This window comes from Micromys minutus (genome assembly GCF_963924665.1).
Source record: "Micromys minutus genome assembly, chromosome: 18".
Taxonomy (NCBI): Eukaryota; Metazoa; Chordata; class Mammalia; order Rodentia; family Muridae; genus Micromys; species Micromys minutus.
Genome location: NC_137953.1, coordinates 14504173 through 14648351, shown reverse-complemented (window position 1 = coordinate 14648351; position 144179 = coordinate 14504173). Strand labels below are relative to the sequence as shown.

General features: G+C 44.7%; 5 protein-coding genes across 10 annotated transcripts in view; 2 read left to right on the top strand and 3 right to left on the bottom strand.

The window, feature by feature from the left end:
- Positions 1–9798, bottom strand: part of THNSL2 (threonine synthase like 2) — an 18394-nt gene extending 8596 nt beyond the window's left edge. For both annotated transcript variants that reach the window (XM_080932290.1, XM_080932291.1), the window contains exons 1-4: positions 9674–9798; positions 6794–7028; positions 4022–4216; positions 2962–3114 (exon numbers count right to left, since the gene is read on the bottom strand). In XM_080932290.1, the coding sequence (XP_080788416.1) occupies positions 2962–3114; positions 4022–4216; positions 6794–7016 (571 nt within the window). In that variant the 5' untranslated portion in view covers positions 7017–7028; positions 9674–9798. The remainder of the gene's footprint in view (positions 1–2961; positions 3115–4021; positions 4217–6793; positions 7029–9673) is intronic.
- A 10988-nt stretch (positions 9799–20786) lies between these two features.
- Positions 20787–21855, bottom strand: LOC308432520 (L-lactate dehydrogenase A chain-like; the record flags this gene model as incomplete). Its single annotated transcript, XM_080932295.1, has 1 exon — positions 20787–21855. The coding sequence occupies exon 1, from the start codon at positions 21783–21785 to the stop codon at positions 20787–20789; it is 999 nt and encodes a 332-aa protein (XP_080788421.1). The 5' UTR covers positions 21786–21855.
- Positions 21856–65480: 43625 nt separating this feature from the next.
- On the top strand, positions 65481–69446 carry FABP1 (fatty acid binding protein 1; the record flags this gene model as incomplete). Its single annotated transcript, XM_080932309.1, has 4 exons — positions 65481–65547; positions 66273–66445; positions 67565–67657; positions 69396–69446. The coding sequence occupies 4 exons, from the start codon at positions 65481–65483 to the stop codon at positions 69444–69446; spliced, it is 384 nt and encodes a 127-aa protein (XP_080788435.1).
- Positions 69447–74599: 5153 nt separating this feature from the next.
- Positions 74600–115214, bottom strand: SMYD1 (SET and MYND domain containing 1). Of its 2 annotated transcripts, XM_080932288.1 has the most exons (10): positions 114776–115213; positions 100296–100472; positions 99318–99531; positions 97810–97940; positions 95999–96037; positions 87673–87862; positions 83044–83136; positions 81232–81395; positions 79640–79808; positions 74600–78593 (listed from the first exon to the last, which is right to left on the bottom strand). In XM_080932288.1, exons 1-10 carry the CDS (start codon positions 114910–114912, stop codon positions 78435–78437), a joined length of 1473 nt encoding a protein of 490 aa, XP_080788414.1. In that variant the 5' UTR covers positions 114913–115213; the 3' UTR covers positions 74600–78434. The 2 variants fall into 2 exon arrangements, with proteins under 2 accessions (XP_080788414.1, XP_080788415.1); XM_080932289.1 differs by lacking the exon at positions 95999–96037 and having other exon boundaries at positions 114776–115214.
- A 7535-nt stretch (positions 115215–122749) lies between these two features.
- Positions 122750–135758, top strand: LOC308432522 (lysine-rich coiled-coil protein 1). 4 transcript variants are annotated; one of them, XM_080932299.1, is made up of 4 exons: positions 122750–122905; positions 132426–132592; positions 133287–133467; positions 134412–135758. In XM_080932299.1, exon 4 carries the CDS (start codon positions 134434–134436, stop codon positions 135202–135204), a length of 771 nt encoding a protein of 256 aa, XP_080788425.1. In that variant the 5' UTR covers positions 122750–122905; positions 132426–132592; positions 133287–133467; positions 134412–134433; the 3' UTR covers positions 135205–135758. The 4 variants fall into 4 exon arrangements, with proteins under 4 accessions (XP_080788425.1, XP_080788423.1, XP_080788426.1 ...); XM_080932297.1 differs by lacking the exon at positions 133287–133467; XM_080932298.1 differs by lacking the exons at positions 122750–122905; positions 133287–133467 and adding an exon at positions 123009–123114.
- The last annotated feature ends 8421 nt before the right edge of the window (positions 135759–144179 follow it).

Below are 144179 nucleotides of genomic sequence, written 5' to 3'. Positions count from 1 at the left end.
AAAACAAAAAACAATGCACGTCTGACATCCAATATACACCATATAAGCCTGGTAACCTGAGTTTCATCTCTGGTGACCGTGCCAAGGTAGGAGGATGGAAATGGTCCTCCCCCACCCCCGAGCTGTTCTCTGACCTCTATGTGGTCACTGTGTCATAGGCATCCCTCTCCTCACCACACATACAATAAAGCTTAAACTCAGCGTCCATGTGGTCCACCCTACTCCTTGAGCTCACAAAGAGAAAACACATCTTTCCTACTAGCCCCTGAATATACACACATCACACTGGAAGCCTCTAAGAAGAAAAAGAATGTGAGCAGTAGTGTAGGTTTATGTTAAGTCAATACATGATTGGACAGGAGAGAGATAGGCAGGGAAAGGTGGAGGAGCAGAGGTAGAAGCAGGAGGTGGAAGGAGAGAGAGAGGAAGAAGAAATCAAGATGGAGCTCGAGAAGGGTGATCTGGACCCAGGTGGACTTAACTGGCGTTATGTAGATATTGATATTTTAAGGGATTCTATAGGTCTTTTATCTCATATAGAAGGGCAGTTTGTATCTTTGTTCATTGAATGTAATCTTATTGTGTAGAGGGTTTGTGGATTGAGAATTTAATATATAAACCTACATGAAAAACTATCGGGCTTTGGAGTCATGTTTGTGCCAGGCAATGGAGAGATGGAACACGCCGGGGCGGTCGTGTCCACCTGGGGCAGAAGTAACAGGGCGGGTGGAGTGAACCGCCCGGGAAGAGAATCTTGAGGAGAGTGCAGCTTTCAGAGCCAGTGACAGAGCCCATGTACTCGGCTCCATACCAGAGCGGTGTCCATGGAGTGAGACCACGGGGGACAATAAAGGGATAAGCCATTCTTTTAATATTTACCACAACACAGTACTGCTTATCAACAAACCGAACTATTCCCTTGATGCACAGACCATATGTAGAATATAAACACCTTAGCTCCATCAATAGTGATGACATGCTAGACTCATCAACAATGACAAAGCTGCCACTGTTTTCTAGGTGAGCGATGTTCTCCAGCCCCCAGGTGAAGATTCCACTCCTGCCCTTAGACAAAAGTCCTGCAGTACATCTTGTACAAGACAAGAGAGGAGGACTGGGGTACCAAACAAAACCAGTCCTTGACTTTGATGCTAGGACCTAGTCGTGACCAGCAAGGTTGGCACGTGGGAAACAGGAACAGGAACATTATTCATTAAAGTCTTAACAATGACCAAAGGAAAATGCAGCCAGATATGGGCAATTACCAAGGCACAGACTTTACACTGGAGTGTACGTGGGCTTGCCAAAGGAAAGAGCAGAGGGGAAAACAGACAAAGGGCATCCCTGCTGCTCCGACAAGACTTCTTCCCACAGTTCGAACTCCTCATCAGTGTTGGAATGTTAACATAAAAATATCCTCTCTGCGATTTGTTTTAGTCACTGTTCTATTGTTGTGAACAGACACCGTGGTCATGGCAACTTATAGAAGGGAGCATCTAGTCGGGGGAAGGGCATTTAACCACTTCCCAAGGGTTAGTTCTTAATCATTATGGCAGGATGCAGGGCAGCGGGCATGCTGGTGCTGGAGCAACAGCTGAGCGTTTACATCTGATCCGCAGACAGAAGGCGGCACGGGGGTGGGAGGGGCGACAGTGGGTCTGGCTTGAGCTTTTGAAATCTCAAAACCCACCCCCCTAGTGACACACTCCTCATCCAAGAAAGCCACATCTCCTAGTCCATCCCAAAGAGTTCCACTAATTGGAGACCAAGCCTTCAAACAGACGAACTTCTGGAGGGCATTCTCATTCAAACCACCACAGGATTAACTAGGACCCAGGCCCATCGTAGAAGAGATTTCATTTTATTTGTATTTATCTGTTTCTAAGTTTGTTTCATCTTATGCATATGGGCATTTTGCCTGAGTGTATGTCTGTGTACTGTGTGTATACAGTGCGCACGCAGGCCAGAAAGTGACGTCAGATCTCACTGGAACTACAGTTACAGACAGTGGTGAGCTGCCATGTGGGGTGGTGGGAATCGAACTCTGTCCTCTAGAAGAGTAAGTAGCCAGTGCTCTTAACCACTGAGACATCTCTCTCGCACCTTATATTTATTTATTGCTAGAACATTTCCTGTGTTTCAAGTGAGTGATTTAAAAAAAAAAAAAAAAAAAAAAGCAAGCCAGGCTGCACAGAATATAAACCTCAATTGAGACCCCTAAATCTTGGATTCTTGTTTATGCTTCTCCTTGCATTGAGGTCAATCGGGGTGTGAAAGGTGAAAATGGAACCATGGCCCCACCCATACTCCCCCCGTCCTATCTGTCACCTCCTAAGGATGGCAACGTTTAATGCGCACCTCTTCCTTCTCCACCATCAATCTCCTAACCTCTGGATATTTGGTGGAGCGTGAAAAACATGATTTTCCCCTTTCTCCAGCCACAGAGCAGCTATGATGTTCCTATTCGTTCCTATGACGAAGCTGACATCTCCATTACACGGTCAGCTATAGCGGAACTGGGAGTAGGCAGCACCTGGACGCTTCCTAGTTTAATACCTGGTCCACTGAATCACATGCCTGGCCTACCTGTCTGCCCTAAAGGAAGGACGTCGACTGCCAACATTCACTGACATGTCCTCTCGACTAGGAAACACATTTGTGCCCTCAAGATTTCAGAACCCCAGAACTGAGCGCGTTGCTTGGCTTAAGTTCTGGTTCTGCATGGCTGCCTACATGTGACACTGGGCTAGTGGGAGCTTCACAGACGTAACACGGACAGACACTTGAGGCAGCTCTAACAGTTTAACACAGCAAATGCAGGTCTACAGCCATATGCCAGTTAGTGTGGAAGACCGTGAGACCAGGAACTTGCCCAGAGCTAAGCCAAGGCACCTCAGCACATAACTAATCCTACCTCCGAAAACAGCCCTTTGAGCTGGACCACACAGTCCCTGCACCTACCTCCAAACACATGGACATTCTCCTTGAGCACCGTTGTCATCTGGAGCTCCTGGATCTTTGAGCAATGGCCTTTGGGCAACAGCACAATAATGTCCATGTTCTTGGATCCCTGAACACTCTCGATGGCAGCACTTCCTGTGTCCCCAGAAGTTCCTAGGAAGGAGACACCTCCCTTTAGAGCAAGGGGAATACAATGACCTTAAAGTATCGATACCCAGTGGCAGCAGCGTTGGCTTTCAAGTACTTGAAAGATTGGTGCTGAGTTCTTAGGCCAGGGCCTTTGGATAGGCTGATAAAATCAGGAGTATACTGTACACCTAAAAATATCATTCCAGAAGGATTCACAGCCTCCAGCAGACTGACAGAGGGGACTGTGATAGTTAATCTTGTCAAGTTGATGGTGTTAGGATTGTCATAAAAACACACACACCTCTGGTCATGTCTATAAAGGCATTTCCAGAAGGGTTTGCCTGAAGGGATGACTCCGGCATCACCCTGGTCCTGGTCGAAAGAAAAGCAAGAACACAAGCTAAACACCAGCATCAATGTTCTCTGCTTCCTGATTGCAGAGACAGTGTGACCGGATGCCCCAAGCTCCTGCCACCGTAGCTTCAGCGCCACAGTGACCTGTACTCTCAAACCTTCCTTCCTTAAGTGGCTCTCGCCACAGCAATGAGAAAAGTAACCAAGACAGAATCCGTGGCAGAAAAACAGGTCAGAAAAGAAGTAGTTCGCAACCTTCTTAACCTTGTGACACTTTAGTACAGTTCCTCACGTTGTGGTGACCTCCAACTGTAAGATTATTTTCTATGCTACTTCATCACTAATTTTCTACTGTTACGAGATGTAATGGAAACACCTGCTTTCCGATGGTCTTGGGCAACCCCGTGAAAGTCATCTGACCTTACTTACCCACAACAGAATTGCGACCCACAGGTTGAGAACCGGTGATCTAGACAAACTGATACCATAAGCTTTAAAAGATCCAGTCAAGGGCCTACTACGCATTGGCATGGTCCAGCTGGAGCACTAAAGATCCCTGTTCCCTCTCAACACCCACCCACAACAATGGTGACATGCTTCTTCTTCTTCTCCAGGAAGTACTGCAGGAACTGGGCTGTGCAAGACAGGGACAGGTCCTTAAAGGCATATGTGACCCCATGCCACAACTCCAAGATGTTCAGCCCGTTCTTCAGCTTGCACAGATGAACCACATCTCTGTGGCGGAATCTGCTGAAGGCTTGGTCAATCAGATCTGTGAGGGTAGAGGTTGGAGGAAAAGGTGATGATATTAGCTCTTCGAGTTTTACTTCGGCCTCTTTAATCTTTAATGTTTATCTCCCATTGCCAACTAAAAAAGCCCTGAAAATCTGATTTTAAATCACACACTTAGGAACAGGATTACACAGGTCTAGGAAAATCTGGGAGGGCCTGAATTAAACTGCTCATACATTCCTCTTTAGAATTCCCCCGACACCAGAACTGGCTCTAGAAAATGCCCAGTTTTCACTTTGTATACTTTATTTTTGAGTCTATTTATTTATTTTTGTTTATCCTATGTGAATGTTTTGCCTGCTCGTATGTATGTACACCATATGTGTACAGTGCCTGAACAGGTCAGAACAGAGATCCCCTGAAGCTAGAGTTACAGGTGGTTATAAGCTGTCATGTGGGTGCTGGGAACTGAATCCAGGTCCTCTGGAAGAGCAGTCAGTGCTCTTAACCACTGAGCCACCTCTCCAGCCCCCTAATAAGCATGTATTTCAATAGAAGGTCAAGTCATAGAACAAATAAACCAGTTTCAACTTCCTAATTTTCTTCCCTAAAGATGAAAGCTTTGTTAGCTTGTTCTTTTCACGTCTTTGGTGGCAGGATTTGGGTATAGATGATATAAAAACCTAGCAACAGTTTAAAACTGAGCTGTTCGTGGGCTACCTTTAGGATCCTATTAAAATTCAGAATCCAAATCAACAGGTCTGATCCAACTTTGAAATATCTAATAACTGCCCAGGCAATGTCATTTCTTTTGGTCACTGGAGCACATTCTGCGTGGTCCTTTCCTCTCCCAACTCCAAACATCTACCATTTCTGTGCTGGTGATTTTTTTTCCTGTCAACTTGATACAAACCTAGACACGCCTGAGCAAACAGACTATTGCTGAGAAGTAGTCTCTGTCAGACTGGCCTGTAACCAAGTGTGTGGAGGCATTTTTTCATTTAAAGACTAGTGTGGGAGTTGCCCAGCTCACCAAGGGAGGGTGGGTAATCTTTTCTTCACACAGTGTGAAGATGTGTCTCTGTATGTTCAGCTGTGAATTCTGTACCAGTAGGGAACTGGATGCTGGCGGGAGTCTGGTATTGTCATTTCTACGCTCCATCGCTGGGTTTTCTACTTTATAATATCTGTCCTTCCTCAGAAGGCTAAGGCAATCTAGAATTGTACCTGAGGTGGTGGTTGGTTTGAATAAAGAGCTGAGGGTAAGGCACGGAGGGCAGAACTTCTGGGCAGAAAGAGGGCGGCTGGGAGAAGAAGCAAACACGGGGAGGGCAGACATGGGGGAACAGACACGGAGTGCCGGAGAACAGTGGTGGGTCGTAGGCTAAGTAGTTGGGTTAAGTTGAGAGTAGCTGGGAGACTGCCCAAGCTTTAAAGTATATAGAAGACTACATGCCATTCTTTATGCTGCTGGTGGTTCCAGGAATGTGTAAGAAATGTCAAGCAAACCCTGAGGAGCAAGCCAGTAAGCAGTCCTCCTCCTCCTCCATGTGTCCTGCTTCAGTTTCTGCCTCCAGGTTCCTGACCCTGACTTCCCTCAGTGATAGAGTTGGTCTGAGAGTTGTATTCGGAAAGAAACCTTTTCTCCCCTAATTGCTTTGGTCATGGTATTTTATCATGCATCAGCAACCCTGACTGTGGATTCTCTTGTCACTCAGACCGTCTCCCGTGAGCCAGCAGTTGTAGTTCTGTATAGGCACTCAATAGAAAGGCAGGATGGTCATACTCACCCTCTGGTGTTTGAATGAGAATGGGTCCCATAGACTCATATGCTTGAGTGTTTAGTCCTCAGTTGGGGCAACTGTGTGGGAAGGATTAGGAGGTGTGGCCTTGTTGGAGGCGGTGTGTCACCAGGATGTACTTTGAGATATCAAAAGCCAGTGCCCTTACCAGCGAAGTCTCTCTCTGTCTCTCTTTGTCTTTCTCTCTCTCTCTGTCTCTGTCTCTGTCTCTCTCTCTCCCTTCCTTATGCTCATAGATCAAGATGTAAGCTCTCAGCTACTGGTTCATAGCCTGCAGGTATGCTCCCCACTGTGGTGGTCATGGACTCTAACCCTCCAAAACTGTAAGCCCCAAATAAACTCTTTTCCCCCGATAAGTTGCCTTGATTGTGGAGACTGATCACAGCATAGAAAAGTAACTAAGACACACCCAAACCTATTGAACCAGAGTCTGCTGTTGAGATTCCTGAGGGAAATTCATTGTGCCCTACATCTTGAGACAACCTGTCCCAGGATACTCAGCAAGACAGGTAGTGATTTAGGTGTCTTGATGACTGAAGGGGACATTTGTCAATGCTCAAGCTTTTGGGATGACTGAAAATCCGTAGTCTTGACCTTTTAAAAGAATAATCACCAAATTTCAATAGATCATTTTGTCCTACACTTCACTGGAGGAAGAACAGAGGGACCAAAGACTTCTGAAGCTCTAGAGTCAGGAAATATTACAAGATTTGAGAAAGGCAACTAGAAATTTTCTAGGGGTTGGGTAATGAATCTACAACTCAGGGAGGGAGTATGTGATGCTGAGTTGGGGTTGAGGAGAGGGGCATCCTCACCATTTAAGTCATGTCTTGGAATAAGCTCCAGGCCAATGAAGAGGGCACACAGCTCCTTCACCAGGCTGCGATAGGACAGCGTGCTCCAGTGACGCAGGGTCTCTTTGTCCAGCCTCGGGAGCTCCTCTGGCATATAGAGGCCCCCATCTGGTGCATAGCCAGAGAAGAGGGCCCCCTCAAAGTTGACCCGTGGGGCCATTCCCCGGGTGCTAGTGTACCACATGGTCCTTGAGGCCTGCAAAGAGAAAGTCCCAGAGGCAGCTGGTCTTCAAGCTCCCAGCACCGCACAGAGCTAAGTATACACAGTCCTCTGACCTATCCTCTGAGCCACCACTCACTGGGATATGTATCTCAGACGTGGTGATGGCAGTCCTAACCTGATTCTCATCTCAGCTTTGTCAAATCTTGTGTAAATCACGGTCCTTCTGGTCAAAATAGACAATTCCAATACTGAGTGCCCTACCTTGAGGTATGGGTATTGGAGAATGCAGAGAAAAGAGAATCACAGTCCTTACCAGTAACAACAACAACAGCAACAAAACTTGGGATGGAGAAAGATCATACCAATGGCGGGTGGCTGCCATTTTGATAGGCTTCTTAGTAAGGAAAAGATCAGAACACCTGCTTGGCAAATGCTGGTTTGGATGTGGGGGGGAGGGGAATATTTATCACCATTGGTGGGAATGCAAAGTGGTTTAGCCACTATAGAAATTGGTGTGGAGATTCCTCAAAAAGCTAGACACGGGTCTATCATATGCTCTAAATATACCAGTCCTGGCTACATTCCCAAAGGACTCTATATCCCACCACAAAGATTCTTGCTCACTTATGACTGTGGTTGCTCTACTCACAATAGCCAGTGAATGGAGAACTGGGGGGTTAGTTTTCTTCAGGGATACAGGCTCTCAGAGGCTACACATGCCCCAGCAGATGGCCCCACATCCATGTACGAAATGATCTCAGTGGATTTTGTTTGTTTGTTTTTAAGCAAGAAGAGTGCATGAAGTTGGGAGGGGAAATGGTGAGGAGGAGTCAGAGGGAAAGGCGTAAGGACCAAAATACATTATATGCATGTGTGAATTTTTTTTTTTTTTAGTTGCAAGACCCATGTCCCAGGAAACCCCGTAGTCCTACGCATATCATGATGGTTGGGCATTATCCTCAATAACCACTACCCTGTCTTGCAGCCTAATTCTACCACTTAGGCATCTCTCCACCCCTGCCCACAAGAAGGGGAAATCTGACATTGACCGAGAAGAATCCTAGTTTCCCTTTCCTTCCCTTTGGCCTCTCCCTGACCCTGGAGATGGAGCCCAGGCCTGTACGAGGCAACTGCTCTGCCATTGAGCACCAGCCCTGAACTCGTGGTTTCCTCCTCCGGGTCCCTGACACTTGTGGGTCCACAGTGAGCTGCCAAGCACCAGTCTGCCGCCTACAAGTGTACGTGTGTTCAGTTTAGAGGCCAGGCTGTGCTACCAACCACCAGGCAAGACTGACGTGTTGACACCGCAACGTGACTTTTGCTATCTACGAGGGTCAGGCCTTAGAATGGTGCCGTCACGTGACAAGAGTAAATAAAATCACGTGATGTTTTAAGTTTACGATTCCTTTTCGGGCCTCCTCATTCATAGCCATCCTCAGCCACAGGCCTGAAACCAAGAACATTATCAAACAGAACTGAGGTGGAGAATGTAATACTGGGTCAATAGGTAGAAACAGAAATGACTTTAGGAATCTGGGGTGCTCAGTCAGCCCACACAGGAGTCCACGAAAAAGGACAAAATCAAGACAACTCCAAAAGGCCAATGCCGTGAATAAGGGACAATGGCACAGAGTCTCAGAAGGCAGAAGCAGGGTCAGGAGGTCAAAGGCTCAGCAGTGCCTTCAGTAACCACAGGGAATTCTGGAATGCTGTGGACAGTGTTAGCGCCTAAGCAAACTGCCCTGAAATCCTTGCTGAACCTGACTAAAGGAAATGCTGCCAGAGAGTACTCCGGACCACACTCCTGACCAAACCGCTGCCAGTCCCGGGCAGAAGCAGGTAGAGCTATGAGGAATAGCTCAAAGAAACATTTTCCCAAAGTTCCATCCTCCGTGGAATAGACCACATGATACCCGGGGCACGGAGGTGGGGATTCTGCAACCCAAGAGAGACAGGAACAAGGAACAGAGGCAAGAGCCCGGCTTGAACTCAGCATGTGCGGGAATAAGAAGATGGCTTGGTCAGCAAACAGTCCCAAGCTTCTCACAGGATTAAGGGCTGTCTCGGTTCTGAACGATGACTTCAACCTAACAGAAGAAAGCTACAAGAAACACAGCTAATGGTTTGGTTTTTTTTAAAGACTGCCGTGTCTCCGCTGTGATAATTACTTTATGGGACTTTTCTGGATTTTATTCAAGAGCGGAGACGGGGCAATAGCCATGGTAAATAATAAAAATAACAGTAATATCCGCCTTTGGAGCAGGATTCGGCTGTGGGCGGGGTGTGGGGAGGCATGGAGGCTCGCCTCTAGTTGCAGATCGCTGCTGCTCTCGGGTTGGAGTTTAAGGCAAGGCCTGGGAGCGCGGGAGGGGTACACCCGCTGGTGAGCTCACAGAGTGCTAAGGCCCCATTCCCACCCTCTGAACACAGTGCACTGTCCTGAGTTTCCGGGTTCTTCCCGCACAGCCAAACCCTGGCCGTAGATGAAAAACGTGAGAAATCCTCCACCCGCGCGGACTGCTGGGGCTGCTGCCATCCTAACGCCCCCCGCTGGCTTTAAAACAGTGGCCCGGAAGCTAAGCTGAACTACGGGGACCAGGACAGCAGCCAGGAGTCAGACAGGTCACAGCGGAGAGCGCGGGGTGGGGGTGGGGCACGCAGCGGGGCCCTGAGGTTACCGTAGGGGCGCGGAGCTGCCTGGCGACCCGGCTCCAGTGGGCGACGTGCACAGCTCTGACTTCCCAGAGCCCGAAGTTCAGAGTTTAATCCCAAAGCTGGGAGGAACTCTCCTACAGAGGGCGGAGGAGGGAGTGTGGAGGAGGGACTTGGAGGAGGGGTAGAAGATAGAGCTTGGAAGACTGGAGTGGGGAGGGGGCACTGCGACACGGGGAACGCCAGGGACACGAGGACACGGGACACTAGCCTTTGTGCTCACTGAGTGTTTTCAGGCCCTGGGTTCTCTTTTAGACTCACAAATCTTCGCTGAGAATAAAAGCTGGTGACATTTTGTTCTGGTTTTATTTGTTTATTTATTGAGAGACCTGTCTCTATGTAGCTCTGGACACTCAGTAGATCAGGCTGGCTTTGAACTCACAGAGATTTGCCTGTCTCTGCACATCCCTTTCCCAACTCCACGGTCAAGTGCTGGGATTAAAAAGCTTTGTTTTGTTTTTAGGTGAAAAAATCAGAGGGCAATGTGGGGGAAAAAAGACCGCCCTTTCATTGTTGGCTTTCAAGATTCTGGTCCACATAAATCTGAGAGCCTGTGCTGAAATCTACCAGATGGGTGCATCCTTTTAGCTAAAAAAATTTAATAGAATAATACTTCTTATGAAGTCTAGTCTAGGGTAAAATCTGACTCAGTTTCCCCCTCCCCTTCCTTTTCTCTATGTCCCCCTTCCCTTCTTCACCAACTTGATTGTGTAACAAAGGATGATCTTGAAGTCCTGATCTTCTGTCTCCATCTCCTGAGTTCTGAGATCACAAACTGTGCCACCAAGGGCTTATGCTGGGAATTGGACCAGAATTTTGTGTGCTAGGCAAATACTTTACCAACCAGCTGAGCTGCATTCCCAGGCCCTCATTTATTTTTCAGGGTGGAAAAAAAAGCAAGAACTTGGGGAAATTTTTTTTTCTTTCCCTCAACATGCCCCAATGCCCCTGGATTTACATCCCTGCTCCTGGATAAGCACAGGTTTGAAGATAGACCAGACAGGTACAGTCTAAGATTTACTCTTGGCTCTGGTCTTGACCTGGTCTTTGCCTGACTCCTTCCTCCTCCCTTGAGGTCTCTGCCTATTCAAGTTGCCTACTGTCTAGTCCTTCCCTTCACACACCATCCGCTAGGCAACTGTCCATGACTGACTCACCAGCTCAGAGTCTTCCTGAGGTACTAAGACTGTCTCTGCTCAGGGTATGGGATAGGCCTTCTGAACACAAAACGGGGGGGCCAGAGGCTTGCCATAGATTTGACACCGAGTCAGAGGCACCAGTCCACTGGGGGATATAGGTCACTGGGGGACCTCCTGCAACCTGTTTCTGTGCTTCCCACGAGGTGCATTTAATCATTCAGAAACCAGAGACACTGGGACTCAAAACGCCATAGAAGTCAGCAGTGTCTGTTACAGTGTTCCCAAAGAAATCTTCATGAGCATCCAAGGACAGCTTGCCCTCCACAGGGTTCTTCCATCTAGCTCTGTGCCTGGCTCAGTCAGGCTCAGACCGGACAGCACCCTCCTGGGGCTCAGAGGGCAGCCAGACGTTCTTGTGTGAAGTGTACTTTGACTCCTCACCGAGGAGAGGAGCTAAAGGCTAGAGACAGCTGAGTTAATCATTAGGAGTTACTGCCTGGGGCGTTCAAGACAGGAACTCCAGGAAGAGGGGTGAACTATGAGAGTAGGCTGCACAGTAAACTGTGGTGCTCCCGTTCTGTATTGGAGCCACAAGTGAGTTTCTTCCATGTTTTCTTAACAGTCTTTTATTTTCATTATTTTTTTAAATGCAGTAACAAAATCAAATAGTCAGTCTAGAGCTGGAGACTGAGACAGTTCAAAGCGTTCTTCTAGAGTTCAGTTCCCAGCACCCACAAAGCAGCTCATTCATTTGTTATGAAGGGGGATGAAGATGAAGAGGGCACCAGACTTCTTCTTTTGACCTCCATTAGTATCAGGCATGCAAGTGGTGTACAAGTATGCATGCAGGCAAATCACTCACACAGGTAAAATAATTAAAAATAAAAATAAAACACACAGGCCAAAGCTTTCTTATTGGCAACCATGCCCCAAACAGATCAGGTAAAATTAGATATAGCGCCTCACTATATCTAGATATAGGCTGGCAAAATTGATTTTCGTTCTAAGGCCGCACACATAATTAAAAAACAAAACAAAACAAAAACAAACCTTAGCTGCATCGAGGTGACAAAAGAGCTGGAAGGAACCTCAGGGTTCAGAATAATACAGCAGTATATTTTGCTTGTATTCCCAACGTGAATGGCAAATCTGGCAGAACCCAGGCCTTCTTTCATGTGGTTTGAGGAGGCTAGACATCTGTGTGAACCCAAAATGGGGAGGAAGTACAGTGACCGTGGCTCACTGTTTCTCTGTCCCTCCTTTATTAGACTCTTGTTTCAGTTTATAATCAACCATGGTGGCCTTGACTGTGTCAGCAGAGCTCCTTGGTGACGTCTGGGGTCTCAAGGCTCCAGCCTTTATCTGACCACTTAAAAATGGGAAGAAGGTTCACATGGACTCACCCAAGTATGTGATCCACTCCTAGTCAGGGCAGCCCCTCTTAGAAAACAGAATTAACATTAGAATCCAAACAGGGCCAGAGTAATCCAGAACATTTCCCCCTTTTGTCCAATAACAAGGCTCTTTTCTCTCAGATATACACTGAGCAGGACTATTACAATTATTCAATTTATAAATTATACAATATAGTTAACACCCAGTCCAACAATTTTTTTCAGTTCTGATAAAGCACTCATACCTCATATCCTACCTTAAAAGGCTTACAGTTCTATACCTGAATTATGTCCTGGTTTTAGCTTGAATGGCATCTCGAACCAATTTCTAGAGACAGCTGACTACCTAGACAGTCCTTCATTCCTCAACATGTTGGAGCATCCGTCTTCAGCCTTCAGCCCAGGGTCCGCATCCCAGAGTGTGAGTCTTGCCAGGGCTGGCTTTCTCTTCTTTCATCCCGTAGAACAGGAAACTTACAAGCAACACACGGTTCTGTAAAGACATTCACATGGAGTGTGCGGGTACACAGAGTGGTTAATGGGGATCAATGCAGAGATATAATTGCCTTTCCTCAGGGGTTTAGCTTTATTAATAATCAGTTATAATAAGTCTTCATTCATGCTATGTGATGGCTGGCACAAATGAATCTTTACCTTTCCCGTTTCTCAAACTTTTATAGTTCTTCAGGGAGTCTGCCCCAGTCATACCTGACCCATATCACTCTGGAAGGGCTCTACGGCATCTTCTCCTTTCCTGTCAACACGACTGAAGAGCCTTTCTCCTAAAACAGCACGCCCTTGCTCCAGTAGCCGGAAATCATTAAACACGTAGCTTGACCTCTCTCCCAGGGGAATTTGAACCTAACCACCAAACTCAAAATCACACTCCTTTTGATCATTAAAACAACTCAAAGCCATTTAAACAGTCTAAACAAACAACTGTTGAGACAGTGCTTCTACTGCGGTCGTCTGCGTGACCTTCATGAGATCAAGGCTTCAACCGTTACTTAACACCTCTGTCTACTTACGGTATAAGCTCACTTCCAGGCTCTTCTAGTCATACCAGACAAAGAGATCCCGGAAATTCCAGGAGTAGACCGTGTTCAAAGGTCCCGAGAAATTGTCCTGACAAGACTTTTCCAATCTTTCCTAAAGCATTTCTTTTTTATTCAGTCTCCCTAACCTCTCCCTTCTGTGGAGCTTAATACTTGCAGCACCTACCAACTGGCTCTATTTTGTCGTGCTATCTCCTTTGCCTCTTCTCTCCACCATGAGAACCCCTATAGAAGCGACGCAGGTTCTAGTATTGCTTTGCCATATCCCTCCAGTCTTGGGGGAATTACTCTGTTTTTAACAACCCAAGAAGTCAGGATTCGTTTTACAAATGACGTATGCATTCCAAAAATTAGTGACACCTTTCTTAAATTTTCTCAGTTCTAACACATCCATGGGTTCCACTTGAATTCCTGATAATCCTGTGGCTCATCATCGTCTGGAGGTCTTTGTGTCTCTACCTGAGCATTTTCCTTAACTGAACATTTAAATTCCTCCCTTAAGGTCTGTGCCCAGGCTTCATATCTCTCCTCTTCCTTCCCCTCCTGTTCCTTGAGTTCCTGTATTCTCTGTTCAAGGGTCTGCCTCCATATTTTAAAACTTTATGTTGTAATTCTGATATTGTAGCATCTACCTTATTTGGATTTACTAGCTTTAGTAAATTATCCTCTAGACCCTGTTTCCGAATTGCTGTTTAGTCTGATCTATGAAGTTCTGCAATTTGTTTTCTAGAGTCTCCTCCAGTTCCTGTGTCTGACTTTTATTCTCCTTTTTCTGTTGCTGATCTTGACCGATAGAATCCTGAACCTTTAGTTCTAGTGCTCCCTCTAGGCCATGTCACCAAGGCTTAAGTTTTTCTCTCTCTGTGAACGAAGATGCTATACCAATTCAAAATGGCCTGCGACATCCTCCCAGGAATGGCCCTGCCCATGGCACATTTGCTCAATCCCCTGAGTAAGCATTTGTCTTAGTCAGGGTTTCTAGTCCTGCACAAACACCATGACCAAGAAGCAAGTTGGGGAGGAAAGGGTTTATTCAGCTTACACTTACCATATCGCTGTTCATCACCAGAGGAAGTCAGGACTGGGACTCAAGCAGGTCAGGAAGCAGGAGCTGATGCAGAGGCCATGGAGGGATGTCACCTACTGGCTTGCTTCCCCTGGCTTGCTCAGTCTGCTTTCTTATAGAACCCAGGTCTACCAGCCCAGGGATGGCTCCACCCACAATGGGCTGGGCCAGGGATGGCTCCACCCACAATGGGCTGGGCCCTCCCCCCTTGATAACTAGTTGAGAAAATGCCTTACACCTGGATCTCACGGAGGCATTTCTTCAACTGAGGCTCCTTTCTCTGTGATAACTCCAGCTGTGTCAAGTTGACACACAACCAGCCAGTACAGCCTTGTTGAACTTACCCTTGTCGCCACATTCAACTCGCCAATCCATTCAACAGTCCCCGTTTTGCCCACAAGATGCATGGTCCACCTTCCATCTCCACCCACGTCCACCTCACCACCTGCCTCCTCCAAGTTCCCCATGCCCTCCGCAGGACTGACCCCAGCACTCAATGGTCAAAAGCCTACGTGGCCCTGAGCGCTTTCTCCAGTCTTGTGTTGAAACACTGCGTTTCCACCTGCTGTGACGATGAAGCCCTCGACTTACCTCCTTTTTAAAATAAGCCACACCTTTTCTATTCGAGACAAGGTGCCTCTATGAAGCTGGCCTTCACACATCACACAGACCTTGGACTCTCTCCCACATTCACCTCCTGAATTCCGGGGCTAAAAGTATTTACCATTATACGTGGGTTATGTAGTGCTAGGGATTGAACCCAGGGCCTCACACATAATAGGAAATTGTCTATGGAAGTAATGTACCTAGACTGTCACCTGTCCTTCCTAGGAAATGTTGTTTTCCTTAGCACACCTCCAAAGTTCTTACTTTGTCACCCTGTGTCATGTGACTCTAGAGACATAAACGATTGTTTTTAGTTGTTGTTTTGTTCTAGTTTTAAATTTACGTTTATTTGTGTGTTTGTGTAAAAGTGTGCACACATGTACAACTCAGAGCACAACACTCAGAAGTGTTGGTGAAAGTCTTTCCTTCTACCAAGTTGGTTCCAGGGATCAAACTCAGGTTTTACCCACTGAGCCATTCCTCCAACCCCTAACCACTATATTCCAGTTCATTGGAATCTGACAAGAAAGAAGAGCAGGGAAAATGAGAAAATTACAAGTGGAACAAGCAATCACACTGGGCCCTGACAGGGGGGCTGCTTGGAGTTTTTACTCTTCTAGCCCATGTGGTACTGACCTTTTCCGTAGATGTGAGTGGAGGTAATTACAGTAATCACCACTAGATGGCAGTAGAAGATCAAAGGTGCATGGGACGGGTGTTCTTTGGTCAGCTCCAGTTTGGGGTTGGTTTGTGTGGGGATGGAGTGGGATCCTTAGAGGGTGGTGACAGAGTTTTGTACATTGAAAAAAAATTTTAATTGATCTTTGAAAAGGACTTAAAAATCAGAGACATTCTAATATTTTCCAAGAAGCAGAAGAGGTAGCAGCGGCGGACTTTCCCATGAGAGCCCTCTCCTTTCCAGCCTCTTCTGTCCTAGCCAGGTCCCAGATGTGCACAGTAACAATACACTTTGTGGTTTTCTTGCTCTCCAAATACAGCGTCTTTTATCTCCTTTTCCCATTCCTCCACGGTTTGTTGCTAAGTAGCGATTGTGAAGAAGCTGCAGTTTAAACCGAGATAACGTTCTTGTTATCACCAGGTCACCTGACCTTCTGCATTTGACTGAAGTAACGAGCTGAGCTCAGGGCTCCTCCTCAGGACGATCTATTTATTCCTTGCGTCTCTTTCTGATGAGACCAAAATTCTCACTTCTTGTTCATCAGACCATTTCCCTTCACTTCATCCTCAGAGAAACCCTATGGGATAGAAAACCAGCAGAACCATCTGAAACAAGGAACAGGTGGAGAGTGGAAGATGCCTATAGAAGCCTGCAAAACAAATGAAAGGAGTGTGTATGTGTGTGAGTAAGATACATTATATATACATACATATATACATATATATGTATATATACGTATATGTGTGTGTGTGTGTGTGTGTGTGTGTATATATATATATATATATATATATATATATATATATATATATAAAGATACTGAATAAAATACTTGTAAACTAAATACAAGAACACCTCAAAAAGATCATCCACCATGATCAAGTAGGCTTTATTTCAGAGATGCATGGGTTGTTCAATATATGAAAATGAGAAAATGTAGTCTACTATATAAAACAACAACAACAAAAAACCAACAAGATCGTCTCATTCGATACAGAAAGGGTCGTTTAAAACGTCCAATACTTTTTGTTTAATACCAAGTCTTGGAGACATCAGGGATACAAGGGACACAATAAAGGCAATTTCTGCCAAGCCTATGGCTAACACTAAACTAAATGGAGAGAAACTCAAAGCAGTTCCACTAAGATCAGGGACAAGACTCCCCACTCTGCATATCTATTCAAGATAATATTTGAAGTCCTAGCTAGAGCAATTGGACTACTGTAGGAGATGAAGGGGATACAAACTGGAAAGGAAGTCAAAGTGTCCCTATTTGCATTCGGCCCTAGGCCCCCTGATTGGCTGCATGCAGTCTCAGGATGCAGGAGAGCCGGGAGCAGGGTCAGATCAGGTCCTAGTCCACTCAGAGAGTCATTTCTGGCAACCAATGGGAGGGGATGGAGAGACCCATAGCCACGATTGGGCAAAGAGAGAGCCCAGGTTGGAGTTCTCTCTCCGGTCCCTCCCTTGGAGCTCAGGGAACCCCACATAAGAGGGGGCGGAGAAGGCCCACTGGGGTACCACAGCCGGTAGAATTGACTAAGCAGAGCTCGTGGTGATTCAGAGACCGAGGCTGCAATGTGGAGACCGACTGCACCAGCTTGGTGTTTCTGGAGGACTCCGGGCAATGCGAGTGGGTGTGTCTCTGACTCTTTGGTTTGCTTTTAGGATACTCTACTCCCTCCTACTGGGTTGCCCCCAGCCTTGATGTGAGGATTGGTGCCTGGCCTTATTGTATCTGGTTGTGTGTGCTCGTTTGAAGTCCCTGGAAGGGTCTGCTCTTTGTCTGAGGGGATGGGGTGTGGGGGAAGGCTGGAGAAAAAGGGAGGGGAAGCCGTGGTAGCGATGTATTGTATTGTATGAGAGAAGAATAAATACAAATTAAAAGAAAAAAATTTCACACACACACACACACACACACACACACACACACACACACACACGCACCCGCGCACGTTCCTTAAGCTGTCTCTTCTTTAGGGCAATGGCTTCCTCTGTAGTACTGGAGCTTTTGCTTTCCTGCATTCCCATTGGCTAATCTCCCCTGACAGGAGGAATGCTCAGAACATTATTGCCTGTGGCTAAAAGTGAAGATTTTTACCGAATGCCTTTTTTCCCTTCTCTGTCAGCTTCTGAGTTTCAGGTATTACTCGGAGGTCATTTATTCTGAGATGAAAGTGAGGCTGACTCACTTGATCTATGTTAACCTACACCAGCACTAACGCCAAGCACTCTGCTTGGCCTTCTATCTTCTGCACAGCAACCCTGGGGGGAAAATGGCTGCTTTATCCTCGAGGATCTATGTGACTGTTCTCTGAGTCCCTTCGGGAGCAGGAAAGGGCACACAGGGTTGACTCAGCATTGTAGTTCTGTAAATTTCCCCGGGATTACAGCCTGCTAGAACTCTGGATATTAGAAGGGGTGAACAAAACACTGGCTAGAAAACATTAAACGCTTAATTAATATTTGCCGTCTGGGCAGAAAAAAAAACTGGTTCTTACGTTAATGGGAAGATGGTGGTGAAGAATGCAGCCCAGTGCAGCCCAGGACTGTGTGTGGAGGGAACCATGGTTTATAAATGGAGTTGTGATCCTCGACCTTTCAGTTTGTCACGGTGCCTGTTGCTTGCGTGTGTTAAGAACAGCTTGAGTACAGATGAGGGTAGAGGACAGACGGTGGTTAGTGCTATGCCCGCTTCACACAAGCTACAGTCATCTTGGAAGAGGAAACTCTAAGAGTACTGGGCTTTTCTTTGCTTGCTCTATCTCTGAAGCAACGAGTTAGAGACCTGGTACATTTTATTAGAAGCTTCAGGCACTGTGCTAGGCAGATGCTGATCTATTCTAACTGGACTAAGCTGGCCTGGCCTACTTCCCAGCCTACTTTCCAGCCACGTGTGGGTTACCCGCCATCTTGTCTTGCCTTGGCCTCCTCCTTCATTCATGTCTCATGGTAACTTCCCAGGTCCCTTAAGGCTACTTTCTCCTCCCATCTGAGACCCTCTCTTTGGCTTTCAATGGGCACAGAAGTCCTGCCTGTCCTCTCCTGCCCAGCTATAGGCCGATCAGCTCTTTGCTGACCAATCGGGTTATGGAGAATGATGCTTTACAAAATCCAGAGTCAGGAAATACTTCATAGTAATGACAACATCAAAATCTGGACTGGATCTCTGGGTCCAGAAATCAGCATTTGAACACACAGTGTGAAAATGTTGTCCCCCCAACAGGGAGGCTTAACTGAGAAAATGCCAAGCCCATGTGCATTTTCGTGAATGATGATTGATGTGGGAGGGCCTGTCTCACTGCGGTTGGTGGCACCCCTGGCATCCTGCAGGCTGAATAAACCTTGGGGAGCAAGCCAATGGGTATCCTCCATGGCCTCTGCTTTAATTCCTGCCTCCAGATGCCTGCCCTGCTTGAGTTTCTGTCCTGACTTCCATCAGTGATCAGTTGGGCAATAGAAGTGTAGTCAAAATAAACTCTACCCTCCTCGGGTTGCTTTTGGTGATGTTTCAATATAGCACCAGAAAACTCAACTAAGATGGGGGCTCTCCCCTTAAGAGTTACTGAAGACATCATGCAGCAATATTCCGACATGTAGCATCTCGAGTCTGGAAACTTGCTTGTCTGTGGATCTGTTTCCCTAACTGGGCTTCCTTGTCTGGCCTCGGTGGGAGAGGGTGTGCCTAGTCCTGTAGTGACTTGTGGTGCCAGTGTGGGTTGATACCCGGGGTGAGCAGACCTCCCCATTCTTAAAAGGGAAGGGGAAGGGGAGATTGGGAGAGAGGTTGTGTGAAGGAACTGGAAGGAGGGGGTCTGCAATCAGGATGTAATGTAAATTAATTAATTAATTAATGGAAAGGAAAAATGCTGTAGTCATGATGTCTCTTTGTTGTAAAATCCTCTTCAACCCAAATAAACCCATTCAATGAAAACACAACTCAGTAGTTAGGAACACAAGCTGAGCGTCTATATTGGGCAGATTTGGGTGATTGTGGTGTAAGTGGGAGTGAACTGTCTTGGAATAGATAAGGTCCCATCTGAAATCTTGCACCAAGGGCTTACCAGAGGCTGGGATGGTAGAGCAGGGCTGCAGAGAAAAGGCAGAAGAGAGGAGGAGGCTCTCAGGCCTGGAGTCATGCACTGCAGCCCTTATACATCCTCTCCTGCTGAGCCCAGCTGCAGCCTCATCGGATCCACAGGCACACCCAGTCACCTGCCAGTCAGTCTTCTTGCTGCCTGACCCTGGTGGTTCAGTAATTACAGGGTGTTGTGTCGACTTAACACTACCATGTTGCTTAGTGCCCATTAACCAGAAAAGTCATGGCTTCAATATCTTTTATTGTTTTTCCTTGCGGTGATTTTAGTTTGACTTCTGTGCCCATGATAAAACACCACAGCTAAAAGGCAGTGTGGAGAGGAAAGGATTGATTTCATCTCACAGTTCCAGGTTAAAGTTTTTTTTTTTTTTTTACTGCAAGGCAGTCGCAGTGACAGAAACAAGAAGTAGCTGCTCAGATCCACAGCCAAGAGTGGAAAGAAATTAATGCATGCATAGACCTAGTACTTAGCTCCATCTTGCCACTCCCACGCATTTCAGGACCTAGTACCTAGGGAATGGTGTTGCTCACTTTTAGGTTGAGATTTCCTTTTTTTTTTTTTTTTTTTTTTCACTGTTCGAGGTTTATTTGGTGTTCTCATTGGCATGACACTTGAGTGGTTGGCTCCATCATCCAGACCTTACATTTCATATAATGTTACAGTGTACACTACAGACACATAATACACAAAATATCCTGTCGAGCATGTATGCACAAGATATGCATAGCGGACTTACACACTGGGAACTCAGTGGCCTAGGCATGTTTGGCGAGAGTGCGCAGCGCAGGAATGCAGTAAGGCTCACAGGATAAACCGGGCCTGCACACAGTTGGCAGTGTGTCTTGGAGACAGTGGGACTGTCACACTAACCAGGTTACCACTACACAAGTACCATTTAGCAGCAGGGTAGAGCTATGGGAACTGAGATCTTCCCCAGAGCCCTCCAACACAACTGTACTAACCACAGCTCAGATGAGAAAAGTGGTCTCCATGGAAACCCTGCTGCAGCCTGGACAGTGAGGGGCTAGGACACTGGGGAGATTTTAGAACTGCAGCTCCTTCTGGATTCCCCAGAGGGTATCTGCACACTTCTTTAGGCGGGTCTCTTCCTCAGGGGTCAGTGTCACCTTCACAACATCTGAGATCCCATTTTGTCCCAGGATACAGGGGACACTGAGGAAGACATCATCATTGATCCCATAGAGACCCTTGATCATGGTGGAAATGGGATGCACCCGCCTCAGATTCTTCATTGTGCTCTCGGCCAAGTCTGCCACCGAGAGGCCAATGGCCCAGGATGTGTAACCTTTCAGCTTGATCACCTCATATGCACTGTCAACCACCTGCTTGTGGACCTCCTTCCACTGCTCCTTATCCCCAGCAGTGCCCATGTCTGGGTTCAGAGACTTCAGGGACACGCCAGCCACGTTCACACCGCTCCACACAGGCACACTTGAGTCTCTGTGTTCTCCCAGGACCCACCTGTGACAGCTCATCGGGTGAACTCCCAGCCTTTCCCCCATCAGGTAACGGAAATGAGCTGAATCCAGATTGCAACCACTTCCAATAACTCGGCTTTTGGGAAAGCCACTGATTTTCCAAGCCACGTAGGTCAAGATGTCCACTGGATTTGAGACAATAAGCAGCTTGCAGTGAGGACTGTACTTCACAATGTTCGGAATGATAAACTTGAAGATGTTCACGTTTCGCTGGACCACATTGAGTCGGCTCTCTCCCTCTTGCTGACAGGCCCCCGCTGTGACAATGACCAGGTTAGAGTTTGCAGTCACACTGTAGTCTTTGCCGGAGACAATCTTTGGTGTTCTGAGGAAAAGGCTGCCATGCTGGAGATCCATCATCTCTCCCTTGAGCTTGTCTTCCATGACATCAACAAGGGCTAGCTCATCTGCCAAGTCCTTCGTTAAGATACTGATGGCACAAGCCATGCCAACAGCACCAACCCCAACAACTGTGATCTTGTTCTGGGGGACCTGTTCTTCCTTAACTAGGTTCACAATCAGCCAGTCCTTGAGGGTTGCCATCTTGGACTTTGAGTCTTTTGGGACCGCTAATGCACGATGGGGTGGCGACGGGCGAGCAGCAGCGTGACCGGAGCTCGGCGACAGTGGCTCATCTCAATTCACATAATTAAAATCATCCCCCATAGGCACACCCACAGACTATCCTGACCTAGAAGGTCCCTTACTAAGACTCTTACCACCAGATGATACTAGATTGTGCCGACAAGTAAAATAATCAAAAGGTTTCAGGGTAGAAACCTAAAGACCACTTTGAGATCAAAGTCTGGATTGAGAGTTTGTATTCAGCTGCTGGCAACTGCCTAGAGAGAAACATTTCTCATGAAGCAACCCTGAATGCATTTTACAGGGAGCTTTTTAAAACAAAGAACAGAAAAACTACATCCTGGTTGGCAGCTGTAGGAGGAAGCAAAGCAAGCAAGCAGTTTGACAGAAGCCAAACACATGCAGCTATCTGGGGGCAGTTCAACCTTGAATTTCTAGAATAGGGTTGGGTGCTTTACCGTGTAACTTTCCACAGCATGGCAGAAATGGAATAAGTTTCAGGTTAAATGGAAGATGGCTCTAGCCGAAACAACACAGCGGAATCTGCCCTGTCACAAAAACTTCACTCTTTGTCAACTTGACACACAAGCAAATAAAATTGTAACCTGCTACTCCTTGCTTCTATTTTCATGTTTATTTCACAATAGAAAATACAATCCAACTTTATAAGTCCTGTATTCTTTAAAAATTAAAGTATTGTACAAGCCTAAAGTCTCTTAACTGTGGTCTCTTACAAAATAGTAACAACAAAATAAAAATAAAAAAGCACAAGCCATACACTACTGATATCTAATGGCTCAGAATAAACACTCCTATTTCAAAATGGTATTAAACATTTATACCATTGCAACATCAAAAGCACCAGGGGCAAATTCCAAACCTTAAGCTCCATGTTCCAAAGAAGAACATGGAGAGCCCAACCCAACTGACAAGAGGAGGGATTTCCTAAGCCCAGAGGATTCCCAGGGAGACAGACAAGTGGATCTGGGGACAAAGGGGATAAAATGTGAACAGGCACAGATGCTTCTGACACCTTCTGTGACCTCCAGAGAAAGAAGGCAGGGGAGGAAAGAAGGGTAAAGCAGAGATCAGTTTTGCAAGCCTGGCAACCCTAGTATTCCTTTAGGTAAAAGGAATCATTTTCCAAGCCCAATATGAGAGCTTGCAATAGCTAAATACAAATTCTGTTGAGAACAGTCACCACATAAGGACAAAGTTGTGCTTCCATCGGCCCAGAGGCCTGCAGCCACCAGCACAATAGGAACCATCAGGAGCGATGCACCTCAGGCTCTAGTCTATTATTACTCTGTCACCTCAGTGGAGAAGGGATGGCTGATGGCCAGAGGCTACAAACAAAAAGGCTGATACCGAAGTCCAGACAGAGAGAACTGAAGGACAGGAGGACGCTTGCTGACAGTTGTGTCGTGAAAGAAGTTGGGGGAGAATGAGGGTTCACTGGCTAGCCCAGCTCTGTTTTTCATGACCAACAAGAATATCTCAAAATCTCTGGGAATATTCTAATGCTCCTCCTTCAAGTCCGGCACCAGTCAGGCCAAATTTCCTCACACCATTCTGGTTGCCTTTGGGAAAGGCATGGGACAAGTCAACACTTGTCTCCTTTCTTCCATCACCTTGTTTCTATCCAATAAAATGTGCCTCAGTTTCCACATTGGTGCATGGAAGACCTTACAGCCACTGACACTAGATGTCCTGTTAGTACTTCAGCAGAGAGGCTTGTCTGGAAGGTTGAACAGCTCAGAATCATTGAGGGAGACTTATCACAAGACAAAACGGCACTGACAATTAATGACAAGTTGTAAAAGTTGCCTCTTCCTGTCTGTTGGAATACAGCCTCTGGCTTCTCAGTTAGACTCCGGGCAGAAGTCACTCCATCCACAGATGTCCTCAGACTTTATAGAATCTGTGGTTTTCCCCTCCTAGGGCCTCAGTAACTAAGAAGAGAATTACTTTTATGAATGTGTGTGTTTGTGTGTGTGTGTTGTGTGTATGTTTATACCCTGGGTAGGTTTCAGAGGAGGCCAGAAGAGGGTTTCAGACCCCTTGCACCTAGAGTTACCAGTGGTTGTGTGAACTGCCCAATATCAATGCTGGGAACTAAGTGTGGTTTCTGTGAAGAAAACAGTCTCTCTTTCATGGTCTCTCATATAAACACATGTCTAATACTTCCGTCCAGTCTCCGGCAGCGATCAGCAAACTTCCTGTAAAGAACCATGGAGTAAATGTTCTCAGTATCATATGGCTCAGGCTGGGCTTGATTTATGTGTCAAAGGATGTCCTTGAACTTCTGAATCTGCTGAACATTTAAATGTGACAGAAACATTCTCAGCTGACCAACAATGCAGAAACAGGAGCAGGCTGATTTAACTCACGGATATTTAGGATTCTAGTCTCTGCAATGGCAGCTTCTCCAGCTTTAGTTAGCTTGTGCTATACTTTCCAACCAAGATGCGAAGCTTCTGGTTCCCCTCACAGTTTGAGTATCACCTGCTCCTAATTTGATAGCCCCACGTGTCCTCTCCCTCTGTCTCAAGTATCACCTGTACCGGTCCATGGAGATAATTTTCCTCCTGCTTTGTAAATGAGTCTCTTCATGGGTTTTTCTCTCATTCTCCCAAATGGTGTGAAGTTTGAGGAACAGTGATCCTTTGGGAGGTGTGTGTCTAAGGAACAAGTTTCTGTATTTTTATAAAAAACTCAGGGAATCTGAGAGGTGGTTCAGCTGTTTAGAGCACATAGCACTCTTCGAGAAGACCAGAGTTTAATTCCCAGGAGCGATGTCAGAGGACACACACACACATACTTACACACGCACGCATACACGCACACACACATGCACATCTAATAAAAATAAGTCTTTAAATAAGTAAGAAAGAGATCAGAACTAGAACAAAAGCCAAAGAACACACCAGTATACCCATGGTGGCTTGAATACCATGAGCCCTGTCTTTCTTAGGGTTTCTATTACTATGACCACTGCAACCCTTATAAAGGAAAACCTTTCATTGGGACTGGCTTACAGTTCGTAGGTTTAGTCCATGTGGTCATGGTAGGAGGCGCGGTAGAATGAAGGCAGAGGTGGTACTGGAGAGGTTGCTGAGAGCTCTACATCTTGTTCTGCCAGCAGCAGGAAGAGAGTGTGCCACACTAGCCAGGCTTAACCATCTGAGACCTCAAAGCCTGCCACCAGGGACACACTTTCTCCAGCAGTGCCACACCTATTCCAACAAGGCCACATCTCCTAATAGTACCACTCCCTGTGTGTCTATGGGGGCCATTCTCCCAAACCACCACAAGCTTAAAGGCTCATATGTTTGAATACTTGATTCCCAGTTGTGGACCTCCTTGGGAAGAATTAGACGGTGTGGACTTGTTGGAAGATGTGTGTACTGGGTGTGGTTTTGAGGTTTCAAAAGCTCACAACAGACCCAGTCTCCCTCCTTCTCTGTCTGCCGATCTGTCTGTCTGTCTTTGTCTCTCTGTGCCTGTCTCTGTCTCTTTCTCCCTTTCTCTCTGCCTCTAAGTTGTAGTTCTGGATGTAAGCTCTCAGTTACTGTTCTAGCACTGTGCCTTCCTGCCTACCTCCTGCTATGCTCACCCCCATGATGGTCACGGACTGTCCTGGCTGGTTTTGTGTCAACTTGACACAAGCTGGAGTTATCACAGAGAAAGCAGCCTCAGTTGAGGAAATGCCTTCATGAGATCCAGCTGTAAGGCATTTTCTCAACTAGTGATCAAGGGGGAAGGGCCCAGCCCATTGTGGGTGGAGCCATCCCTGGGCTGGTAGACCTGGGTTCTATAAGAAAGCAGGCTGAGCAAACTACAGGGAGCAAGTCAGTAAGTAACATCCCTCCATGGCCTCTGCATCAGCTCCTGCTTCCTGACCTGCTTGGGTTCCAATCCTGACTTCCTTTGGTGATGAACAGCAATGTGGAAGTGTGAGCTGAATAAACCCTTTCCTCCCCAACTTGCTTCTTGGTCATGATGTTTGTGCAGGAATAGAAGCCCTGACTAAGACACGGACTAACCTCTGAAACTGTAAGTAAGTCCCCAGTTAAATGCTTTCTTTCACAACTCTTATAACTTGCCTTGGTCATGGTGTCTCTTAACAGCAATAGAGCATTAACTAAGACAGTTCTCTTCATAGAAGTAAGTTCTAGACCACTAAAGAGCAAAGTAAATGAGCATGAAATATTAGGAATATATATGACAGCCAGGCGTGATAATATATGTTTATATCCCAGCACTTGGGAGGTTGAAGCAACAGGCTCAGGAGTTCAAGCCCATCCTCAGCTGCATAAGGAATTTGAGGCCAACCTAATCTACGTGAGAACCCTGCTTCCAAATAAAACAACCAACTAAGGAAACAAACAAGAAAAGGACAAGTAGCTTCAATTATAGACTATTTTCTTATGTAAATGGCAACGAACATAAGGAAAAGATTAATTAATTTGACTTTCTCTAAAGCTGAGAGCTGTTTATGAAAAAGACAATGTAAGCACAATCTACAAAAAAAAAAAAAAAAAAAAAAAAAAAAAAAAAAAAAAATTAAAAATAGAACCCAAAACTAAAAACACTATAGAAGGATACATTTGTGGCTTATGTAATAAAAATTCTCCCCTAAGTCAATTAAAAAAGACTCTGGTCACTGAACAGGTGGGTCAATGATGCTTAATAGAAGCATATAATGTATTATTTTTATTAAAATTTTGAGTAAGGAGGAGGAGGTGTGAGGTGAGGTGCCCAGATACTGAAGAGCTGTGAAAAATTAACACGGATAATAGTACCTGAGGCTGTAAGGATGTGCTGGAAGCTCTACTCCAGTGGCAGAGGTATAAACTGTTCAAGTCCAGGCATCTTTCAGCAGGAGTACTTACTGTACATGGGCTTGGGAGGCAGAGGCAGGAGGATCAGCCTGAGCTACACAGTGAGAACCTGTCTCGACGAACAGACAATGGTGGTAGCTCAGTGGTAGGGATACAGGTGCTCAGGGTCTAGATTGGGTGTGGGGCCTCTACTCCAAAGAACTGAGAATAAAAGCTCCTACGGATTAGCAAGAGAAGCAAGGCCGCTTCATTCAGAGTGAAGGACAATGCGGGTTATAGGGGGTGCACTGTGAAAATTGACAGCAGACCACATGGGTGAAGTCAGCAAGGGCTGCACACTGTAGCCAGGATCTCTTTGTGTGGTGTCTAAAGGCAGGAGCAGCTGGTTACTAAGGGCATTGTTGGGGGCGGGGCTCTCTAATTTGATTGCTAGATTAGACCATGTAGTTACTCTTACTACCCTTGTGCCTCTTGATCATATTTGGGCCCAGTTATACATGAGCATAAGATGTGGGAGTGCCCCTAAAGTTCACTTGAGGACACAGTTTTTCTTTATGTGCATGTATCCAAAACCGGTTCAGGCTGCATTAGCCTTTCTATACGTCCTCCCTGGATATATAAAAATATACTCAATTAGAATTGGTCTAAATTTGATTGTTGATAGTGGTAGAGGAGCTTATATTGTCCAGAGAGAGAGGTGTACATGCAGGCTGATACAGGTGGAAATGTGAAGGGGTTTGGAAATTGCTGGGTGCATTGCTCAGAGAAGGGGTGTGTATGTACTATATAAAGGAGAAGGGACTAGGCAGCCAAATGCATCAATACCGTATGAGGGTTATATGTAACCAAATGGTTAGGAGGTCTGCTTGAATCCATAACAACTCAAAAACCAAGTCAATGCAGAAAAGAAGAGTTTATTGTAATCAAGTCACTAGTGATAGATCAGAATGCAGAACAGGCTCCGGAGATGAACTGCATCCCTGAGCCAGAGTTTTAAGCACAAACATCACAAACATTACATTTTTCACCAATCGGGATTCAGGGATAGGAGGGCATGTTTACCCTGGTACATTTACCCTGTTCTCATGGGCTGGTTTGCTCAACTGAGGCAGGTGACTTGTCCAGCGTTCATGTCTCAACTTGCCAACCACTTCGTGTTTGCAAATTAGGGCTGGAGAAACCAGGACTGTTACTCACACAGGACTGCCTCCTCAGTAGAGGGAATGAATTCCTATTTTCCATCCAGAAGGCTGGACTGGACATTATTAATGATCTGGTGACCTTTACTATTTATAGAGCCAGACCCCCACCAGAATCCCAAGGAAGTTTGTCATAGATTCTCCCTCCCTAGATCTTTACCTCTGTCCCTCAGTCAACAGGAGCCACCCTTAGGGGAGTTGTCACCTGTACTTTATAGCCTGCTGACTTCCACAGTATTTGGGTTGGAATCATCCCTGATCCTGACTTTTTAATGGTACTCATCTTCCATTAGAGGTCACATGTACTTTATAAATGAGTTTTGACGCAGTCACACCTTAAACTTTATTGTGCCCATGGGATTGGGATAATTATTATAACGAAGCATTTCTTCCCCCCCCCCAAAGTTACACGGTACTTTGTTTAATTGTATAACAAACTGGCCTGGTGTCAGTGCCCATGAAGTTGAGTGTTTGAAAGTAAGCACTCTGAGTTTAGTAGAGAAAAATATTCAGTGAGTAAGTCAGAGGCTTTGGTGCCCACTAAGGGAGTTGCATAGCTGGGGCAGGTAGGTCCAGTGATGAAGGCAACTGTCCTGACAGAAAGAGATGACGGGGAGACAGCAGGAGGAAGTTCACAGGATCAGTGGCCCTTAGCCCTAACCCTAAGCAGGAGTCCACACACCTGAAGAAAAGATGGGGTGGGGGAAGTGAGGCTGGCACAGTAGGCTCTGGTCAGGTCAGGACAGCTTCGAGACTCTGACTTTTACACAGAACATCCTTTCCAGGAAGCTTTGTGCCTCAGGCGCGGCAGGAGTCTTTTTTATCTCTCTTGGTTGCTCTTATTTCTGCCTCTTTTACATGGAGGGGAATTCTCCTGATTTACTCATTGCAAGGGGAGGGTGACGTGTGTTTTATTACAGTCCTTTTCCAATGGCCGATATGGAGGAAGGTTTTTAACTCTGGCCAGTGCTTCTGGCATTGCTTTGGATTACTTCTGGTTATCCATTCACTCATCACTTATACGTTCATTTACTTTGAGACAGCATCTTCCCATATCTCTGACTTGCTCCAACTCAGCATCTTCCCGCTTCTGCTTCCTGAGTGCTGGACTCACAGGTCTGCACCATGGTGCCCAGGCTTGGCTGGGATTCTGCTTCCCTTTTCCTGGATGTCTAAAGCCTCAAAGCATAGCCACAGTTGGAAAGAACAATGTTCTAGAAGGTTCAACACCTCCCAAAGCAAGCCACATGTCCCCTCAGCGGCTGGTGACTGCATTTTGCTACTCACTCCCTCTATGATTAGTAGAACTGGGGTTTTCTGGATCTTAACATTTGTTTGGGGGCCACTTGAGTATGCTAGGCTCATTTCCAGATCACATCCCAGGAGTTGAAATGCTAATAAAAAGAAGTCTGGACAATTTCTCTCATTATAAGCACACCCCATTTGCACTGAATGCCAGAAAATTGTGTGTCAGGAGATTGTGGGTTGGGGTATAGTGACAGGACATACACATTGTTGTCAGATGATGTCACATAGAGAAATCAAGGTCGTAACAAGCCCTTTCTCCTGCCTGGACCCCTCCAAACATGAACTATTCCTGTCATCTGCAGACTTCTAATGTCATAACGATACTTAAAGACTGACTGAACTCAACGGCGACCAATATTATCACCAACAGAAGTGGGCATTCTCTGCCTGTAGAGCCCAGTGTTTGAGGACAGAGGTGAGATGGGGCGTGACCTCAGTGCCTCCTGCATCAGCATTTCCCATCAATGAAAACCTCCACAAGGGAGCCTTTGTCTTTTCATTGTCATTCCTATTTGATGACATCTGAGTGATTAACAGCCTTAGCACTAACCAATGAGCCACAGAGCCAGCCATCTGTGATAGCCCAGGTGCCTAATAAATGCCTGTGCCCACTTGGCATTGGTGTGGAGTCACGCTTTTACTGCTGATGAATGACATGCTGGGTGTGTCCTATTTGATTGTCCCCCATTCCCAGCTGTTGGTCATAGTTTGTCCCCACTCAGGTAAATCATAGCGTTTCTCTCATGGTCAGGTCTTCCAGCTTCCCTTTGTATCCAAAATGCACCTTAGGGGGGTCACAGTAGGAAAACATCTGTCTAAGTGACACATCTGGTCAAGAGAAAACCCCCTCCACCGTGGAGAGAAAGGGGCATCAAGCATGAAGCAATACTCAGTCTTCCCTTACACAGCAGAGCTGGGAAACAGAGAGGAGCATCTTGCACTGGGTCTTGTTCTATCACTGGACTCGACACAGCACCCAAACCCTCCTGTCTTCCGGGAGGGAGGTAGATCATGGATTTCATAATCACATCATCCAAATTCACCCAGCCGATAAGAGAGAGAATCTGAGGGCTGGAGAGATAGTTCGGTGGTTACAAGCACATGCCTCTCTCGCAGAGGATCCAGGTTCAGTCCTCCACATCCACATCACAACTCTCTGTAATTCCAGTTCCGGGAAACCCAATGCCTTCTTCTGGCCTCCACGGGCACTAAGCACTCCTAGGGTGCACACACATACAGACAGACAAAGCACGCATAAAATAAAATTAATTAATTAATTCTCGGTTTGACTATGTACATGTCATGAACAGGTACACTCTGTCTAAGTAAGAGGTTTGAATGAGAATTCGAGGCATCGGATTGAGCTGGTTTGGGTGGTCTTACTGTAGCTCTCACTGCTTCAGAAAATGATTCACAGTGTCAGGACAGCCCTCCACACCAGTAAGGGAAATAACAAAGACCCAAGTGGTGTTTTAGAAAAACACGTCCAAGGAAGTAGGGGTTTGGAGGACTGTTTTGTGTGCTAACGCATTTGGGCCAATTTGGGGAAGCAACTTTGTTTTATATTCAACAGCAGGTAAATACTTAATGGTTTCTTTTCGCATTTCCAGACTGTGTCTTCAGGAGAACCAGCAAGTGAAATGGATAATTCTCCACTTCATAGTTTACTAAAATTAATAAAATTAATTAAAAGAAAGAGCTTAGTGTTGTGGTGGGGGGGGGGGTCATTCACCGTGGAAGCTCTGGGGTGTTTCACAGTAAACTCTTTTGTGCAAACAGCTTTACTTGCAAATGTTCATTACAGTGAGTTATTGGTCTGGTAGGGGGTTCCAGCTTCTCCTACACTATAAATACCGGATCCTCACAGGGACTCTCAGTGTCCTGTTGTTGCCCTGTGTCAGGGAGATCCTGTAGCTTCGGTTCTGTAGGACTGGCCCCTCATGCACTCCAGCAGCTCATAGATGGTGCCTTAGGGTTTCATTGCCTTTATAAAAGGCAACTTTTATAAAGGAAAACGTTTCGTTAAGGCTGGCTTACAGTTTCAGGGGTTCAGTCTATTCCATTATCCTCATGGCAGGAAGTGTGGCAGTATCCAGGCAGACATGGTGCTGGAGGAGCCAAGAGTTCTACATCTTGATCTGAAGACTGCTTCTACAAGTTAGTTCAAGCCCAGCATAAACTACACAAGACTCTATTCCCAAAATTCTCACTACATCTATGGACCAGCTAGCCTAGTGTATGCTTTCTGTTGGGGATTGGTTCTAACACTTTAGATTCAGCTCCCCAAATCACATGGAAATGTGTCCAGTCGCTGAGGGTCCCTGTCCCCAACTGGTTTTTGATTGATCAATAAAGATCCAGAGGCCAGTGGTTCGGTCGGGGGACAGAGGCAGGACTTTTAGGATTCCTAGGCAAGACACACCCAGGGAGAAAGAAGGGATTCTGCCGTGAGAGGGCTGAAATGTGGGTGCGAAGGGAAAGAGTCCCATGGGAGGGCTGCCTAGAAGGAAATGGGGCAGCAAAAATAAAATATAGATTTAGAAAGTGTTAACTCCGGAATACCAGAGGGGTGTGTGTGCTAGCTCTGGGAAAGTCTGGAATTGCCCAACCATTGAGCAAGTTAAGGCTTTTTAAAATATAGTGTGTGTGTGTGTGTGTGTGTGTGTGTGTTCATTTGCGAACCCAGAGCTCTTGGGCGGGTGCAGAGCCTGCGTGTACCTGCAGGAAGCACAGTGTGGGTTAACAGTTTACCACTACAGCTCCCATTCTCTTCCCCACTGGGCAGAGCTAGGAGTCCTCAAAGCCCACCTACACAGTCATGCACTTCCTCCAACAAGGCCACACCCATTCCAACAAGGCCACGCCTCCTAATAGTGCCACTTCCCATGGGCCAACCTTATTCAAATCACTGCAGATGGTGTGTAGATGTTGGGGTTCGGTCAGCTCAAAGCATCGCTCTGGGCCTGGGTGGTAGCTGAGTTGGTCAGCAATCCTGCTTTCCTGAGCCTGTGCTATCAGGACCGCCTCTCCTCTTTGCTGAGGCAAGGGGCGGGGCCAGCTCTCCTGCCTACGGCAGCTGGTAAGGGATAGACTGGCTCTCCGTCACTCAGGCCATTAGTGAAAGCCCACACCAACAGGTCCAGCTTTACACTACCCGGATGCCCCTCACCAACAAGGCTAGCTCTACTCGGATGCCCCTCACCAACAAGGCTAGCTCTACCCGGATGCCCCTCACCAACAAGGCTAGCTCTACCCGGATGCCCAGGTGAGGTGCACGGCCTGTTCTCACCATCCGACTAAAAATACTTCTATTGTAAAGATTCCCCAACTTATCACATGCGGAACCCTCTAGAAAGAGGACCCAGGCTTGGGAGCTGGATAAACAGAATCAGAGAGCATAAGCCCGAGGGAAATATGCATTAACGGAGTGAGCTGCCCACGCCACCGGGATCCTGGCTCCCAGAGCTGAAGTTGCACAGTGCTCAAGGCATGTCATTTGCAGATCCGAAAACATGTAGATGGAGCAGTGTGACTGCTGTATCATCGCTGGTGGGGAACCTGCCAACATCGGCCATTTCTCCCTCCCCCCAAAGCTTTCCTCCCTACCCCTGCCCAGGCAAGCAACTGCTCCTCATGCACAGAGCAGCCTCTTAAGAACAGCCCAGACCAACTATGTCTCCTTGTAACCTCCTCTAAGTGCACACACATTAAGCTGTACTTAAATTTATCTTAAATTTTAAAAGTACTTTTGCCCACTCCCCGGGTTTGAGTTGTTAAATAGGATGTAAGCCATGACGGTCTGAAGTTTATAAAATGTTGGACTGTTAGAATCACAGGATAGGTTGGACTCTCCCCAGCACACACATCCTGCTGACGTAAGCGTGATATAAGAAATGTCATTGGGGTTTCCATGTGTAACTAGCTCTGTTCAGTCCCCCTTGATGGGAACAATGTTCTTATTTCTTGTCATCAGTCAACGAAGAAAACAAAAGAGGCTAACAAAGGAGAGACTTTGGGTGAAAACAAGAGACACCCATGTGGAAGACTGGCCCACAGCTGATGTCTTTTTAACCAGTTACAGCCAAGGCAGGCCTGTGGGGCAAGGAAGACTGCTGCTTAAGAAATCCCCATTCTGAACGTGGCTAATCCAAAGCATGGTGTTGTTAGCCTTGATCTGGTTCTGAACACGGCATTGCAGAAGAGGAAAGAGAAAAAGTGGAGTCATTTGCCAGAGGTATTGGAGTTCCCCTGGCTTTAGAAATCAGTAAGGTTGCTGGACTTCCAGGCCATGAATGGGAGATTAAAATAGCCGGAGAGACCTGGAATTGCAGTTCAGTGGGTAGGGTTCTTGTTTAGAATACATGGAAACCGGCAGATCATAAACTGGGTATGTTGGCTCACACCTGCGATGCACACTCTGGAGGTGGAGAACTAGAAGCTCAAGGTCATCCTTGGCTGTGCAGAAGAGTGAGAAGAAGCTCGGATCGCATGGGACCTGACTGCCTTGGCTTGTCCTACAAACATCCTACCGGATACTGTTACCCATAGTCTCTTCTGTGACTGGATACGGACATCCTGAATGTGCCTTGTTCCGTGTTCTGAAATAAATGGAGGTGGTTACATGAACTGCCACTAGATGGCACCACGTGGTCAGTCGTGCTTGCAACAGGTATTTTTATGGCCCGCCTGGGAACTGGTTTTGATAGTTCAAATTGGAGATGATGAAATTCATGTAGAATTCTGTAGCTCTTCCCAAAATAGTGCCTGAGATAAACCCAGCAGAGAAGAAACAGAAAACATTTTTTTTCCAACATGTACTAAAAATTTTATTGGCAATGACATCCAAAATGCTTCAATTATTTAAAACTGAACACAAAATTGTAGAAGATGATGAGAAAGTTTCTTCTCACCAGAATATGAGCCCTGGCTCTTCAAAGTGACCAGAGAGCTGTCTGTCAGCACACAGGGACTAAGATGGAGTATTACCTTGGAACCCAATTCAGTCTGGAATGTACTATATAGGCCAGTCTGACCTCAGCTTCCAGAGTGCTGAACTTACAGTTAAATGCCAACATGCATCCCACACATGCATGTGTGTGCACATGCATATGTGTATCTGTGTGTGCACATGCATATGTGTATCTGTGTGTGTGCATGTATATGGTGTGTGTACATGTGTGTGCACATATATATGTATGTTTGCCATTAACTGTATGTGGGAGCCAAAGGAGGACTCATGGAAATCAGTTATTTTCTCCTCTGGTGGATCCTGGGATCCTGTTCAGTTGTCAGGCTTGGCAGCAAATGCCCTTACCCACCTCTCCAATCCTGAATGCACTGAATCCCAGTTGTTCTTGGGGACATTCTTTGCTTTGTAGTTCAATAAATGAAGATTTGCTACTTAAGAGTGATCCATTGTTTCCCAAAGAGAATGAAGTTAAAAAAAATTACAAAGATGCTGTTTTAAAGTGTTCAATTTTTCCTGGGGCTGGAGAGACATGTATGGCCCGGTGGGTAAAGTGCTTGCTCTACCAGCATGAAGACCTGAGTTCAGATCATACAAGCCGAATGTAGTGGCTTATTCCTGTAACCTTAGTGCTGGAGGGGTGGACAGATGAGGGTCCCAGGAGCTCACTGCCAGTCTGGCCAAAACGGTGAGTTCCAGATTTACTGAATGAGAGATTCTGTCTCACAAGAAGTCAGTGGAGAGTGATGAGAAACACACTTGTCACCAGCTCTGGCTTCCATATGCACACATACACATGCACACACACATACATTGCAGACATAGGCGTGTTCACGTCTTTTCACAGACATGCATAAACACAAACTTAATAACTAATCTTGAACTGCAAACATATTTTCAGTGGGATAGGGAGCCACAGGGAAAGGAGGAAGCTGCATAGTTCTGAGGAGGAGGACGCACCACTGGTGACTATGGTGAGAAGTCTCACTCACCGGATATGCTGCACACGAGGATGGGGAGTCGAGGCTGAATGTGTTGGTCTTTGCCTTACAGATGCTCGTATTGTGGGAAGCAGAGGGGAAAAAAAAAACTGAGCTGAGTCTGTTGTGACTTCTTTTATTTAATAACTATGCATTTATTATTTTATTTATATGAGTACACTATAGCTGACTTCAGAAGAGGGCATCAGACCCCATTACAGATGGTTGTGAGCCACCATGTGGTTGCTGGGAATCAAACTCAGGACCTCTGGAAGAGCAGTCAGTGCTCTTAACCTCTGAGTCATTTCTCCAGCCCCTCTTTTTTTTTTTTTTTTTTTTTCCTTTTTAAGCAAACATCAAAATTTAAAGTATAGGCTGTTTTGTGAACATCTTATAAGTTGGAAAGACAATGCAGAATGAAGAAGGGATGAGCAGAGGTGGAAAGGTAAAGAAGGGAGGTGGGCCTATGGCACAGCCGAGAGCCACCATTGGGCCAGGGATCCTAATTTCCATAATTCATGGTGCTGCATGCCTGCCATAGAAGTACTTGGGAGGGTAAACCATAAGTTTGAGGATACTCTCAGCTTATTGAATTTGGGCGGAGGGTTGGTTTGAGAATATGATGGGAGACTTTTAGAAAGGTCCAATCTGAAGGTTTTCATACAATTTGGTTGTTCCTGGATCTTTCAGAGTCCCGTAGACTAGTGGTAACAGTTTCCCAGAAAAGGTGTTGCTGAAGGTTGTGTCCTTATCAGGACGTGTCCTCAATCCAGGCAGCAGTGTCAGGATCCCAAATGGGGATGTTAAGTGACAGGCAGGTGATAGAGGTTTTGAAGAAGTTTAGTGGGGAAAGCAGAAAATCGAGAGTACTCATCAAGTGAAGCTCCGCACCCAGTGAGCAGGAAATGAATCAGGGATGCTGTTGCCATAGAGAGGAAATACGTGTAGAGGGTTTCAGAGCAGGGGGTCAAGAAGCACCTTCAAATGGGACTAAGGAGTTTATTATAAAAGTTATCATTGCCATAGACGGATGGACAGAAAGACAACAGCATGACAGGGAGTTCCGCAGTCCCAGGACAGACACATGGCAGACTCTCTGAAGAGAGGAATCAGAGTCCATGTGGCAGAAGTGGAGTCTCTGTACTGGGGATGGGGGAGAGTAAGGGACAGGAATGGGGAACAGGATGCATGGTCACCAATGTCCCTTCTGATATAACTCGAGTTTTAGATGAAAGATCCTGGTGCCAAGAAGTCTGTTAGCTAGGGACTCACAGTGTCTCAGCAGGTGACTGCCAATGTAAAAGGGGAGATGTTGGAAAGTATCTCAGGAGCAGCATCTGGACGGTAACGCTGGGTTCTTACACACGTGACCTGCTTGCAGGAACAGACACAAGAGAAATCATGAATGTCTACAGAAGCAGAGGTCTCCAGACCCGATCTTGAAGGACAAATGGGAGATCACTGTCTGGACAAAGAGAAATTTCAGTGGGGTTTGCAGAAGGAGAAGCCTATGCAAACCAGAGAGGAGGCCAACGTCCCAGTGCCTGACTCAGGGTGTGCCTGAGAAAGGATGGGTGTGATGGGAACAGAGGCTGGAAGAGCTAGTGTGGGTGAGAATGTGACCCGACTGAGGCCCAAGTAAAAGCAGAGCTGTGGGTGCCTCCATCAAGGTCTGGGGACCTGCTGCCTAGTCGCTTTGCTTACTGGTTTCTGTTGTCTCCGGTAAAGCGAAGATGTCGAGGGGTAAGGGAAACTGGGCAGGAAGGGAGACAGCCATCTTAGCAACCTAACGTACCCTCCCTCAATGGCTCCGAATTTCAGGAATCATTATTATCTTCCAAAGTACTTGACTTGTAGAAATGTTAAAAATAAACATAAACATAGCAACAGGAGCACAGGTGGTCACACTACACCATAAACAACTGCACCAGAACAGGCAGAGCCTAAGAGCAGGTGACAAACTAATTCTGATGTTCGGGTAGCCCAGTTACCAAGTAAGGTTAGGGCTGGGGATGAGAGCACACACAGTCACACACACATACACACACACACACACACACACACACACACACACACACACACACCTACCTCCTCCACGCTGGAGCAATGATGAACTGTGACCAGGAGCTCTGCGCTGGGTCGTGTGTCTGTCCCCTGTAGACAGCTCAGTAGCCCTGTGACCATTGGCCACCTGGCCGGGAGCCTCAGATCATTAATTAATCTCCCTGAGATTAGAGAAGCAGCCGGAGCAATGACTCCTGTGATTAGGACTGGGCTAGTCTGAAATCAGCACTTAACCAGAAGTCTCTGATGGTTCCAAAGCCGAGCCGCCACTTCCACCCAAGGTCACCTAAGACCTGACAAAGATGGCTCAAGACCTTCGGACCTCACACCTGCAGCGTGTCCTACCTCTTCCCAGAAAACCTGAGCTCTCCCATAAGACTTAGGTCATCTTGATGAAGACCAAGGATATTTACAACCTGGTTGTATCCACTGAGTAAAGGCGCAGCCAAAGAGCAGCAAGAAGCAGTGACCATTGAGCAGGTGACCTCAATGAAACAGAAGAAAACAAAAAGGCTGCAAACCTAGATCGCTTCAAATGTAAGAAAACTTGAAATTAAGAATGAGACAAAGTAATGCAGCACCAACTGCTGCCACTGTCGTAGCTCTGCAGATTTATAATGTAAGAAAGAGAAATGATAGCTAGAAAAACTGTAAGAAAAAGGAAGACATGAGATTGCCGCCATTTGAAGATAATGTGAGGAAGATGGGGAGAATAGGAAACATTGTCACGACTTCGCTAACTACTACCACCATTACTACTGTGAGATTACTACCACCACCATAACCACTGTGCCGTTACTATTAGCTAACATCACTACTACTGTACTATTAGCACTGCCACCATGACTATTATGCTGCTACTGACACTACCATTACTACCATGCTATTGCTGCCACCACTGTTACTACTGTGCCACCACTGTTACTACTGTGCCACCACTATTACTACCGTATTACTACTGTTACTGCTGTGTTACTACTGTTACTACTGTGGAACTACTATTACTACTGTGTTACTACTATTACTACTGTGTTAATACTGTTACTACTGTGTTACTATTGTTACTACTGTGTTACTACTATTACTACTGTGTTACTACTGTTACTACTGTGCCACCACTGTAACTACTGTGTTACTACTATTACTACTATGCTGTTACTGCTATCCCCATTGCTACCACTGCTGCTACTACCACTACTGTTTCTGGACAAGATAAAATTCCCTGAAAACAAAGAACTCACAAACTATATGAGCCAACAATTTCCAAGACACCAGACATGATGTCATGTAGAACACTGGCCTCTGAGAGATTCAGAAAGTGACATGAGCCTGAAGCTTAGCTTAGCTCATTGTCTCAAGGGAGTTCTAGCTCCCGGGGCATGGTCTGAGGACCCTGATACAGACTACGGTGACTTCTGATCGGAGACAAAATGAAGACTCCAGGAAGAATGAGCTAGAGCGGTTGGATGGGTGGACAGCGTCCTGAAGAGGAGAGCACTGAATGGGTAGAAGCCTCGAGAAGGTGTCCTTTATTAGTCAGAAGACCAGCCAAAGAAACTGGAGAGTAACACACAAGATCAGGAACAGTGTTCCTTCCCACAGATAAGATGGAGCCTTGAGGGTCTGGGAAGAACAGTAGCTACAGGCTCCATTATCATGGGAAGTCTTGTGTTTGGTCAGCAGTCTCACTGGTGAGTAATCAGCCCTAGTAATCAGCAAAGCACTTCCCAGTCCTGCCTATAAAGTTAAAAGCAAGATGCGAGGTGTCTTATGCTGCATCCCAGAATAAAAGCCAAGAATATATACGAGAGTACAAAAATGTATTCACATCTATTGTTGATGCTTATATATATATATCCAGTCAGAAATTACCAGAAAAACAAATACATAATGTAACTTTAACTTCTTCAAATCCTACTTTTAATGATGGTTTTTTGTAAATGTTTTAACCTTCCTTGTAACCCACCACCCACCAGAGGTAGTGGAAAAGAAAGGATACGGGGAAGTGGACATGTTTAGAAAGGTTCTTTGGAGCAACTCTCTTCTGCGTTGTCTGGAAACCGGCAGTTCAGGTTAGCAGCGGCAGCAGCAGCAGCTCAGTTGACTTGCAAACATCTCATGGATACACTAGCAGCAGCTCGGTAGAGTCAGGTTAGCAACAGTGGTGACAAGGCCTATCAGAGACAGCCAGGCCTCAGCCTCAGCTCAAGTCAGCAGGGGGGACCAATAAGAGACCTTCTCAGCTATGCCTCTTGCAGGGAAGCAAAGATCAGTGAAGATGAGAGACCCACAAGCTTTGCACAGCCAGCCAGCTGTACCAGCAAGTTAAGCTCTGTCTCCCCGTCACTCCATGGAGTCCTATTGATACCCTCCCAACATCGAATGTCCTCAGCATGTGCATCCAATCAGCCTGAGTCCTTGGAAGCAGCAACAAACTGTGGTATACCCATCACCAGAAGTTTTTTGGTGTGTTTCTCTCTATGGCGAGCCAACAAATGTATCCCAGCTACACAGTATAAGACAGATGAATATATGTCTTGATAAATGGGGTGTGTGTGTGTGTGTGTGTGTGTGTGTGTGTGTGTGTGTGTGCGTGTACAGAAGTGAGGGCAGTGTTTATAGAGGCAGGAAGAGGATGTTACTGACAGCTGTGAGCCACTAGACACAGGTGCTGGGAATTAAATTCAGGTCCTCTGGAGGACTAGGATGTTCTCTTAACAGCCGAGCCATCTCTCCAACTAATTTCCATCGTGGTTTTACGAATTTCCATTCCCACTAGCAGGACATAATAGTTTCTTTTCTCCGGAACCCTTACTAATATTTGCTTATTTTTCTTTGCCCCATTTTTACAGGGACAAGGTCACAACATAGTTTGAGTTTGTATTTCCCAGATGTTGAACATTTTTTTTATGAATTTTTCACTATTAATATTTTGAGGTGCTCCTTTATGAGTTGTCTATGCTCTAATTAAAAAAAAAAACCTGTTTAAATAAATTGACCAGTTATTAACTGAGTTATTTGTTCCTTTTGGGTTTTTGTTGTTACTTTCGTTCTTTGTCTCAAACGCCAGTTTCCTGTCAGACTTTCCCTGTTCTGTCATCTGACTTGTCATCTGACTCTTCTTTGCTTTCAGATTTCCTGTAATTTTGCCAAGTCTCACTATTGTGAGGTCTCCAAGGCAATGCCCAGTCAGTCACTGAAGTGTTCCTGTCTGTTTACCTCTAGCTGTTAGAGTTTTGCAGTTTCAAAGTTTCAGGCCACACATTCAGAGCTATGACCCATTTTGAAAGGAGTGTTGAAGGGTGGGGTGAGAGGACACCCCGTGAAGTACAATGGACTGATTACAAACGGACAAACCAATAACCTGGAATTTTATGTTTTCAGAAAATGTAGCTACAGAAATCTGAAAGCCCTCAAAATTTCAACATTACACAATTAACTTGTTGTCTAATAGATCTGGTGTTTTTTTTTTTTTTTTTTTTTAAATATAGGTCTAATTTTTGGCCCCTTTGTATTTAACTTTCTCCCTCAAGATTTACATCACCTTCTCTGTGAGCTTCCTGCATATGCATTAGATTTAGGAAAGATCGAGTTAGCCATCTTGCAAATGTGTTAACCTTTGAAAACAGAATATACAAGTGCAGAACCCAAGAGAAGAGTCTCGATTGTATACCCAGGGCTCAGTTTGTAGATAGGAACAAGACCTGGTGCACATGTTCCTGATACAAAAGCACTTTCTGCTGGAGCAGACACATCTCAACACAGGAGGGAAGACATCTCCCAAGGTCCTTGTCTTGCTCTTAAGGGGAAAGTCAATTTTATCCTTCATTCAATTATAATGTTGGCTGTTCAGGGTTGGCATCTATAGCCTTTGTTCCACTATCGCCCAGCACAAACATTACTCCAAATCCCAGTTGCTTTTCATAGAAAGTTTATATATTAAATTCTCAATCCACAAACCCTCTACACAATAAGATTATATCTAATGGACAAAGATGCAAACTACCCTTCTATATGAGATAAGAGACCTATAGAATCCTTTAAAATATTTATATCTACCTATCACCAATTAAATCCACCTGGGTCCAGATCACCCTTCGCCATCTTCGTTTCTCTCCCCCATTTCTGCTCCTCTTCTATTTTCCTACCTTTTCTCTGCCTACCTCTCCACTGTCCAATAATATATCCACACACAGGTTTTGTTATTTTTCTATGCTTTTTTTTAAACTGAGTTTTGGCTTTATAGGCTGAGTTCGGAAGCATTCCTTCCATTTCCAATGCATGGAGAGGTTTGAGGAGCAAAGAATGAATCTTTTAACAAGGAAAATGGTGCCAGGTGGGAGTCTGAACCCATACAAGGGAGGGAACAGCAGAGGAAATGGCAATTATGTGATAAGATTTTAGTTATTGTTTAATTATCTTTAAAAGATAATTAGCCATTTGAACATGAATGTGCACACAATTTCATCGAGGTCTAAAAGGAAGAGGTGGAATTGTACAGCTTCAAACCTTTTATGCCATGCATATGGGGTACAGTATGATTCAAAGGTAGTGCATGATAAGTTAAGATGTGTACTCTAAACTCAAAGGCAATCACAAGATTAAAGAAGACTCATAGATGATTTACAAGCATAGCAGATAAAAAGGAAACAAAATATGTAATCAATCCAAAAGAAAAAAAGGGGCTCATTGAAGGAAGGAAGCAAAACAAAGGAGGAAATAGTAAATAACTATAAAGAAAGACATTTAAAACCAGTGGAAGAATGTACCCTTTAAAGTTGATGATCCAGGACTGGCAAGATGGCTCAGTGGTCAGAGGTGCTTGCCACAAAGACTGGTGGTCTGACCCCTAAATCCCCATAATGGAAGGAAAAACCAATTTCTGCAAGTTGTCCTCTGACCTCCAAAACTGAGCCATTCAGACACACACACACACACACACACATACACACACACACACACTAAAATTTATATAAATAAAAATGTATATAATACATTTTTAAAATAAAAATACTGGTTTAGGCAGTAGTTTCTGGACTCACACCAAAAACACAAACACTGAAAATGTTGATGACTTAATGGAAATGAAATCTTTTATACTCAAAATGGCAGCATTGAGACTGTGAAAAGACAGCTTATAAAAGGAATGCAAATATTTACAAAACAAAACTCCATCTAGAATACAGGATGGAGACTTTGATAGAGAAGACAGAGGTCAACCTGCAGGGTAAGTGGGCACCTTCCAAAGGCCCCAAGGAAAAGGGAGAAAACTCCCTGGAGAGATGCGAGGATGCTTGTGACATCTCTCCAGCAGGCCTCCAACCTCCTTCACAGAGCAATCCCTGGAAGGGCTTGCTCATGTTTCCTGATGAAGTTGCTGATTTGTGTCTTGCTCCTTTCCGCTTTCCTTTCTAAGGTGGGTTTAAGTCTCTTTCTGTGACTATGTGACACCCCTCATTTGCTCATTAGGGTCAGAGGAAAAGGTGACATTACTGGAAACGGTGGGGAGGGAGTTTGTGTCACTTCTGCATGAAAGCAAAGTCAATGTCAACAGCTCTTTATGCCTTAAAGTCTCAGTGCTGGTAGCCAACCAGAGGCCACAACACGTTTAGAGAACCAAATTGAGATTTGGTGGCTGGGAAGCCATCACATGGGCTTGTACCCAGTTCTGGGAACAAAAAGTCTGTGCTCCCTGGGCTTTCTTTGTACAGTCTGAGAGTTAACAGCAAATCAGGGAAGGGATGATACGTAGTACGGGGGTTTCCATGGCAACACAGAAACAGAAATGCACCACTGCATGCATATTTGGGAATCTCAGAGTGATGCAATGGAGTCCCCTGCCGCAGTAAATTATGGGCATGTTTGAGGAAGGGGCAAGGCAAGATTTTATTTTACATTTAAGTTTGTATTTAGTGTATATGTGTGATGCACATAAGCACACATGTGTCATATGTGGGTATAGATGTCAGAAGGCAGCCTTTAGGAGTTGGTTCTATCAATGGAAACCTTAGGCACACATGTGTCACATATGGGTATAGATGTCAGAAGGCAGCCTTTAGGAGTTGTTTCTATCAATGGAAACCTTAGGCACACGTGTGTCACATATGGGTATAGATGTCAGAAAGCAGCCTTTAGGAGTTGTTTCTATCAATGGAAACCTTAGGCACACATGTGTCACATATGGGTATAGATGTCAGAAGGCAGCCTTTAGGAGTTGGTTCTATCAATGGAAACCTTAGGCACACATGTGTCACATATGGGTATAGAGGTCAGAAGGCAGCCTTTAGGAGTTGGTTCTATCAATGGAAGCCTCACTCTTTGAGACAGTCTCTCTTGTTGCTTCTCTTGCCACACTGCATTCTGTTTACTGACTCAGAAGCTCTGGACAATTTTCCTGTCCCACTTCCTATTTCGCCAGAGGAATTCTGGGGCTGCAGATGTGCACCACTACATGTGGCTCTACTTCTTACATGAGTTCTGGAAACTGAACCCAGGTCACTGGAAATGCACTATTGACCCGTCTTGCCAGCCAGGAAAGCAGAAGGTTTTAAATGGAACATGGAGACATTTCTGTAAGATGTACGGGTATAGGGTTTTGTATAAGCTATTTGGATATAAGGTTTACTGTTCTTGAAAATGCAGGAGAAATTGGCATCCATTCTTTGGTGAAAGGCTCTGACCAGCAAGTGTGTTTGAATTGTGCCATCCTTAAAAAATATCAAAAATGGGCTGACTAGATGGCTCAGAAGGTAAGGCGCTTGTTGCATAAGACTCAAGCCTGAATTTAATTCCTGGAACCCACATAAATGGGGAAGGAAAGAACCAACTCTACATGCAAACTTGTAGTGCCCTACTTGACACTTGTGGCCCCTACTATATCATATCACAATAGTAATAATACTATAAAAAAGAACATAAAAAACAAACATTTTCGTAACTCAGTGCACACATGAATGGGTACAGCATTCAATGTCATAGAGTAAGGACATTCTCTTTGAGCCTTTCAACATTTTAAGAGAAAGTGTCATCTCAGAGGGTTGGACATAAGCCGTAGCCCTTCATAACTGCATTGGGTCTAACAAGAAAGACTTCAAAGCCTCCAGGTTTAATATTTACAACTTAACAATGTGCTTACTGAATTTACTTCTCTTTGGAAGATATGAACAAATGTCTCCTCACCCCAGATAGAGCACCAACAACAGACCAGAGTAAAATTTCCAGTGAAGTTCAGGTTGGTGAACAAGTGAGTTCATTGGGATTACTTACAGGGCATAGGTAAGGGACTACACTTGGGTGACTTCCAAACAATTGCATCACCACAAAGTCTCACCCCATCCCTGATAATGACTTCATGGAAGCTGCATCACGAAGTCTCACTTTTAGTAACTTTCTACTTCCTGTATGTATGTTCAAGAGTCATCTCAGAGATTGCTTGCAGCTTGTAAGAAATAGAAAGGTGTAATGATTGGAGTTCTGTGTGAGGGTCCCTTACCCTCATATAGAGTGTCGTGGTCACATTAACATTACCATAGGTCTAACTATCTCTGTATAGTTCTTGCTTCATTGGCAAGTCTAGCTGGCTTCAATAGTCTACTCTGTGATGGTCATGAAATAGACATGTTATGCCTAGTGCAGATACCCAAGCTATTCAGTGCTGTAGCAAGGGTGTGCTGGATAGTTTTATGTCAACTTGACACAAGCTAAAGTCATATGACAGGAGGGAACCTCAGCTGAGAAAATGCCTCAATAAGATTGGACAAGCTGTTAGAGCAGTGATTCTTAATTAGTGATTGATGGGGACAGGGGCCATTCCTGGGCTGGTGGTCCTAGGTTCTATAAGAAAGCAGACTGATCAAACCATGGGAAGCATGCTAGTAAGCAGCACCCCTCCATGGCTCCTGCATCAGCTCCTGCCTCCAGGTTCTGGCCATGTTTGAGTTCCTGTCCTGAGTTTCTTCAGTGTGGTGGACTACAAAGTGGAAGTGTAAGCCAAATAAATCTCTTCCTCCCCAAGCTGCTTTTGGTCATGGCGGCGTATCACCATGGCAATGGTAATCCTCAATAAGAGAAAAGTGAAATCTCCAAGTCCCAAGTATGTTCCTCAATTCAAATGCAAATGTTGCCCTTCTTTTGGGTTGAAGCTGTGAAATGAAGGCCTGTTAGGGAGTAGAGACCGCCGGGGATTGCTCCCAGAAGGCCTGTCTTCTCTGCTGCCCCAGGAGGGTGTGAACTCAGGCAACAAACACACTTTTCCCTCAAGGCAGGATTCTCTCCGATAAGATGGATTAATGGTCAGCATCTCATCTGCCAAGCCGGTGCTTAGAAACACGCTTAGACGTGAGTGAGTCTAGGTAATATTGGACAATAAAGGTAATCAACCCCATCCTGACTGTTTCTGTGGACACGAAAATGGGTGAGCTGTGCCATGTAGGATAAAGTTCACCACTGAATTCTGGCCGTTCCCGCCAGGGCCATACATCTCTGTAAATAAAGGTTTGCTTCCCTAATCAGCATTGCTGTTCTTGCTCAAGACAGTGAGGTTTCCCTTTGCCCTGGTTGTGAAAACTAACTCGGTCCCATGTTATTATCAGCAAAGACTGAGAGGGCTGGCAGCCTTGGTACCCTTAAGTTATCAGGGAATAGTTCAGTCAAATAAAATGTAGTTGAAATTTAACTGAATTGTCAAAGGCTTCGGCGAAATGAGGAATTTGGGCCAGAGCTGCCCACACGATTAAAGATACACACACACACACACACACACACACACACACACACACACACGCCTATCAGCAGGTGGGGTGATCTGTTTCATCACTCTCTGTGGCCAATGTACATTGTGTAAGTTCTGTATGTACCAGGCATTGTCTTTGTGATTTCGTGAGAACATTTCACACCAAAGACATGGGTTTTTAGAGTTTCTATGAAATGTCTGCTTGTTTTATTTGCTGACAGGGTCTCTATCCCAGCCACTAGTCCATTACAAAGCAGAGAATGACACCTTATATTCCTGATCCTCTTGCTACTACCTCCATGACATAGACATTGCCATCATATCTGGTCTTATGCTGTGTTGGAGTGGCAACCTAGGTCTTCATGCATGATAGGCAAGTGCTCTACCAGCTGAACTGTATCCCAACCATTCCATGATGTTTATAAAGATGCCAACGAATAGACTCCAGGCTTTTATTCATAGATCTCATTACTGTTTTATCTTTACTCTTTGTGGGGCTTTTTTGTTTTGTTCCCATAGGTAATCAAGGATCCCCACAGGAGGTTCCTGAAAGTGAAATTTGTGGCACTTGTTTTATTTTTATCTATCTAATCAGCCATCCAACATACATGACCTGAATGCCTTTCTCAACAACATCCTTAAGTGCCAGAGATACAGATAAAGATGCATGCAAATCCCTCAGAACGTGTTATATAAAAGCCAAAAGGAAATAAACATAACTATCATTACAAACCCTCAAACCATCATCTCTAGTTTCACATTGGACCCTTTACTTAGTTTATTTCCCACAAGTTAAAAATCTTTTCCAATCAAATACTGATACACCAAAAGCAAAGAACAGCAACAGTATTTTTTTTTTTTTTTTTTTTTTTTTTTTTTTTTTTTGTAAGAACCTCTTTTTCAAACCTGCTAGCCATTTAAACATTTGGGAACTCACAGAATCTCACCGGTTGTATGATGCTATGCTGGCTGGTTTTATGTCACCTACAAGCTAACGTCCTCTGAGAGAAGAAGCCTCATTTGAAAGAATGCCTTCATAAGATCAGGCTGTAGGCAAACAAACAAAACACATTTGACTTCATTCTAAATAATATTTATAAGACACTGATTTATACCTGGTGGTGGTGCACGCCTTCAATCCCAATACTCAGGAGGTAGAGGCAGGTGGATCACTGAGTTTGAGGCCAGTTTTATACACACCTTCTGCAGCAGCAGACTTTTTCATGCTTCTGAACACATTGTCATCTCTTCACGAAGCTATCCTGACTCCCTCCCAACCAGACAGTTCTTCTTACTCTTCATTCAAACTGTCCCTTCGTTTTGAGACTTTTTTCCCCAACTATATTTGATCCAAAAGGGGGCCTTAATTTTTTTCTTCATGGTCCTTACTATATAGTGAGTTCCTTTGTAGATCTGAAGTAGGATCCCAGAACTATTATCATAGTGTAGGTCAGAGTATTCTGTCTGAGACCAGCTCGGACAATCAACAGGGGTTCCCCAGAGCTGGAGCGAGGATTGAAAGAAAAAAGACAAGTTAGTTAAAGCTACAAAACATGACTTCCGCCCAACTTGAGGCTGAAACCTGGCAGTCGAAGCAAAGCTATGTTTAATCAATCCTCTTTTAAATCACTTTAATTACATGCAAAAAGGTAACATTAGTTCTGAGACTGGGAACAAGCGAGTTAACAATCAAAGATCCTGTAAATTTCTTACTAGAGGTCAAGGTGAAAAGGTCAGAGACAAAAATGGATACCGCTGTGCCTACATCCCAAAATTTGCCCTGCCCAGAGCTGCATTCCTAAGGGTTCCACCTGGAGCTTCAAATGCAAATGTACTTCCTTTTGCTACATTCCTAAGGGCTCTGCCCTGAACTTCAGATGTAGATGTACTTCCCCATAGCCTTATCTTAGGGGTTCTGCCTAGAGCTAAAGATGCAAATGTGCCTAATTCTAGCCCTTTCAGGGCTGTAGCACAGGAGCCAGGTTTCTGCCTTGGCTAGCTTCAAGATGTCCTGATAAAATTAATATTACCCCGTCACCAACTGTCCAGAAGTGCCAAAAATGCTCTCCACAGTATTCTTGTTGGGTGGATAATCGGGTACATAGTTTATTCATCTGAGAAAAAAAAAATTGGGAAATAACGCTTACCTTGTAGTATTATTTTAAGAATTCAGTTACAGGAAACCACTACGTGTTCAGTCAACTTTTCATCTCTCCATCTTTTTATCTCTACTTTTTTCCACGTGGAGGAATGATTTTTCAGAACAAATTGCATGACAAATCATGTAAAATTAAAATAACCATTCCCTGAAAGGCACCCACAAGACCACCTGAGAACAATGCACAGATTACCTTCAGAAGCCAGACAGGTGCAGTACCAAGGCTGGTTGAAGGCTAAAGTGACAGAGGAACTAACTGTGGAGAGAAACACTAATTTGTGCATTAAAAAAAGAAAAATCACACAGGGATGACCAGGGGCGGGAGGCATGGACTCTGAAGGTCAGCTGTTTACTTATAGGAAGCAGGCTGTGGGCAGTATGTGGGACAACAGGCTGAGCTGGTACCTCTTCCAAACAGCAGGCTCTACACACACACACACACACACACACACACACACACACACACACACACACACTCTCCACACACTCACAAACTCATAAACATTAGGTGGCCTGGGCAGAGGCACATAGGACCAGTGCATGACTCTATCAGCTAAGTGTAAGCAGGGAGACCCATGCTACCGTGAAGGCTCTGGGTCCCCTGCTACAGCTACCTCTCCCCAACAGGTAGGTCCTGTTCATCTCCATTAATATGAAAGTTAAAAGAACAGAGTAGAAAAGGGGGATATAACTAGGGATGTTATTGGGCAGAGAGAACCCAGGAAGTCTTTCTGCAGAGGGTGCCTGTCAGATGCCTGTGTGTGGCCACCAAGGCTCAAAAGGCTGCATGCATGTCTATCTGCCAAGAGCTCAGCTGCTGGAATTCAGAGTGGAGGGTGTTGGCATTAGGATAGCCCCCTCCCCCAGCAATGGCTCCACCCACAGGTAACAGGAACCTAGCACATCAATTGCCATGGAAACAGCCAAAGCATTCCCAGAAGACATCAGTTCTAAATCCCATCTCCCCCTGGGAGCAAGTGACGTCACTACCCCTACAAAAGGCCGAAACCCTTCCTCCTCTCTCTCTTTCCTCTTCCTCTCTTCGCCCGGCCTTGACCCCTGCCCTATCCCGCTCTATTAAACCTCTCCACGTGGAACCGTGTTTGGTGTGGTCTGTCTGGGCCTAGGCGAGAAATCTAATTTACAACATTGGTGGCCCGTACGGGGAGCCAGATTTTCTCGCGACCAGTCCTTGCCGGCCACTCCAGCACACCCCGGCCCACCCCATCGGGCTCGGCATAGCGGCAGCTGCATGGCGGGCACTGTGGTTGCCTATTCCTCTTAACCGAGGCCACTGCCTCAAGTTCCCATACTGCCTCTTGTTCTGCTGACTGCCGCAGTGACCGTCTCCCGCCGCTGCTGCCGCCGCCACTGCCGCCGCCGCCGCCACGTGCAACCCATCTGCCGCCACAGCTGATCTACCGACAGCTGCCCGACTCACAGACTTCCAGCACGTGAGTTGTCGCCATTACTAAAGCTCTAGACACTTGCTGGCCACTGCTCTGCCACATGTGCCAATAGCTCCTGCCACGCGGGCTGCTGAGATAGATCAGCCACACGCCACACGGTTTCACTTTTCCTGATACCAGATCGTGGCTAAGGCTCCCGCACAAACATCGGCAAATTGGTAGGGATTGTCACTCCAGTTGGTGGAGAGAATCCCCGATTTCCCAAAAAGGCCTGGCCAGCTTTTTCGGGCAAAGAGGGTTACTTCTCTATAGCCACAGTTTTGAGACAGACATTGACCATTGAGAAGCTCGTCGGGAGTGCCCTTCACTCTTTTTCCCTTCCCCCAGGGCTCTAGCAGCCGGTTCACTCAGCCGAAGTCCAGGCCTGGCGAGGGCACTCTCTGCCAGATCCAGGATCTGGCGAAGCCACCAGGAGTCCGAGTGACGACTCGCGACCCCTGCGCATAGGCGAAACTTTTCTACCGAGTTTCATCCACTGGGACGCTGGATTGGATGGCTCCGTAGCCCCCTCCCTGTACCTTCCCAATGGGCAACTCAATGTCTCAAAACGTGTCACCAGGCTCCCCACTGGGATGTCTCCTGGAAAATTCCAAATCTCTAAAACTAACACCTCAGCTAAAGACATCAAAATTGATACACCTCTGCAACAATGTTTGGACTCAATATCCACTAGATAATAACTCAAAATGGCCGAAAAAATGGCACCCTAGACTCGTTAATTTTACGAGACCTCCACTCATACTGCCAACGATCTGGTAAATGGAAAGAGGTTCCCTATTTATCTATCTCCGCTCTAATCCTTCTCTGTGTTCTTATAACCCCACCCACCTCCTTCTAGCAATGAGGCAATAAGGCAGATGACACCACAGCTCTCGATCCAGCCAACTAGCCATCGCCGCAAAATCCAAACCTCTACCTCAGCTTCTATTCATGTTATTCTAAGCTTTTCAAAACTCCCCTCCACAGCCAGACTCACATGTGGACGTGGACACACCACTCGGCCTCAAGCACCACTGCCGGTGCCCCTTTCCTCCCTTTCTGTCCTCTTCTGTGCCGCAATCTTATAGTCTGATGTTCTATGCTTTACTATGAGACTCACTAATAATTTACTTCCTGAAGAAAGCCAGCGAGTTTGGGAGCAGGCAAAAATGCATGCAGACGAAATCCATCAAACAGATACAACATACCCAATTGGATCTGAGGCAGTACCTGACCAAGATCCCCGATGGGATTACAATTCCACGAGTGGTATCTTGGCCAGAGACAGGTTCATAACCTGCCTCCTGGCCGGTCTCCGCAGAGCAGCCTTAAAACCGGTAAATTTTGAAAAGCTACAAGAGGTTTTCCAAGACAGACAAGAAAACCCATCCCAATTCCTAGAGCGCCTCACAAAGGCCCTGTTACAGTACACTAACTTAGATCCTGAAAACCCAGAAGGTAAACAACTGTTAATGACATATTTTTTTTCCCAGAGCTACCCCGACATAAGAGACAAGCTTAAACGGCTGGAGAGGGGGCCCCTAACTCCACAGGCAGAAGTCTTGGCGCTGGCCTTTAAAGTGTACCATGGGAGAGATGAAAAGGCTCGCAAACAAAAGTACCATATGCTGGCACAGGCTGTCCGACCAGCCACTGCTACAAACTCCCGGCCTCCGAGGGCAAAGGTACCACCGGCTCCCTGCTATAAGTGTGGTCAGAAAGGTCACTGGGCAAAAGCCTGCCCTAGCCCCTGCAAACCAAAGGGGCCATGTCCTAGATGCCATCGAGAGGGACACTGGGCTGTAGACTGCCCTTATGTCGCGCAAGACATGGGGGCATCACACCCAAATAACTCTCCAGCCGATCTCCTAGGCTTGGCTATGGACGATTGACGGAGCCTGGGCTCCCTTGACCCGACCACTACCATTACAAACAGGGAGCCACGGGTAGCTATCATGGTATGTGGGCGGCCCATCTCCTTCCTCTTGGACACTGGGGCTACTTACTTGGTCCTGACGGAATTTTGGGGACCCACTTCTCCCTCCCGTTTTCCTATTGTCGGGGTAGGAGGACAACCCTATCTCCCTCACCAAACCCCACCACTTAATTGTACCTTCAGGGGCATACCTCTCACCCATTCCTTTTTGGTAGTGCCTACATGTCCTGTCCCCTTATTGGGAAGAGACCTTCTAGTAAAGTTGGGAGCTTCCATTTCCTTTGCTCCCCCCACTCGCCTAAACCCAAGCTCGCCAGCAACCCCTCTGCTTCTCCTCCTAGCCAACCAACCTACTGACACAAACATGCTGCTTCCTTTACCAGCTTCTCAGGTAGACCCCCAAGTCTGGGACGTCCAGAACCCCTCTGTTGCTAAACATCATTCTCCTGTTGTCGTCCAATTACTGGACCCTACCAGGTACATAACCCAAGCTCAGTACCCTCTCTCCCTCCAGAGCCTTAGGGGACTTAAACCTATCATTTCTGACCTCTTAAGGAAAAAACTTCTTCGCCCTACCTCTTCTCCTTTTAACACCCCTATACTAGCAGTTAAAAAGCCCAACGGAACCTATCGTCTGGTTCAAGACCTCAGGCGCATCAACTCTGCAGTGGTTCCCCTTCATCCTGTTGTGGCTAATCCTTATACTCTTCTTTCCACTATCCCCTCAGGGACCTCCCATTTCTCAGTCCTAGATCTCAAAGATGCGTTCTTCTCCATCCCTCTAGACGCACAGTCACAGGACATATTTGCCTTTACCTGGACAGATCCAGACACCCATTTCTCTACCCAGCTTACCTGGACTGTTCTACCTCAGGGGTTCCGAGACAGCCCACACTTGTTTGGCCAGGCTCTGGCTTCTGATTTGTCATCTCTGCCTCCTCTCAGATCTAAGGTCATACTTTATGTAGATGACCTTCTTCTCTGTAGTCCTTCCTCAGAGATCAGCCAGGATGACACCTCCACTCTCCTAAACTTTTTTTCCAGTCGAGGCTACAGGGTCTCACCTTCCAAAGTCCAACTGTCCACTTCTCAGGTCACCTATCTGGGACTAACAATTACCCCAACCCACAAAGCTATTACCTTAGATAGAAAAAACCTAATTCAGTCCCTAACCGTTCCTTCTACAAAGGAAGAAATTTTATCATTCCTAGGGATAGCTAGCTTTCTACGCTCCTGGGTTCCTTCCTTTTCCCTCCTCTCTCGCCCCCTATATGAAGCAGCATCAGGTTCCATCCATGAACCTCCCCTCAAGCCTGTTACCAGGCCCTTTCGAAGGCTCCAACAGGCCCTCCTTAAGGCTCCGGCCTTACATCTCCCTGACCTGACTCGCCCCTTTTCCCTCTATGTAACTGAAAAGGAGGGATTTGCCCTTGGAGTCCTAGGTCACCAACTGGGGCCATCTTTTGCACCCGTAGCATATTTGTCAAAAAGACTAGATCTAACCATCCAGGGATGGGCACCCTGTATTCACACCTTAGCAGCTGCTGAACTCCTCATTAGAGAGTCAAAAAAGCTAACCTTTGGTTCGCCCATAACTGTTTTCTCTTCTCATAACCTGTCGCAGCTCCTGACTTACAAAGGCCTACAGACCCTGCCCCCTTCCAGGGTTCTTTCTCTCCAGGTAGCACTAATCCAAGACTCTACGCTCACCTTCCAATCATGTCCACCTCTTAACATTTCCAGCCTTCTTCCTCCGCCAGATACTAACTACTCCCTGTCTCACTCTTGCACTGAAACTTTAGATAAACTATTACCTCATCCCTCACACATACAGGAGGGCACACTGCCTCAGGCTACCCACACCTGGTATACAGATGGCAGCTCCTTTCTACATGAAGGGCACAGAAGAGCTGGCTATGCCATAGTGTCAGACACAGAGGTGATAGAGGCGCAGGCCCTCCCTGCTCATACCACCAATCAACAGGCTGAATTAATAGCCCTTACCCGTGCTTTTCAACTGGCACAGGGACAATCTCTCAATGTCTACACAGATTCTAAATATGCTTTTCATATCCTCCTGTCCCACGCTGCCATCTGAAAGGAACGTGGGCTACTTACAACAAAAGGAGGATCAGTAACTAATGCAAATCAAATTATGGCCATGCTAAAGGCTTCCCATCTCCCCACGGCTATTGGGATTATTCACTGCAGATCCCACCAGACCGATGATTCCATTGTTTCCAAGGGAAATAACCGGGCCGATGAGGCAGCTAGGGCTGCAGCCCTTAGGGGCTTAGGCTCGACTCACCCTCCCCAAGACATTCTTACACTGCAGCCCACAATCCCACCTTCACCCCCGGACATTCGCCAAACTCTGTCCTATCTTCATCAACTCTTCCATCTTAACAGCCAGGCCTGGTCCTATTTTGTTAAGACCCACTTGCAGCCTACCCCTGAAGACTTAAGTTTCTTAAAATCTATCACTGCTTCTTGCAAAATCTGCCAGGCATCAGACCCTAGCTCAAAATATCGTAGTACTCCTTTTCCTACCCATCAAGCCCGAGGTTCTCTTCCTGGAACTGACTGGCAACTTGATTTTACCCACATGCCCACTGTCAAACGAGTCAGATACCTCCTGGTCTTGGTAGATACTTTCTCAGGGTGGGTAGAGGCATTTCCCACAACCAACAAGAGGGCTCAGACAGTCTCTGATCTCCTCCTCCGAGAGATAATTTCCCGATTTGGTGTCCCAGCTTCCTTGCAATCAGACAATGGTCCTGAGTTTACCTCTCAAATCTCTCAAAACCTGTCTAAGGCTCTAGACATCCCCTGGCATTTTCATATCCCCTACCACCCTCAATCTTCAGGGAAGGTAGAGAGAACTAACCGCTCTTTAAAAACCACCCTTGTCAAGCTGTCACAGGAACTTCACCTTGATTGGGTAAAACTCCTACCTCTGGCTCTTTTCAGACTACGAGCTCTTCCCAAGCGACCTCTTCAGGTCTCACCATTTGAACTCATGTATGGGCGTCCGGTCCTAACTCCTGGCCTCTCACCTAAATGCTCTCCCCTCCCAGACCATCTACTCACCCCGTTACTTTGCCACCTTCGCTCTCTCTTGTGGAACTTCGCTGACCACCATCTACCCCGACCACACACTGAACCTTGCCCACTGCCTGTAAACACTGGAGACCAAGTTCTTCTATCTCCTCCAGACAACCGGCCCTCATCACTCTCCCCTAAATGGCAGGGCCCTTTTAAAGTGATTCTCGCGACACCTACAGCAGCCAAACTGGAGGGACTCCCTCACTGGGTCCACCTGTCCCATCTCAAACCTTTTATTCCCCCACCTAAACATTCTTCATACACATCGACCCTAACAGGACCGTGCTCTGTCAAGCTCCAGAGGACGTCGAGACAACCCACCTTACCCTCGCTTCCAGAAAATGAAACCCCATCCTGCCAGCAACATTCAACACCACTGGATTAGACATGGGCTTCTTATCTTCCCTTTACTGTTTGTCTTTATCCAGGGAAGCCCATATATCTGGAGATTTGAGGTTCAAGAGACTTCTGCAGATAACAAACAGTCCTTCCAAATAGGTTCAGGAAACTGCCCTATGGTTAGATGTCAAGAACCGATTCAAATCGCTGTCGTCCCTGTGTCGGTCATCCCATCCAAGTACTATGATCTCTTTACCTGCTTTCTCTTTGACCAGACAGCAGATGTTTGTAAGAAATGGCCAGATAAATATGGGGGTTGCCCATATTGGTCTTGCCAGATACACATGCTAGGATCACGGCCCTACCACTTCTTCTACCAACAGCACAAGAAGCTCTTTTTCTACATAGAAGATCCATGGGATCCCAGGTGGGAGACTGGAGTTGTCGGTAAGCTCTACCGTAAAAACCAACCAGGATCCCCAGTGAGTACTATCAAAATTCAGAGAAAATATGTTTCAATTGCCCAACCCCTAGATATAGAAGGGGTAGGAAAAATAATCAAACACTCCTCTGAGGTCCTTACTTCCTTAACATCCCCCCTCATAAATGGCACCAGCTTGTCCTTCCGCCTTTTGCTTCAGACTTTGACATTAGCATACAAGCTCCTTAATATCACCCAACCTGGTCGTTTTAAAGACTGCTGGCTATGTGTTCCTCCTGGAACAAACTCACAATTGCCGCTCACAGCTTCTCCGGTAATGTTGCCCAATAACCTTACCTCACCCTTCGTCAGCTGTCCCGACTCTGATGTTGCCATGACCCCTTACCTCTCCTCTATCTCTCTTCTTGGCACGGCAAACTGTTTTAAGGCATCTGGGACACATCCTGTAGGAATGTTAGGCTCCTTAGACTGCAATATGACCACAACCCTTGATACCCCATCTCTGCCACAGTGCCCAGTGATCCAAAATACATCAATCCTCTGTGGCACGCAGGCATATCATCGTTTACCTGGCAGCTGGTCAGGAAGCTGCACTTTGGTTCTCCTTTTCCCCGAACTAGGAGTAATCCAGGGAAACGAGCCCCTGCCAATCCCAGTCGTCAATATGATAGCCGCCCGACATAAGAGAGCAGTTCAGGTTGTGCCACTTTTGGTAGCTGCAGGAATAGCAGTAGGAACTAGCACTGGGATAGCAGGAATAACTACTTCCATGACCAAATATAATGAGATCACTTCCACCCTCAACAACAGGTTTCAAGAAGTGTCTGAAACTCTGCTCACCATCCAAAAACAGATAGATTCCCTGGCAGCTGTGGTTCTTCAAAACTGACGGGGGCTGGACCTTCTAACAGCTAAAGAAGGTGGCCTTTGTCTGTTCCTCCAAGAAGAATGCTGCTTCTATGTCAACCAATCCGGGATAGTGAGAGATAAGATCCAAGAGCTACAATCTGACATATAAAATTCCAGGGAACGTGAGACCTCCAGTTTCTGGACCTTCGAAAACCCTATATGGAAGTGGATACTCCCCTTCGTAACCCCTCTTCTAGTCATCTTTCTAGCATTACTATTTGCTCCCTGCCTTATCAATCTTGTCTCTACATTCCTTCAACGACAGATACAAAAAATTTCTAACCAAACCATTAATCAGTTCCTGTTGCAGGACTACAAGCCATTGCCTATAGAAAATCCTGATGTTAATGATTACCAAGTGGAACCCGATGGCGAAAACCAGCTATACCCCTACGACGCCCCAAGACAGCAGGAAGCAGTTTAAGAGACCCAACGCCCCTATTCCCTTTTCACCATCGGCTTCCCTACCCTCCCCTTTTCTCTCTTTTTATATAAGAAAAAAGGGAGGAATGTTGGCATTAGGATAGCCCCCTCCCCCAGCAATGGCTCCACCCACAGGTGACAGGAACCTAGCACATCAATTGCCATGGAAACAGCCAAAGCATTCCCAGAAGACATCAGTTCTAAATCCCATCTCCCCCTGGGAGCAAGTGACGTCACTACCCCTACAAAAGGCCGAAACCCTTCCTCCTCTCTCTCTTTCCTCTTCCTCTCTTCGCCCGGCCTTGACCCCTGCCCTATCCCGTTCTATTAAACCTCTCCACGTGGAACCGTGTTTGGTGTGGTCTGTCTGGGCCTAGGCGAGAAATCTAATTTACAACAGAGGGGAGGTCTGGCAAGTTGGAAACTAATTGCTTTGAAGGGTTATGCAAACTTGGAAGCCAATTAGGGTAGCCGCTCAACCCTCAGAGGGCAAGGGACAGAGAGACACCAGAGGACAAATAGCATTTGCTTTTGAAGTCAAAAAGGAGCCTTACCTGTCAGGCCAGTGACATGTCAGTTCACACATTCTCTGAACTCCTTCTCACATCACCCCAGGCTTTCCCATTTCACAGTGTCAAGAAGTCATTGAAGACCATAAAGCCATGACCAGAAGGTCTCATTTTAGATGAGGACAGTTCTGAGAAGTCACTGTCTAGAGAAAAGGTTGTTTATTGAATACACTTAGTGTGTCTGTATGTGTGTGTGTGTTTTATTTTTTTTGTCCTTGCACCTATAAATAATCCATTCCTAGTTTATGACCTTTAGTTACCAGAGAGTTTTCCATGATTGTAAATTTGTTCCAAGCCTGCTTTCTTATCCTAATGCAATTAGATCATGTCATTAGATTTACAGAGCTTTACTTGCAGTTTTTCATTCTATAGAGGAATCAAAAATCATTTTTATATAAAATCATTACTAGGAATTATGAAATCATCAATTTTTTTTTACACAGCATTACTACATAAGAGTATGTCTTCATGTTGGTCTGCAGAAAATCTGCCCAATAGATGTCCAAGAATCATGAGGCTATGTAATAGTGACAGGAAAGACATCTCAGCAGTGAGAAGCAATCCTTGGATGAAATCTCTGAAGGCCCTGCAATTTGGTCCATCTCCAGAAAATTCACCTGCATGCCTTAGTCCTTCCTAAATGGCTCCTGCCAAAAAGCATTTTTTATTTTAAAGAAAGACATTTACTTGGGGTGGTTGGGTTGGCTCAACAGTTGGAGAGAGTCACACTTACCACACAAGTTTTGCAACATGAGTTCAAACCCCAGACCCTGCAACAGGAAGACAGCATCAGGTCTTCAAAGCTATTCTCTGACTTCAACATACTGACCCTGGTGTGTGTGAACCTACACTCATCATACATGCTTGCATGTATGTATACACACACACACACACACACACACACACACAACAAATAACAAATGATAAATAAAATTAAATTTTTTAAAAAGAAATTCGCTATAAAATAATTCTCTGTATACATATACTTTTACCTTTTGTTAAAGACAGAAGCAAATTTGCACGTTAATAAGATGAATGTTCTTGTTTATTTTTACAGAAATAAGTCCTAATGGAATATTTGGCACCATAGGGTATGGATACTCTAACATGTGTCAGAGTTGATTGAAATTCTGATTGCAGAGTGGTTGATGCTGAAAATATGACTTCACATAAGCACATCATACAAAATGGCAGAAGGGCATCCAGGACCATTTGAGAAGCTGGAAATTTTGTTCAGCCCAAAATTCACCGAATGATTTTTTTTTTTTTTAAATAAAACTCACATCAGCAATGGAGACAGGAATTAAAAAAAAAAAAAAATCAAACATCCTAACACAATATGATCAAAAGTTATACTACCTTGATACCTATATGCTAAAGATTGGTATTAGGAAAATATCATCTTTGCTTTCTGTAAGTAAACTGCAATGTTTCTATAAGAACAGAAAGCTTGGGGTACACAGTCAAAATACTGTGTTCATACTGGTCTTAGCTTGTATCTAGTGCTATGAAAAGACACTCACTGTGACCAAGACAACCCTTATAAAAGGAAGCATTCAGTGAAGGCTGCCTTACAGTTTCACTGGTTTAATTCACTATTATCACAGTGGGGAGTACAACAGCAGACATGGTGCTGGAGAAGCAGGTGACTATTCTACATCTGGATCCATAAACAGTAGGAAGAGGGTGACATTGGTCCTAGCATAGGCTTTTGAAACCTCAAAGCTTATCCCTAGTGACACGCCTCCCCCAAAAGGCCACACCTCCTGATCCTTCTCAAATAGTGCCACTTTCTGATGACTAGACATTCAAATATATGAACCTGTAGAGGCTCTTATTCTTCAAACCACCACAATAACATATAGTAGCTTGGACCTTGAGCCAAGGTTCAAACAGTCATTCTCTGGCTTTTAATGGCATGACATCATGCTCAGTGCAAAGGTGTTTGTTGAGTGTTCAGAACCAAGTCTGGGGTTATAGCCCAGTGGTATAGTGCTTGCCTAGTATGTGTGTGGCCCTGGATTCAGTCCTTAACATGAATTTTTAAAAAAATTCCCTGAGATAACAACATCTGCCAGAAATGTTTGGGACTCAACACACATCTGATTTTGAATTAATTTTTGGTTGTTGTGGGTTCAAAAACCTTTTACTTTTTCATGAATTTCGCCCAGAGTACCCTTTCTCTATAGTTCCTTTCACAGTGTATGCCACTACCTGTACTTTTAAGAAATATATGTTTATTTATTTGCTACTTATTGCTTTTTTATGTGTGTGCAGGTTCAACCATGACATGCACGTAGAACTCAGAACACAGCTTTCATGAGTAGGCCCTCTCCTTTAGCTTTGTTTGGGTGTGTGTGTGGGGGGGGGCGGCGAATGCTGCTGTGCTGTGAACTCTTGGAAGCTGGCTGAGAAGCTTCCATAAGAACTTCCTGACCTTCCATATCTCCCTAGGAATTTTGGGATGACAGGTGTGTGCACTGCAGCACTGTTTGTTTTATTTTAACAAGGGTTCCAAGGATTGAACTCGGGTTGTCATGGTTACACAGCTATCACCTTTATGCAATGAATCTCCCCATCCATTTGCAATGGTTGTTTGGCCTCTGTTATGACTCCTCCCTTCCCCTATCCCTCTCCTCTTCCTCCCTCACCTTCCCCCACCCTCCCCCAACTCCTCCCCTCACCCTACCTCCGCCCCAGTTACCTCATTCAGAAGATAGACTTCTAAAACCAAAACAATGACAAAACCCTCGCCATGGTCTGTTAAGGACAGTTCAGAATGTAGTTACCACAGGGAAATTCCAAAACTCAGAAGCCAACCCAGGACTTTGTGCTTGCTCCCTAGGCAAACAACTGTCACCGAGCAAAATCCCCAGCTGCAGGGAAATTCTTTAAAGAACTTACTAGTTTGCCCCAAGCCTTGCTGGAGACTGAGAGTTGAACCTTAACAGTTTTCACGTGAATTTGCCCCCCACCCCAGGTTCTAGGAACTCTGAGGAAACTAGATGCTTCATTGGAAAGCCATGAGATCAGGATAGGTTATTTGGACTGGTTGCCAGAGCTGGACACAGGCTCAAGTGGGCAGCAGCTTGGGTCTACATGGCCTGTAAGCAAAAGCCTGGGACTCAAACCTGTAAGATTCAGCTGAATCATCAGCAAACCTAGGACTGGAGACACTACCCACTAGGCCATGGTGATGGGAAAGAAGACCTCCCCCACTCCTCCACCAAGCCAAGAGATGAACTTATAACTGGGTCCTAGACCAATGAACCCCCCCCCCCCAGAAGAAGCTGAAAAGGGCAAATGTTGTGACCCTTTGTAATTAGAGCTTCACATTCTCAAAGGACTCAAAGTTTCCATCAGGCAAAGAATATTATGACCATAACAGGTTAAAAAAAATAAAAATAAAATAAAAATAGAGCCTCAAGGTGAGGCTCAAGGGTGGTTAGTAGGCATAAGGAAGATCGGTACCTTAACCCAAGCTCTTTTCTCTTGTAGCCCAGGTCTGAGGGAAGAGGGGACTCCATCTTTGAGCAGACCAAAATTCAAAGCTGTGGAAGTTTTTTGTTTTGTTTTTTGTTTGTTTGTTTTGTTTTGTTTCTTGATGCTATTGTACTTTGTCAATGTAGTTGACCTTTGTCTCTTTATGTTATTGTTCAGCGAGTAGGTGGGATATGTCCTGCTCAACTTTTATATAAAACTATGCTCAACCATGATTTTATTTTTTTTTTCTTCTTCTTCTTCATTTTTACTGTGTATGTCTTTTCATAAGTTTATAATGCATGATTGCAGGTGACCACAGAGGCAAAAAGAGGCCGTCAAATCCCCTGGAGCTGAAGTTGCAGGTGGTTGTGAACCACAGGGTTGCTGGAAACTGAACTCTGGCCCCCTGAAGAACAGCAAATGCTCTTAACCACTGAGCCATTTCTCCAGCCCTGATTCTTTTTTTTTTTTCTTTTTTTTTTTCTTTTTTTTTTTTTTTCAGATAAAGTTTTTACAATGTAGTTCAGAGGAAACAGAACTTCTGTTGGGCTGAGCTGCCACCACCAACTCAAAGTGTTCTCAGTTCTTAAACTCAGGGAACAGACAGACTTTTGGATGGCCAAGGCTGCTGTCTCCAGCCCTTAGCTGCTAAGGAGCCACCACTCAAATTTCCAGCTCCATGCTGGGATGCTGCGCCTCTATTCTGCAGTGAGTACTGGGATGCTGCTCCTCTATTCTGCAGTGAGTGTACAAAGCCAGCTCTTTTAGGTTTGTGTAGCCATCATGGCTGAAACTCCAAGTCCCAGATTTCGTGGACCTCACACTGCTGTGAAATCTGCTCTCCGTGACAGATACAATGAAGGCAGTTCCAGGTATGGTCTTAGTCGTTTCACGGGGTACCACTCTTGCATGATCATCAGACAGACATAGGCTACCTGTGCCTATGTGCCGTATCCCCAGCCCAATAATTCCATCTTCAGAAGTCTCTGAAGGGGGAGGAAAGGGTTTAAGACAAGGGTAGCATTCACTCTGAAGTAAAGAACTAGTGCCAGAATCAACACTGGTCTTCTGAGGATCCCTAATTTGACCACTGGAAGTATCTTAGCGGCCTGCTGCTCTAAACCCTCACAGGTTCCTCTTATTCCTGTTTGTTTACTTGTTTGTTTGAGTCTAGTGTATTGAGCAAGAGGCCATCAGGCTTAGCTGTCACTGGACCACTGCCTGCAGCTTCATAGGTCCTTCTGTTTTCCCTCCAGGCCTTTTCTGGTCTTCTGTACAAGGGAATAATTGCTTTCTCCATCTTGGTTCTTGTTGACCAGGCTGGAGTTTCAAACAAGCTTTCTGTAAGTAATTCATGCAATCACTTAAACACACATACACACACACACACACACACACACACACACACACACACACACACACACACACACACTGGTGCACATAAGATCCCCCAACAAAATTCCAACGCACCTTCCTAACAGACTAGACTTTTAAATTCATTAAATATGTAAATACAAAAATTACCCACTTAGAGATTGGCGTGTAGATTGTCACATTAAAAGATGTTCATTCTAGGCTCAGAGCAAGAAGTTACCCCTTGCTTTTTCTCATCAGCCTCTGAGCCACTTTGCCTACTCTGTTCTTGTGTGCAAGCAGTTTGGACACATTCTCAACACACATGGATACTCACGTACAGCCCTAATTTGATGTTGAAGTGGCAAAGGTAACACCATCTTGACCTGACAACATTTTGTGTTTTCTTAGCTCTCAGCCCTCTACCTCAGAACTGTCATATTAACCTTGGCAACATGTATGAGATTTTCACGACCCTGACTGTGGTCCAGATGTATTAAGTTTATACAAATTTAACAAACTAAACTTAGTGAAGAAGGTATAAGTAAATCATAATTGTTATGTTATGCCTGAAATTACTATGTACTGCCGAAAATGAATGTTTCATGGTTACTCTGACCCTCAGCTAGCTGTTATATACATTATGATTTCTTTAGGATTTGCCTTTTAAAATACTGAATCCCTGAACTTCAGCACCAAGAGACACTGAGACAGCGGCTCACTCTTGGTTGCCAACCAAAATTAAAGAACTCATATGCTCTTAGTTGACTTGGTCTGTATTGTTCTCTGTGGATCATTTCAACGTGTCAACCAGGAAGCTTCACATCCTCAACATTATTAGAAGAGGGCTGGTCAGGAAAGGCAGAATGGTCAACTGTGCCGGGGCTGGGATCTGCATGCTGCTACAGTCAACGGATGCCTCTGCTCTCTTGATGCCAAAGGGAATGACCTCACCCATAACAGGTGCGTATAAATACCGCCTATCGGAGATAAATGAGAAGGGCTCGGACATTGGACATGTGGTGTGTAGATTCAAAGACTGTAGATTCATACATTTGGCCTGATCAGAAGAGACAAACTGCAGAGTTTCTGGAGAGTCTGGGTGACCAAAGTGATAGTGTACACCCCCTACTGTAGGCTGGCATGGCTGTTGGTCCTAAGACATCTTCCTGAGCCATTGACACTCGTAATGTGAACTCTTATCAGTTCAAATTCCTTCCTCTCACTCCCGTCCACCAGAACTGTACGGCCTAAAGGAAGATGCTGAAACCCAGCACGTTTCTGGGTGGAGTAGGGAGTTGCCTGGGGGGGGGGGATGGGCTGGGCATCCAAAGCTTTGTTGTGTTGGCAATTAGGATGCAAGTGGGAGGGAACTGGCCAGGAACAGAGAGGACTGACTCCCTGCAAAATCTGTCTCCATGGACTTAGCACAGGCTGGGATGACAGAGCAGGGTTACAAAGGAAAGAGAAAGGACACTGGGAGTGGGAAGAGAGAGGTGGGCTCTCAGGGCTGGGACAACAGTGTCCATCCCTGTCACATTTATCCCCCTGGCCTCTCAGGCTAGCTGCAGTCACATCAGGTACACCCCGCCCATGCGCAGGCACACATCCTGACGTGCCCTCCATCCCTTGCTTCAGAACTCATATGATTCACTGATTACAGGACTGACTTGCTGATCTGACTACTCCCTATCTCCCACCACTAAACCACAAGAGCCATGACCTTGTTATCTTCTGGTGATTTTTTTTTTCCTTTGCTGACCTATCACTGATTGAACTCACTTCTTGTGCCATCCATTAATAATCCCAAGGCAGGAACACAGTGTGGAAGAATGTAGAGAAGCCAGCCAGCCCAGCTGAATGGAGGAGGCAGAATTGGGGCAGGGATGTTATAATGTGGTCCTCTGGCTGGAAGGACTGGAAAAGAACAGAAGAGACACACAGTCAAACATAGAGGAATGGATACCCCTGACGCCCTCAACTGACCTGTGCCTGTAACCTCTAGAGAAAGGGGGTGTGACTAGCCTGGGTTTAGAAAGCCTGACAGAAGTTTAGGTAATGGTGGTCATTCTGCAAGACAAAAAATAAGAGCTCAAGATAGGAAAGTACAAGCTCTATTGAGAGCATCCATTACAGTCAGGACGGTAGGCACAGACCTTCCATGCTATCCAGGACCCGTCATGGCTAGAGCAACAAGGACCACTAGAGGTTTAAAACTGAGGCATAGCACACCCCAGGCTCTGATTCATGACAGTCTATGTGGCCAAGGCAAAGACTAGAGGATGGGGGCTGGCGGCTGTGAGTGAAGAGGCTGAGGCTAAAGTCTAAACAGAAATAGGCTATGCAGTGGCACTTGCTGAGAACTGTCTCAGATGCAGGAACTGGGGGGTGGGGGGATGAAGATGCCCTGGGCAACACAATTCTGCTCCCCATGACAAGCAAGAACATTAGAGATCTTTGGAAGCATCCCTATGGCTTTTCCCCAAGGCTGGTTCTAGTCAGGCTGAACATCCAAGTACCTTAGTTCCCTGTTCCTGGTTTTGAGGCCGGGATGGGACAAAATCAGCAGGTGATGCCATCTCTCTTCCCTTGACTTGGCTCAACCAGGCAAAGCCAAAATGATCTAATCTTTCAGACTGCTGCTTTAAACAGTTGACACCTGGTGACAGTAGATGTCTTCCCAAGGGAGGGCTTGCCCAGACTGAGGCTTGCCTGGAATCATTAAGGAAGAATTCTCAGAATACAAAACAGCCTTAGGGACTGATAAAATATATGTAAAATTATATTTGTATAATAATAAAAATGGAGAAATAAGCATAAGGCTATGTAAAAAAGGTTTTAGAGTTCAAAGGTATTTCCCCCTGTGTGCGTGTGTGTGTGTGTGTGTGTGTGTGTGTGTATGTGTGTGTGTGCTTATGTAAGTACATATGTATATGTAGCTACAGGTGTATAAACATATGCACATACAAGTGTGCACACATACAATCACATACATATGTACACATAGGTATATATGCATATGTGCATTGCTAGGGATGTGATTCACATCTGTCTGCTGCACATATATACATCTGTCCACATTTCATGCATGCACACTTATTTCATGAGCAGTGGTAAGACACCATAAATGTAACACGTACAGAGAGCTTTGCCCTCAGTTGGACTCACTAATGTTTGCTGAATTAGAACAAACCTCTGCCTTGCCCATTCTGATTTTTATCGTTGACCATTGCTCTCAGGAGTTAATGTTTGAACCTGGCCATAAAGAAATCGACAATCACTGACCTATGGCCTATATTTGAGGAGGAAGAAGCCCCTTATAAAATAGCCAAGAGTGGGTGGCCTGGCAGGCAGAGCTGCTGTGGTCAGCTGTGGGAAAGAAGCCTCACTGTCACCATGAACTTCTCTGGCAAATACCAACTGCAGAGCCAAGAGAACTTCGAGCCCTTCATGAAGGCAATGGGTGAGTGCTGAATGAGACACCGATGCTGATATACCAGCATGGAGGGGCTATTCCTACGGTCCGCAGGCAGTCAAGGTCTGATGCTGAGGTCCAGCCTATACCAAATTGAGGAGTTCTTCAATGACTCTCCTGGTCTCTTGTTACTTGTCCTGTTCCCCACTGGACAAGGCTACCCCAGAGAAGTGGAGATGACCCCGAACTAGAGTATAAATGGATTTGAAGTGTGGGTCTGCTGGTACTTTGTCCTAAGACCTTGTTCCTTCATTCACCCATTCACTCTGTTTTTTTTAATTAATTAATTTTTTTAAAGCAATCGTTGGTTCAAAGCCAACCATACCCCGAGCACCCTGCTTGTACATGTACCAGGGAGACAGAGTGAGACAGGCAAGGCTACAGTGCTAACCAATTATTGGGAGATGAATGGAATGAAGTGTACCCTAATATGTATGACTCTATACTAGGCAAGACCCACAGTAAATACTCACCTCAAAACTGAGCTGACCACTGTTATTTTCCCATTTTATAGTGAAGGTCACCCATAGAGGGAGTTAAGGCTAGCCTAGGCTGTAAGAGACCCTGTCTCAAAACATAATAGTACTAATTGGCAAAACACTAGCAGAATACAGAATTTCCCCATCAAAGGCCCAACTGCTCTCAGGTCTGCTATATAGAAATGTGTGAGGTCTCTGTTCCTCCAGTTTTTAACTTTGCATGGTCTCTACCAGGCCTGCCTGAGGACCTCATCCAGAAAGGGAAGGAAATCAAGGGGGTGTCAGAAATCGTGCACGAAGGCAAGAAAGTCAAGCTCACCATCACCTATGGGCCCAAAGTGGTCCAGAATGAGTTCACCTTGGGGGAGGAGTGCGAATTGGAGACCATGACTGGGGAAAAGGTCAAGGTATGTTGTCTATGTCATTGCAGGCAGGAGACACAGAGCTCTGAGAATAGACTTCTGATTGTCTCGGGGATCCTGGGTATCTGGGCTCTCACTATGGAGGATGTGGGGAGAGGGGCACAGAACAGGATCTCCAATCTCAGGGACCCCCAGGCCCAGTGCTCCTGGCTCTCAGAGTCCTTCAAGGAGAGCCTGAGACTGGGACAAACTGGTGTCAGTGAGCCCGGGCAGCTTTACCGCCTCTGGGAGATGGTCCAGACAGAAGTGTCAGCTGTCTGCAGGCTGTGTGAGCAATGGGCAGGTGATCGAGAGACCCAGAGGCTGTGGGTCCTGTCACCTGCCCCTCCCTGGGAGACCTGCACAGCCTCGGGTGGCCAACTTTCCAGGCAGCTTTGTGCCTCAGAGTCAACAGGAGTCTCTTTAGCACTTCTGGTTGCTCTTATTTCTGCCTCTTTTTCATGTCAAAGAGCAGAACGGGCAGGAATTCTCCTGATTGGCTCATGACAACAGTTGGGGTGTCATGTGTTTTACTACAGAGTCTTTTCAATGCCCACTGTAGAGGCAGATCTTTAATTTTGGCTGGTATCTTTTGCTCTTGATTTGGTTTCTGCCCTCCATCCCTCTCTTACTTCCCTTCCTTTTATTCTCCCCCCCCCACCCTTTCTTGCCACATAGTCCATACTGGCCTCAAACCCAGCATTTTCATGCTCCTGCCTCCTGAGTGCGCAGCCACAGCTTTGTTCAGTTTACTTCCGTCTTGATGTGTACGTCTTAGCGTTGGTACCACAATAAAAAAAAGACTCAATAGCTACCAAAATAAACTGAATCCCCCAGTGACTGCTGATTGGCCTTTTGCCACCCCCGCCCTCCATTAGCTTGAGCAATGGGATTTTCTATCTTAATTTAGGATTTTTTTTACCCCACCCCTCCAAGGGAGAACCCCTTAGGTAGGCTTGACACTTTCTTTCATTCACAAATACACCCTGTTTCCATTTATCCCTAGAAAACTGGAGATGGGCAGGGCGTTTGATTCCTTGTCAGTTGATAACCATGCAGGGAACCAACCTCCTAAGCTTCATTGCCAGGTCTTCGCTCACGGGCCATGGTCTGTCTTCCCTGCAGGCGGTGGTTAAGATGGAAGGTGACAATAAAATGGTGACAAGTTTCAAAGGCATACAGTCCGTGACTGAACTCAATGGGGACACGATCACCAATGTAAGTTGACACTTTGGTCTTGCCATCCCAGGGCTTGAGGGGAATGGGATGTGAAGGATGAGACAGTCGGAAGCCATCTCTCATCCCCCGCCCTTCCATCCCGAGACCTTGACTCCCTACCTTTCCTCCTGTCAATCAATGTCTTCTACCACCTAAGAAGATCCATTATGTACCACAGAGTTGATAGATATCTTATTAAATCTATTGAACTTTTTTCCAAATGGGGAAAGTAAGGCAAAGATCAGAAGAGCTCATTGAATGGCAGGGTCATTTCCGAACTGGGTCTATATTGGGCTAATCTCATAGCTGTTCACTACTCAAGCCCTAGGGGAGTCTGCTCACACTATAGACAGTGAGGGTTCGTATGCAGGACAAATGCAGCCATCTTGTTCTTGCCAAACCATGCCAGAATATCCGGGTGATTTCCTGACAGATAGAGCACCATCATGAGGAAGGGGCGCCCTTTCCTAATTCACCTGGTGTCTCACACCTTCTCATGCTCTACTTTCAGACTCATCCACTCCCCTGTCTCTGCCCCTCTCCTCCTTGCTCACTCCCTGACCCTCAGCCTTTTCCCAACAGCACCAAACTGGATGGGGGAGGAGGACTTGGTGGGCTGAGGCACAGGACAGCATGTGCAGAGCATTGCCGACCTTTCCCTGTTTCTACTGGGATGGGGCCTCACACCTCACACTCAGGCCATAGGACAGAAGCCCATTCAACCCAGCAATGTCCCCAGACTTCCCTGTGTCTGCAGATATCCTGTCCTGACCTCAGTGCCTCCTGCATCAGCATTTCCCATCAATGAAAACCTCCACAAGGGAGCCTTTGTCTTTTCATTGTCATTCCTATTTGATGACATCTGAGTGATTAACAGCCTTAGCACTAACCAATGAGCCACAGAGCCAGCCATCTTCCATAGCCCAGGTGCCTAATAAATGCCTGTGCCCACTTGGCATTGGTGTGGAGTCAGGCTTTTACTGCTGATGAATGACATACTGGGTATGTCCTATGCGATTGTCCCCCATGCCCAGCTGTTGGTCATAGTTTGTCCCCACTCAGGTAAATCATAGCGTTTCTCTCATGGTCAGTGCTTCCAGCTTCCCTTTGCACCCAAAATGCACCTTAGGGGGGGTCACAGAAGGAAAACATCTAAGTGACACATCTGGTCAAGAGAAAACCCCCTTCGCCATGGGGAGAAAGGGGCATCAAGCATGAAGCAGCGTTTATACCCACACTCTTGCTCCTCACTCCTACAAGAGAACAGGTGTGCCCCGTGCTCTCATGTGCTTGGCTCACAAGCTAAGAGGAAATTATACAGCTATGAACACTACTATGTTCCAGGAAATTATATAGCACCTGCTATGTTCCAGTCTAGTGGCCCAGTGTACATATCCTTGTGTTCAGCCACAAGTAGTTAATGTGCGGGAATAGATCTCAATTTTGAGACATGAGATTAGGTTGCCCTGGATGGATTTTCTATAGCTGTCATTGGTTCAGGAAACCATGCAATGGTTGGCAGGACGTCCCTCTACATGAACAAGAGGCGTGAGAAGACCTAGCATGTGTTTTAGAAAAGGTTCCCAACCATTCCTCTGCTCCTAGAGAGACTGGGAAAACTTTCAAGCTGCTTAATGTGTTAGCACAGGCGAGGCCCTTTGGGGAGATTAATTTTCACTTGTACGTTTCACAATTCATCATCAAAAAAATATTTCATAATCCCTCTTTTGACTTTCAGACGATGACACTGGGAGACATGGTCTACAAGAGAGTCAGCAAGAGAATTTAGACAAGGCTGCGTTTCATATTCTTTTACAGTGTAAAATTAATACAATAAAGTTTCCATTGTTTTGAAATAATTTCTCCTTGATAGCTTCTCATTGTGGTGCTATTGTTTTCATTTCATTGTATTGGTGTGTGTGTGTGTGTGTGTGTGTGTGTGTGTGTGTTGAGAATTGAACCCAAGGTCTCACACAGGTGAGGCATAAGCTCTATCACTGAGTATATCCCAAACCCTGTTGTTTCCAGTGATCCTTGATTACCTATAAGTTTTTAATTATAATCTGTGTGCCTCACTCCATATACTCAGATCTGTAGTTTAATTTCACCCTGAATACAAATTTCCAACTTATGCATCCTAGACAGGAATGTCAAGAGTGGTCAGATCAGTAGAGTGTCCAGTGTACCATTCCCCTGTCAACCACACGGGCAAGAACCTGGAACAAGAGGGTATGTAGGACTCTAGGAGAGCCCCTGCATAAGGAAAGGGATCCAGAAGACCAAATAGGCAAAGGGTGAGCCACAAATTACCATCTACCAGTGGGCAAGCTCTAAAAGGTTGGGCACTCAACTACCAAATTAACATTATTTTCTTTTATTGGAGGGCTTAATGTACAAATATGGCACAGGTGTGATTCCTCCCACACCATGGGCAGAAGCAAGCAGAAAATGGAAGCTACCCCCTGAACACTACTTTATCCCAGACAACGAGGGGCTTGAGTTTAACAGCAGGCAGCAGAAATCCATACATTGAAATCCTATTGGCCAGCCACTCAGATTGTGGCCTTCTTTGGAAACAACATTATTGCTGCTCTCTGAGACCAGCATAAAGCCCAAAAGAGTGGCTTATGCATCTCTATTCTCTGCACCCCCACAGGAATTCTTAGATGGGGCAAAGAAGTGAATTCTTAGATGCTCATGGGCCAGTTCATGGGCTACTTGTCTCAAACAAGGTAAAAGATTAGAACTAATACTCAAGGTTGTCCTCTGATCCCACATACATGCCATAAAATGCATTTGCCTCTCACCACCACACGCATAGACAGGAAGAGCAGAGGGGGCTGGAGTCACAGGTCAGCCATCTACTGTTCTTGCAACTCAAGTTTAGACCCAGTACCCACCTAGGAAGGCTCACAACCACCTGTGACTCCAAGCTGCAGGGGATCAGATGCCCTCTTCTGGTCTCTGTGGGAACCTGCATTTGTGTTCACACACACACACACACACACACACACACACACACACACACACACACACAGAGAGAGAGAGAGAGAGAGAGAGAGAGAGAGAGAGAGAGAGAGAGAGGAGAAGAGTATGTTTGAGAGAGAGTGAGAAAGAGTTTAAAATAAAAAGTGATGTTAGATTAAATGTTGTAGCTCTATGCTGTTTGAAATCATCTATAAATGATGTGTCAGTTTAGCACAAAGTAAATTATACAAAAATGTAGTCCAGGCTGGCTTTCAACTGAGGAAACTCTCGAATATTTGATCTTCATAGCTCCATCTCCCAAATGCCTGTAACCACCTTGACCAGCACAAACTTCAGAACAGTACTGACAATGTAATATCCTTCATGCAAATCGTGTTAAAGCAGGAAGTAAACTTGTCTCTTAAGAGACATCTGTGGGAGCTGAGGACAAAGCCTCTAGGCAACTAGTACATCAGATGACAGCCAGCGTTTCTGACATGGGAACAGAATCCGGAGGCTGAGAGCTTTTTACATAATTTATGTTGTTTGACTCTTTTACAGGCAACCAATTTTGCGCATTTATGTGTTTAATGAGGAGGTGATTTAAGAAGCATTTGGCTTGTAAATACAGTTAGCTAGCTGGCTTATGATTTTGGATCATAGTTACTGCTCCTATAAAATGCATAATACAATTTCTTCTCTTCTGGCGTTTGAAAGGAGCCATAAAATGATTTGCAAAGCAAATGCTATTCTTGGATTCCTGAGGGTGGTGTCAGGTGGCCAGTGGGTGTACATACTGGTTTTGTTATCAACCTGACACAAACTTTAAGTGACTTGGGAAGAAGAAACCTTAACTGAAGAACTGTCTCCATCATATTGGGCCGTATGCTTATTTGAGGGAATTGTCTGGGCTGACGATTGGAATTGCACAGCCCACAGTGGGTGGCACAATCCCTTAGGCAGGTGGGTCTGAGTTGTATAAGAAAGCGGGCTGAGCACGAGCCAGAGAGAGCAAGCTAGTGAGCAGACCAGTACTTCTAGGACTTCTGCTTCAGTTCCTGCAGGCAGATCTCTGACCGAGGCCAGCTTGTCTACAGAGCGAGCAAGTTCTAGGACAGCCAGGGCTCCACAAAGAAACGCTGTCTCAAAAAACAAAAGCAAAACAAAACATTTCACAAAGTGACTCCTACCAGGGTCTTCCATTGAGACTAGTTCTGGGTTGAGGAGGATTTGTCTATTGCCCTGGGAGATGCTAAACTTGGATTTTGTTCAGGTGCCCAGAGAATTTAGTGCCTGAACAAACAGCTGTTGCTGGGCTGTGTGATTTTTCCCTTGGTCTTTCCTATCTCTTCTCCCCACCTCGAACACACCAGTACATGAGTGCTCATACATGCTAATACCACACCCCTTTACCTCGACTACAGGCATTTCACCAGCAAGGAGCAGACGTCCTGTGAGAGCACTTTTCTGGCTAATGCATATTCTTAAGTATGTTTACAAAATAGCTGTCTCCTTTTTTTTTTTTTTTTTTTTTTATTCTTCTTGTCTTTGATTTTTCTCCTCGTTCTTTTTCGTAATTGACAGCACTAGGGTAAAGAAAGTGATTTGAAAGGGTAAAGGAGGGCTGGAGAGATGGCTCAGCAATTAAGAGCCCTGACTACTCTTCCAGAGGTCCCAAGTTCAATTCCCAGCAACCACATAGTGGTTTACAACCATCTGTAATGGGATTCAATGCCCTCCTCTGGTGTGTCTGAAGACGGGGACAAAATACTCACACACAATAAATAAATCTTACTCCCCCCCCAAAAAAAAGTGTAAAGGAGGAGAGAAGCTGTGAGCTTTACATCATGTACGAAATCCCATTCACTTCCCAGTCCCTTTGTATCTGTGTCCTGTACCCTTACAACCCACCCCACAGGAAACAAAAGACAAGAATAAAATAAAATAATAAGAATGTAAAACAAAACATCTCCTTGTGGAAGCTGTAGTGTGTCACAGTGTGTCCCACAGTCTACCCATCTTTCCTTACAAATTTTGGTGTCAATGAGTCATTGGTCTGGTTTAAGGGCTCTCCGGCTTCTGCTACACCATCTATACTGGGTCCTTATCAGCTCCCCTCTCGGATTTCTTGCCGTTGCTCTGTATTATGGAGATCCTGCAGTTTTGCTTCTGCAAGACCATTGGCCCTTTCACATGCTCCAGTAGTGTATATGTAAGGTACATGTTGGGGTGAGCCAATTCAAAGCCCTGGGTCTGGACCCGGGTGACAGCTAAGTTGGCCAGCCCACCAGGTCTCCTTGGCTCACACCTCCAGGGTGAACTCACCAGCATTGCCCTGGATAGACCATCCAATGTTCAGCTAGCAAGGAACTCTAAAGCCTGGGGGCTGGGTCGCCCATACCCACACCGCCAGGGCCAGCTCTAGTGTGTTGCTCAGGTGAGGTGTGGAGCCTACGCTCCTGGGTGCTACAGATGGAGAGGGGCGGGGCCAGTTCTCCTAGTCTCACATCCTTGGAGTTGGCTCACCTGTGCCAGCAGGGATTGCTCTACTATGCTGCCTGGGTAAGCATAGGGCCACTGTCCTGACTGTTGTAGCCAATGAGGGGGTGGGGCCAGATCTCCCACTCTCCTGACCCCAGCGCCTGCTCTCCTGAGTGTTACAGGTAGCAAGGTGTGAGATGGGGGGCACGCCCACACAGATCTCTGGTCAGAGATGGGAGGGGCTTCTGCCGACTAGCTGCTGGGTCCGGCTGGGTGCATGGGTTCAAGTGAAGAGGGGAAGCCTCAGACAGGGAAGGGGGAACCAAATCTGCTGCTTCCACTTCTGGGTCCGGTCTCTTCCCGTTTCCACCACTGCCATGAGGCGCCAAGCCACTGAACCAAGCCAGAGGGAGGCTCCAGCTCAGGGTGCAAGAAGCTTTGGAGAGAAAATCTCTTCCCAAATGGCAATGTTAACAGCTCTTATAACAGAAGCTCTCAGATGGCCGGACGGTTCTTGTATATCTTTACTCTTGAGCAGCCTCCGTCCCACTCGTCCCCATACATATACGGTTTTTTGGAATGGTTCAGAGTCTGACAACAGCGCGGGGGCTTGGGAAAACCATGTCTACATGTTTACGGTGGTCCTGCTTCTGTCCTGAGTGTGGTCATGTCTTCTTCGCCTGCGGAGGAGGGTCTTGGGGCGTGATGTGGATTTTGTGAAGAAGCCTGGTTCCTTGGGAAACTAGGAAGTGTCTGCCGTCTTATTCAACATTCCCGGGGCTTCACTTGTCTCTACCGAAAACCAGGGTACTGTTATTTTACTGCCTGCCAATTGCCCTACAGGGGAGTGCATCTCCCTCACACCCATGCCGCCTCATGGCAGATGAGTGGGCCAGCTCTCTCGGGGTCACAGCTCTCTTGGGGCTGACTCATCCTTATTCCTGCCACCAAGCTATGAGCTGCCCAGGCAAGGTGCAAGGACCATTCCAAGTGCTGAAGCTGCAAAAAGGGCAGGGCCAGATCTGCGCAGCCCTTGGACCTCGACATGGTCCCAGACCAGGAAAGACCACATGGTCATCGACATTGACCCCTCCCACTTTGTGGCCACAGACAGAGACGGCAGCAGCACAGGCTGGGACTTCACCACGGCCTCAGGTGGTGGGGCAGGCTACTCACAGCAGCAGGCTGTTCCTCGCTACCCTCATGTCTCCAGTTCTATCTCTTTACACAATGCCCAAACGGTCCTGCCTCTCTTTTGCTCCCATCTGCCCACTACATACTTGCACACATCACATTGGTTCCCACTGTAGACAGGCCACTGGGCAGGCAGGCTTCTGGGCAACCTCTCCAACCCACCCTGCATGGCACGGTGGTCAGAGGTGGACCTTCTGGGTACTTTTATTTATTTGTATTTATTTATTTATTATTTAAATTATTTACTACGATTTTCTACTGTTCCACATGAGAAAAGAATCACAGGAGGCCCGAGAGCATCCAAGGGGATTTATTTTGCAAGCAGGTAAGGTCAACATGGGCATACATGAGAGGAGAGAGAGACAGAACCGAGTATCTGCAGTGAATCTTTTTCATTGGAGAGGAGCTTGAACTTGACCCAGGAGACAGCAGGTACTTACTTAACAATGGGTTTACTCTGCAAATAAAGTGCTTTGTAGGACAAGCCTTCTGGCCATGGATGAAGGGTCTGGCCATAGTTTCCCTCCTCAGATCTTTAGAGAGACAGTCCCTAAAAGAGTCGCCAGGCAATGACTATATCTGAATAAGTTCTCCAAAAATGGGGTAGATGCAGACAGCTTCATGGTGGGGGTGGTGTGTAGAACTCGTAGGCATGTTTTCTGTGGCTCTCAGGGCTAAAAAGTTTTGTGAGTACAGTCTCCAGTTAAGCCAAGACTCCCCTAACATTCTAAGGATCCACTCTGTAACTCCCCTTTTGTAAGTTTACACATGTGTTCTAAGCGTAAGACACTAAGCACATTCCTGTCCTGGCCAACTGCAAGTCACCTATCAGTGTGATATCAGTGAGTGTGGTGCTGGGGAGACCTGTGTGCAGTTGGCCCCCAAATTTTAGCACACCACAGCCCACCCCTTACCTTTCTAATTAGAAAAATGGAAACCCCGGGAGAGAAATGTGGTCTCAACCAGTGTAACACTCATGAGATCTCTTTAAATGCTGCTGGGGTCTGGTGCTATCCTGCGGTCTGTATAGGATAGGCCTTAAATGCCAAACTAAGATGATGGAGAGGTGAGGGAACTGAGGCAGGAGGGAAGTAGCCAGTGTGGTGTCAGGATAGTCATGAAGAAGGCAAACTTTGGGAGTCTTTTATCAGTATCATACTCTTTAAAACACGTTGGTATTCCTCTAAAATTACAGTTTAATTTGGCAGCCACTGGACACCTTGCCTAGTCAAACATAAATGAATTGAAATTAAATAAAATTACATTTTCATGTCCTTAATCTTATTCTAGTCTCAGTCGTCCCAGGCTGTTAATGACTACTAGTTGGACCTCACAGATGTAACTCCTTCCCATCATCACAGGAAATTCCATAGCATCAAGCATCTCTGGGAAGACTATCAGAAAGAAGCAGCAGCCATGTTCCAAGGACAAAGATGGTTTAATGGGCTTTCCCAAGTGCTGCAACATAAGATGTCCCTCTTAACTTTGAGGGAAGTATTTCATTTATTTATTCACTCAATTTACACTAAATGAGCACCTACCATGTTCCAGGACCTGTGCTAGAGACAGAAGGATGAATGAAGGAATGTGGCCCTGCTCTCAGGAGCCCACAGCATGACTGAGGAAGTGGTATCTTGGCTGGTGTTCTGAGAATGACGAAGTGTTAGAAGACTTCGTATTGGGGTCTCATTTGAAGCATACTGACTTTGACGTAGCTGCAGAGCACCCAGGAAGATGCAAGGGGCTGGGGCTTAAGTTGTAAGATCAGATAACAGACCCAAGAACCAGAAACCTTAATGTAATCCTTACAAAATGTGTCACCTAAACCCCTGCTCGGAGTGTGCAGAGCAAGAACAGAATTAACCAAGGACAAAGTCAACTCAGGAACATTCCAGCATATCAGGGGCAGGGGGAGAAACAAGACCAATGAAATCCAGAGAAACCACATCCGAGAGAAACTGGGCCACAGAACCAAGTTTGGGCTGTATTTCTGGCAGGGAAGCTGAATAATGTAAGGAACTAGAAAGGAGTCGTTTTAATGAAGGGGCAAACGTAGAAGCCAGTGTGCGGTGGGTTAGGGAAGAAATGGGAAGAGAGGAGAGACAGATTTAAAAGCCTGAAGAGAACTCCCAGCTGTGAAGATGGGGATCCAAGGGTCCTTGGCGTGCTTGCTGACTTCATTAAAGAAGGCCAGTGGTACCAGGCTACACTGCCAACACTCTCATGGTAGAGGCAGACAGAGCTCTGTGAGTTCGAGACCAGCCCAGTCTACATAGTGAGTTCCAGGACAGCCAGGGCTAAGTAGAGACACTGTCTCAAAAAACTAAGAGAAAGGGAGAAAAAAAAAAAAAAAGATAAGAGGCCAAGTGGAGGGAGAGTGGCAAGGCCTCGGGTGGAAAGGAGGAGAAATAGAGTAAGGTCTGGGGGGTTCTGGATAGCAAAGGGTCCAGAGCAGGAACAGAGAGGACAGATAGTGAGAGAGGGGGACCCCAGTCGACAGAGGGTAGCTATGAGAGGGCACCCCAGTCTATAGTTCTGAGAGAGGTGGAGAAACACAGACACAGTGATTCATTCTGAAGAAAACAGGTTTTAGGAAGATGAGAAGAAGCAACAATGGACACGGTGGGCGGACAGGGTCTGGACCAGGGTTCTCATGGGGCGAGGATTCAGAGGCACCTGCACAATTCCCAAGAAGATTGTTGGTGCTCTCTCTAAGCCTGAAATAACTGTCAGTCTTCAAAGAAGCTTCTAGAGAAGAACAAATCCTCAAAAAAGAACCAAGGATCAGTGCCAATATTCGACAAAAAGGAGTTCACATGGCAGGCCTCAGCTGCTGGACAGGGCTCACAGCAGACAGGGAACCATTCTGGGATGAAAGGCTGGGGATGGAGGAACTAACGTTTTAGTTATGCAGACATAAATGCCAGTTTAGTGGGAATAATGTGACTTCAGGATGCTAGAGGTCTGGGGTCAGTGGTAGCACAAGGATTTGTAGTTTTGGTGGCACCCTCAACCAAAAGAATTTACTTCATGATCTTCCACCATGTGAGAGAGAAAGTTGGGGTTCCAGAAACGAAAAGGCCATTCTTGGGCCTCTGTTTCTCAGCCAGAAGTCAGCCTCTAAGCAAATAAGAGCAAACTGGTCGTTCTTCTGATGAGATCCTAGGCCAGGTGAACTGCCTTCTCTTAGGGGCAGAAGCCTCTAGAGCACAGACCAGATAAAGAAATCAAGCAGAGGAACTAACAGTCACTCAGTATGGTGACTAGAACCTCACCGGACCGATGGTGAAGCCTAGACTGAGGCAGGCTACTCAGGCTCGAAACCCTACACAGCACTTCTGATGGGTCCATCATTGCCAGACATGCACACAGTCAGGCTTTATCCTGAAAAGCCCTCCTCACTGCTACAAGTCAATGGCCAGGAAAACCTCAGCTTTTCTTCAACATCACAAGGATGCAGTAAGCTACAGGCTTGGTAGGTAGGACCAGGAAGAGAAAGATTCCTTCTCTCTCTGTTCTAGAGTTATTCTAAAGTTATGCTTCAAGCTCAGATTAGGAATTAAGATGCAGGATCTCAAGATCCCTGCCTCTTTCTAAGCACCATTGTAAATGGGTTTCAGGTCTCTAAGTAGATCTCAAAGCCAAACACGGCCCCAGCCTGAGGATACAGGACATCACCCATCCCAGTCTGCAAAGCCCTAGATGCTCATAACTGTAGATGAGACCAGCTGCCCTAGAGATATCCGCACAGATAAACAGACAGCCACTGAGAATCTAGGTACCTGCCTCTCTTAGTTAGCTCAGGCATTACCCCCACCCAACACACACACACACACACACATACACACACACACACACACACACTTCCTCTGAACCCCTCTCCACAGAGTTCACTGCAGTGTTTATGATTATGCTGTACCTTGTTTGTTTACATTTTTCTTTCTAGCCCAGTTATATCTGGCGCTTCCTTATTAGATAGATGGTGAGATCTAGCACCGACCCGTATGGAAAGAGCTGGTCTGAGATGAGAGAGAGCTAAGCTGAGTTGAACCGAACCAAAGTGACAGTGGGGGACAGTGAGTCATCATTTTCTCAGTTCCCTAGACCCAATGCCCCCCACCCCCCTACAAGGTCCTCATTGCTTCTTGTGGAAGAGAGCTGGGGCTGGCTCATTGCTGGGTTCAGCCATGACCTGCATAGGCTGGTTGTTCAGGGCAGCCTCTCGCATCTTGTGGTACATGAATTCATTTTGGCGGAACATACGCAGCTCCATCTCTGTCTGCATCCGCATGGCCTGTGGGACACAGATATGGAGCTGATAGTAACAATCCCCAAGACACAGTCCTGCAATATCTTTGGATAAATGGTCCTGGTCCGTAAAATTCAACTCTGTGCCTTCAGAAGTGTGTGTGTGTGTGTGTGTGTGTGTGTGTGTATGAGTGTGTGTGTGTGTGTGTATAAGTGTGTGTGTGTATGAGTGTGTGTGTGTATGAGTGTGTATGTGTATGAGTATGTGTGTATGACTGTATATGTGTATAAGTGTGTGTGTGTATGTGTGTGTATGTATGTATGAGTGTGTGTATGTGTGTGTGTATGAGTGTGTATGTGTGTGTATGAGTGTGTATGTGTGTATGAGTGTGTGTGTATGAGTGTGTATGTGTATGAGTGTGTGTGTGTATGAGTGTGTGTGTGTGTATGAGTGTGTGTATTGTAAACAGATGGTGTAGTGGTATGTCATCATAGAGAGAGGGGGTTGGACCCATGAGACAATAACCAAAGGGTTGTTTTCAGCAGAAAATTCTTCTTCTCACTGGTGCCTGAGGACCTGAATCTGAATCCTGGATCCTAAACTTTGCGGTTGTAGGAGGTCAACAAAGTGACTTGACCACTCAGTCCCCTATTTCACCGTCCAAGAGACAGTGAGATTTCTCTGTACCTTACAGCAGGTTGGGAAGATTATAGTGTACAACACACAAAAAAGTCCTTGTTCTCCCACATATCCACTCAGGGACTGTTCAGAAAGAGATAGATGCTCAGAGGTTCAAGACTGACAGAGACTCTGCCATTGACAGGCTTAATATACTAGATATAAAATTAGCCATCTTTGACCTTACCAGCAAGCCATTAGATAGCTATATGGCGAGAACTCCACTCTTTTAGGCTTCTATTTCTGCATATTAATCAAGGGGGTGGGCTAAAGCATCCTAGGTTTTTTTTTTTTCTCCTGGTCTAGCTGGCAGTCTATAGACTTCCACAAAACATTGTCCAGATGAACCAGGCCTCCCATCTTAAGAGATCTCTAACAAGACAGTGGCTGCCCACCTCTGGGATGCTATTTACCTCTAAGTCTTTGGTGATAGGGTGGGAGGGTCCGTGGGTCACGAGGAGAATAGCATAGGCTTTGCAGATCATCCCATGACCCTCTTCGATGTGACCAGCATGCCAATTGGTCAGCCCTGCCCGCATCACAGCCATGCCCAGTTGGGCATTGTTATGGTGGTAGAGTTTCCTGCAGAGACACAAAGTAATCATGATCCATCACACCAACTGTCCTTACCTCTGTACAACACAGAATAACTCCTAATGTACTCTGCTGGTTATCACTGTCACCTTGTCATGACCTAGCATCACTTGGGATAAGAGTCTCAGTTGAGGCTATGGGTATGTTTGTGGGGAACTGTCTTGAGGGCCTGTAGACAGCATCATCCTCTGAGCTTGGGATTCTAAACTTTGTAGGAGTGGAGAGGACAAACTGAGAGCGAGCTTTCGTGCATTGACTCATTCCTCTCTGCTCTTGAGTGTGAGTGTGCTGTGACCTCAGCTTCCCAGCAGTGATGGGCTATGACCTGAGATTGTAAGCTAAAATAAACTCTAAGCTGCTTCTCTTGGGTTATTTCATCACAGCAGACAGAAATGACACCAAAGGAAGTACCCTTACGAATCAGGTCCGTCTAGATTTCCCACTAGTGCTGTAAGGCACCAGCAGCTTGTCGTAGGCTACGAAGACACATAGAGCTGACTAATGTCCTACGCAGTGGGGTCAGGAGAGTTGGGAATCTGACCTTGATCTCCCAGTCAATGCTTCCTGGACAAAGAGAGCCTCAAGTGTACTCTGAGCCCGGTGCCATCTGGAGTACCCCCAGTTTTCTGGGGAACACGAAAAGAAGCTCAAGGTGGGAAATGTAGCTTTAATGTCCTTCCTGGGGCTGCACTCTATTTTTTCTCCTCGCAGGACTCCTTCCTAGCATGCTGACAGTTTACTTGCATTTTTAATGGGCAACATTTTTAAAGAAAAGCTTTCAGGTGACAACTTGCTCACCTGACCAGAAACACAAATTCCTTCAATAATATGAGCATAGAAGGTAAGAGACAACATTGGTGGAAGGGAATAAGAACGCAACATATTATAATTCATAAGCAATAATGGCCTCTCGTGATAGCAGAGCCACGAAAACATATGCATATATGTACGTATATATCTGTACAGTATTATATATATATGCACACATGTATACTTCTATAAAGATATACACAATGTAAACATTTTACTATGGTTTGGATAAATACCCATGCCCAAGACCTATGCATTAAATATTGGCCATAGGTTACTAAAGGGAGAATGAAATACTTTCCAAGAACTTGAAATCAAGTTTCATTTAGGAGAATCAAAGGCACAAGACAAGGCTCAAGTGACAAGTAAGGAATGTATACACAAACAAACCAGAGGTGACAGCTAAGCATCCGAGGACCAGGTCTGACCTCATTTGGTCACTATTTCTTGGAACATGATGAAAGGCTCATTTGTAAGAAGTAGACCATGACCATGGCTTGCATTTTTGGGTCTGGGGACAGTCAAATGTGTGCCATCTCCCTGGCATCCCTGGAGCAGAGGGCTTCCACGAGACTGCCTGAGACTCAGGACTGTCACCTACATGTAGCCATCCACCATCCTCCTGGCATAATGCGAGGCCTCTTCAAAGGCCTGGAGGTAGGACAGGACCTCTGACACAATGCTCAGCAGCCGGAGCACATAGAGGTTGGTGTCGGCAAACACCGGCTCCTGCTTCTCCAGGCACTCCCGACACAGCTTCACAACCTGGAGGGAGACACAGCTTTATCCATCACTACCATACCAGAGCATGTCTTAAGTGACAGACGGAACATCAACACAACACTAGACTCACTCTTAGAAATCTGGTGAAAAGGAAAAACAAGGTTTGTGGATTGAGCTAACAAAATGGTTTGCGTGGCTAAGATGTTGGTATAAAAAAGGATAGAGTTGGGACATAAAGATGACAGAACAAAGAGAGGAATTTTCAGTCAGTAGACAGCAGAGCTGTGGAAACTACATATGCATGCATGTGTGTATATCTATCTATCTATCTTTCTATCTATTCTATCTATCTCTATATCTATCTATATCTATATATATATATCATCTATATATCTATCTATATCAATATCTATATCTATATCTGCACTAAATGTGTTTGTATACATATATACATGTGTGTGGATAGACACAAAGTAAATGTATAGATATGGTTTGGGTAAGTCCCTACCCCTAAAGCCTATGTGTTCAAAGCGTGGTCATCAGCCTGTGATGTTATTGGGTGGTAGAAATGAAGAAGGGAGAAGTAAGAGGAATAGAGCCCAGGGACCGACACCCCTCCCCTCACCTTGGTGTGGCTCCTGATGAATGCCTTTGTCATAGATTCCCTACCATGCATAATACTTCATGGCTTCCTTCCTTCTGACAGAACTCAGGGGATAAGGAGAATGTCTTAAACTGGTCGCCCTAGTAAGGGCTCATACATGTGCAAAGGCTGAATTAGTAAGGGAGAAGGAGGAAAAGAAAGGAAATGAAGCACACATGAGGTAAAGTTAACTACCATATTAACGTACCCTAATGACATCCACACCGGGCTCATCCTAGCTGCATAATGAGCTTGGAGAAAACGCCACTGATTCATGGTGCTTCTGTTCTATTCCAGAATGGATAGACCCCAGCTGAGAGGGCAAGACTCAAGAGTAAACTTCTAACAAGTTGCTGAGCTTAACTTCCCAGGTATGATGGCCTATGCTGTGATTCCCATACTCAGGAAGATAGAGCGACAAAGACCAGCCTATATTACATACAAAGACCTTGTTTCCAAAAAACGATCCCAGCAATAACTCCGCAGCCTATATTACATACAAAGACCTTGTTTCCAAAAACGATCCCAGCAATAACTCCGCAGACCACTTAGCTGCACACTGAAAACCGTGTGGGGGCTATGAAACCGTGATGCTTAGATTCCTCTAGCAGAGACTTTAGAGAAATTGTCCTGGTTGGAGGAGGGGCATGAGGTGACTATAGTCCACAGCTAGGTGAGAAGCCATGGCGCTTTGGGAGCCAAAGTTGAATGTCCAGTATGCAGTGACAGAGTGTCAGAGGCATGTATTCAGTAATGGAAGAGCAAGCAGGCCACTCTCAGTGCCCACTCTTCCATTTCTGATGTCACAGGAGCTGTCACACGCACCCCCCTAAACCCTGATCCATGGCAATTGCTCTCCTGGGCCAGCTCTCACTGGGTTCAGCAGTCACTGAGAATATGTCCTTAACGGGTGTTAAGATGGAAGGTCATGAAGAGAAATAGCCTTCTTGGAGTGCAACCTGTTCGGTGGTCTCCCTTTTCTCCCCACACACCTCCCTCACTCCCCACCCTCTTCCCCATCACGATCCTCTATTAAAGTGCTCTCACCTCATGATACAAACCCTCAGAGCGAGCCTTGTCTATTTTTTCCAGTGTATCCTTTGAGAACTGTATCAACTCCTTCACCACTTCCTGGGAGGGCTGGGAAAGAGAGGGACATCCAGCTTGAGATCACCTCAGAGGACCAGAAGGCTAGGGATGCAGTTCTATGGTAGAGCACTTGCCTTGCATGTATGTATAAGGCCCAAGGTTCAATCCCACTACTACCAGAAACGGAACAAAAGTAAGCACTCTTTATCTGCCATCTTTGACATTCACTGCAGTGAATTCATCCACTGTAACGCAGGAGCAGAGACCTCCGAATTCCAAATGTCTCCTTTCTCCAAGTGTCTGTGCCAACTGCTTCTTCCTGCTTCTTTTTCTCGCTTTCTTAATTTGGAGCTTTTTGAGGATTTTACACATGAGAACTGTATTCACATGATTTCTATCCCTTTTCTCTACATCAATCTCTCCCTTTCATCTCCTACTTCCTCTCAGTGCTGTTCACACACACACACACACACACACACACACACACACACACACACACACACACTTGACTTGAAGAACTTACTAGGAAGCTCATCCCTGGAGAAAATTGATTCCCCCTCTCTCTGTAGCCATTGACTACTCGTAGCTTTTCATTTAGGGGCGGGGCCTTTAACAGTCCCCCTGTCCACACTGATGTAATAACTATCATACTTGTGTGTAGGGCCTGCATTTCGGGTGTTGCTGTGGACCACTTTATGGCCTCTTATCCTGTGCATTTTGACCAGGTGGGGATCTCTGTCATAGGCTGTGCAAAAGAAGCTTCTTGGATGAGGAGTGAGGACCACACTTACCTATGGATGAAAGCATCACTATTTAGAATACAGTTAGAAGTGATATTGGTTTAAGAAAGTGGTAGGCTATCTGCTGGGCTCCATGACCTCTCCAGCAATGGGTAGTGCTAGATTTACATTGTTGTTGTTGTTGTTGTTGTTGTTACTGCCAGGCATGAATTCCTGCTATGCTTGGGCCTTAAATCCAATTAGATATCTGTTGCTTACTGCCAAAATAAAGTTGTCACTATCCCATCATTAAGGATCTCTTGCTGGCCAGTCATCACTGTGGTTTTTAAGTTTCCACATGGGTAGAGCTACGAGTTCTTCTTCTTGGAAGATTGCATAGCACCTTCCAATACTATGAGAGCTGGTCCTCAGGAAGGACGCTTAGAGCTCAGTTCCTCCAAGTCCTGTCTCTGGTGTGTGATGTCTTCTGCAAGAGGGTCTTACCTTCAAGTGCTGGGAGAAAACCACAGGCAATGGCAGTACCTATATTGTTTTGGGAATCTCTTGAGCATCCCTGGTCAGCAACTGAAAGGGAGGTTTTCTGTACCTAGAACTAAACGTTTTCTTAGACAGCCTCCAGTTTTGGGTTTTGGGTTGTTTTTTTTTAAGGGGGAGCATCACCCAAAATTGTGTAACTCCACTTAAACTACACACACACACACACACACAAACACATACACATGTGTACATTTTAAATGTGAATTTTTAAATAGGTTTATGCAACCTGAGGTAGGCCTTTCCCCATTATGTGTATATGTGTCTGTCCGTCTATCTGCCTCTTTCTCTCTCTCTCTCTCTCTCTCTCTCTCTCTCTCTCTCTCTCTCTCTCTCTCTCTCTGTGTGTGTGTGTGTGTGTGCTTGTATGTAGGGGTCAGAAGAGGGCATTGAATTCCAGGGAGTTGGAGTCAAAGGCAGTTGTGAGCTTCCTGCCCAACATGGACGCTAGGAATGAAACTCGAGTCTTCTGGAAGAGCAACAAGCATCCTTACTCACTGAGCCACCTCTCCAGCCCCCCCACCCCGTCCCCGTCACTGAGCCACCTCTCCAGCCCCCCCCACCTCGCCCCCGCTTCACACTTTGATCACTAAGGCTTAGAGCCTTGCTACTGCCTTGTCCTTGGCAATCTGGCTCACTGCTGGGCTTTTGGACCCAAGAGTAGAACTAGACATTGACCCCCCCCTCCTCTGTCATCTCTGAAATTTTGGACTGGAATCCTGTTGTCTAAAATTCATTGCTTCAAGTCAACCACATAGTCCACAGACAGGCCTTGTATTTATCTTCATCCTAGTCACTGATGTAAAAATGCAGAAGCTAGCTATGGTGGTGCATGCCTGTAGCCCTCTGCCTCGGAGGAGGAGAGCAAGGAGATCAGGGGTTCAAGATCAATCTGGGCTACATGAGATCCTATCTCAAGAAACCAATAAAATAAAATTACTAATTATTACCCAGAACAGGAGTAATGCCTGAGGACCTGATTCAAGAATCATATCCCAGTGACTAAGAAGACTCTGATGATTACAGTCATTCAGACTATAACTGGTGTCTTAGCATATCGCCATTAGTTATGTATAATGTGAGAGGTTTTTATCAGCTCTTTCTGAGCATTCGACTCATCTGACTTCCCACATTAGATAAACCAAGCAGTCTAGTGATCTGGCTAAAGCTCATGACATTAGGTTTTGATATATGAAGTAAGGGAAATTCCATAGGCACAAAAACAGTTCCCGTGAGGACAGCATTATTTTTTGAAGGGGGGTGTGCCAAATGTCTCCAAGTCCAAAGGAAGAGATGCAGAAAAGAGAGGAGAAAAGGAGGCACTGGGTGAAGCTGTAAGAGGAGGAGCCAGGTAAGTGGGAGGAGCTACATAAAAGGCGGGGCTAAACTAGAAGGTGAGCAGCCCCTTGGCAGGAGGCAGAGAGGGAAGAGGTCAGAGTATGAAGAATGATCCTGATCTTGGTCAAAGAACAACCCAACTGAGCTAACCAGAAAGTATACAGAGAAACAGCTGAGGAAAGTGTTATATATTCTGTTTTAATTCTCTCATTGTAAACACTGTTTGCATTTCCTCGTGGTTCCTGGGCCTAGAAGATGGTTGGAGGACTCCTGGAGCTCATTGACCAAGGGGCTGCCTACCAGGCTCTCATAACGTGTTTTAAGGAGGAAAACAGCCAAGCTTGGTGTGGTGGCTCAGTCCTGTCACGGTGACTGGCCTTCGGAGGCTGAGTGAGGTCCTCCTTGGCTACACAGCAAGTGCAGGCCAGCCTGGGCTTCGTGAGACACTGTCTCATAACTGTTATAACACCATATATAGTTCAAGCAGACGGAAGCACTGCTAAGTTCTTCCAGCTTTCCATTTTACAGACAAGGCAGTTCCCCCTCCTTATTACATTCCACTGGCTTAAAAAAAAAGAAAACAGAAATGATAACCTAGCAGGGCACACACGCACACCCTTGGGAGGGAGGCTGATGTGGGGGATGGGGAGTTAGAAACCAGGCTGAGCTAAATAATGAGTTTAAGACCAGCAGGACTGTAAATCAACTTAATTCATTAAGAACTATAAAGGTATACGTAATCTTTCCTGTCCAAATATTTAAGTTGAGTTACTTTTATTTTGAGTTCATATATTTACTTTAATAAAGAACCCAACTTAAGAGGCCAGCAGGATGGCTCGGTGGGTAAAATTGCCGCTAAATCCTGCAACCTAAATTTAATCCCTGAGACCTATATGGTAGAAGAACCAGTTCCCACAAATTGTCCTCTAATCTCCATATTCACATATACATGCATGCATGCATACATACATACATCACACACACACATAAATAAATGTGGTTTTGTTTTTGTTTTGCGGGTTGTTTGTTTTTTGAGACAGGGTCTCTCTATTATTAGGTAGCTCTGGCTGTTCCGGAACTCACTGTGTAGACCAAGCTGGCCTCAAACTCATAGAGATCAACCTACTTCTATTTTCCCTGAAATTAAAGGCATGGCCCACCACATCTAGCCAATAAATGTAATTTAAATGTTTTAAAATAGAAAGCCCAACTTGCTGTCTAAAAAAAATACTTAGAAAGATTTTTGCTTGGAAAATAGGTTGAGGCAGAAACCATTATTCTTTTCTCAGAGACCTGAGAGACATCAACATGACACCACCACTAGCAATCACAGTGATGGAGCAGGGACCTACGGCCACCATCACCTTCGGAACTGTGGAAACCCACCCAAAATATATAAAGACTTAAACTACAATGTGCTGTAGAATTCTGAAAGGGGGGAAAAGGATCTTGTCTACTTGACCAAAGCCGAAACAATTGCAGATACAATTACCTAAGATGAGTCATGGTAAATGAAACGGCTCTGACTGACTACTCTGCACCCCGACAGCTCAGCTCTCTCCCAGCTCAGCTGAGCTCCTGGCATCCCCTTGGCAAGCCTGCCCCATCTCCACAGTACCCATCTCTGCATGACAAGGAGAAGTATGGCAGTCCCTTTGTCTGTTGGGTTTTGATCCAAACTTCTCCACATTATCCAACATTCACAGGCTCAGGGTGAGGGATGGAATCCTGCGGAGTTCCTTGTGCCAGGCCTTTTATGCTGGTGGCCTTGTCCAGTGTTCATAGTAAGCACATAGTCAGGCCACAGTTATCCTTTCAGAGAGAAGACTGGCTTCTTCAAACATCCCCAGGGCAGCTGGGACCTGCCCGCCCCTGCTCTTTTCTCCATCCCGGGCCACACCTCATGACTATAAACCCGAGTCCTGCCCAGCTTCTGGGAAGGCAGCCCCAGACCCCGAAGCAGGGTTGTGTGTACCTTGGGGTCTTCCTTCACTGCCAGAAAGAGGTCGTCCTTCAGCCCCTTCTGGCAGTGCTCACAGGAGCAGTCAAAGTAGTACTGTTTCTTCAGCTGCTGCCTGCGCTCCTCGCTGAGGCGGAGGAAGTCTATGTAGGATACCGTCAGCTCCTCGCCTTCTGAGATCTTGCCCAAGGCCCGGAGCTCAATCCTGAAGCAAGAAAAGAAAGTCAGCAGAACCCTGGGCTGATCAGCATCCTCCAGGGCTTCCAGAAGCCCAGCTTCAACGACGACAGCCCCCAACTACGGCTCTGAGAAAATGCCCATTCCCTCCTAAAGCAGAGTCATACTCATCTGACGTCAGGTCTGCTCCATTCGGTTAACATTTCTGGAATTGGTTCAGATGCAAACGCCATGAAGGACCAGGCTTGGTCTTTAAGCCCTGCACAGCTTCTATGCCCATAGTTTTGTACGCTCAGCTACTGATCAGCTTGTTAGAGGATAGGAATAACAACCAAGAAAAAAACAAGAATAGATTCAGAAATCATTTCCTTAGTTTGCAGACTACATGCTCTGTAACATACGTGGGAAGCTGCCACCATCTTGGCCCATTCTGTGCTAAACCTTTCAAGGTCCCTTGTACTTCATGCTTAGGGTCAATGGCGTGGGCCTACAGTATATTGAGAATGCATGCTCACTGGAGACCACCAAAGGAATTTAAACATAAAAGGGATGGGGCTGTTAGTCTGATTTACTTTCCAGCTTGTTGAAAGGCGGCATTAAGTTCCTTTTTTTTTTTTTTTTTGTTTTTATTTCCCGTCAATCTAGGTACGGCCCTCCAGTTACTCAGAAAACTACCCACTTTACTGTATATTAATACACAAGGGGCTGGAAAGAAAAGGGCCCCCCAACAGCCATCCTGGTATGCCAGCACAGTGCCTCTCAGCCATGCCTCTCCAGCACAGATTTCTAGAGGCAGGAGGAGAGAAGAGAGGGGAAGAAGGAAAAGGAGGGAGAGGGGGAGAAAAAGGGGGTAAGAAGGAGGAGAGGAAGGAGGACGGGAGAAGAAAGAGAGGAGAAGGAGAAGTTCAGTTGTCAGTCGCGCTCCTAAAGCCCCTGAGCCTGGAGTTTTACTGCCCAGATAGTAAGGGGCAGAAAGCAGACTGGGGCAGAAATTCTTGGCCTTCACTCCTACAAAGATTGTCAAGTGCCATGTGAAAATCAAGATACCAGCACACTAAAAAGGTCCAAATGCACCCTTCCCCCTTCCCTGTCTTCTTCGAAGATAAAGAAGCAACTGCTAAGTGTCAGGGATATGCAGGCCCCCCCCCCCCCCATCTGGGTTGACTACTTAAGGTTCAAAAGCCTTTCTTGTAAGTGAAGGACTTGTGATGATGTTGGGGGCGGAGCATGCGTTGAGCCCTGGCTGAGCTCCCAGCACTAACCTCAGGGAAAGGGAGAATGAATGTGTATGATCCCAGCCGAATGGTATCTTGGAAAGGCTAAATGGTGCCCTCTTCTCGCTTCTTCATTCCCCTTAAAAGGGGCAGAAGGAAGAATAGGGACACTTTCCACATTCTGTCTAATAAGATACAATTAAATTCCATATTGTAGAAAGGAATCTGCATGAACATGTAACTGATAACACTGGTTTGTTTGTTCTGTTAACCATTACACGCACGCACAGGCCAAGGTATCCACTGAACTGTACAAGGTCAATAATAATGGTACACTAACTAGACCCAGTACTTCATGATGTGCCTTGGCCCAGACACCCACAGAATGGGGGGAGAGTGCTAGGAACTACAGCACAGATGCTGTGAGTCTCAGAGGCGTGGCTGGCTGCGCTCACTCCTACTCATCTTCCATGGTAGTGGTGACATGGAAGCCAGCTGTTTCTGAAGATGTAGTCTGCTGCCTCCGAAGACCATCCGTTCTCGGGACAGAGCACAGTTTAAAATGTTTAAAATCCCTGGTGGTGCCGGGACAGAGCACAGTTTAAAATGTTTAAAATCCCTGGTGGTGCCAGGCAGCCGGAGTTCTGACATTCCAGCGACACCTCCCAGTTTTCTCCACAGGGTGTAGCTGAAGTGACAAAAGACAAATTGGGGGGGGGGGTGCGGCACATGATCCAGCTCACTGTTCTCTGAGAAGCCTGGTATTTCCAACCTGTGGAGGACCCCCATTTCACCCCCATTTCACAGAGAAGGCTGCCTACACGAGCGTACCATGGAGGCAGAGCCAAGATTAGAATGGAGGTATCATTTCTTCCCTTCAGACTGGCAGCTCATGGCTTTCAGCTGCCTCCTGGCTCTGTGACATGTTCTGTGTGAGCCACTCCTGGGCCAGTGTGCGGCTAGTGCCCTTGTAGGATAGGAGGGCAAATTGGAAGCATTCCTCCACTGAGCCTTCATAGCCTATGTTTTGGGCATATTTTGGGGACTATGTAGTTCCCGGTAGACCCTTTACAGAACTAGTCACCATAGTGATATATCACGGTGTAACTCAGTGGCACATTGGTTGGTATTTTCAGAAATTCTCCTCCCCATGCAAGACCTCAGGTATATTGGATAATTTAATAGTGTGTGGGGGGAGGGGTGTCAAAACCAAAGTGAGTGTGGCGGTGCACATGAGCCCAACACTCTTGAGGATTATGAGTTTGAGGTCAGCCTGGGCTATATAGAAAGTCCAGGGGCAACCTGGGTTATTCAGTAAGCCCCTATATCAAGAAAGAGGTGGGGGGACAGAGGAAGATCCCAAAACTGAATTAACTTTATGTCACTTAAATATAAAGACATGCCTATAAACTCAGCTGCTTCGAAGACAAAAGCAGTAAGTTCAAAATATACCTGGACAGAGCTCAAGACAACCCTAAACAAATTAGTGATGGTCTCAAAATTAAAAATAGAAAGGGAGGGCTGGAGAGATGGCTCAGTGGTTAGGAGCACTGACTGCTCTTTCAGAGGTCATGAGTTCAAATCCCAGCAACCACATGGTGGCTCCCAACCATCTGTAATGAAATCTGATGCCCTCTTCTGGTGTGTCTGAAAACAGTGACAGTGTACTTCTATAGAATAAATAAATAAATAAGTCTTTTAAAAAAAATAGAAAGGGGACTGGGGATCTAGCTCAGTGGTAGACTGCTTGTCTGACACCTCAGGTCTAAGGTTCAATCCCCAGGACTGGAAAGAAGAAAAGAGGAGTGGAGGTGTGTGTGTGTGTGTGTGGGGGGGGAGAATCCATAGATCCTCACCCCATTTTACACTACAAATACTTCTCAATACACAGCAGGGTATACCCCAATAAATTTATGGTATGTTGAAAACACTGTAAGCATCTGATGTACTGAGCATCATGGTTCAGCTTTGCCTGCCTTAGATGTGCTCAGAACACCTTCAATAGAATAGAATGTGCAGGAATAGAAACCCTAAGACAGCCCCCATTGAGTCCAGAGCATCTGGTGTTACTTCTGATGAGCCAACCTGACTCCATCTTGTGCCTAAAAGCCATCTTATAGTAAAGACAAACTAAGTCGTTCCTTTTTATGACTAAACCTCTGTTTCTCAAGGATTAAGCTTCACCCCTCCTAAAACCTTAACTACAAATGGTTCTGTTCTGCCTGTTCCAGGAATGGCAATCACATTGTTGTTTCAAAAAGTTGTTTATAGCCATTTTACTACCCTACCTGTACTGGCTGGTTTTGTGTCAACTTGACACAGGCTGGAGTTAATCACAGAGAAAGGAGCCTCAGTTCAGGAAATGCCTCCATGAGATCCAGCTGTAAGGCATTTTTCTCAACTAGTGATCAAGGGGAGAGGGCCCAGCTCATTGTGGGTGGTGCCATCCCTGGGATGGTAGACCTGGGTTCTATAAGAAAGCAGGCTGAGCAAGCCAGGGGAAGCAAGCCAGTAAGTAACATCCCTCCATGGCCTCTGCATCAGCTCCTGCTTCCTGACCTGCTTGAGTTCCAGTCCTGATTTCCTTTGGGGATGAACAGCAATGTGAGAAGTATAAGCTGAATAAACCCTTTCCTCCCCAACTTGCTTCTTGGTCCTGATGTTTTGTGCAGGAATAGAAACCCTAAGACACTACCTTTATTCCAAAAGGTTATATGACCACCACCTTGAAATGACTGCCTGTTGCTATGACTGCCTTGTAAGTCCCACCTTGCAACCATGTCTTTGCTTCAAGAGGACCAACTTGTGTTTATGTTCTATTCCTGTAACCCTATTTTGCCTGCCAAATTCCCCCATTTCTAAGTTTCCTACCCCTGAACTATAAAAGCCTTGTCTTCCTTATATCCAATGCTGACCTCTCAAACCCTACCTTAGATTACTACATGGTCCCTATCACTTGAAGACACAAATTAACTTAGATGATTACCTACTGCAGGGTACATTCCTTCCTAGTAAACAACTACCTTCTCTGGGGATACTAAACTATTTATTCCCAAGGTTATGAGGATAGCTTATGTCTATGCTTCTAGATACGTTTTGTTCCTACGTGAGTATATGTTGTACACACACACACACACACACACACACACACATTTTAAGGATTTTAAGGATATTTTGACCATACTACTTCCTTAAGAACAAATGAATAAACAAAAAAGTTTTTTAAGATCCTTCCTGTAGCCAAACTTACATTAAAAAAAACTAAAAAAAAAAATTATTGTCATTTTTAAAACCTACTTTAAGGCTTACACTGACATCCTAGAGTTTACAGATTAGCTTAGTATATTACATCATAATGACAGACTTAAAATTATGCAACTATGATTTTTAATTAAGAAAGTAATAATAAAGTTACAAATGCCAAACTTTATCCTGCCCTGGACACCTTATCCTACATTTGATCCCTCATAAACACAAATAAAAAGTAAATGCTTTTTCTAACAACAACTACCAAAAAAACTACTTCAAGCTACATGTTCAAATAACTTGAATTTTTAACAAGTAATTAAATTGGGTTAAGAAAACAGTGAACATGCTTTACCAATGTTTACAACTGTGAGAAACATAAAATATGTTCTGTGTGTTGTAGAGATAACCTCCTGAGCTTTCATTTAAGATTACGTCACTAAAATGTTTTCTAAATTTTATAGTAGTGGTGGTAGTAATCAAGTATGTTGTAGAAAGTTGTTTTAAAAATGAATATAGTCGAAATTGAATTAAAAACAATATAAAAGCTTATTTAAAGGTTTTTAAAATCAACTCAATACCCTTAGATAAAATTAATGCTTGATTTCCTACAATATTCTCTCAAAGTTTGATTTGTTCTTAGTATCCCTTTACTACACAGATATTTAAAATCTGATTTAACATGTCTTCCCATTGGATAGAACCTTTGCTTTTGAACCATTGCATTAAGTGTGTGTGTGTGTGTGTGTGTGTGTGTGATCTGTTTAGAGAGTTATGTCTATTTAGAAGATTCTTAACTTACAGAATGATTATGGCACATGTTTTGATGGACAAATATTTAAGTGAGTTTATCAAATGTTGAAAGCGGGGCAACCCAAGGCTTTTTAAGAGGCCCTGATGAAAGGACAAGGAAACCTAGTTCTGTATCCTTGCCAAGGGCAGGCCTAGTGAGGTGCAGCCTAGGCCTGAAGCCAGAGCCTCAAAGGACTGAAGGTTTCTGTCCCTAAGAACTCGACTTTTCTTCCTGAAGAGACTGGAGTCATCAGTCTCCAGGCTGCTGTGTGCTGCGTCTGGGATGCCCTGTGGTAGGTACCTTGTGTGCCACTTGTGCAGTGTTGCCTGATTAGCGTCCTGCTGACTCTGTCTAATTGTATGATGCACTGTACAATTAGCTTTCTGCTGACTCCGTCCTTTTTTCTCCAGCAAAGCATATGTCAGATTATGTACTTCTCAATAAAGCTTCTTGGCGTAAGACATGGCTTATAATCATAGCATATCACCTGACCCCAGCTTTCCTATTTTCTTTATCTCCCCATTCTCTGATCCTCCTCATTAGGACTCTGTCTGTCATTAAGGAGTGGCATGTGGGTCCAGGTCAATGAAATTTGATCTAGCAGATAAACAAGTGATTCATAATATTGTAAAAAAGTTAACTTTAATAATTAAAAATCGAAACTAGAGTCTCCAAATAAACAAAGCCCCAAATGGTTCTATCACTGAAAGAAAAGAAGGCAACACATCAAAGACTCCATTCTAATTTAACGGTCAGGACTGACTGCATCTAGGAACTTCTAGCTCACGCTAGGAGACAGGGAAGGGTCTCATCATCTTCGAGCACATCTACGGGGACTTGAAAATGCTGTCCGACACCTACTTCCAATGCCACTAACGAGCGAGTGGTCCAAGTCACTCAACATTTCTCTCACTTTTATGTTTCTCATTCGTTGTGTAATTAGATGTTAGAAGTTGCTTAAGGTACCCATTATTCTATGTGATAGATTTCTAACTAATAGTCTTGATTTTAGCTTTAATGAAGTTAAGATATTGTGTCCTTTCATTCGACCAGGCTTTTTGATTTGACCATTTGTTTACCTTAAACTCTCTCTTATTCAAAATTAATATTTGAAAGATTCAAGTATTTTCATTGTTTTTATAAATACATATATTATAAATATATAAATATATAAATATATTTCTCCTTCTTCTGTATAATTTGGACAAAACAAAATATTTAGTTTTTAAATTAAATTTTCACTCCATTTATTCTAGCTAGAGATATCCAAAAAATTTGGGTTAACTCTTCTTTTCCGAGTTATACTAAGGACATCAGTTCCTAATAATAACAACATTCATGATGGTTTATACTTTAATCACAAATGTTTGCTGATTTAATTAATATCCAAAATGCCCTATAGTACAAACAGCCAGGATTAAGGATTAATTAAACAATACTTTTTTTCTAATAAGAAAGGAAACAATCCTACAGTGACTCATTTGAAAGTTTCTAAAATTTAAATTTAAGTAAGATAATTCATAGAATACAAATAACTGTAAATACAGGGGAGCTGTATAGTCAGTCTCATTAAAATATGTAAATCTGGGCTATTTTAGAAATGTTATTTTCATATATTACCTTCACCCCATTAAGCCAAACTGTGTTCTTGAAGACTTAATTTTAGATCTTGTCATCCTAGGTCACATGTAAGTGTTGTGTCAGACACAGTGTTAAAAGAAATTCAGATTTGGATCTTGATGGATAATGGGCTTGATAATGATCCAGAAGTTTCTTTCTTAGTGGACGTTACCAACTATTACTGTGTCCTGAACACCGCTGTCCTGCCTACCGCTCAGCTTCCTTATAGCAGATCCTGGGAGCGAGTCTTCCTGGCCGTGAGGGACCTGGTGATGTTTAATAAAGAATATGTTGCCCACACGTGTACAAAACATGATCTTGGTCAGAAAGGGGAACTGTGAACAAAAATTCCGGAACAAAAGCTGTGTCTGCAGAGACTGAGTGACTAGTTAGCATCTCAGTCTGTAGGGAGGTTGGAATGTTGCTATTCCAGAGGCTAGTTAACTTATCATAGGCTAGTTCTAGCCCTCCAAACCAGCCACCCCATGCCCAGGTCTATGTCAGAGCCAACCAATTAGCTTAGCAGACTATTAGCTTTCACCAACCCAAAAACTAATAATGCCATCAGATGACATTTTGAACCTATTGAAAAGCCCCCTCAGCCCCGTCTTGTTGTACCTGCCTCTCTGATGTACCTATCGATGTATTTTAAACTTGCCTCGATTTATGATTTTCCTTGTTCTGTGAAATCATATAAAAATAAAATAAAAACAAAACCTTTATAAAACTGGTTACTCAAAATCACTCCAAAATAAACGATCTCTTATTTCCTTCAAAACAAAAAAATGTTTAAAGTAAGATGCTACCTAAGGCACAAGTTCACAGTTTTGTACTCCGGTAAAGAGTACACAATGAAAACATATTTACCCAAAATATCACAGCTCTGGGTGTTATTAGCTTGGGTAAGAAGCTGGGTCTACAGACAAGCACATAGTTCTTTGGTGGGTTAGTAATAAGCACTCTTATTTCATGGCAAGCGGGGTTAAGGACCCAGCGTACTGTTGGGCTGAAATGACTAGAAGGTTCACACTTTGAGATAAAAGTAGAGAAGAAAGGCGTGAACTGAAGGGAAGACAGCAAACAAAATAAAACAAAGACAAGTGGCAGGCAGGCGAGGAAGAAATCGTGGACTCAAGGGCAGGGGAAAAAATTGCCATTCAGTGAAGCCAGGATGCTATAGTGCAGGGTGTAACACAAGAGCAGTCAAGGAGTCAGGAAAGGCTTGCCAGGAAGCCAGGCAAGTGAGGGAGATGGGTCAGACAAACATGGCTGTGTGAGAAGACTGACCCACCTCATCTGCGTGTGAAACATGGATTTCACTGCCTCATGACTGAAAGACAAAACAAACACCCACAAGGAAATCAATACCACTGCAGTCGGAAGAGAGCACAGCATTCTGGGCTCACACAGTCAGGGCATTGGCAGTCACGACCAACTTCGACCCTTCTAGTTGGGCTTCTCTACCAAGATGCCGTCTGGCACAGTGAAAGCACACTGGAACGGGGTTACAAAATGGAGTCACAGAGAGATTCCCTGCTGAGCAACTGACTTCCTTTCCCAGGTCCTCAGTGTCTACTGAGAATACAACAGTGAGATTGTTGCAAAACAGCACACTTGAGAAGAGAATCTGAGAAACGTAAGAATGGTTTTTACTATTCCAGTGGGGACAAGCGTGATGCATAAATCAACATGGCGTCTTTGGATGACTCTCTCGGAGAGAGTTCTAAATTGCGTATGTAAAGCTTGCTTGCTGTGGTGGTCAAGATGGGCCTACTAATACCTTGTCCTGGGTTGTTTCCAGTGTAGAAGGCAAATAGGCAGTAACTGTAATGACCTCCTCTCTTGCACCAAAGCCAACAGATCCAGGGAGCACAATTAGTAGATGCGAAGAAGCTACAGCAGACACCAGAGATGCCCTGAAGCATGGGTCCTAGGTTCACTGATCATTACACAGTCACCATAGGGGCCTTGGGTCACCAGCACTTACAGAAGGGCCATCTAGTAACTGTGTATGGCTAAACGTGATTAACTCAGTCAACCAGGCTAAACCTGGGTAGCACATCCTCTAAAAAGATTCCATGACGTCCAGGTCAATTGTCCCTAGAGACTTAGACACAGGAATACAACGTGTTAGAAAAGATTATTCTCAGAGGCCAAAATAAGCTTTCCAGATCTTTGTCATCTTTTTCAACTGCTCTTAGATACCGGGGTCAGAAACAGAAAGGAAATAAGAACTCCACGTCTCAAAGCTGGCTTTCATCTGTCATGAGAGACCATCTTTATGAGTAAAGACAGTGCATATTGTTCAGGCTTCATCCCCCAGATGTGCCCAGCCAGAGCTTCCTCACTCCCAAGATCCAAGTGTTTGCCCACGTGTCTTTGGTCTGTGCCTTTCCCAGGGGGCAAAGGGCTGAACCCTGAGGATTACATCACCCAGGTTCCTTTGCTCTTTGGCCTCTGGGTGAGGTTGGCCGAGCGGAAGAGAACAAGGTTGAAGTTGTTAGCCCATAATTCGAGCAGTGGCTAACTTGTGTGCAGGTGCAGTTGTATAGCACAGTTCAGTCAAAGGATCATTGTATGGTTCAGACAGCCACTGGCTACAGCAAGAGCTTTCTCTGCCTGGCCTGCTAAATCTAGGAATGATTTGTGTGCCCAGCCCTGGACACCTCACCGGTCCCTTGCCCGATCCTTCCCAAACCCTGCCCATACACCTGTAAATTGTCCTTTCAATTAAATTCTGCTTGAGTAAACTCCTTTGAATGTGCTTTCTACTTTCCTATGGAACCGTGGCTAGCATAGGCCAAGTACTTTTTTGATGCGTTGGCTCTGGGTAAATAATCCCAGAGTTCAAGTTTTAGAACAGTAGTTAATGATTTATCTAATACATCTAGGCAGACTTAAAGATTCAGACTTAGATGGTCAGGGTAGAATTCTTCAGCATCCACCTCAGTTCCTTCCTCTCCTCGAAGTCTGGAGTGAGACTCTGAGTTGCTGAACATCGGCAGACCATGGTAGTTCAAGTTTATAAGTTTGACTTTGGTTGAAATCAAGTGGACAACAGTCCGATCCCCATAGCACACGCTCTGAGAAAGGGGCACTCACTTGCCATTGTTGAATATGACAGTGCAGTTCGGCCAGCAGTCATGGTTCACCAGGCCCAGGTTGGGGAAGATGCCCACGCCCACTGCCTGTAGCCCTCTCTGGTCACTGAGTGTGAAACCATTGCAGTTGATCTACCCAGAGGACAAGAGAAAAGATTCAGTCAATCGGCACAGAATATCACCCTAGATGCTTGAAAGAGTTTGAAAAACAGAGAGCCTCGTGAATCTGGGAAAGGGACAGGTAGGAAGGTGGGACAGGATGTTAACACAGATAGGTAGGAACAATAGTGGTGGAGAGAGAATCAGAACATATATGCATGTGTACTTGATAAATAGCAAAACGGAACTTTTTTTTTTTTTAAGAGAGTCTGTTTTCTGACTTGTTCTCTGTGTGACTCCAAATGGCTCACAAGATGTGTGCTGTGGAGGGAGCTCCACGTTTAGCAAAGCTTTTAGTCAGTGTAGCCTAATAGGACCAAAGACAGGAATGCTAGCTCCTAATGCCACATCTGGGTCTCGGGGGTCATTTTCAGTATCCATCTTGGTTTACCTCTCCATGTTCTGGGGTGTGTGTGTGTGTTATGAGTGTGGTGTGAGTGTAGTGTGTGTGTGGTGTGTGTGTTATGAGTGTGGTGTGAGTGTGGTGTGTGTGTGGTGTGTGTGTGTTATGAGTGTAGTGTGAGTGTAGTGTGTGTATGGTGTGTGTGTTATGAGTGGGGTGTGTGTGATATGAGTGTGATGTGTGGGTGTGGTGAGTGTGGTATGTGTGTATGTGTGTGTGTGTGTGTGGTATGTGGTGTGGTGTATGTGAGTGTGTGGTGTGTGTGGTATGAGTGTGGTGTGTGGTGTGTGGTGTAGTGTGGTGTTTGTGTGTGTGGTATGGGGGGTGTATGTGTGTGTGTGATGTGAGTGTGGTGTGTGTGTGTGTCCAAAGCAAATAAGAGCAAATACTCTTGAGCTAAAAGAAGTTGCACACACCTATGTCCTAGCACTCAGGAAGTAGATATAGTAAGTCTGGGCTACATAGCAAGACACCCCTATAAATAAATAATAAATAAATTAAAAATGAAGAGAGAAAATATGGTGGGATAACTGATATCATTTTAAGTCTCTGGCCCTTCCAGACTTTGGCCTTCTCTCCTGAATCTGTCCCAAATGCTTCTGGAAGCTTCTTAGCTGGATGATACCCAGAATCACCATGGCTTCTATTATGAAAAACCATACTGGAAGATTCTGGGTTTATTTTAATGGGCTCATTTAGGAGTCGGACTCCGGGTTCAAACCAGAAGGGGCAGTAAGCATTCCTGTTATAGCTGGGAAGCAAGAGGGCACACTTCGTGTCCCTGGCTGCCTGGGCTAGATGCCACTGTCATGGAAACAGAAAACGTCACCCAGGAGAGCTGGGGCTTCCTTCTGTCTGAAAACTCTATGCTCCCAGAGGGGAAGAAGGGAAGGAAGGGGGGGCACAGAGGGCAGAGCAGGGATGTTGGAGGGGATGAAAGGCCGTACCACACCAAAGATGTGGGAGATATACTGCATGCTGAACTGCTGGCTCTGCGGTGGCCAATACTGCAGGAATGTATCCACGTCTACTCGGAGTTCCTTCTGCTCCTCCTCCCCAAAGTGCTCCACATGGTTCTGCAAGTCATCCACCGACACCAGGCAGCCCTCTGTGAGCCCAGTGCCCTCTCTCTCCACCCGCCACATGATTCGGGCTGCCAGTCTGGGAAGAGAGGGGAGGACAGCATTAAGGAGGCCTGGACACACTCATCATTCATTCATTCATTCATTCAGCAAGCACCAGTGCCCACCACATGCTAGGCACAGTGTCTGGAACAGACTTCTAGCAAGATGCTTCCCACACTGTGGACGATTTCAGCAAATAAGGTCATTTTAAAGTCTTGCTGAGTGCTACTCAGAAAATAAAACACAGAGGCAAGAGAGAGGCTGGGGAGGAGAAGCCGAGGTCTTCAGGGTGGTGTGAACCAGCAAATCCATCTGAGCAGGAACTGGAAGACAGATGATCCGGCTCTGGTGGCAGAGAAGGAACAGCAGATATGCTATCCTGGAGCCCAGAGCAGACAGAGCAAGAAATCCCAGGTGACCTCAGCATAGAGGACAAGGAGTGGAGGCGAAAGGTAGTAGGACAGACAGACAGACAGGAGCCAGATCACATGGGGTCTGGGACCAGAGACAAGCTTTATTTAGGTCTTGGGCCTAAAGAAAGCAAGGCAACATGGGCTAAGAGGGGATCCTACTGACGTTTGAACCTGACACCGAGGGGTGTGCTTCACCCCACGGCCTTCCTTGTTAACTGGTAGGTGGTACGTTGCCACAAAATGAAATCTGTGTCCCAGAGACCCTTGGTGTCACACCAGATGCCTGGGGACCTGAGGCATTGGCACTCGGCCTGGGGATGCTGGCCCCTCTGCCACCCCAGCCTGACATTTGGAAGTCCCAAGTCCTGTCCTGGGAAGCAGCTCTGACCTGATGTTCTCGTTGGGCACCTTCCCGTATCTCTTGATGGCGGAGCACTCGCTCTTGTGATTCAGCCACGCATCTCTCTGGCATGTGCGGTCACAGTAGTGGGCGAACTTGCACTGCCCGCAGCGATGGAGCTTCTCCTGCCTCTTGAAGCAGGTGTGGCACACGAAGTTAACGAGGCTGGAAATGCAGAGAGAGGGGGAAAAAAATGAAGACAAAAAGTGCTGGGGCTCAGCGGTTAAGACCAAATATCGCTCTTGCAGAGGAGCCAAGTTTGGTCTCAGCATTTGTGCCGGGGTGGGGCGGGGCATTACCTCCGTAATCCCAGCTCCAGAGGATTGGCGCCTGTGGCCTAAGAGACCACCCACTCTCCTGCCCATACACACAAACGCATAATTAAAAAAAAAAAAATACAAATCATCTCTTAAAAGAAGGGATGCCTTTGCCCATATTTTGTTGCAAATAGCACATTATCACAAACTAGGTAGGCCACAGAGAGAGGGAGGAGGAGGGAAAGGGGAGGGGGAGGGGAGGGAGAAAGGAGAGGAGGGGAGGGGAAGAGGAGAGAGGGAGGGGGAGAGAGGAGAAGATATGAACGGTTATATCTGGGCTGCCATATTAATGTCCAAGGGCTGAGCCCCTCACTTGGGCAGTGGTGGAGAGCTGGTTCAGAAGAACTGGCCCACCCCAGCATCTACCCCATCTCTGAACTGCTGGAGAACATGAAGGGCCAGTCCTGCAGAACCAAAGCGGCAGGTTCTCCATAACACTGGGCAACAAGAGGAAGACTGGTGAGAATCCAGTATTAATAGTGTAGCAGAAGCCAGAGGCCTCGAACCAGACCAATAAATAACTCATTGCAGTGAACATTCTGGGGAAAGCTGTTTGGGCAAAAGGGTCTACTGTGTGACATATTGTGACTCACTGCAGCGTCCACAGTGAGACTTTGTTTTGTTTGGGGGGAGTGGTGGCAAGGGCAGTGGGTGAACAAGGAGGGGTTAGGAGATAAGGGGAATGGGGTGCATGATGTGAAATTTACAAACAATCAATAAAAGTTTAAGTTAAAAAATTATTTATTTACTATAGTGTTCTCCATGCATATATGCCTGCACACCAGAAGAAGGCACCAAATCCCATTATAGATGGTTGTGAGCCACCATGTGGTTGCTGAGAATCAAATTTGACATCTCTGGAAGAGCAAGCAGCCTGTGGATTTTTTTTTTTTAATTTAAAAATGGCTGACTTTTAGTTTTATTATTTTTGTTATTTGTTGTTTTGTTTTGCTTTTTAAGAGATTATGTGTTTGTGTGTGCCTCTGTGGAGCTATGTGCACTAGAATTCAGATGCCATGCAGGTTAGAGCAAGAAGAAGTTGCACGTATTTGTGAGGCACATGATATGGGTGCTGGAAACTGAACTTGGGGCTTCAGCAAACGTAGAACACATGCTTAACTGCTGAGCCATCTTTCCACCTCATGCTTTGTTTTCTGATGGGGTCTCATGTAGCCCAGGCTAGTCCCCAGCTCACTATATAGGTGGTGTCTGGTCCTCCTGTTTCAGCTGCTAGGTGCCTTTTACTTCTGTGCTAAAGTTCCTTTGTTGCCCGTAGCAAGGATAAGCCAGATGTCCAGCCCCGCCTTGCACTTCTCTGGTCCACACAACCGGTGGCTGACTGGGCAGGGTTTCCCAGACTGACACAGAAGGAAGGAATGTGCCTTAGCTGGCACTTGCCTTTGGTGCCTATGAACTGACTCGGTGCTCTTTGACCAGAGCATAGTTACAAAATGACCTGTGGGGCCGAGAGATGGCTCAGCGGTTAAGAGCACTGACTGCTTGCTCTTCCAGACGTCTTGAGTTCAAATCCCAGGAACCACATGGTGGCTCACAACCATCTGTCATGGGATCTGATGCCCCCTTCTGGTATGTCTGAAGACAGCCAGAGTGTACTTAAATAAATTAATATAAATAAATAAATAAACAAATAAATAAATAAATAAAATGAACTGCTTGCCATAAGCTGTAATTATGTTATTTTTTAGAGCTGTAACTATATTATATTTCTAGAGATAAACTTCAGCTGCATGACCCCGATGTCATCAGAGTCACTTTGGCCAGGAGAAAGCTATGAGTCTATCCTTGAGGTTCATACAGTAAAACCTTCACCTATGGCTGAGTAACAAGGAAACATCTACAACCACCTGCTAAGCCTTGAATCAAAATCCATCCCAGCTCGAGAGTATTTCCTCATTGAGCTGGTTAGTTTTAACTGCCAACCTGACTCAATACAGCGTCACCCGAGAGGTGGTGAAGAATTGACTGGATTAGGTTGGCCTGTGTGGATGTCTGTGGAGGACATCTTGATTATTAATTGATGTAAGGAGACCTAATCACTACAGGTGATGCTATTCCTTAGGCAGGTGGGGACCTGAACAGTATAAAAGAGGAGGCGCCTGTAGCTGGAGGCAAGGATGTGTTTATTCTCTCTGTGCTTCTCTCTGACTGTGATGTGATTGAATTCCTGCCTTGCTTTTCCTGAAATGGTGGTCTGTAGCCTGGACATAGATTCAAGAAACAGATAAGTAGATAGATAGATGATAGATAGATAGATAGATAGATAGATAGATAGATAGATGATAGATAGATAGATAGATGATTGACAGACAGATATAGCTAGAAAGACAAATAGATATTCTAGTTTTTCCATTGTCAAAGTGACCCAGAGTTAACTGGAGTGAGACCACTGGGCTGATAAAGAGATAAGATATTATATCTTTTAATATTTACTACAACACAGCTCCCTAACAGATACCACAGCACCACCCTACCCATTACTTCCCACGATGATGGAGATGGTCCAAGAGGCAGCAGGTGCCCCAATTCCTGCTGGATTCCAGAAGAAAGGGTGCTTACCCCAGCCAGGTGACCCTCAGCCCCTCTTGTGCCTTCTCCACCTCCAACTTCTTGTTCACACAAGGTATCATTCCCATTTCATCAAACTTCACAGTTCTCAAAGTGATGCTTCTAGCCGCTCTTCCTAACTTTCTGCATATTTAGCTTATGTGTATGGATGTTTGTCTGCATGGACACGTGTTCATGGTGTCCACAGTGGTCAGAATCCCTGGAAATGGAGTTGTTGTGAGCCACTATGTGGGTGCTGGCATTGAACCCAGGACCTCTGGAAGAGCAGCAATGCTCTTAACCGCTGAGGCACCTCCCCAGCACTACTACTCTCCTTCTAATCCGCTCTTTAGAGTGCCAGGGATCACTGTCCTCACAGGGGCATTGGCCTCATAAGTCTCTGCTCCCAGACACTGCTATCAGAATATGTGGAAGAAACCTCTCTGCAGCGCCCTGGAATGCTCTCTGCCCTGGAGGAAAGTCTGTCGTCACTCTTCACTCTGCAGCCTCGTTCTGGGTTCTGTCATCTGTCAGAGTCAAGAGGACCAGAACGGCAGCTGTGTGACAGCTCCTTATATGGGAATTATGAGCCATGACAGATAAATGCAGAGATGACATCTCTGCGTGATGAATGAACAGAATACCACAAAAAAAATCTGCAGAGATAACTATGGATCCAATAAGGTTGAGCTAATGTTTTTGGGTCTCCAATGTGCTTAAAAACTCAGCCTGGGGGCTAAGGAAGTAGATCAACTGGTGGAATGGTGTGTCTAGCATGCACAAAGTCCAGTCTAGAAGAGTAAGAGCCCGCCACTGTTGCATCGGAAAAGTATGTCTGTGGGCACGCATGCGCACTGGAATACCAGCTGACATGCGCACTGGAATACCAGCTGAAGGCTCACATTTTGAACCACCGGTGAACCCCAAATGGAGCACATCTTTAAGCTCTCAAAATCTGCCTCCAGTAACATGGCTTCCTCCAGCAAGGCCATGCTTCCTAAGCCTCCCCCAAACACCATAACCAACTGCGGATCAAGAATTTAAATGTCTAAAAATATGGGAGACGTATCATTCAAGTCATCATGGTGGGGTCTTAAAGATAAACAACACAGGGACTTTGCTTCCCAGTAGACCCCAGGCTGGGTTGACACATAAACACATAAAGGTGCAGGTGAATTGCAATAAAAATTCAAGAAAGGAACCTTTCCTCCCAGCAGGGTGGGGGAGGCGGAGCATCCAGAAACTCAATCCACCAGACAGGAAAGAGGCATGTTCTAACCCTCTACTGGCGGACTGAGTTTATACTCAGAGAAGGTCAAGGCCTCTGAGAAGAGGCAAACTCAAGGGCTTGAGGACAGGTGGGACACAGACACATGTAAGAAATGAGCTCATAGGATGCCCCAGTCTGGGACATGATGTCAGGGAGATAACCAGACTACAGGAGCAAGGGAGGGCACTCTAAATAGTGTATCTTTGTCCTGTAAGCCAAGGGCAGAGTCGTTGCTGGCATTTGCAGAAGGGAACAATGCAATCCGAGTAGGTGAGCTCCTTTGGCTGCCTGGTACAGCCATCATCCAGAGGTCCATGTCACCTTGAGGCATCTCTGGACACAGGTCTGTACTGACTAGTGTAAACCTAGGTGCACCTTAGGCAGTGCAGTTTTCTTGTTCAAGCTTAAGGACAGTCTGTCTGCCTTGCTTTGTCAGTGTTGTCCTATTTGTTGAGACAGTCTCCTTGTGAAACGCGGGTTGGTCTCCAATGTGTGATCTTCCTGCCTTCACATCTCAAATGCTGGAGTTATAGGCAGATGCTACCATGCCCAGCTGTGCATGTCTACAGGCATGTGCATGCGAGTGTGTGGTGTATGCATGTATGTCACTGAAGAGGTTTGGTCTTTTGCTATGTGTTGTGATGCTAAATACTGGCCCCCAAGGTCTGGTTGCCCCCAGAGATGAGAATCTGCACACACAATGTGACCTTGCTCCTTCATTTAAAAGTATTGGTTAAAAAAAGATGCTGGCAGCCGATAGCTGGGCAGAAGATAGGCAGGGTTTTTGGTTCCCAGGCTTGGGGTCTAAGAGGCCATGAGGAGAGGAGAAGAAAGTAGACAGAGGAAGAGATACCATGGGGTAAGAATCTTATAAATGTGACCACAAGGACTGAAGATTAGCCCAGACAGAAGATGACAAGTCCTATTGTGGAATTATTGGCAGAGAAGTGGAGGCTAGCATTAAATCAGCATTTACGCTGATTAAGGCTTATTATAAATATAAAGGTTGCGGGTCTTCTATCTGGTACTTGAATGATCAAAGGCCTGATTAAACACACACACACACACACACACACACACACACACATTTAAGTATCAATTACAACATGTGACATTCAGTCAGAGTTCAACATCCAGTGTCTTCCTCTATTGTTCTCCACCTTATTTTTTGTGACAGGACTGAGGCTGGAGAGATGGCTCAGTGGTTAAGAGCACTGACTGCTCTTCCTGAGTTCAATTCCCAGCAACCACATGGTGGCTCACAACCATCTGATGCCCTCTTCTGGTGTGTCTGAAGACAGCGACAGTAGACTTATATATAATAAATAAATAATTTTGAGAGGAGGGGGGCTTCTCAATGAGCCTGAAACTCGCTGCTTCATATAGACTAGACAGCCAGCAAGCACTTGGGATGCTCCTGCCTCCACTCCCTACAAGAGCAAAGTACCACCCACCCTTTTACATGGGTTCTGGGGATTTGAACTCAGATCCCTGTGTGTATGTTGCAAGCATTTAACCCACCGAGCCACCTTCCCAGCGCTATTTTTAACATTACTTTTTATTTAAACACTAACTTCCATGAGCCAAAAGAGTGACACACTAAGCAGGTAAGTGGCAGTCCAGAAAAACTCACTGACTCATACGAGTTCCCATAACGCTAGTTAAGATGAGGTCAGCAGCAGCTGCTGCAGAAGAGATGTAGCCCAGAACAACTGCCCAGAACCTGCGGAGGGCTCTCCCCTGACTTAGGGTTCTCCACACAGCATCCTTAGCAGCAGTAGAGGTTCTCACTGTCTAGATATCCAGAAGAATGTGGAAGGGCGGCTTGTGGGAGTCACTGGCAGGCACTGGTAATGGGCTGAGAAAGGACCGAGTCCAACTAATGCTCACACACCTCGCCCTCATCCAGGATGTGTGCTTTGGAGCCGCTGGAACCGGGGAGCCTGTGAGAACAGAACAGCTTGGGGGGAAAAAAGAAAAGAAAAGAAAAAGAAAAAAGCTAAAGCACAGAGTAGCAAACCTCACAACAGCTCCGGGAGAACAGAAGAAAATGCAAGTGGCAAGGAACAGGAGGAGAAAATCAAGAAGCAAAAAGAAACAACAAAATTCAAACCTGGGGGAGAGCCTCCATCACAGGGAGGAATATGAAGAATGCACCGGCAATCGCAGAGAAGGACCCATCAACCTGCCTCGGGAGACCTGCAAAACACTGATTTGAAACGCACCAAGACAGTTTTAAATGGGTCTGGAGAGATGACTCTGTGGTTAAGAGCACTTGCCTTCCAGAGGACCCGAGTTCAGTTCCCAGCACTTTACATCACTGGGTGGCTTACAATCACAACTCCAGATATTTAATACCCAAAATCTTCTCTTCTAAGACATGCCAAAGCCAGCAGCCCCGAGGCCCTTCCGTCTACAGAATCTGAAGAGGCAGCTGTCTTGAAAGGGTGCTTTCCAGATGCATCCCTCAAATCAAATGTGCCCAAAGACAGTCCTTTCCACAAACGCCGGAATCTACTTACACTCGAGATCAGGAGACAGCTGAGAGTAAAGCTTTTTCTAAAAGCGCAAGGAATGTGTTCTACAGAAACATATCAAGAAGCAGGTGAATACTTTCTCATACTGCGATAAAGGAACCACCCATTAAAAACAATCCAGGAAGCACCTAACCTGAGGCATGCCCACCTCAAACCGACCAGGTGACAGTGAGCCTGAAGAACAGTCAGGTGACATATGTGGCCCTGAAGAGCTCTCTATTGAGACATTTAAGGAATTTAGGAATAGGATGTACCTAATGACTGCCTTTTAGAACCGAATCAAGGAAGAACATTAAAACACACAAGAAAGATGATAAAGAGATTGGTACTCCTCCCACTCCTCCAAAAATGGCAGAAAATTAAGCTATAGAGTCAGCTCAGAAGTTAAAGTGCTTGCTGCAGAGGGCCCAGGTTTGGCTCCCAGCACCCACATAGTGACTCACAAGTGTCTGTTGACTTTAGTTCCAGGGGACATGATGTCCTCTTGTGGTCTCAGTGAACACTAGGCATGCATGCAGTGCACAGACATATATAAAGGCAAAACACTCCTATGACATAAAATAAAAACAAAATCTTCAAAAAGAGATTACAGAAAAAGCCAAAGCAGGAAAACCAGAAATGCCAGGAAGTCTGCAGAGTCCTCAGGAAATGTGTTAGAAAATGACGCCCGTGGCTGTGCTTTAAGGACAAGACATGCACACCTCTGGTCCTCGTACTTGAGAGGCGGAGGCAGGCGGTTAGTGAGTTCCAGGCCAGCCAGGGCTACACAAATCAAAACAAGCCAAAACAAACAAAAAACAGTGCTCAGGCATAAAGTTATGGTCTGGTTGCATTTATAATAATGTTTTCTATGTGATTTTTTTCCCAGAACAATTTAGAAATATCTAAAATTTTATTGAGATTTTAATTTGATCTTTGCCCCCATTTCCAGACCATATTCGAAAGAGAAAAATGACATTATTTTTTAGTCTCTAACTCATAAACTGTATACTGCTATATACTTTAGCATGCTCTGCTCCAAGCTTGGCATATGCGTGTGTGTGTGTGTGTGTGTGTGTGTGTGTGTGTGTATGTGTGTGTGTTTGTGTGTATGTGTGTTTGTGTGAGTGTGTGTGTGTGCTTGTGTGTGTATGTGTGTGTGTGCGTGTGCGTGTGTGTGTGTGTGCGTGTATGCACACCTGGACAAGCCTGTTCTGGAGCTGACACCTTGACATCCCAAGTTCAAGTCAAGCCTCAGAAAAGCTACCTGCTTCTGCCCGTCTCTATTTCATTCTGTAACCTCGAGCCCTAGGGAGGTGCACACAGCAGGATCTAGAGTTCCAGGATGGTCTGAGCTGCATAGCAAAACCCAGATTCAAAATATGAAAACACAGAGCTAACCACAAGGGTGCTCACATGCAATACTAGTATTTGGAGTTGGAGGCAGCAAGATCAGCTCAAGGTCATCTTCCACAACACAGAGCTCCAGGCCAGCCGGAGCTCTGAAAGACCTGTCTCCAAAACCCAGTAATGAATAAAATGTCAATTCTTTTCCAAGTTTCACTATTATTTAAAACAATTTTGCAACGTGGCTCACACAGTTTATGTGGCATGTCTGCGTATCTTGTCTCTACACCCAAGCACGGCTAAATAAAAGGCAGAATCTGTTACAGTTTGTTCTCAACAATTTTAAACATTGGGGAGAGAAGCTTGGATTACTGAGCGAACGCTCATTTCATTTGGTGAACGAGTCGTCCAAGAATTTCGCTAATCCTGTTATTAAATTATTTCCATTTATAATATCGCTTGTCCACCGTCCACCAGCTGTGGTCAGATTAAAAGTCACATGTGTGATACTGCACGTGGCAAGGCGAATCCTGTCTCTCCCACAGGCTCACGTGGAATATGTTGACTAAAAGTCCAGATGTCCCCAGGGGGCCTAAAACGCTCATAATTGGTTTGATTTTCAAAAACATCCTGACTGGCATTTCTTTAAAAGTATTCAATTGTTTCTCATGTCCCCCTCACCCCCACCCCCTTTTCATTTTACCTCCACAAAGAAATATGCACAACCCTGGGTTTTTACAGAGCCATTTGGGAAAGCGTCAAGTTTTTCTTAAAGAATCTAGAAGGGGATGGGGTACGGGTCAGTGGTGTAGCATTTGCTTAGCATGTGCAGATGTTGCCTAGCACAGAAAAGAAAGGAAAATTTTTAAAAATCCAGTAACAGTCCTTGCTTCTTAATATATTTTTGTGATGAATTGAATTAATCTGGAGTAATTACATAATGGTTTATGGCTGTAGAGGACAAGGTCTCTGAAAACGTCCACGTCTTAATTCCCAGGACCCGGTAGTGTGTCAAAAGTGACTTTGAAGATGTCAGTAAAACGAAGAACTTTCAGTCTGGAGAGAGCTCATCAGTTCAGAGCATTTGCAGCTCTTGCAGAGGATCTGGGTTCAGTTCCCAGCACCCATGTGGCGACTCACCGCTGCCTGTAACTCCAGTTCGAGGTATCCCAACACCCTCTCTGACCTCCACAGCCATCAGGCACACCCATAGTGCACAAGCACACATGGAAGCCAAACACTCATGCCGGTAAAATTTAAAATCATAGAAGATGAAGAAAGAAATATGTGAGCCTTCTTCCTACCTAGGAGCAGCCTATAAAAGCTGGAAAGGAAGCATGAACAGAATCAGCACCCCATTTTAAACTCCTGACCCCAGAAAATATAGGGAATCTGTGTTGTCTTAAGGTCACCTGGGATATGGTAGCATGTTACAGCAAAATAATATAGTATATATATATATGTATATGTATACTACTATTACTGTAAGGACTTTCACCCTTTTTTCACCATATATATTCCTGTTTTTTTTTTAATTCGTGTGTGTGTGTGTGTGTGTGTGTGTGTGTGTGTGTGTGTGTGTGTGTGTAAACATGGGTGTGGGTACATGAGTGTCATGGCGGTCCATGGAGCTCAGGGGACAGCCTGAGGATTCTTGCAGACACACGGCCACCTCAGGTTTAGAACTCTGCTCCTCGGGCTTGCATCGCTAGTGGTTGACCTGCTAAGCCGCCTGCCGCCAGCCACTGGGCGCTCTGCTTCTTAACTGTTTTACAGAACGAACCTCCGGCTCCTGAATCAACTTCCGATTGTTCTAGAGTTGACAGCAGATATCCTTTTCTGCACATTGGGCAGGGCGTCTGAGCTACATCTCCAGAACCGCCCTTTCTGATACTAGCACCAGACTTTGATCTTCCACTTACAGATATTTCCCTAGCTTAGATCCCAGAGGCCAAACTAACTCTAAAGTCAAGCTACCTGACACTGATTTATTATTTTAATCATCACTATTAGTATTACTATTATTGTCTCAGGGGAAATGATCGAGAGGCTGAGAGGTTGAGGGGATAGCTCAGTGGTCAGAGGCACTTACTATTCTTTTTTAGAGAATTATTTTAAGAATTATTATCGCATGTGAGTATATTACAGCTCTTCAAAGACACCAGAAGAGGGCATCGGATCCCATTACAGATGGTTGTGAGCCACCACGTGGCTGCTGGGATTTGAACTCAGGACCTCTGGAAGAGCAGCCAGTGCTCTTAACCGCTGAGCCATCTCTCCAGCCCTGCACTTACTATTCTTGCAGAAGATCAGAGTTTGCCTTCTAACATCCATGTCAGTCAGCTTACAACCATCTGTAACTCCATTCCTGGGAAGTCTGAAGCCCTCATCTGGCCTCTTGGGCAGATACACATACACACACCAACCACACACGCACACACACACAATCGAGCTCAGAGTAAAGCACTTAGGAAGCGGAGGCAGGAGGACAGCTTGTGCTACATACGAAACCTTATCTAAGAAAGGAAAGGAGGGTTGAAAGTTTTGGGTCCTTAGCACTGTGCGTAATCAGCACCGCTGTATCTTTCTTGCATTTGATATTAAATTAAAACAACAATCAGAATAAGCTCCATTTTATTACCTAGAATCCCTCTCCTGCTGCACTTTGGCCCATCACAACCCACAGAATTGCAAAGTGTAAGCTTTTCCGGGTCACGTGATTCAGTTCTCTTCCATCCTGAGAGCCTTCCTCAGCAGATAGGGAAGGGCCTGGGAGACAGCTCTTTTCCTCTCTACACAGCACTTCCAGGACCTTCCACCGCAACGCAAAGAAAAGTCAGCACCAGGCATTTAAAAGAATCTGAATATCCCCAGAAGATACTTTGGAGTCTGAATTCTAGTAGTGTTAAATACTTTTGTAAGCTAAAAATGTTTAACAAGCAAAGTGAAATCAAGTGTGTAAGCACAGGGAATGTGTTCCATGGTGAGCTCTTCTCTACTGTGGTGCTTATGATGTTTACAGTAACGACGGTGACAGTGCTGATGGTGACAGTGGTGTCACACAACACAACCAGAGAGAGAGAGAGAGAGAGAGAGAGAGAGAGAGAGAGATCCCCTCTTTGCCAAAGCCCAAGTCACCAATCAGAATAAATCCACTCATCTTCTCATTCTACTTGATACAAAATTAAGTTAATTTGCTGAATATAAAAAAATTGACAAAGGCAAGGACAATAGGAACTAAATAAAAGTAAAGGACCATAGAGCTGGGAGATGGATCAGTCAGTAAGGTGCTTCGACAGAAGAAAGAGGACCTCAGTGTACACGTCAGGGACCCAGAGAAACAAATCCCAGTGCTGGGGAGGCAGAGACAGGACAGTCACTGGGGTCTCCTAGAAATCAGTCTAGCAGAGTGAGTTCCAGGTACACTGAAAAATCCTGTCTCAAAATACAGAGGGTCTGGAGAGATGATGAGGCAGTTAAGGGCCCTGGTTGCTCTTCCAGAGGATCTGGGCTCAGTTCCCAGCACCCACATTGCAGCTCACAACTTTATAAAACTCCAGGATCCGATGCCCTCACATAGACACACATGCAGGCAAACACCAATGCATAGAAAACAGTAATATACAAAGAATTGAAGAGGACTACCAATTAAAAAGCCTCTGGCCTCCAACTCACACAGACGTGTGCACACTCCATACATGCATATACATAAACCCAAAAAAATTAAACCAACAAGAAAAATGCTTAAAAGTTAGGTATCACTAACAAAAGGAACACAGTAAGAGCTGCCAAAGTGCTTGCCTAACAGAGTATGAGGATGAGTTCGAATCCCAGGCCCCACATGAAGTTAGATGCCACTGCACACATCTGTAAATTTAGCATCTCCAAGGAGATAAAGACGGGACTCCTCAGATGCTCCTAGGTCCCTCAACTTGCCAACAAAAGACCCTGGCGACTCTTTAATCCCAGAACTCTGGAAGAGAGAGGAAGGCTGATCTGTGAGTTCAAGGTCAGCCTGGTCTACAGAGTGAGGTTCAGGATAGCCAGGGCTATACGGAGAAAACCTGTCTTGGAACAACAACAAACCCTGCCTCAGATAAGGTAGAAGATGAGGTTGTTTGCTGAGCTCCGCACACCATCGATGGCACACCCTGCTCACACTCACACATGACATACACTCAAAGGTAAACACAGAAAATGTTCAGGTTATTAAATGTGTGTGGGGTGGGGAGAGTCTTTTAGTAAAAGCTCTGCTGTGTAGTAAAATGAATAGAATGAGCCAGAAGGAAGGCCCAACATGCTAAGAATAAAAATTCTCTACGGAGAGCCAGGCGTGGTAGTGAACACCTTTAACCAGAGTTGAGCAGGGATAGGCAGAGTTGGTGGATCTCTGTGAGCTCAAAGACAGCCAGGCTTCAAAGTGGGGCTGGTCTTAGAAGAAAAGAACATTTTATTGGAACCCTCTTCTCAACTCCAGAGTCTTGAGACAGGATCTGGCTAGACTGGCTCTGAAGACTTCAAGGGACATGGAGGGGAGGGGCACAGCCAAGAGCTGCACCTGCCGTCTGGGTACAGCTGTGTTTCTGTATTTTTAATTCTAAATCTAACTCTACTTCTGCATTCAGTGCACGCACACATGCAAGCACTTGTGCACATGTGCAAACACACACACACACACACACACACACACACACACACACACGGACAAACAGACTCCCCTGAAGTAATTAGTGTTACTTGAGTTCCTGATTACTCCTTGGATGGTAAGGAGGTTCTGGTTCACTGCCTTTTTCCTAAAGGTTTCTGTAGGTGTCGTCTGCAGAGAGGAGACTTTAGATGTCGTCTGCGTTATCTCTGGACAGTGGCGCCCACCCCATGACAGCTGACCCTGCAGCTTGTCAGAGGCTGTCCTAATTCAAGCCACACAAACGCCAGACGGGTCACTCCAACTGTGACTCAGAAAACACTGTCATTCCAACATAACTGCTCTAAAGAGGGGTGGGAGGGGCGGTTTAATAAGGACTAAGTACTATTCTAAAATGTTGATAGTTCCATGTAGACAAGGTTGTAAGAATATGAGAACAGACTCTGAAAAGCTGCAAACAAGCCCTCTTCTAGTCGCATGTGCACTTGTGGACACAGAAACACATTTTAATTCTAGGAATGTTTGATTTTATGAGAAATAGAAACCCATCAAATGTCTCTTAATTGGAAAATAAGTAAAATGTACAGTTATTTATAGAGTGGAATGTTTAATGTAAAAATTGATATCCCGCGTAGTTTATGAATAAGTATGGAAAGCTCTATGCATAGTTAAAATAAGTTGATCCCTAAGGATTTATAAGATGTGTCAGGAACAGGCAAGATGGCTGAGCAGGTAAAGGTATCTGCACCCAAGGCTGAGGATCTGAGTTCAGTCCTAGGACCCATATGAAGGAGGGAGAAAATTGACTCCAGAAAGTTGTTTTCTAACTTTCACACATACACAATGGCATGTGCATACCTACATACAAGAATAAACACACACACACACACACACACACACACACACACACAAATGAAATACTTATAGATAGACCCATCATCCTCACAAGGAGAGAATCAGAAACACTGTTTAAGGGGAAAAAATAAACTCTAACCTCACCTCTGAAGCATGACTTCATTTCTATAAAACAAACAAAGACAAACTGGCTATTCAGCGTGCCTCGTGCACATGAGTGTATGAAATAATACAAGAATGTTCCAGGAAATTTTGATATAAAATAAAGCACAAGTTACCCTTAAGGTAGACATTGGGCAAGACTCTAATATTTGAAATATTACAGTAAATGAATTTGTGTATTACAGTTAGAACTAATTTCTTAAAATTTCCCACATGCTTTATATTCTAATGGGCTTGTTCAGGCTTTTAGTCTCGAATATCCAAAGAAACTAAAAAGAGGCTTCTTCATAAGAAAATGTTTCCTACTGCACCATGCCCACCCATCCACAGCCAGCATGACCTCTCAGTCACGTTCTCTGTGATTAGAGAAAGTGTCTAAAGGCCCTGCTCAGCTTCGCCCCTCGGATAGGGATCGTAGACAGTCGGAGACAATGACACATTGCAGAAAAGAAAGGTTAGTGGATAGCTATCAGAAGTGCAATTTGAAGGGCCAGCAAGATGGTTCAGTTGGCAAAGGTACCATCTATCCAATAAGGCTGACTACTTGAGTTTGGTCCCCAGAGCCTGCAGGGTGGAAGGAGAGAACTGAAAGCTACCCTCTGGCCTCTCCACATACACTTGGGCAAGTGTATGTTCCACGCTGGGGCATGTGTGTTTCTGCACACACACACACACACACAAATACATGGAATAATTTTTAAATTAGAAATCAAGGAGTCCATGAACTTCATTCCTTTCCCTGATGGTTTTGGGAGCCAGAATTCGAGAGTTCAGCTCCCTGCCCGCCATACCTGTCAAAAACCACCGCAGAGTAAGCCCTCTCGGCAAAGATGACATCCGCAGCCCAGAACTCCTTCGTGGCCTTCAGACCTCTGCCTTTGCCCTCGGAAGTGAAAACCTCCACATTCTCCATGCTGCCAATTGTCATCTCAGAGTCTACCAGGCCCGGGAGGTGGCTCGCTCGCACTGAGCCAAGCCTCTTGTCCTTGCTGCTATTCAGCTCCTTCACTGTCCCAAAGAGCAGGACTATAAATGGACTGGCCACCTCCCCTTCCCAACTCCTCTCCAGGGCTGGCTCCTCACCTCCCCCTCTGCCACTGTGTCTGGAGGGAAGAGGCAAATGAACAGTGACCTTACAGAGGTCTTTCTTTGTCACCCAGAAAAGTCACCAAGACAGAAAATGACCACAGCCTAGTGTGGTCCTGGCATGGAGCCTGTCAGGGCCTGAAAACCCGTTTAAAGATCCTCCCTGCCTGTGCTGTGTTCTGAGCGGCAGTCATAGTCAGCTTGAGTGGAAATCAAGAGCACTTGGTCAGTAGGATATTTTTAGCCTCCAGGTGCCTCTGACAATCAAACGGAGACAACTGGAGCAGACAGAGACAAGGGGCAGAGGAACAATGGCTGCTCTGGGACCCTTCAGCTGTCAGACACAGGCATTCTCAAGTAAGATGGGCCCCTTGCCTCATCCTCACCCCACTGTGTCCCCATGGCAAGAAATAAATAGCAGAAGCTGCATTGAGCCTTTTGGTGTATATGTAGCAGAACTCTTCAGGCTCCAGGGACACCCTTTCTCTCCAGTGTCACCCGTGTCTCTCACAGCAGCCCACCCCATGGCATGGAAGTCTGAGGTTCTCAGTATCACTGATGAGGCAAGGTAGCTGGATACAGAAAAGGCAGGCTTTGAGAACAACAGCACCCATCTCCAAGGCCTTTCTACCCAAGTCCCTCAAGCATGTGTCTGCTGCCAGGAAGGTGTCAACTTTCTCTGTCCTTCCTCTCACCCAGGAGGGATGACTTTAGAAGCATGGCTCTAAAATCCCAGTGAACTTAGCACCACTGCCGGGCCAGCTGGCCAATCTCACTAAGGCTGAGGAAGGGCCCTTGCAGATTCTGCACTGTGGCTTAGCTTCTGTGTAGTGTTTTCAGTTTCTGGGTATGTTTAGATTCTGGATTGTTAGGGTTTGCCTGTGACCCTCACAGTGCAAGTGTCAGAAAACATAATTGAATGAGGGAGGGATAAAAAGGGGTGCACATGACTAGTCTCAAAGTGTGGAAGAGATTTTTATCGCAGGTATAAGGGAGAAAGCCTGCAGAATGGAAGACTAAACTGAACTGTGAAAAAAAGAGAGGGGAGAGAGAGCAAGAGAGGGGCTCCTGGCTGAGAGGTGGCCTGAGCCAATAGAGATATGTATGGCTAAAATCCCTGGGCTATACAGAGATCAGGGTGGGGGGAGGATGTGGAAGCCCAGCCCTGGGAGGGAAAGACCTAGGATGGGGGAAGGATAGAAAGTGCTGGAAGGAGCTAGAGGTACTGAGTGAGACTTGTCCTGGGTTTAAGACCTAACAATATTCAGTGCTGCATTCAGAAGAGTCAGCACATCTAAAAACGATTAGTTCATTAGATCTGCACCCTCACAACTAAATGAACCCATTATCAAGAGAATGGATCCCTGCTAAAAGGGATGAGTTTGGCCTCTCTCCCCCACCACATATTCTGTCCACTGGGGACTTTCTACCATTCTGCGATTCAGCAGGAAGGCCTTCATCAGCCTCCAGAATCGCCAGCCAATACATTTTTGCTCATTATAAATCACCCAGTTACCCCTGGAAATGGGCAAAGAGACACCTTGTTGTTGGTGTTGTTCTTATATCAGTCAGAGATGACAGGGCTTTGCTGATCAAGCATCCTAGCCTGGTATCTGGGGTGGCGGATTGAGTATGCTTGGCCCAGGAAATGGCACTATTAGGAGGTGTGGCCTTGTTGAAGGAAGTGTGTCACGGTGAGTCTGATACTACTGGCTAAGAATGAAACCTATGAAACAAGGGTGGTAACCTCTGTCTTACCAGCGTGGTGGGCGAGAAATGAGGTGATGTGTGCAAAGACAACACAGGTCTTGGCATTTCATAAAATAGTCATTTGGTGATTTGCTCTATTTTATTTACTCTCATATCCTCTCTAAGTCATCGGGATGTACCAAAAGTTCTGTGTCTTCAGCCAAACTGCATGCTTCAAAACTTCTTTAAGCTTTGGAAACCCATCCAACCCCCTTGTCAGAGAGCATGTCTTAATTCTTAGAATTCCAGAGCTAGATACTTTCAGAGAATTCAGATGTATCCTAATGAGCAAAACTCAAAGCACCACATCCTCCCAGCTGTCTTAATTATTACTCTATTACTGTGAAGAAACACCACGACCAAGGTAACTTTAATAAGAAAGAATTTAATTTTACAGAAACTGTAAAGTTTCTGGGGTTAGTTTGTGATCGTCGTGGTGCGGAGCATTGCAGCAGGCAGGCACAGGGAAGGAACAGTAGTTGAGAAATGAAATCTTATCTGCAAGACAGGCAGAAGGAGGAGACTGGGCCTAGTGAAGAAACCTCAAAAGCCCACCCCCAGTGATACATCTCCTTGAGCAAGGCCATACCTCCTAATCCTTCCCAAACAGTCTACCAACTGGAAACCAAGAATTCAAAAGTGAGCCTATGAAGACCATTATCATTCAAATCATTACACCAGCTACTGTAGAGGCTAGGGCAGGTAGATTGTGAGTTTGATGCCATGGGCTAAATAGCCTGACCCTATCTCGAAGAAGGATAAGGAGGAAGAGGAGGAGAAGGGGAGGAGGAGGAAAGGCAATAAAAACAATAAATAAATACCACTAATGCCGAGTGTGGTGGTTTGAATATGCTTGGCCTGAGCAGTGAAGTATTAGGTGGTGTGGTCTTGTTGGATGGTGTGTGTCACTTTGGGTTTGGGACCCTTCTCCTAGTCATGTGGGAGTCAGTATTCTCCTGTTAGCCTTCACAATAAGATGTAGACCTCTCAGCTCCTCCAGCACCATATCTGCCTGCCTGGACAATGCCATGCTTTCCGCCATGATGACAATGGACTGAACCTCTGAACCTGTAGGCCAGCCCCAATGAAATGTTTCCATTTATAAGAGTTACTGTGGTCATGGTGACTGTTCACAGCAATAGAAACCCAAACTAAAACACCAAGAGAGTGAAGAAAAAAAATGACAACCCAGTTTGAGTTTTCAATCCACTAAATGCTCTGTATCAACATTGCTCCGTAACTCACAGCCTTTGCAACTGCAGCTCCGAGGACTGTGCTCAGTCAGGCAAGGACTCACACCTACTCTAGATGCTGTACTAGTACATGTTCAGCCCAAGCCATGGTCAAGAAAGAAATCTACCTGACCTGAGGCAAAGAGGAAAGACAACATCCAGCTTTGTCCGTGGATATTCATCTCAGCACAGTATAGTTAAGTAGTAGGAAGACAGGTGAAAGAAGACAGGTAGCCCTTAGAAGATGTCCAAGTTCAAATACCCAGAAGCATAAATGCTACCTTACAAATGTTATATAGAGAGTCCACCAAAATTCATGTAGAAATAAACTTCCTATCATGAGGCATATAAAGGATAGAAACATAATGTAGTTGTGGTATTTAAAGGTTCTGCAGAAAGAAATTAAAGTTAAATGAGGCCATATGAGAGACCTTAATCTGAAGTACTTATGAAGTGGCATCATAAGAGAAAAAAATGATGTGAGGACGCTTTGTCCCTCAGAGCAATGTCCTGATCCCCCTTCGACCTCTGCAGAAAGTCCCACCAACAAGAGGACTTCACCACATACAGCCACCTGACCATGGACTTCCCAGCCTCCAGAATCATGAGTCAAAAAGCATATTTCTTATAAATTACTCTGTGATATTTAGTTGGGGCATCAGAAAATGGACTGAGACACACATGAGCCAAAATATCCAGGAGATACGTGGAAATTAGAATAAGCAAAGTCAGAGATTCCCACTCCAGACCCTCCAGAAGGAGCTCAGTCTTACTGACAAGGTGAACCCCATGTCTGCTTTAATCACCAGAACTGTAGATGATTATAAATGCACATTATTTTAAGTCACTAAATTTGTGATGATTTGTTACCTCACCATAGTGGCTATTCCTGGTTGTCAACTTGACTATATTTGGAATGAACCACAATCCAGAATTGGAAGGCTCACCTGTAATCCTGATCTTGAGACTGGGAGATACAAGTTTCTGACCTGGATCCTGGCATGGAGATCTTGAGGGACAGTGGCTATAATCTCAGGATACTAAGGTGAGGAGATCTCTGAGTTCAAGGTCATCCAGGACAAAGCAAGTCCCAGATCCAGGTGTGGTGGTACACACCTTTAATCTGGGACACACCTTCTGTTGGAGATCTATAGAAGGACACTGGAGGAAGGAAGGCTGGCTCTCATCGCCTGCTTGCCTTGTGAGACTGAGCATCTGCTGGACCCTTGGACTTCCATTTACAGCTGCTGCTGACCATTGTTTCAGAGTTGGGCTATAGACTGTAAGTCACCAACAAATTCTCTTACTATATAGAGACTACCCATAAGTTCTGTGACTCTAGAGAACCCTGACTAATACACTCACTAATAGGAATCTAACATAAAATATCTACCTCTTATTACAGTAAATATAACTATGAAATTCTCATAGAAAATTCCAGGCCAGCCAGGACTACACAGTGAGATCCTGTCTCCACACAAGAGAAGCAAACAAATCTGAAATGAAATCCAGGAAGAAGGCCATTTAGTAGCTCGCAGCTAAAAAACAAAACTATTAGGTTACTTCAACATAGAAGACGACAAAAGTTAGTTCACAGTAACTTAATACATGTGTGTTGCAGATGGAGCATGTAAGCAGGTTTATTTTCATATGTTTGGGAAGAATAACTACGGTAGAGGCAGAAAATGGCCAGATCTCTGCACTTCCAAACCTATTCACTAAGATAGTGGAAGCCAAAACAAAGGTTGACAAATCTGGGTAGACAAATCTCTAATGGGGAACTGAAGCCTCTAACATGACTTTATAATGCAGTAAGCATCTCTTCTTACTGGAGTGCTGAACCAAAGGGTTCTAATTGTTCCTTTACTCAACAAGAAGACACATCCATTAAAAGGGCTCCAGTATTAAAATGTTTCGATGTCTTCTCCAAATTAAAAAAGACAGAGACTGAGGAGTGTAGTTCTAGACTCGGGTGGCATTAAACAACTTCTCACCTACCTAAATGTCCCTCTGGGTATTGGAGAGGGACAGAGATTCTTTGTTGCCTATGGCTGTTCTTCGATCTGTAGGACATACGGCATCATCATCGAGACACTGGGTTTGGGCATTAGCTGTCAGGATGGGCCAGCTCGGACTATGTTCCCAAAGGTAGACAAAGGTGGTGACAAAACATGGCTGTTTCGGAGAGATCGGTAGATCATTACGGAGCCTAGGCTGCTCCCCTGCTGTGCTGTGACATTTTCTCAGGGTATAGTCTAAGCTGGCGTTAAAAACATGATTGTCCTGCATTAGCTTCCCCAGTTGCTGAGATTGTCCGGATACTAACACTCCTGTGTAAATGGCCTCCGAACGTAAGAAGGGGTTCATCTTGCTAACCTGAATTTTGGGTAGAATGTGGTTCTAGAGGCCTGTTGTAGCACTTAGAACTTTAGCCGTACACCTCACCCCACCATGCCATGTATACACGTTGTTGTCCCTTTAAACTGATCACCTCAGTTATGAGTTATGCATGTCACAATTCAGTGTCTGGATAGGTGTGAAAGTCCAGAAGTAAAGGGGAAATTTTACCAATATGGTTTGTGATAAGTTTTTGGTGGGCCTGTCTGAATAAAGGGATGCTTCCACACCCTGCAAAACCTTCAAAGTCCCCTGTCAAAGACCCACTGGCTGAGCTACACGCTCAGAAAAGATCACCATCTAGTGGCAAATCGAGAGAGCTGCAAGTGCTCGCCTCCTTTCAAAGGTTAGGTCAGCCCTTCAACTTCCTTTCTTCTTGGCCAGAGTTCATTTAGGGCAGAAGTCTTCCAGGACCCTTTTACAACCGTGAACTAAAAATAGTTTTTACTGTCTTTAATGGTTTGGGGTGTGGGGATCAAATGAATTTTGTGGCAAAATAAAATTCATATTTCAGTGACTGTAAAGTATAAGCAATCATATTCTCTTGCTCTCATCTTTTCTATAGATGTATTCATAGCACAGAGGCTGACTATGTCCCTTGGAAAACATATAACCAGTGGGGCCAAAAGTGCTTACTGCTGACCTTTTACAGAAAATGTTGGCCAGCCCCTGCTGTGTCTAATAATAGAATGCTGAGTGCTCAGCAATATTAAACAGGCCAGGAGGCGCTCAAACACTCATGGGCTCATTCATTCGTTCCATAAGCAATGTGACAGACCAATGAGAAAGTTGAGAGACTGAGTTTAGGAGATACTGACTAAACAGAGGGAATGGCATTGAAAATAAAGGTGGGGGGCTAGTGAGATGGCTCAGAGGTTCAGGATTCTATACTGTTTTGTAAAGGACCTGAGTTAGGTTCCCAACACCCACATCAGACCACCTATAACCAGATGTATCTCCAGGGTATCTGATGCATCTGACCCTGCTTGGACACACACACACACACACACACACACACACACACACACACACTCACACACAATTCAGAACAAATCTTTAGGAACACCAAGTTTCTATTCAACTCCAGCACTTGGGAGTCTGACGTAGAAAGATCCTGTTTTCCAGGCCACCCTGTGAGTAAAGCACAATCTTCAGCTTTAAAAACTAAAGACCTTAGTCTTTAGAGTGAGCTGTGTGGTTCACTCTAGGAATTTCAGCACTTGGGAGGCTGAGAGAAGTTAATGTCACAAAAGGTTTGGTGGAAATGAAAGGAAGATGAACATCTGAAGCAGAACCGATCTTTAATCAGAACGGAAGGCTGCAGTCTTTTAGGGAAGTGAGATTATCTATGCCCAAGTGGCACTAGTGGCAGGGGGAGAGGGGGTGGAGTGGAGGTGGGACTTGGGTTTTGTAGGACCGAAGTGGGGCGGGGAGCTTTTGGGGTTGGAAGATTCCACTTGTAAGTCAGTTCCCCTGCAGTCAGGAAGTGGTAGCTTATGTGGATCTCCTCAGAAGTTTCAGCAGTTAAGACTGAGCTTCTCAGTCCACCGAAGGCTTTTAGGTGATCAACTCTTCAACCCTTGGTTTGGGACCAGTCTGAGCTAAAGTGAGAACCTATCACACATGGGTCGTTGTGTAAAGGAGATTGTTGCCAAGCCCCACAACCTGAATTCGACCTCTGGGGTGCATAAGGTAAAAGGAGCCCCACCCTCACTCCGCTCCAAACAAAATAATGAATGACCATGTAAAGAAAACTAAATATACCTTAGTAGTACCTGTGTGGTGCTGTATCTATGTGATAGGAGCATATATGATGATCATACCGTGTGTGTGCTTTAAGGAATACTATGCACGTACATGTATAACCTGAGAGGGAATTTATGGACTACGCTAGCAATGTACCATGAGCAGGGATTGTGCTTAATATTTAGTATTAATATAAGAACACAAGGAAAAGAAAGGGCAGTTGTGCGTCTCTTAGATGCTTTTGCCGATGGACCCATCCATTTTTCAGACTCACATTGGCTTCCTTGCCGAGCCTTGTCACTAGTTTTTATTTTTCCTCCAAAGGCCAGAAGGACGGACACCAAGATAACTACTCTTACAGACAGCGCCGGTTAGTCCGAAAGGACGGGAAGGGGCGGAGCAAACATGGAGGGCGGGGCCAGAGATTTTCCTGCGCGCCAGGTCGCTCTGCTGCGCATGCGCGTCCGCGCGCCCCACCGCCATGGCGCTGGCGCCGTCCAGTCAGCCGCGGGTGGTGGCGGCGACTTCCCCTCAGGAAGTCAGGTCTCCGCCTCCTCCCCCCACCCCGCCTGCTCTGCGGCGGAGGCGGCGGCGGCGGCAGCGGTGTTCCTGCCTCTCCGCCACCTCCACCGCAGCCTCTGCCCCCCCGGCCGGCGTTGTTGGCGGGGAGGGGGACAGTAGTTGTAGACGCCCGCCCCTGCCTCAGAGAAGGTGAGTTCCCGCCCGGCGGCGGGGGCGGCCCGAGCTTCAGCCCTCAACTCCCCCCGCGGCCTAGTGAAGGCCGAGCGCCCCGCCCCGCCTGCGAAATGGCCGACGAGCCGGGCGCGGCCGGCGGCCCTCGGAGCGCCTCTCTCCTCAGTACCCCTCAGCACCCGCTGCGCCATGGCCGAGGGACGCCACCGCCTGGCGAGGAAGCCGAGGTCCGAGGGGGCCAGGAGAAGAGGCGGCCAAGCAGAGGGCGAGGGAAGTGGGGGGGTCCGTGAGGAAGCCCCCCGTCTTCAAGCGAGCCCCGGAGAGAGCAGCCTCAGTTTGGTGAAGGAGCGTGGAGAGGAGACTTAACAGCAGGCCGCCTAGGGACAGAAAGTAGTTGGGAATTAGGTTCTGGAAAGGAGCGTGGGAGCTTCCACGAGTTAAAAGTTTTCCTCTAGAGGAGGTGAGGTGGAGGGGGGTCACCCCGACCCTTTTCTAGACTTCTGGAGAGCCAGGAAGACGAGTTGGGGTGGGGGGAGTACAAACGTATCATGACGTAGTGATCCGAGTTTTAGTATTTATTGACCAATGTGAGAGTGGCAAGAAACAAGATTTTATTCCATTCTTACTGACTAGGAGCAAAGCTGAGCTGTATTCTGAGTTGCTCGGGGTGACTTGGGCCTTTTTTAGAAAAGAAAGAAGGAAAAAGAATGTGTAAGGAGAGAAGGCCTGAAAGTAGAGGTGAAAATTTCCCAAGGGTTAGTCATTCTGGGAACTACAAAAGTTAGTTGCCTATCTTCTCCACAGAGACCAGGAAAGTGCTTCCTTCATCCTAATCACATTTAAAAGAAATGCCTTTATAGTCTGAAAGCCTGCTGAGTTGTGGGAAATAAGCCTGCATTGACCTGATGGATAGAGCCTTTGTGGGGCGTGGTGCTGAGCACCTTAAATCCCCAGCACTGGGAAGGCAAAGGCCATCCTGGTCTGTGAGAATTTCTAACCCGCCGGAGCTATAGAGTGAGACACTACCTCAGGAGGAGGGGAAAAACAAAAACGGTGGTATCGTTAGGTTTTTAAGAGTGACCTCTACTATGAGTAGAACTCCTTCAACCCTGTGAACATCACAAACACGGAGGCCTGTCACCTGTTGAGGGCTAAAATAAACAGTAAACCTGACAGCCTTTCCTTAAAGTGAGGTTGGAATGTCCCAAGGACTTGACCTTAGGCTAGGAGGGGCCAAATTAAATTGTGGTTTAAGTCAGTTTCTCTGGATGGAGGTTTGGAGAGTTTTGACATTCTCACCAACACATTTACAAGAACAAAAAGCTGTTAACTAGCCATCCCAGTAGAAATTGTGTTCTTATGGGTGCTACACACATGAGACAGCCTGCACCTGTGAGATACGTCTTTGAAGCAGTTTTGGAAATAATTTTGTATCATGGCATTTGATTCCCCACTGTAGATTTTAGTAAAACACCAAGAAACAGAAAAACAATTTTTAGGACTTTTGCCTTAATATCATTCTTTGTCTCCAGTGTGAAAGATATGGAAGCCAGAATATTTAGATAATTTAGATTACATTTTCTAGAATACCTGTAAATATAATACTAAAAGTAATTTTTTTCATGGTATGTGTATTTTACGTCCTTACACAGTTCACTTTGGAGAAGTGGCGCAGGAGTAAAATGGTATCCTTAAAACACTAACACTTCCACTTAGCAAGAATGTTATAGGAATTCATTACAATCAAATAATTATCCTAGAATATCCTGAGAAAATTTTTATCTGAATGTGTGTGTATGTGTTTTAAAATTTCTGTCCATCACCAAGTATGCCTGGATAGCTTTTAGGCGTCAACATGCAATTCTTTTTAGTTCTATGGTCAGATCACAGGACAATTTAGAATCAGCTCTTCATGGAAAAACAAAACCAACCTTTCTGCCAGTTTCCACATCTACTTTAAGTGGTAATTCATGTGGTGATGACCACTGTACCACTTATAGGTGGTAAAAATGAGACTAGTGAGATGGCAATTTCAATGACCTTGGGAAAGTCCCATACTTGATCTTGGGTTGTGTCATCTATTGAGTGGAGTGAGTAGATTAGCCCAGTGGTTCTCAACCAAGGATGGGTCTGTCTTAGGTTCCCCATCTTCCATTCATTTGGAATGTCCAGAGACATATTTGCTTGTAGCCACTGGACAGGAACATGGTAAGCAAATATTATAGGTAATCTATTTGGTTTAGGACAGAGATGGCCACATTAGTGCAAAAGACAGCCCCCCCCCCACAAAACTGAGAACATCAGTATTATCAAGTTTGAGGTACCTCACAATAACTAAACTTTGGAAGGGTTATGTAAATTAGTTTTGGACTGATTTCTGAGCAGTCTGGTATTCCTGGTATAGCTGTGTGCTAGGACAATAATCATAGAACATGAGAGTTTGGACTATTAATGATCATTTGCACATTCGGCAACATTTAAAAAATCTCTTGAGTTCAGATTAAAACCAGTAAGATTTGAAAAAACATAGCAGTTTTAAAAGTTACCTAGTCACTGTTATGGAACATTTGGAATGTCTTCCTAAGTTTGCTCCTGAATGTACCACCCTATACCTGGTTTAGAACTCTGTATGTTTTGTTTTCAGTAGTTATAAAAGGTTGGGTAGAGCTAGGTTTGGTCGCTCATACCTTTAATCCCAATGCTTGAGAGGCAGAGGCATACAGTTTTAGTCCAACTTGGTCTACATAGACTGCTCCTCCACCCCTCCAAAAAGTTAAAGTGAGCATGTCACACATGCCTATAATTCAAGGCTGACCTGGGCTGCACTATGAGATCCTATCCTAGGGGGGAAAAGTATCTTAGTAGTTACAAAAAGACTTGTAATTTCCAGTTATACTTGTAGACAAAACAAAAAAGATAATGCTTGGAATTTTGTGTGTGTGTGTGTGTGTGTGTGTGTTTTAGGCTGTGTTAGAAAGCCCCTCCGAAAGTTAGAAAAGAATTACAGTTCCAGTTCCATTCTCACCTTCAAAAATAAGACAAAACTTTTGAAGCAGGAAGCTGATGAATAGGATCACATGAGTCCAGGAGTTTGGGGCTAACCTGAACACATCCTGTCCAAAGCAGAGTCAGTATTATTGTGGTCAATGTGTGTGCACTAATTTGAAATCCAGGGAAGCTGTGAAAACTACATTATTTAACCTTTTTACCTTACTGTAGCTAAACTACTACTTCTAAACAATTCAAAATAATTGTGAAAGATTATATTCACATTCTTTCTAAACTTTTTTATTTAACTGTTTGAACACACATTTTTAAGCAGAAAAGCTATATACTGGTGCTAAAATCAGGCTTAAAACTATAATGTAGATGCATGTAGCAAACCCCAAATTAGTGTATATCTTTTTCAGTTATTTTCAATAAAATTTGTATCTTTGGTGAGATTCACTGGGTCACACTGTAGATTATGAATATATCCACATATCCTAGGGAGTTATATAAGTTTTGTGGCATTCTTCAGGGTGCTGTGCCTCTTAGATACGGTTTTACTCTCAGTAATCCTTGACCAAGGATAGCTTAAGGTAAAAATAAACTTCTTCCAAACAAATAATCAGCTTTGCTCAGCTCTGGGTGCCATCTTCTACTATCACCTGCATCCCTGGAAAAGGAAGTGAATGGATCATGAGCCAGCCACAGTAATTCCTCTCTCAAACTATTTTAGTTTGTATATATTGGCTTATTGATACTACAGCATTTAAAAAAATATACCATGGATGTTTGCTCATAATAGCACATTTCCAATTTATTTAAGTAGCTACATAGAAGGCAGGCATTTTAACATATACATATAATCCTAGCACACAGAAGTCAAAGACGATGTTTTCAAGTTTGAGGCTCTTCTGTTCTGCATAGTACCAAGTTAGCAAGGGCTAAGTGGTGAGACCATGTTCCAAAACAGAAATAACCTAAGAAATAAAGGTGACACAGACCTTTAATCCCTCAAAAGGCAAAGGCCAGCCTGGTCTACAGAGCTAGTTCCAGGACAGCCAGGGATACACAGAGAAACCCTGTCTTGAAAAACCAATACATAAATACCTGAATATAATGTGCAATATTGGTGCTAAATGGGATTTTGTCTTCAGTCCACTTTATGTTGATATAATGGAATACCATGCTTTTAAAAGATTTCTTAACAGTTCTAGAGGCTGGTGATTTTTCTTTTAATATGCTACCATCTGGTGAAGGTCACCTTCATGGAGGAAGGCAAGAGTATGTATGTGGAGAAATATCAAGCTTGCAGTCAAAAGTTCTTAACTGACATTAATCAAATTTTAAGGTGGCAACCTCATGACCTAAATAATTCCCATTAGGCTTCATCTAAGGATTGTACTGGGATAAAGTTTCCAGCATTTCCAACACTGAATTTGGGGGATATATTGTCAGACTGTAGCATTCTTGCTCATGAACTGTAAAAGCATCTGTAAAATAAATTTCAGCAGTTGGTTTAACTGTAGACCATGTAAACATAGTGATTTGGGCAAGATTAGTTATGAAGGAGAAAAATTAGTCCAAGCCCTAAAGGTTAATATACAACATGATTAGCCCCATGTTTGTATGACCTTACATATTTAGTGAAATTTATATGGTCACATTTTTACGAACTGGGAGAAGGTTGCCTGCTATAGGTACGTTGGTTTATGGTTCCTCCTTGTGATTCTCACAGAATATTAATAGTGTATAGTCATACTTAATTATATGCAGGAGATTAGTTCCAGACCCCCATCTCTTGTAGTAAAACCTACAAACATCTGAATCAGTAGGTATATATAACCTTGACTTGAGTACAATATCAATGTTCTGTAAATAGTTGTTATACTGTATTGTTTAGGGAATGATGACAAGGAAAATAAGTCTTCTTACTCTATAAACATAGTTGAGTCTAAAAAAGTGAAACAGATATGGAGTGTTTACTAGGTTTGAATCCATTACTCATAAAATTTACTTTTTGAGATTGTTTGCTACCAAAAAATGTCTAGGTTCAGTATCTTATTTCAATATTGTGACCCAGGTCACTTCCATCATCAGATCCCAGGTACCTTTCATTTACATAATACAAAAATATTAAGTTTAGGTGTGATGTCATACCTCTATAATTACAGGTACTTATGAGGCTGAGGCAAGGAAGATTACAAATTTGAGATTATACAGCCTGAGAAATGGCCACCTCTTAAGTCTGAAGTCCTGAATTCAATCTCTGGGACCCAATGGTGGAGAAAGAACTGACTCTAGTTAGTTATCCCCTGATTTCCACATGCCTTCTCTGGCATGTACACCCAGTACATATACAATAAACAAATGAAAATTTAAGTTTGAAAGGTTACCATGTAAGTATGAAATAGTAGAAAACTAGATGTTTTCATATTATAATGGGGTTTCTAATGGGCAAAAAGCTGTAATTGTAGCCTTGTAAGCAGTTAGAAAATTAAACTTTGAGGTGCTGTTTGAAACGGTATTGCTAAATGAAGATTGAAAATTCAACCTACAGTATTTTGCCTTCCTTTATTTTTCTCTGTAGATATCAGGAATGAATGCAGACAGGTTTTTATAAAAAGGCATCTCTGGAGAGGTGCTGCTGTTTAAATATAATAGATAAATTTCATCCATGCCATTTTGTTTAATCATTTTAAGAACCCTTTGTGGTAGATGGCACTGCCCTTTTGATGGTAAAGATGCTGACTTTTGGGTAAATAGGGTTTAAATTCAGGTCTTAACTAACTCTGATGCTCATTTCTGACCCCCACCTCTTACACTGAATTCAGACAACAACTTAAGTCCCTAGAAATTTAGCCACTACGTTCATACAGTAACTAGAAAAGAAATTCAAGAAACTATAAATCTGTATCAAAAGGTGGGGTTTTTTTTTGTTTTTTTTTTTTTTTTTTTGTTGTTGTTTTGTTTTGTTTTTCACAGTGGCTTCCACTGCAGTAAAGGTGATACACAGTAGTCTTGCCTTTGACAGCCCTTTAAAGAGGCTTCAGTTCACTGTGAACTGTTTAGTGGTCTTTCTTCTAGATCATAGATGAAGATACTGACCAGGATAAGTTGTGACTCTCAGCTATACACAAGTGTGGGTGGGTAGGTATTCCTGTACCTTAAGTCTGAGATCCTGTCCATTGTTCTTTAGTGTGGTGTAGCTTCCATTCTATATCTTGCCTGTATACTGGTGTCATGGAGAGAGGGAGTAGGTAGCCATTAATCACTACCATCTATACACAATCATTTCTACTCTGGTCTGGTAATGCTCAGAGTACTGGAGAAACTTGATCTCTAGCTCTGCCATCTTGGATGCAAAAGTACTAAGTACATTTGTTTTAATGAAACATAAAAGTCAGTTTACTGCTTAGACCTCATCTCAATAATTCCCACATAAACACATGTATTTGTGTGTGTGTGTGTGTGTGTGTGTGTGTGTGTGTGTGTGTAGGTGCATACCTGCCACAGCACTGAGTGGAGGTCAGGTCAAGGGATAACATGGAGTCAGTTCTCACCTTTCATGTTGTACCCTGGGATCTGACACAGGTCACTACTGGGCTTGGCCATGGTGCCCTCTAAACCATCTTACTAGTCACATCTAGTTTTATCCCTTGCTAATCTTGTTTGAAACTACATCTTAGTTTATATGTGATTGAGAATCAATTATTCTAATTATAGTTATTTTTTGGTTTCAGATTGAAAGTATGGCCATTAATCATTGGGCAAGTCACTTTCAATCACTGTTTCTTAAACCCACAGAATGCCCTGTTTGCCATTTTGTAAGAATTAGGTAAAAGAAGGTATCTGTGTTTATTCTAATTCTGTAGAAAAGTATCAGGTAAAGTATTTTGATATTAGAGTTGTGTTGAAATTTCTTAATTGGCTCTTACAAGATTGTAAAGTAATAATATAGAAAAAAAAAAAGAGTTCCAGGTAAATAAAAAGTCATTCATGACTATTCACAAAATGTTAATTTCTCTGTTTTCCCTGTATCAACATTTCAGTTACTACTATGTGGACAGTTTCAAACTCATTAAGAGATTATTTTCTGTTAGATTGTCTCTTACAAGGAGTTTGGAGGTAGAAAATGCAAAGCTGTTAGCACATGTTCATAATGTGAATAGGAAGGACCCAAGCATTTTTGTCTTTGCTCTGACACTGGCTTACTTCATCATGTTCTGTGATGACTGAAATTCACCCATGGCATCTTCCAACAACAGCAAAGCCCCATACAATTAAGCACTTACTAGGTTTTTTTTTTTTGTTTGTTTTCTTTTTGTTTTACCTGAAGTTATTCATATGGCAATATTTTGCCTAATAATGTCCAGAAATGTATATATTGAAAGATTTTGTGTTGTGCCTTCATACATTCAATCTAAGATCTACAAATAAGAAAAAACATACTATTTGCCTAGGAACCTGGCTTACTTCACTTAATAGGATGATCTCTAGTTTGCATTGATTTTCTAACAGCATAATTTCACCCTTTTTTAAATGACTGAATAAAATTCTGTTGTATAGTGTATACCACATTTTCTTCATCCATCTGTTGATGTATAACTTGATTCTGTAACCTAGCTATAGTGAATAGTGCTGTAATAAATGTGTATGTTCACTTGAGTGGTAGAGTTTTATACCCACAACTAGTAAAGCTGGGTTATACAGTAGTTCTATTTTCGGTTTGAGGAGCCTTCATACACGTATCCATAGTGTCTGGTCAAGTTTATATTCCTATTGGCAGTGCATAACTCCACACACCCAAAGCTGTTGATAGCATGTATCGTTAAACATTCTGACTGGGGTGAAACTCATTATAGTTAGAGGTTTTTCAATTAATAATTACTGTCATGTACTAGTAGTATATCTGCCTTTACATGCATTTTGGGAATTTAAACTAATTATTTCTTTGTAATTGTGTGACAAATAGACCCACTGAGCCAACATCATAGCTCTGCCATCTTGGAGCCAACATTATGATGGAGGGAGGCTACATGCCATGGTGCAAACATGTGGAAGTTAGAGAGAATTCAAAGGAGTTAGTTCTCTCCTACCTTGTGAGTTAATCAAACTCAGATTTTTATTACCCATTGGAGCATCTTACCATTGTGATAATTTTTTAATTTTTACATTATATTTTGACCATATTTTTCTTCCCTTACCCAACTTCTCCCAGATCTTCTCTATCTACTCAACTTTATGCCCTCCCCCCCCATACACACACATAAACACACACCACAAAAATGCCAAAAGGACATGAACTCTATGTGTGTGCATGCGTACGCATGGGGGGAATGGTGGGGGGCAACTTCTCCTTGGAATGAGACCTATAGGACCTGCCCTGGAGTGTAGTTGATAGGCTTAGTGACACTCAATTGGAGAAAACTAATTTTTTTGTTTTCTAGCAGGTATCCATGACATACAGCTTCTTGGTTAGGGATGGGGCTTCATGTCCACTTTACCTTTTTAGTGCTGAGAACCTGTCTGGCTTGAACCTATGCTGATCTTGTACATACTGGCACAGTCTGAAATCATTTGTGCATTAGTCCTGCTGTGTCTTGCAGACACTGTTTCCTTGGAGTCATCCATCACTTCTGACCCTTACAATCTGTCTTTTCTTCTACATTGATCCCAGAGTTTAATGAAGACAATATGGTAGGGACTGAGTTCTCTAAAGTCTGTCACTCTCCACACATTGTTCAGTTGTAGGTGTTTGTGTTGATTCTCTACTATGAGAAGCAGCTCCTCTGAGGAGAGTAGAGCAATGCACTGGTCTGAGAACCCAATCTGCTGTGACCACTATGGCAAGGGGAGTCCTTAATTAGTATTTCTGTAGGTCATTGGGTATCACAAAGAAATACTAGAAGGAATGACTGAAGTGTGCAAGTGGCAGAATAGAAAAAGGTAGACCCTAGGTTGGCATCAAGAGGCCCCTAGTGGATGGAAAAGGGCGGAAAGGGTGGCTCCTGGAAGACTGAGTGAGAAACTAGAATGGAGAACAAGAAAGATAATTCATTTTTTAAAAACTTTTTGGGGGGAGGGGATTAAAATAAAATACTCTTTGGACATGGTGGCATACACCTTTAATCCCAGCATTTTGGGAGACAGAAACAGATGGATCTTGGTGAGTTTGAAGCCAGCCTTGTCTACATAGTGAGTTCCAGGACAACCAGGGCTCTATAGAGAGAGCCTGTTTCAAAAAAACAAAACCAAAAAAACTTAAGTTTTAGTTGCTAGCAAGATGGTTCAGTAGGTAAAGATGCTTGTCTCTGGAGCCTAACAACTTGAGTTTGATTTCTAGAACCGTCATGGTAGAAAGAGAAAACTGATGCCTGCAAGTTGTCCTCTGACCTCTATACATGTATACACCTCTACACATAATAAATGTTTTTTTTTAAAGTTTTCGGATTGACAGCAAACAATAAAAATGAATTTTGTAGATTTGGTCTGTGCTGGTTGTGTAGGTATGAACTTTTAATCTTTGTGATAAAATTGTGCTTGGTTTCAGGTGAATGGGAGTTGAGTATTAGACAAAAATAGATATAATCTCTACTCCATGGTTTAGCTCTCTGATGGTTGTAGTCTTCACTTTGTGGAGCGTTCATGCTGAAAAACTGAAGCAATTAATGGTTGAATATGATCAGATTTCACCATCAAGTTCTCAGCCTGATAACGGTAAGGCTTTATTCCTGTGTCTCCAAGATTCATCCACTTTATCCAGTTGTCAATGGACGGATTATAATGTGTCTTCAAGATTCATCCACTTTATCCAATTGTCAATGGACAGATGCTAGAACTGTTTCTACTTTTTAATGATAATGTTTATTCCACTAGGTAGAGCATCATTTGCTTTATCCATTTACCTATTGATTTATATTTGATTTTTGAAGGGTTCATACTACTATTAATACTTATATTTAAAATCTTGTAAAGGACATAAATCCTTTGAGGTAAATGCCTCTGAGTGGTATGACTAAATCATTACATAGGTGTTTATGTAACTTGATCAAGCTGCCAACCTGTTTTCTGAGTGATTGTCCCTTTAACCATTCCTGCCAGAAAGGTCAGAGTTCTAGTTCCATCTCCTCGCTAAGCACTGTCAGTCTTTTAGTCATTCCAGTGAATGTGCAGTGATCCCTCACTGTGGTTTTAATTCATACTTATTTTATATCTAATAATCTGCAACATCTTTTCCTGTGTTTATTGACCATTTGTATGCATGTTCTTTTGAAGTATCAAATGGTATGTGCGTTTATTTCATATTTATTGTGGCTGTCCCAATCAGAATTTTTATGCTTCTTAAATTATGATGTCTAGTTTTTCTAATTCACCAAAGTAGGTTTCAATTAGACCATTTTCCTATTCTCAGAATAATCGCTGGCCATTCATGCCTCTGGAATGCTTTGTTGGATTGTACTTCTTAAAGGGAAGGAATATTCAGTTGTACATGAGGATTTGCTGCTGTGTCCCATAAATCTCCAAAAATGTATTTTGATGTGGGGAAAGAAAGATAATCAGGAATTGCTGTTGCTCTTGTGAAACTTTTCTATGTGAGTTCTTGTCCCTATTATGCCATCTCTGCCTCCTCTTCAGTTTCCACCTCATACTTCTCTTCTGGGAGAGAACAAACCAGAAGGCATTCTAGAATGCCTTTATAGCAGTCAAGTAATAGAGGGGAATCTAAGTGCTATATAGATGCTGCAGAACTCCATTCTGTTCCTTCTCCTTTGCTCCTATGAGTAGTAGCTCATCTTGTAGCTGAGTTTATCATTTCCAGCATTCCAGAATTTACAAACATCACATTCTTTCATTAGTAAGCCTTAGAGTTCTGTAGCTAGGTAAGTATGTACATTTATTTTATTTGAGTAAACAGGATTTTAAAGATTAAATTTCTTAATTATGGTTCTGTTACTTTGTCTTAGAAAACAGGCGACTAAGTCATCACAGCTTTAAAATTACCTAACATTTCTATCAGGCCACTGCCACAGGCGTGATTCACACATCCCTGTTGCCTTACATTTTTGATTTCTAGCCTTATGACTACATCTCATGTGCCATTTCCTTTCTATACCTTTTTATCCCAAGTTAGAATATTGAAGTTACTGTTAATGGTTTATGAGTTATTTGACTGTTGTGATACTTCTCTTTGGCATACGTTATCAAAATATTTTAACAGTTAATGTAGGTTTTTAAAGACAGGATTTCATCCCCTCCCCTTTTTTTAAGGATTTATTTTACATATGTGAATACACCGTAGCTGTCTTCAGACACACCAGGGCATCAGCTCCCATTATATGAGCCACCATGTGGTTGCTGGGAATTGAACTCAGGACCTCTGGAAGAACAGTCAGTGCTCTTAACCACTGAGCCATCTCTCTAGCCCCTGTTAATGTATGTTTTAATTTGGGTTTCTATTTGTTATTTTAATGTTTCTAAGGGCAAAGAATTTTTCAAAACAAAAGAATATAGTATTTTTTCTCCATTTTCTCTACAGATAATCCCTTTCTGTCAACCTAATGAAGCATTCAAACAAGCCATATGACTCTTTTCAAGATGAACTTGAAGATTATATTAAAGTTCAGAAAGCCAGAGGCTTAGAGCCAAAGACTTGTTTCAGAAGGATGAGAGGGGAGTATTTGGAAAGCTGTGGGTACAGAGAAGAGTTTGATTCCAGGCCCAGGTATAGAATGTTTGATCAAAGATTCCCATCTGGAACCAACCATTCCTACCCAAGATCATGCAGTAGTTCACAGACAGAAGACCAGGTACCCCAGTGGTTACCAACTCATGACAAGCTAAGACTAAACTCCCTAAGCTACTGTCAATTTACCAGGGATGGCTTCTCAGAAAAACCAGTCCCCTTGAACCTTAGTCAGCAAGAATACAATTGTGGCTCATATAGTGTAGAATCTGTAGTTCACAAGAGCCTCTGCTCAGGACACAGTACCATCGACCCTCAAGTTAGTCACAGACAAATGCACCAGAAAAGGGAAAGACATCTAGAGGAGGGCAGAGAAAGGCAAGAAGAACGGCCCAAACATGAGAGGAAAAGGAGTTCTGAGGAAATGGATTTAAACAAACATAGGAGCATCCAAAGAAAGAAAACAAAGGCAGAAACAGAAACTATACAGGATGGTACAGAAAAGCTTAAGAATCGAAAAGAGAAAAAAAACAGAGATGTATCATCTAAGAAAGAGGACCGTAAGCGAAGGAAGGAAAAAAAGGAACAAGGCGAAGAAAGAACAGAGGAGGAGATGCTTTGGGACCAGTCTATCCTTGGATTTTGAAGCTCCTTTGATCTGAGGCCCAACTGAAATAACAGTCAAGGAACTTGGTTTCTTGTGCATTCATATTCATGTCACTTGCATATGTGGACGGAAGTTTGAACTAACAAAGTGAACATGAAGTATTTAGTGTGCTTGCTTTCCAGCATGGAGATTACTTTTCTATTTTCTAAAAGATTTATTAACTTTTCTTACATATGGTAGAATTTCCCTTTAAGAGTGTGGCTCTGGTTTTGTTGACCAAATTGCTGTGGTAGTGGAATTATTTTCCCTTGGGAGATCATTTATTTAAAATTGGAGGATTAACTGACTTTTGTGCAACCTATTTCTTGGTTGGGTTTCTTTTAGTTTTGAGTCACATATTTTTATGCTCACTGGCTTTCTCTATGAAGCAATTTAGATTTCCTTTTTTAGATCTAACTTGAAATGTATTTTCTGGGTTGGAAAGTGAAATAACATAATTTTATTCTACATATAGTTTTAAAAGTTTCAGAGACTTCACACAAAATCGGTTTATATTCTGAAAATGTTTATAATAAAGTATTTTGACTTCTGGATGTTGCTTTGCGTCAGTGCTCTGTTCTAGTGATTTTTCTCTTGGAAAGGGAAAAGCAGTAACCACACTATATTAAAGATTTTGAAGGTAGAACACACCCAAAGGTTGTAAAAATTCTTTACCTAAAATATCAGACTCACATTTTCTAATAAAAATTTATGGCTCATGAGAATTTTTCCAAATAATTGAAATGAAAAAGAAATTTACAAAAGAAAAAGAAATTGCTATTCTTTCTTGGCAATGCTGTGATTTCTTTACAATGGCTCAAAGTCAACAGTTAGTGTCATACAACTGAACATTAATTGACATAATATCATGCAACTTCTTTTAAAATATTTTAATTAAAATCATAGATATTGAAGAGAAAACTATAAATGTGTTGTATTGATCATATTGAGGCCACTGTGACTAGCACAATTTTTAAAAAATTTTAGGACAGAAGCCTTTTTCTTAAAATGTCCCCTGTTCTCCAACTTCATTCAAGTTGAATGGTAGAAGCTACATGCCTGGGACAGTCTCCACTTCAAAGAAACCTCTGAACCAAAATAGCAGAGGTGGAAAAACCCTGGTCAAAAGTTAGGAAGAAGACTTAAGTATGTTAAAAACAAAAAACCTAATCACTTGCATTTGCAAGTGAGAAGAATCTGCAGTGAAGAGGACACAAAAAGGTCTGGGAAACCAAAAGAGGAGAAGCCTAAATACGATGGAGAAGTGCAAAGAAGTGTAAAGCAATTGGCAATTTAGTTCCCTGCTCCCCAAGCCAGGAAGGAAGAGAGAACTGAAGACAAGTGTATAAGGTAAGGCCAGAGAGTGCCAGCCACAGTAACATCAGAACACAGTCCTAGCTGCTGTAAGTCCATCAGTAGGATTAGTCTGAAACTGTCCCCCAGACAACCCAGCTTTGGAGAAGAGATCTATGTCCCTGCAAAAGCTCAAGAGTGCTATGCACAGCCTTGAGAAGTGTCCATCAGGAGTACTTCCATCATTCAGGACTGACTGCTCTGAAGATCAGAAAATAATGAACAATCACAAATCATGGTCCCTACAGAGGACCTTGCTACCCTGACAGGGTGGGAGAAGGGCCCTGAGGACAAAGATAAAAAGGAATGTCTCCAAATCCAATGGCTTTGGGGAGATGGGGAGTAACGGATATTATTATCATTGTTCCCTCTGTGATAATCAAGATTGGTCACATGGTTTTACACAGCGGGAGGTGGGGAACAGAGGGAGCCTAGATCTGAGATGGAAAGACCAGAATTGGTGAAGGGCTTGGCTCCCATCAATCCCCTCTATCAAAGAAGTTGTTTGAGTACTTCTATTCTGAGGCATCCCAGGTATACATAACATTTGTGTAATGCCACACCTAGACTGAAAGCCACTGGAGTGAGTGCCATGTTGTCTGCTACACATACCAATAAATGTTCTAGACAACTTCTGCCTTCACAGTGTTTCAGGTATAGAGACAAAGCTTCCAGAAGTAAGTATAAATGTTCTGGGGACATAAATTACCTCATTTTACCTGGAGAGAAATACAGGGCAGGTTGTAGACTATCTGCTGCAACTTAGTCCTACTTGGACTTTAGTGAATCCTTCAACTTGGTAGAGAACATGGGCTGGAGAGATGATTCAACAGGTAAGAGCGCATACTGCTCTTGCAGAGGACCTGGGTTTGATTTCCAGTCATGGTGATTCATAACAATTTGTGACTCTAGTCTCAGGGGATCCAATGCTCTCTTCTGACCTCTGCAGGTACCAGGAATACATGCAGTATACTGGCAAACATTCATTTACAAATGGTGAGAAGACAAAAGCCTGCCATCATCAACCCAGCTCCAAACAAGCATAACCCAAGGGCCCACACCAAACATATCCTTAGCATTAATAGGCAAAATGGTGTGGACATACACACCTATTAGAATCTTCACAGGTTGCTTTTATATTCTTTCTTCACCATACACATAAAAAAATGATTAGATAGATGGATAGACAGATAGGTGAAGAGAGGGGGGTGGGGTTAGAGAATTAAAAAGAAGAGAATAAATGATCTCAGTCCAGGTTGCCTAAAGATGACTGTAAACACTTGATATTCATTCTGCCACCACTTCTCAAGTGCAATTGCAGGGATTCTTCACCATGCCCAATTGGTCATGTGTCTTTGGTAGGTTTAATATTGGTTTTATAAAATTTAAGTTTAGGGGAGTTTTGCAAAATAGTTGGAGAAGCATTCATAGTGATAGTTAAAGGCCTGGTAAAATTTAATAGTGACCATGTCTCAAGCTTTCTTAGGAGGCAAAATTATGCCTCTGTAGAATTATACCTGCCAAAGCATGGTAAGTGATAGAAAAAGAAAACTATAGGCTAAGCATGGTGCCACACACCTTTGATCCCAGCACACAGTAGGCACAGTCTTAGATCTCTGATCTCTAGACCAGGCTGGCCTGTGTGGTAAGTTCTGGGACACTCAGGGCTATGTAGAGAGACCCTATCTAAGAAAAGAAAAATTTCTAGCAATTTATGCAAAGACACTACCATACTTATTCTGTCTTATGCAGTGTATGTGAAGTGGCATTCTAGACATTGACAGTTATAAAATCAAAATATTGATTAACCCCAAAAAAAACATTAAAGAGGATCTATGTATGCTTTTCAGTATCAGAGATTCAGCCAAGATTTAATTCTCTATGTACAAATAAGCGTATCTATCAGTCTCATTAGCATGTAAATTTTCTTTAATGTTTATCTTTAATAAATATTATATGCCTAAGAAAAGAAAGAAGTAAGCTATAAAGTGGCATTACTGATAAATATAAATGTAAAAATAAATCGTTGCAAATTAAATTCAACAGCATACTTAAAGGTACACCATGATCAAGTTGGTTTTGTTTAGATGTGCAAGGATAGTTCAAATATAAGTTAATATAATACAGCAATTAAATAGAATCAATGATAAAGGGAAGATTACATAATTGAGCATGATGGAACTAACCCAAAGACGTGAGAGGTAGAGGCAGGGTATCAGAAGACTAAAGTTTCTCTGTCTGCTTCCTAGAGAATGGTTCTAGGGTGAGTCAGTGGATGAAGGAAGACCAAGGAGGCTAGGTAGGCATGAGAGTATATATAATTGTGTCACCTGGGGAGTGAAGACAAGAGGTCAATGACAGTTTTGGGTAAATAATTCAAAGCCAACCTGGGCTACATGAGACATCTCAAATAAGTAGCAAATAGTTGTTAAGTATATGCTTATAATCTCAATACTTGTGAGTCTAAGGCAGGAGGATTATGAGTTCAAATGAAACCTAGGATACACGGCAAGAACATGTCATCTTAAAAGAGAAATTGCATTAAAAGATAAGTGCTTTCTAAAAGCACATCAATAATGAGCGATTAAAGAAAAAAGGACAGTAATTCTATTCAAAATATTTTAAAAATAGGAATAAATTTGAAAGTAAAAGACTGTCCTGCTGAATGCCAGATCTGCCAACAGCAGGGACCAACACTGAGCCCCAGATATAACGCCATTCCTCAAGGTGACCAGCCAGCAACCTGGTGGCAGGTTGACTACATTGGACCACTTCCTCCATGGAAAGGACAACGTTTTGTTTTTACTGGAGTAGATACTTATTCTGGTTATAGATTTCTCTTTCCTGTGTGTAATGCTCCTGCCAAAACCACCATCTGTGGACTTAAAGAATCCCCTATCCATTGTCATAGTATTCCATACAGTATTGCTTCTGACCAAGGAACTCATTTCACAGCCAGAGTGTATGGCTCTTGACCAGGCCACCTAGGGACAAGTTACAGTTGCCCCCTCCCTGGTACTTTCCAAAACACCCAAGACTGTTGTGAGGCTCTTGGCCAGGTTAAGTTGCCCCTGCTCTGATACCTTTTCAAAACACCTAGTTTTGAGAAAGTAAACAAGGACAGAATTTGCTGGCTGACAGACACAAGGTCTCATAGAGAAGTCCAAATGTGCATCATCATCAGCCTAAACCCCCTCATCCGATGAATCCAAGGGTCACTGTAACCCACAAATGAGATGTCACCACCACCCCATACTGTTGCTGAAATCTGTCCTCAGAACTGTATAAAATTTATGTACTTTGAAACCTCGGGGTCGTCTCTGTCCCGCTTGCAGAACAACCCCCATTTACTGGAATTATAAATTGAACCCCTTACTGCATCGGTGTCTCAGTCTATCTGTGTCTCTGTGGGAGTGGACACCCTGATCATTGGGCCATGCAGGTCCAACAAGAGAAGTGCAACAGTGGGCCCACGATCATGAAATCCACTGGTCTTATCATGTTCCCCATCATCCCAAAGCTGCTGGTCTGATAGAAAGATGAAATGATCTTTTGAAGATACAGTTACAGTGCCAATTAGGTGGCAGCAGCATGGAGGGCTAGGGCAGAGTTCTTCAGAATCAGCGTCCAATATATGGTACAGTTTCTCCCATAGCCAGGATCCATGGGTCCAGGAATCAAGGGGTGGAAAAAGAAAGAGTTCCACTCACTATCACTCCTAGTGACCCTCTAGGAAAATTTTTTCCTGTCTCCACAACTCTAGGTTCTGCTGGCCTAGAAGTTTTGGTTCTAGATGGGGAATGCTCCTACCAGGAGCCACAACAATAATTCCATTGAACTGGAAGCTCAGACTTCCTCCTGGTCATTTGGGGCTTCTAATGCCATTAAACCAACAGGCTAAGAAGGGAAAAACAGTGTTAGGAGGGGTGATAGATCCAGATTACCATGGGGAAATTAGATTGCCTCTCCACAATGGAGGTAAAAAGGATTATGTCTGGAGTGCAGGAGATCCCTTAGGGCGTCTCGTAGTACTACCATGTCCTGTAATTAAAGTCAATGGGAAACTACAGCAACCTGATCCAAGCAGTATGACAAAGGGCACAAACCCCATCAGGCATGAAGGTATGGGTCACTCCTCCAGGAAAAGAGCCAAGACCTGCTGAGATGCTTGCAGAGGTGATAGATACAGAATGGGCAGTAGAGGAAGGTAGTTATAGATACCAGCTAAGGCCACATGACCAGTTGCAGAAACAACGATTATAAAGTAATATGAATGCTTCTATCTTATTTTGTTAAGAACATATATGTAGCACCAGGAACAGCAGAGATCCAGGGACACAGGCCTGGTGAGATGGTGTTCCGAGGTCTCTGCTGAGCTCACAGAAAGTGCGCCCCGCCCCGATTGGTTCAGGGGTGTAGGAACCCTGCTTTGGGGTGTTTGTTTCCAGCCCATGCCTGCAGAACAGGCGCTCAGGCCATCTGCCACCAGGAATGCAGAACAGGCACTCAGGCCATCTGCCACCAGGAACAGCAGAGATCCAGGGACACAGGCCTGGTGAGACAGTGCTCCGAGTAGTCAGGGAACAGAGAGGTCTGTGCTGAACTCTCAGAACATGTGCCTCCCCCATTGGTTCAGGAGAGCAGGAACCCTGCCTTAGGGTATCTGTTTCCACACTGCGACCCGTGTGTGCAGAACAGGCACTCAGCACATCTGCCACCAGGAACAGTGGAGATCCAGGGACACAGGCCAGGTACAAGGGAGAGATGAGAACCAATCACTGACAACAAGACCACATATAATCACAGACAACAAGATGGCAAGAGGAAAGCAAAAGAACATACCCCAGGGAAACCAAGACAACCTGGCAACACCAGAACCCAGCTCTCCCATCACAGCAAACAGTGGAATGCCAAACACTCCAGAAAAAGAAGACTCAGACCTGAAATCATACCTCAAGATGATGCTAGAGATCCTTAACCAAGAACGGGAGGAAAAGCATAAAGAAATAGAAGCCTTTAAAGAGGAAACAAAAGAAAACACTCAACTCAAAGAACTAGAGGAAAACAGAACCAAAAAGATGAAGGAATGGAAGAAGGAATTTAAAACAGAAATGGAAACAATAAAGAAAACACTAAAAAAGACAACCCTAGAGGTAGAAAACATAAAAAAGAAATCAGGAGTCACAGATGCAAGCATCTCCAACAGATTACAAGAGATGGAAGAGAGACTCTCAGGGGCCAAAGACAACATTGAAAACATAGACAAAACAGCCAGAGAAGGTGCAAAAAGCTCCTAACCCAAAATGTCCAGGAAATCCAGGACACAATGAGAAGACCGAACCTAAGGTAATAGGAATAGAAGAGGGAGAAGAGTATCAACTAAGAGGCACAGTAAATATCTTCAACATAATCGTAGAAGAAAACTTCCCTACCCTTAAGAATGAGGTGACCACGAGCATAAAAGAAGCCTACAGAACTCCAAATAGAGTGGACCAGAAAAGAAAGTCCTCCTGATACATAATAGTCAAAAGGCCAAGTGCCCAAAGCAAAGAAAGAATACTAAAAGCAGTAAGGAAAAAGGTCATGTAACATATAAAGGCAGACCAATCAGAATCACACCCAATTTCTCAACAGAGACTATGAAAGCTAGAAGATACTGGACAAACATCATATAGACCCTAAGAGAACACAAGTGTCACCCAAGCTGCTATACCCAGCAAAACTCTCAATAACCATAGATGGAGAGACCAAGATATTCCAAGACAAAACTAAATTTACAAAATATCTGACCACAAACCAAGTACTACAACAAATTATATATGAAAAACTCAATACAAGGAGGGAAACTACATCCTAGTAAAAGCAAGAAAATACCTAAGCAAGAAAACCAAAAGAAGAAAGACACACAGGCACAATTCTACCTCCAAAAGCAAAAATAGCAGAAAACAGCAACCACTATTCCTTGATATCTATTAACATAAATGGACTCAATTCCCCAATAAAAAGATATAGGCTATCAGACTGGATACATAAACAAAATCCAGCATTTTGCTGCATACAGGAAACTCATTTCAGAGACAAAGATAGACACTATCTCAGAGTAAAAGGTTGGGAAAAAACCTTCCAAGAAAATGGCCCCAAGAAGCAAGCTGGAGTGGCCATTCTAATATTGAACAAAGTAGATTTTCAACCAAAAGTTATCAAAAAAGATAAGGAAGGATAGTTTTTACTCATTACAGGGGAAATCTGTCAGGAGGAACTCTCAATCCTTAACATATATGCTCCATATACAAGAGCACCCATATTAATAAAAGAAACCCTACTAAAGCTCAAAAAATACATTGTACCCCACACAATAATAGTGGGAGACCTCAACACACCACTCTCACCAATGGACAGATCATGGAGACAGAAACTGAACAAGGATGCAGTAAAACTAGCAGAGGTTATAAACCAATTGGAATTAATAGATATCTACAGAACATATCATCCTAAAACAAAAGAATACACCTTCTTCTCAGCACCTCACGGACCTTTCACCAAAATTGACCATATAATCAGTCACAAAACAAGCCTCAATAGATATAAGGAGATTGAAATACTCCCATGCATCCTCTCAGATCACCATGGTCTAAGGCTGGTCTTTAATAACAACAAAGACAACAAAAAATCCATATACGCATGGAAACTGAACAATGCTCTATTAAACAATAGCAGGGTCAAAGAAGAAATAAAGAAAGAAATTAAGGATTTTCTAGAATTCAATGAAAACAAAAACACAACATACCCAAGCCTATGGGATGCAATGAAAGCAGTACTGAGAGGAAAACTCATAGCTCTGAGTGCTTCCAAAAAGAAACTGGAGAGAGCATACACTAGCAACTTGACAGCACAGTTGAAAGCTCTAGAACAAAAGGAAGCAGATACACACAAAAGGAGTAGATGGCAAGAAATAATAAAAATTAGGGCAGAAATAGACCAAATAGAAACAAAAGGAACCACCAAAGAATCAACAAAACCAAGAGCTGGTTCTTTGAGAATATCAACAAGATTGATAAACCCCTAGCCAGACTAACTAGAGGGCAAAGAGAGAATATACAAATTAAGAAAATCAGAAAGGAAATTGGACACATAACAACTGAAACTGAGGAAATTCAAGAAATCATCAGATCCTACTACAAAAGCCTATACTCCAAAAGTTGAAAAATCTGGAGGAAATGGATGAATTCCTAGAAAGATACAAGATCCTACAGTTGAACCAGGACCAGGTAAACCATCTAAATAATCCCATAACACCTAAAGAAATAGAAGAAATCATCAAAAGCCTCCCAACCAAAAAACGCCCAGGTCCAGACGGGTTAAGTGCAGAATTTTATCAGACATGTATTGCGGACATAACACTAATACTCTCCAAACTATTCCACAAGATAGAATCGGATGGAATAGTACTTAACTCATTTTTTGAGGCTAAAATAACCCTCGTTCCTAAACCACACAAAGACCCTACAAGGAAAGAGAACTCCAGACCAATCTCACTTATGAACATTGATGCAAAAATACTCAACAAAATCCTTGCAAACCGAATCCAAGAACACATCAAAGTGATCATTCACCATGACCAA

Coding starts and splice junctions, on each gene's coding strand:
- SMYD1 (XM_080932288.1), bottom strand. CDS start 114,912: ATGACAATTGGCAGCATGGAGAATGTGGAGGTTTTCACTTCCGAGGGC. Junction 87,863..95,998: donor ATGTTTCACACGCAGATGAG/GTGGGTCAGTCT, acceptor TTCTTGCTTCAG/GATTGAGCTCCGGGCCTTGG. Junction 83,137..87,672: donor CAGTGAAGGAAGACCCCAAG/GTACACACAACC, acceptor TCTCTTTCCCAG/CCCTCCCAGGAAGTGGTGAA.
- LOC308432522 (XM_080932297.1), top strand. CDS start 134,434: ATGAAGCATTCAAACAAGCCATATGACTCTTTTCAAGATGAACTTGAA.